The sequence below is a fragment of the Spermophilus citellus genome (assembly GCF_964194105.1).
Source record: "Spermophilus citellus genome assembly, chromosome: 2".
NCBI classification, from domain to species: domain Eukaryota; kingdom Metazoa; phylum Chordata; class Mammalia; order Rodentia; family Sciuridae; genus Spermophilus; species Spermophilus citellus.
The window spans coordinates 258,255,216-258,391,103 of NC_138183.1; the positions used below are offsets into that span (position 1 = coordinate 258,255,216).

Consider the following 135,888-nt stretch of genomic DNA (forward strand, 5'->3'; position numbering starts at 1 on the left):
TTGGAAAATTCTCAGCCATGGTTGGTTCAGATGTTTCTTGTGTTCTTTTTTCTTTTCCTTCATTTCTGTATTTCTATTAGGAATTTTTAAATGATTCCTTTATATCTCTTCCTTTTTTCAAAATGATTTTTTTTTCTTTTCATCCAGTTAATTCAACCATGGATCACGTCCAATCTACTCGTGGACTCACCAGGGGTCTTCTTTATTCCAACCACAGTTTTTTATTTCCAAGGTTTCCTTTCGACTTGATCTTCTGTATCTTTGCTTGGGTTACTCATCTGTCCATTCAATTTATCCAGTTTTTATGCTAGAAACCTTAGCATATCCAGAATTTGAATGTTCTCACTAGAGGCGCGAAGCTTGTTTGAAGCTGTGGATAACTAATCACCCAGACTGCATCACAGCCTGACATATCTGTGCCAATTCTGGAGCTCTTGTCTGCTGGGGTTGGGGGAAGGCTTGCCTAGCACTCACAAGGCCCTGGGCATGATCCCACACACGCACAAAAATCTACACCACACACCGTAAATACATACAATTACTTGCCGCAGTCTGGCTGGGCACAGAATCATGAGCCACTCAAGCAGGAATAAAACTTTATTTTTGAAAATGCCACCAATACCCGGTACGCGTCCGGCAAGCAAGCCGGTCCACCCACGCGGTCGCGTCTACAGGAACCCGGGCCCAGGACCTCCCCCGGAATTCCCTCCTACTATCCTTCCCCAACCAATGGGAACTCTCCAGGAGTCCCGTAACATGAGTCCCGTAGCAGGCCAAGGTGAACAGCAGGAGTCCAATTTCCATATGAATGTAAATCTTAACATAATCATATCATCTCAATGGCTAGCTGGCATCACCTTACAACCGAAAGTGCCATGCATCATATTATTTGGTTGTGGCTCCTAGCAATTACTATGTGCTGTTATTTTCATAAAGAAATGCTGAGCCAATTTGAGAATGCAAATCAAAGCTACACTGAGATTTCTTCACACTCTAGTCAGAATGGCAATCATCAAGAATACAAGTAACAACAAGTGTTGACAAGGATGTTGGGGAAAAGGTGCACTCACACATGGCTGGTGGGACTGAAAATTGGTGCAACCACTATGGAAAGCAGTATGGAGACTCCTAAGAAAACTTGGAATGGAACCACCATTTGATCCAGTTATTCCACTCCTAGGTCTATAACAAAAGAACTTAAAATCAGCATACTACAGTGATGCAGCCACATCAATGTTTATAGCAGCTCAATTCACAATAGCTAGACTATGGAAACAACTAAGGTGCCCTTCGGTAGATGAATGGCTAAAGAAACTGTGGTACATATATACAATGGAATATTACTCAGCCTTAAAAAAGAATGAAATTATGGTATTTGCATGAAAATGAATGGAACTGGAGAATATTATACTAAGCAAAATAAGCCAATCCCAAAGAATCAAAGGCTGAATGTTTTCTCTGATATGTGAATGCTAATTCACAATAAGGTGGTGGTGGGGAAGGAATAGAGGTATTTTGAACTAAACAGAGAGGAGTGAAGGGAGGGGAGGTGAAGTGGCACACCCTTTCTTCACTGAAAAAATCTCAACTGGGCCTCTCCAGAAATCTTCACCCAGACTGATTTTAGGTCAGCAAAAGAGTCTCTGCAAAAGAGTTCAATGTAGATAAACTTTCTATTTTCATGTTGCCCTGTTGGCCACTGGCTGGGAAGATACCAGCACTCCAGGTGCTGGACACCCCCTTACTAGTTTTCACAAACATATCTAGTATAGTAGTTTGTAGAAATGTGCAAACAAGGCCTCTGGCTTTGAGCTGGGGCTTCACAGAGATGCCTACATTTTTAAGATAAGTTGCAATTGGGCTCCATGGTAACAGCTGGCAGGGGGAGGAAAGAAAGGGGAGAAGAAGCTCTCCCCTTCTCAGGTGTGGTCCTTGTAGGGTTAACATGCCCAGAACAGTGAAAGAAAAAGCTGCTTTTATGTGAACTGCTGCAGACTGTGAACTTCTGAGCCCCTCCCTTTACAGGCTGGGTATAAAACTCTGAAACTCCCTGAACTCAGGGTTCAGGGGATTGATTGATTAGAGCAAAAGCTGTGCCCTCTGAGCCTGGCTGCAGCCAAATAAAATGTTTCCTGCTGTCTTCCGTGCCTGGCGTCGTTTGTCCCTACAACAGAGATCATGGGGGTAGGAATGACAGTAGAATGAATCGAACATTCTTACCCCATATGCATATCTGACTACATGCTGAGTAACTCTACATCATGTGCAACCAGATGAATGAGAAGTTACACTCCACTTATGTATAATGTGTCAAAATGAATTCTACTGTCATGTATAACTAATTAGAACAAATTTAAAAAGAAAGAAAGAAAAGCTGAGCATATGATTCATAGACTTAGAGCTGTTCTGAGTTCTGGTAGTCCAGTATCTGCCGCCTCCAGTCTGCTGCTTGCTGTCTCTGGTGGACTTTGTTCTCTGGTCTTTCTGCATTCCTGGTGGGTTTGTCTTGGAGGGCAGACATGCCACATTGGAGAGAAGGGAGAGGCTGACAGTCCCTTAGAATGGGGTGTATCTGGCCAGTGGCTAGGCTGTTGTCTGTTGTAGCCCTAGGTGTCAGAGGCTAAAGTTTCCTGATGCCCTTGTTTTTGTCTCCCACTAGTATTAAGTTCTCTTAGATTCCTTCTTAGAGGAGGCTGAGAAGAACTGTGAGGGCTGGATCCCAGCACCTGTGATGCCAGATTCGTGGGACCCCAATAGACCTCCAGGAGCCGAATCCGATGCCATCACACAAGAGTCTTTACTGCAAGCTCGAGCCTGGACTCACAACCGTTCCCGACACAGCGGTGCCAGGGAGTGAATCCCCGTCCCTTGTCCAGTGAGATTTTATAGGTTTTGGGGGGATACTCTATGCGTCACAACATCACACAGCAAATCATTCCATACGTGGGAAAGTCAAACAAGAACTCTTAACATTGATTAGCACATTCACTGGCGGGAACAAGTTGGGTAGAGTGATGGGTTAGTACAAGAGGGGGATTCCTTTGAACTGATTGGTTTAGGCCACAAGGGGTGTCCGTGCTGAACTACATGGTTTCCCAACATGTTATCAACCACCATAAACTCCTGGGGGTCATCTGGCATCCCAGGTATTTCCCTGTCTCCTGCTGATTGGAGGTTGCTAGGGGGTTGCTATGGGTCCCCACCTAGCCTGACTGAGTCAGGGACACCTGGCTGCAGACCTCTCCTGTTATTTACAAACAACTCAGCAGGGCGGTGTGTGCCTAGGAGTGCTCTGTGGGTCTTTCCCAGGACAAGGTCACGCCCCCTTCCTTGGACGGGCCTTGAGGGAGAAGCTGCTGTTATTTATTTTTAAGAGTGGAGCCAGGTCAGTTCCTCACCCTGACTCAGCTCCGGGCTGCGGCTGTGCTAGTGCTTCTCAGCTTCTCCTTTCCTCCTCAGCGGGAAGGAGGGCAGCATGGAGCAGAGCACAGGGCTGCTCAGAAGGCAGCCGTGGGTGCAGGGCAGCTGCTGCCCCGGATGCTGAGAGCTCTCGGGCTCCTGGCTCCCGCCTTAAGTGCAGCGACCGCTCAGCGCCGTCTCCCCAGAGTGGGACGTGGCAGTTGTAATGCAGCTTTAGTTTTCTGACAGATCCGGGAGTGGTTGGATTTGGTTTCTTCAACTTTTTCTGGTAACAGTGGAGGTGGTGGCTTCTATATGCTCATGTGCTGGAGGGACACCCGGAGTCTGCATCCGGTTCCAGATTCCAGTTACTGCGCTTTCCAGCTCTAGAATTCCCACTCGGTCACGTTACAGTCGCTGTCCTTTTCTCGATCTCCTTTGCACATGACACGATCTGGCTTTTCTTTGCTTTTTACAAGCAGCTAGCTTTCTTCCGTTCTGTGGAGGTGTCTGTCATGGCTGTTTCGCCGTCGTTTTCGGCTAAAGCCAGCACCGGCTGCTCCTGCAGGCAGTTCATCACTCACTCTCCCCGGTGTCTGGTCACACCTCCGTATTTCTTTGTAGGGCTTTTGTGATTTTTTGTTGGAAAATGTTACCAAGCCACGCTGGTTCTGCCTGCCATGCAGGGTGCACCTCCCACGGAAGGGACAGGTTTTGGGAAAGGGAAAGCATATCCAATAGCTAGCACCTGCAGACAGCATGTGACCAGGACCAAGAGGCTGCCCACTCAGGCCTCAGAGCAGGAAATGGGGCGTCTCTGCCTCGTTTGCATCTGTCTCCTGGGTACAAGTCAGCCCCCTGGCCTCCAGGAGCACAGGCCTGGGGCAGCAGCATCTTGGGAGAAGCACATCTACCCCAGAAGCATGACTTTCTTGCCTGGGCTTTCCTGACCAGCCAGACCCCCATTTGGCCAAGACCCCCAGCCGTATTCTTCTGGCCCCGTCTATTTGATCGGGAACCTATGAACATGGGCAGGCTGTCTACGCTGGTCTTCCCAATATTGCCACACTGATTAAAGTTTTTTCCCCACTTTGGGGTGACTGAGTGGAGCTGATTTGTTGGGACCCCAGAGTCAAACCTCTGATCTAATACTCTAGTAATAGGAAGAGCAGGCTTCAAATCCACCTCCCCAAGGATGGGGCCTAGGGGCATGGGTGGGATAAAGAACAGAGTGGGCTAGGGCCTGGGGAAGGGTGGTGGGCAGTAAGGGAAAGTGGTCACTGTGGTCTGCATCAAATCAGAATCAAACTCTGTGGCTCCCTCAGGACACACATTCAGAACGTGTACGTGGCTGCTCCAGGGGTGGAGTTTGGGCCATCTGAGGTCAGAAGGCCACCAGTGCCTGCTAGGAGCCACAAGCATATATACGATGTATGGCACCTTTGGTTGTAAAGTGACGCCAGCTAGCCACTGAGATGATTATGTTAAAATTTACATTCATATGCAAACTGGACTCCCGCTGTTCACCTTGGCCTGCTACCGGACTCAAGTTACGGGACTTTACGGGACTGCTGGAGAGTTCCCATTGGTTGGGGAAGGATAGTAGGAGGGAATTCCGGAGGAGGTCGGAGGAGACGGGGGGTTCCGGGACGCGCGGTTCCGGTCAGACACCCTCGTGGGAGGACCGGTTTTTTGCTTGCTGGCGCTGAGCGTGTTGGCGGCTTTTTCAAAATAAAGTTTTGTTCCTGGTTGAGTGGCTCGTGATTCTGTGCCCAGCCAAGACTGCGGCATTTGGCGGCCCGTGCGGGGAACGCCTGAAGCTTAGAGGTGAGTAAATTGCTCGCCCCTGAGGGAAGGCGACAGGATGGATGACCTTCTCAGAAAACAATGTGTTCTTGTTTTGATTTATTTTGTTTTTATTTCGAGCTCCCTAGCCCTAGAATTTTCTCAGGCGAACTGGAAAAAATGGTTGGCTCAAGGTTTGAAGTTATTCAGCCCTGAGAAAGAGAAAATTGATACAACCATTGTCTGCTCCGTCTTTGTTTCATTCTGCTTCGGCTTTGTTTTATCCTACCTTATTGGGTTAGGTTATAGTAGATTAGAATCCAATAAAAAACAAACCGAAAAACTGTTAAGTAAATTGTTAGAGGTCCAGACTATGGTAGAAAAAACGCTAGGTCAAGCAAAAGAGAAGGTCTCTCAAGCTAGTCAGACAGAGGAAAATTTAAAGAAAGCAAGCTTAGAGGACAAGCAGCCATCAGGTGGAGAATTACAACAGGAGGTTGCTACCAACTCCGTTCTATCACCAGAGGGCGTAACTCAGCCAACAGCTCCATCTACCGCTGAGCGGCCCTCAACTACCGTAGTTGATGGACGGAATTCTGAGGCAGGACCCCAAAGATTAGCATGCCCTGTACTTGAGCAGGCAGGAGGGCAACGAATTCACCGTGCTTTAGATTTCAAAACAATAAAGCAATTAAAGGAGGCTGTAACGACCTATGGGCCGCAAGCTCCCTTCACAATAAGCATGGTTGAATCTGTTACCAACTTGGACATGACACCAGCAGATTGGGCTAACATGTGTCGATCTGTGCTAAACGGAGGACAATATTTGTTATGGAAGGTTGCCAATGAGGAATTTTGCATGGAGACAGCTAGGCGAAATGCAGAAGCTGGGTACCCTCAAAGAAATATGGACATGCTATTGGGAAAGGGACCATATGAGGGTCAAAGACAGCAAATTGAATATGACCCTGGCGTATACGCACAAATTGCTGTAGATGCAGTTAGGGCATGGAAAACTTTACAGGGGCATGGAGACTTACAAGGTCAATTATCTAAGGTAATACAAGGAACTAATGAACCTTATGCTGAATTTGTAGATAGACTTATTCAGTCAGCCTCTAGGATATTTGGAAATACAGAACAGGTAATGCCATTTATAAAACAACTGGCTTATGACCAAGCAAATCGTTGCTGCAGAGAGGTCATTAGACCATGGAGACATGAGGATTTAAACACATATATTAAATTATGTAGAGACATTAATGAACAGGGGCAAGTCTTAGCAGCAGTACAACAGGCTTTAGATGCCAGGTCAAGAACATGCTATAATTGTAATCAAACAGGACATTTTAAAAGGAGTTGCCCCATAAGAGGAGGGTTTAACAAAGCTGGATATCAAAGGAATAGAATACCAGGTATTTGCCCACGATGCCGTAGAGGGAGACATTGGGCTAATGAATGCCGTTCTCAAACCACCATAGAGGGTATTCCGTTATCAAAAAACGGACAAGGACCAAGTGTTTACCCACGATATCGTGGAGAAAGGTATCAAGCTCCATTGCCAAAAAACGGACTAGAGGGCCCAATGCCCCGGGGCCCCAAACCACAAATATATGGGGCAATGGAGGAACCCAACAGCCCCATCAAGGTAGTGCCCAGGACGCATTATCCATTAAATCCCTCATCAGACAAACTAGAGGGAGCGCAGGGCTGGACATCTGCGCCTCTGCCAGAGCAGTACTAACCCCAGAGATGGGAATTCAAATCATTCCCACAGGAGTAAAAGGACCTCTTCCCAAAGGAACAGTAGGCTTATTATTGGGACGCAGTTCTTCTACACTAAAAGGACTTATGATAAGTCCTGGGGTAATTGATCCCGATTATGAAGGTGAAATAAAAATTATAGCTAGTTCTCCAAGAGGTATATCAGTAATTTCACCAGGAGATAGAATAGCACAGTTATTAATAATACCCAGCCTGCATGATAAATTTTCCAGTTGTAATGTAGAAAGAGGTTCCAAGGGATTAGGCTCCACAGGTGTAGATTGGGCTATGCTGTCTTTAAATTTAGATTCTCGCCCAATGCTAAAATTAAATATTCAAGGACATGACTTTAATGGGCTGCTGGACACAGGAGCTGACCTTAGTGTCATCTCTCGTCAAGAATGGCCAAAATATTGGCCATTACAACAAGCCACTCAAACGCTTCGAGGCCTAGGAGTGGCAACAAATCCCCATAGAAGTGCTATGGTATTAGATTGGAGGGATCCTGAAGGATGTGAAGGAACTATACAGCCCTATGTATTGGATCATCTTCCTGTAAATTTATGGGGACGAGATGTCCTAGATCAATTAGGATTGACATTAACAAATAACATCAATCCTAACGCGCCCACTACTAGGGCTAAACAAGGCTTTAGGAAAGAAAAAAGATTAAGAGAACAAGAACAAGGTATGACAGCACCTATTCAAATAGATCAAGAAATAAATAGACATGAATTGGGTTTTCAGAAAGGGCCACTGAGACAATCAAAATTACTTGGAAATCAGAAAGACCAGTGTGGGTTCCTCAGTGGCCCTTGACTAAAGAAAAGATACAAGTAGCCCATGACTTGGTCAGACAACAGTTAGCGGAAGGACATATACAACCTTCCGTATCCCCCTATAATACTCCCATTTTTGTCATTAAAAAGAAATCTGGTAAATGGAGATTATTACAAGATTTAAGAGCCATTAATAATGAGATGGTTATTATGGGACCTGCTCAATCAGGGATTCCTCAATTGTCTGCTTTACCAAAAACCTGGCATGTTTTAGTTATAGATATTAAAGATTGTTTCTTTTCAATTCCAATTCATCCCGAGGATAGTCCACATTTTGCATTTACTATCCCTGCACTGAATCATGAAGGTCCTGATCAGAGATATGAATGGAAAGTACTCCCTCAAGGGATGGCTAACAGCCCAACTATGTGTCAAATTTATGTTAATAAAGCAATCCAGCCACTTAGAAACCAAAATCCTGAACTACAAATATTTCACTATATGGATGATGTGTTACTGGCACATAAAGATAAAAACACATTACTAGAATGTTATGCCACACTTACAAATTTATTGAAAAATTATAATCTAGAGATAGCAATAGATAAAGTACAATTAAATCTTCCAATTAATTATTTAGGAGTTCTATTATCCTCAACCATGGTCCGTCCACCAAAAATTCAAATACGAGTAGATCAACTCAAATCACTTAATGACTTTCAAAAGTTATTGGGAGACATAAATTGGATAAGGCCTTATCTAGGCATACCAACAGGAGAGTTAGGACCTTTATTTGATATTCTAAAAGGTCCATCAGATCCAAATTCACCCCGCATGTTAACGCCTGAAGCAAGAAAAGTATTAAAAATCATTGAAACATATATGGAAAATATGCATTTGGATAGAATTGATATAAGTTTGCCTTTATTATTTATTGTACTACCAACAAAAAATATTCCTACAGGAGTATTTTGGCAAGAAGGTCCATTATTGTGGATACATTTATCTTATTCCCCTAACACTATTCTTACTAGATATCCTGAGGCTGTAGGACAATTAATACTCAAAGGAATAAAAGCAGCTAAGGGAGTGTTTGGGATTTCTCCCAATAAAATTATTACTCCATATACTATGGATCAAATTGATGAGTTAGCTAATGAGTTAAATACTTGGGCAATAATCCTGTGTAAAACTAGTGTTTCATTTGATAATCACTTACCATCTAATCCTTTGTTGTCTTTTTGGTCTAAGCATCCTGTAGTTTTTCCAAAAATGACAAGAAAAACCCCTATCATAAATGCTCCAAATATATTCACTGATGGGTCAAACAATGGTACAGCAGCAGTAGTTACTCCTGATCAAACTTTTACATTTTTAGTACCCAAACAATCAGCTCAAAAGGTAGAGCTTAATGCAGTATTACAAGCTTTTATGATGTTTAAAGATTCTGTATTTAATTTATTTTCTGATAGTCAGTATGTAGTTAATGCTATTAATTCCCTTGAAGATGCTGGTAGGATTTCCCCTTCCTCTACTGTTTTCTCTTTGTTTTCCGATATACAAAGTCTAATCTGGGACCGAAAAGATCCATTCTTCATAGGTCATATCAGGGCACATACAGGATTGCCTGGAGCCCTTAGTATGGGCAATGAACTAGCAGATAAATCTACACATGACATACATATTTTCTCCACAATAGAAGAAGCTATAAATTTTCATAAAAGGTTCCATGTCAATGCTAATACTTTACAAAAGCGTTTTAAAATAACTAAAGAACAGGCCAGACATATAATAAAACAATGTCAAAATTGTGTGACATTTTTACCACAAGTTAATCTTGGAGTCAATCCTAGAGGACTAATACCTAACCATATTTGGCAGATGGACGTCACACACTTGCCAGAATTTGGAAAATTAAAATATTTACATGTTACAGTTGATACCTCTTCCGGATTTTTGATGGGCTCCCTTCATGCCGGAGAAAAAACTAAAGATGTTATAGCTCATTGCTTACAAAATTTTGCCACTGTGGGCGTTCCAAAACAGTTAAAAACGGACAACGGTCCTGGTTATACTTCCTCCTCTTTTAAACAATTTTGCTCATCATTTGGTATTACTCATATAACAGGAATTCCATACAATCCACAAGGACAAGGCATAGTTGAAAGAGCTCATCAAACTATTAAAATGTACTTATTAAAACAAAAGGAGGGAATTGGAAAGGGGTATATATCCCCCAAAGATAAACTTAAAATAACCCTTTTTACTCTAAACTTTTTAAATTTAGATTCATCGGGACTTAGTGCTGCGGAAAGACACTTGTACCCCAAAAATGTACATAAGCCTAAGGTACTTTGGAAAGATATTCTAACAGGACAATGGAAAGGCCCGGATCCAGTGATAGTCTGGAATCGGGGCGCTGTCTGTGTTTTCCCACAGGATGAACAGCAACCGATTTGGATTCCAGAGAGATTAACTAAAACAATTTCTACAGAAAAAGAAGATGATTTGACTCAAATCCATAACAGCTGACATCCAGAGCTCCAGCTTGGCTATTCTTACATCTGCGACAGTGATTAACCAAGGTTTTTTTTTTCAGTATCTATTTTATTATTGCATTTTTCCACATCATAAAGTTCTATTTTATTTTTGAGCTCATACAAACCTAGGTTAATGTTTTTCTGATCAGTTTTATTTTTTGACTGTGTTTTATTTTTTATTTATTTATTTATTTATTTATTTTTTTTTTTTTTTGACTGTGGAGTTTTTAAACATTGCAATGGAGATTTCACCTAAGTATAGTTACAAGGCCTTTATTTACTATTGTCTTATGTGTTGTATGTTGTGTGCACACTTCTGTTTTGTGTTGTATGTCTGTATGTGTGTATGTCCATATTTCTTATATGAGGAGCGCTCATGAAAAAATGGATCCGAATTTTTTCTTTATTCACGTGATTTATATGGTTTAATTTAAATTAGGTGAACAGCTGTTTATGATTGTTGTTAAAGATGGTTAACAGATCTGTTTGTTTACTTTCACCATTCCTTTTCATTATATTTAATAATTCTGTTCAGGATAATGTCTCTTTAGCATCATTGCCAGAATTTCCATCTCCATCCCAATTCCGGTGAAGACTGAGATAAAACCAAACTACAGCTTCTATGATAGCTATCACAGTAAACTGTATAAACTGATGCATCAATGAATATAACTCAACAAGTAATGCTCAATCAAGGACTTGATTTACTTTGGGAGGAAATGGACATATTGATAGACTCCTCCAATTTGAACTGCTTGCAGAACTTGCCTGGACTATATATCAGTTGCATACATTGTAAAATATCATCTGGTGCACCGAATTGTGGTACTGCTGGCATATCTTTGCTGATGGTGTCACCAGTGATGCAATTTCCTTGCCAGCTCACCCCATGTTTATTGTGGTAATACTGGCATATCTTTGCTGATGGTGTCACCAGTGACGCAATTTTTCCAAGGAGCCATCAATTGGCTTGGTGTCGTGGCATTTCTGTATCCTCCTCCCTTCTACTAGTGATGGTCTAAAATTTGGGGGCCAACAGAGGTGAGGCAAAGAACCTCACCCCCCCACTGGTGCATAGGCCTATCCACAAGCATGGCTGAATGCTGGACCGGTAGTCAGCGACGGGTTGCTCTGATTACAGTGGATTCAACCTAAGACAGGAAGCTGACGCCTAAAGGTCAGTTCTCCCATGACGGGTAAGAACCATATGTTAAATTGGACAACCTACCAGGCACGGTCCCTAGCCACATTGCTTGTTGCTTAATTAAACAGAAGGGGGCAGATGCTAGGAGCCACAAGCATATATACGATGTATGGCACCTTTGGTTGTAAAGTGACGCCAGCTAGCCACTGAGATGATTATGTTAAAATTTACATTCATATGCAAACTGGACTCCCGCTGTTCACCTTGGCCTGCTACCGGACTCAAGTTACGGGACTTTACGGGACTGCTGGAGAGTTCCCATTGGTTGGGGAAGGATAGTAGGAGGGAATTCCGGAGGAGGTCGGAGGAGACGGGGGGTTCCGGGACGCGCGGTTCCGGTCAGACACCCTCGTGGGAGGACCGGTTTTTTGCTTGCTGGCGCTGAGCGTGTTGGCGGCTTTTTCAAAATAAAGTTTTGTTCCTGGTTGAGTGGCTCGTGATTCTGTGCCCAGCCAAGACTGCGGCAAGTGCCCACATGAGGGGTCGGTGGTTTCAGCAGGTTTGGGATAGACAAAAGTGGCCCCTCAGCTTCTGAGGAACCACTTGGGCAGTGTTGCCACGGGGGCCCACCAGCCAGAAGGGGTGTCTGCACAGCTGGTGGAGTGTGCTGCTTGGAAACACAACCTCTGAGATCTGCGGCCCACGCAGCTGAGCGGCAGGTCTGTCGGGTTTCCCCTGTTTCACCTGCACATTTTACACCGTACACTGTAGCAAGTCTGGCTGCGAGCCCCCCATTTAGGCTTCTTTATTCGGTGAACGAGAATCTCGATGCTTTCATTCACCTCCACTCACATCTGGACTCATACAGGCTAAGCTTTGTGAAAGGCACCATCATCCTGGCACGGTGGTAGCATTGATGGGGACTGTCTGTGCCCAACCAGCCAGTAAGTTCTGCCCATTGCTGACTGATCCCTCTGATGTCAGTCTTATGGATGATGGGTACTGAGTTTTTGTTCCACGGAGTCAAAGAATGAAACCGCAAACAGCCAACTGTGTGAGCAGAGCAACAAGATTCATTTAAGAAAGTGATCGATGATGGACTCCCCAGAGAGGAGGGACTTTCATACCCTTAGAAAAAGCACAATGGGCCATTTTTATCCGCTGTCATTAATCATTGGCTTTAGTCCTTCCCCATGTCTGAGAGCAAAAGCACCCAAACTTTTTATTTTTCTGTACAAAATCATCGTCAGCAGTTCTCTAATTTTCATCTAAAAGAATTCAAACATCAGTCAGTTTCCCCTTCTCCACCATTTCTTCACCTTCTCCCTCCCTGGCTGCACACCCGCGTACTTGAACTTCAAAAGCAGTTGTGGGCTGCCCTCCTTGAAGCTCCTGGACAGACTCATCATTCCTGCTCACAGCTGGTATGCTCATTACCCCTTCTTACCTGCAGTGACTGCCTGACCTTTCCTCTCTCACCTCCATCTCTTCAACAGTGATTGGGTGCATAAATTGCTCTACCAATTGTTTTGTGTTTGAGATGGGGGTGTCTGATGAACTTCATGATTGTGGCAGGCTTGGTGGCTAGGAAGTTTCTGTGCAAAGACATGGAAGGCCTGGCTGCTGGGAAACTCCTGTGCGAAGACACAGGATGCCTGGCTGCTTTAGCCATGTCCTTCAAGAGGAAACTCTGTGTTACAGGCTTATCAGCCTCGACCTTCATCTCAGGCACTTGGCTCCTGGGAATGGAGTTTGGGGACTCTCTGGTTAGAAAACCACCATGTTTCACTGAACCTAAATCTGTCCACATAACAGTAACTTTATATAATGGACTTTCTTGAGAGCTGCACAAAGCTCCTAACATCCTTTATTGTAACTGTAAAATGCAACTACAAAATAAGCAACTTTACTGATACTGTAAACAATAATGTAGTTATGGTACGAATGACCTAAGGTAACCTATTGGTATAAATAAACGTGGCTGCTTGGACAAGGAGCCACTTTCCTGCCTCTGCACCTTGTCTCTGTATCTCCCTTTTTATTTTCCCTTTCACCAACTGATCCAAATCCCTGGGCCAGGTGTGCTGGAGCCACAGTATTGTGGCCAGGTCCCTCTCGGGACGCTCTCCCTGCAGGAGCCGAGCTCAGCTTGGCTCCTCTTGGCCCACTCTCTCAGCAAAGGACAGAAAGCAGTTCATGAGCTGGAGGAAGGACAGCCTGACTCTCAGCACCTGTGCCTACGGGAGGACTCTGATCCAGGGTGGGCCTGGCGGAGGAGCCCACATTGAACTCTGCTGGGCCCGTGAGTCTGAGGTGGAGGCTTCAGGACGATGCAGGCCTTAGACAAACCTGACTGCCCACCAGCCCACATCCTCGAGCATTGGCCGTTGCCGATAGCTGGGCCTGCTTCACACACATGGGTTCTGTCTGCCCGAGTCTGGGAGGGGAGAAGGAGCGGTCTCCTCTGCTCCCCTTTCTTTCCAAATATTTTTAGTATGAGAAATAGAAAATCCCTATGGTCCATTTCCAAAACAGAATTGTTAGCTTTCAATGTAAAATGACTTGGGCTGTGGGAAAGGCAGCTGGAGGGGAGAGCAAGGTGGAAAGGTCCAAGCAGGTAACGTGGGAGTGTCAAGATTCACAGCCCTCGACAGGTGGGGAGACCTCCTGAGAAGGGGCCCAACCTGACCCACAGAGATAACCCAGTATGTGCCCAAAGGCACTCAAACCAGGGGACTTCCCCCACCAGCTGCAAGGGAACGAGGGAGGTGGGGAAAACTATGGTTTATTTCTTTAAATAACCCAGCATGAGACAGTGAAGTCAGCTGGACAGTCAGCATGGTCAAGTGCCCAGGACCTCCATCAGTTCCAAGACTGGTATTCCTGAGAGCTCTGCAGGGTGTCTTCAATAACCCTCCCACTGGGGACCCAGATGCTCCTCATGTGCCCCACAGTTGTCCCTCTGCTGGGAATGGAGAGGGCACCAGTGAGGGACTCAGAGGATGGCTTCTCTGCCTGAGGCTCTGGCTCCTGGGCTTTCTGGGAGGGAGTCCAGGGAGGACCACCCTTGGGGAGAAGCTCTGAGACAGGGCAGCAGTCTTGGCTACTCTCTGTGTGGCCCTCTCATGTGCCAGGCCCTGGGTCAGTCCACGGGGAACCTCCGAACCGTGGGCTGGGTTCTCCAGGAATGAGGGACCTTACCCAGGACACTCCAAGCTTCCTGCAGATGCTCCTGTTGTGGAGGTGGTTCCCCTGTGAGCTCCTTCCTCAGAGGAGGAGCTTCGTGGCAGGGCCTACACCTGGACTAGGGCCACTGATGCACCCCTTCTGGGCCACAGCCCCACCCCCGGGGGCCACCTAGGACCCAGGGGCTCTGCTGCTGAGCTCTGTGGCTGCCAGAGCCTCCATCATCCACAGCGGTATGGGCTGCACAGTGAAGGGAAGGCAGAGTCCATGGCTCTGCATAGGTGGCCAGGTGCAGGCCAGGCTGCAAGTGGCACTCAGGACCACCAGCACAGGGCCAGGCCCAGGGCAGGTGCATAGGGAGGCTGGGGGGGGGGGGGCGGCGGGTGGGATGGTTTCTTACCAAAGACTTGAACTTTTAAAGTCATTTCTATTCACTGTTTTGGAATTTTTACAAACTAGCTTAGTGCCTCTCTCAGGGTATCTCTATCTCTATCTAGAGAGAGTGTGGAGTGCAGGGAATGGAACCCAGGCCTTGCACATGCTAGGCAAGTGCCCTGTGCCCAAGCAGCACTCCCAGACCTTTCTTAAATTATTTTGAGACTGAGTCTCACTGAGTTGTCCAGGCCGGCTTGGAACTTGCCATCCTCCTATCTCAGCCTCTCAAGTGGCTGGGATGACAGGTATGTGCCACCATGCCCACTCAGGACATCTTTTCTATGCAACTTATAAAAATTGTATAAATGTATGCACATATGTTAACATAGAATATTTCCGACTAGGTATCTATATCACCAATCTCTCCCCTGAATCCCTGCAGAAGCAGGAAGTGCCACTTGGGCAAGGCTATCAAGTTCTGCAGAATTAAGGTATAAAACCCGATGGCAAGAACTGGGTGGTCTGGTGCCTCCAGCCGAGCACTGAAATACAGAGCAGGAACCACAATGGCTGCACACGGCAAAGCATGAGAACTCCCGGGCCAGCGTGGGAGGTTACCGCATGCAGGCAGGCACAGTGACTGAGCAAATGGCATCACAGGACCCTGCCTGGGAAGGCTACTTCCAGAGTTGCTGCATTATGTTATTTCAAACTCTGTTCACGAGACACTCAGAGAATCGTGTGTGGATGGCCACACACAGATGGCCACTGCATTCTGCAGAAACTGCTGAGGAACTGCTGGCGTCACACCTACTAGATGAAGATTTCCAAGGATCTCTTCTAAATATCTTCCAACAGACAAAGGAGCACATGTCTGACACATCAAAGGATGGTACCAGAACAGGATGATATCCGACAGAAAAATACGGAGAGCATTGAAAACAACCAGAAAGGCTGAGGCTGAGCAGCATGACAGCTGAGACGGAGGCTGTCCTCAACAGGACTCGAGAGCACACCTGAGCTGGTGCCAGGGCACACGCGTGCCTGAAGAGCAGGAAGCCAGAGGGCGAAGGGGAGGGACCTGTCCCCAGAGACCACCACGGGGGCCACCAGGCAGGCCAGTGCATGTAGAGTGGGGGCTTGAGGAGGAGGTGAGGAAGAGAGGGACAGACTGAATGTTAAAGAAATGGGGGCTGGGAACTTCCAAAATCAGATGGAGCCTCCACATTGATCCCCAGTCCCAGAAGCTCAACTGACTCCATGCAGGAAACCCCAAAGAGATGCACACCTAGATGCCGGGGTCCTGCCCTAGTGGGGTCCAGGGAGTCCTGAAGGATGAGTGGCGTCGGCGAAAAGATGAGACAGGAGTCGTTCCGTTGGAGCAATCTCCAGAGAGAGAGCTCATGCAGCTTTCTCTGGGTCCTCTTTTATTGCAATTTTTCTCATCCTTATGGATTCAGAATACGTCATTAATTATATAATTTAAAACTTTGCCAAGACATGACATTTCCGTAACCATGATTGGGGGTACAAAAAATGTCACATTAATTTACATTTTTCCAGGATATGACCTTCAGTTATGTAATTATTAAAAGTACAGAATCATTAATAAAATACGTCACTAATTTACATTTTTCAGATTTTCCCAAGATTTACTATTTTTCCCAAGATATGTTATTTTCTTATTAACTAATGCCAAACTACGTAACCAGACTCTGTCTCCTAACCCATCATTAACCTAAAGTACACTTGCACTTTATTTCTAATCTAAAATTCCCATCTAAAAAAGTCCTTTAAATCTTATATTTAAAACATCCTAAAGTTTATAAATCATTCTTAAAACATATCAGAAACCTATACAACTAAAAACTTAAGAATTTCTAAACTTAAGAATCTAAATAAAATAATATTTCTAACATTATTCTAAAACGGTGTCTTATAAAGCTGTTTTAATTAATTCCTAAATTTATTCTCATAAAACTGGTTGAGCTGCTTTCTCAAAGAGTTTCTTTGTTTCTCAGTCAAGGTGCACTAGTTCTCATATCTTTATAATCTTTCTCAATAGAAAGTAAGTTCTAAACATCAATCCACTTTCCACCAATGTTAACTATGCTCATCATATATCCCTATGTAAAGTACGAAAGAGTTTATAAAAAGAGAAGAATATATCTTTATATGTTTTAACTTTCCTAAATGTAAAAATGAGACTACATGTGGTGAACTTTGTAAAATAAGCATACTGATTAGGTTTTCTAAGAGGCCGGAAATATGGGCTTGGGTTCTAGTTGATATAATCAACGTGGTGCCTAAAATTCTCATGACCTTTCAGAGGATTGTTGTCCGGTTATCAGGTTTGTCCACAATGTACTGAGATAGAAGCACAGCCTTCTACTTTGTCCTTGATATGCTAAGGGGGTAGTAGAACAGCCTCCAAGGCATGAACTATGTTCTAGCCATCTGAAATTTAATTTGTTTGGCATTTAACACACTCATGCCTCCTGTCAGAAACATCAGCATGAAAATGCAAAGTCCCAATTACATAAAAAAGGGTCTCATGGTTTCGGTTTCCCACCGACCAGCGTGGCTTTGCCAGCACTTTTTCTCACTGTGACCCTGTCAAGACAGTGGGTGGGGGATAGCCTTCTCCACCTAGATACACCACTGTCCCTGTTGTGGTCTGATCTGGAATGACCCCTACAGGCTCACGTGGTGAAGGCCTGGTCCCCTGTGCAGCACTGTGCAGGAGAGGGAGGTGACGGATCATGAGAGCTCTGACCACTTCGGCAGATTCATCCACTAGTGGGTTCACAGGCCCTCAGGATTCCATGGGAACGTGGGGAGGGGGGCGTGGTTGCAGGACCTAGGTCATGGGGCGTGCCTTGTGGGGCATCCATCCCTGGTCCTGCCTCAGGTTCTCTCCCTCTGCTTCCTGTGGCTACTGAGCAGCTCTGCTCCACCTCAGCTCCCACACCATGATGTCATGTCTCACACCAGCCCAGAAACAAAGGAGTCAGGTGACCATGCAACAAAGCCTCTGAATCCATGAGCCAAAACAAATCTTTTCTCCTCTTAACTTGTTTTTCTTGGGTACTTTCCCACAGCAACAGAAGGAGGACTAGCCCTAGTCAGAGAATGTCAATCACTCACCTGGCTAGACATGGATTGCATGTCCCCGGGGCTTACGGGGCAGAACCTCCTTCCCTGGGCTGTCATTTGTGCCTTTGCTCTGGAGAAATGCCTGCTCCAATCCTTGGCCCATCTTGCCATCTTGGGTCTCTTGCCATGTGTCCACTCCATGTATGTCTCTTCCACTGCTTGTACTTTTAGTGTCTTATTTAAGAATCATGGCCTGAAGTGACAGACATATCACCAGAGCAGTCACACTTCACCCTTATATTTTACTACGAAAAATGTGGACTTTGGCCTCACATTGAGGCCTTTGGTGCATTTTGAGTGACTTCCAACTGTGATGGGTACAAGTCTCTCCAGCCTGTAGGTGTGCACCTGTACACCACCATGTTATGCAAAGACCATCCTGTTTTCAGGATTGGCCTGTGAATTCTGGTCACAAATCAGTATGGCACAGACAGCAGGCTTTTTTCTGGTCTTCCAACTGTGTTCTATTGGGCCTGCACCTTTGCTGGGTGCCTCGTGGTCTTGGGAACTATAGCTTTGAAGCGGTTTTTTTTTTTTTTTTTTTGGTACTGGGAATTGAACCCAGGTGTGCTTAACCACCGAGCCACACCCCCAACCATTTTTATTTTGAAAAAGGTCTTGCTAAGTTGCTTGGGGCCTCATTAAATTGCTGAGACTGGCCTTGAATTTGTGATCCTCCTGCTTCCGCCTCTGGAGTTGCTGGGATTGTAGGTGTGTGCCCCTGCTCCATGCTTGAAGTAGCTTTTGAGATTAGGAAGTGTCAGTCCTTCAAGTCTGATCTAGTTTTTCATACCTGTTTAGCTATTCAGAGTTCTTTTGCATTTCCATGCTATTATAATTTTTAGAATCAGTTCATCAATTTCTGCAGTTAAAAAAAAAAAAAGGAGGAGGGAGACCAAAACGAGGAGCGGAGGACACTGGTGCTGGGAGTTACCAGTGGAATCCAACATCCAGGTGTGAATCACTGTGAGAGGAGCGCAGGACATTTTTGTCTTTTAGGCCTTCTGCTATTTCTTGGAATACAGTTGTACAGCCTTGGGTTTCTTTGTTACATTTCTTCCTAAGTATCTTATTCTTCTGAATGGTGATGGAATGAAATTGTTTTCTAACGTGACGTGGACTGTTCAGTGCTAGTGTCCAGAAATGAAGTGGACTCTCATGCTTCTATCTGGGTCCCACACTTTGCTGGTCTCCTACATACACTCTCCTTTTGCACACTCGTGTGTGGGTACATACACTCTCCTTTTGCACACTCGTGTGTGAACTCCTCAGGATGTTCTGCATCACCTGCAAATTGAATTTTACTTTTCTTCATGGTGCTGGTGAGGAACCAAGGGCCTTGCACAAGCCAGGCAGATGCAGTGCTGCTGAGCCATACCCCAGCCCCATGCAGAGTCGAGCCTTGGCTAGATCCTTGCACAGTGCTAGGGGCAGTGCGCGGAGCTGGCCCCTGTGCTGGGAATCTTTGGTGGGAGGTTTTCCAGCTTAGCAATGGGACGCCCGGCGAGGAGTAGGTCCTGTGTCCCTCCATCTGAAAAATGAGACCCACAGACAAGGGAGGGGTGGTGTTCCGCTGGTAGCTACTAGGTAGGGTTTACTTACAGATGTTGTTGGAGGTAATTGTCGTGTTTCTCATGACTAAAACACTCAGGGTCACTCAGGTGAACTGGGCTGCACAAAATAATCACGAGAGAGAGAGAGAGAGAGAGAGAGAGAGAGAGAGAGAGAGAGAGAGAGAGAGAGAGAGAGGTTGAGGAGAAGCCATTTAAATGAGGAAGGGGTCAGGTTTCAGGGGGCTGAGTCCAGCTTCTTGACATCTGCTGTCAGCTTGACTGACATCAAGGAAGGCCACACCCAAAGGCAGAGCAAGAGAAGGGGACACACAAAGGGAATTCCATGGAACATTCTATCCCAAACAGGGCAAAGTGGTATGATTACAAAAGAACAGGTGAGTGTAGCTCACCCCAGGGGTGTGCCTACTACAGAAGGCTGGCCTTGCTATCAAGCTGGGACAACGCCCAGGTCACCACAAACTGTAGTGATTGGTCAGAGCCTTGTGCTTCAGGACTGGAAGGCGTGGTCATTCAGAGTGGCTTCCCACAGGTGACCTTTAACGCTACTGGCTGTTGACTTTTAGGGAGAGCAGTGTCTTCATTCAATCAGGGCAACCTGCTCCGTGATCACATGCCCAGCTGTCCAGTTGGGGCACTGACCACATGCTGTCTGGCTCTGGGGTTAGGTCTTTAAAATAAGGATGACTGGGTACATACACTCTCCTTTTGCACATGTCTCAAGGTGAAGTGTTATGTATGGACTTGGGAGCTTTCTTTTTCAATGTAGGTATTTCTGACTGTGATTTTTCCTCTGTGAACTACTTTCCTTGCATCTTATAAATTATAGTGTTTTTTTTTCATTTATTTTTTTCTCTATATATGTTTTGTTTTTGCCTTCCTTTCTCTTTTCCTTTTTCAGGTGTGTGTGTGCCTGTGTGTGTGCATGCATGTATATATACATGTGTGAGTGTTTGTGTGTGCATGAATGTGCATGCATGGGTGCATCATATGTCTGTGTGTCTGTGCCTGTGTTTGCATTTGTGTGCATGCTGGGCTTGAACCCAGGGCCTCATACATGCATGTTATTGCTTTTTCTTTTCATTCATCTCAAAAAGTTTTCTAATTTCCCTGATGATTTCTTCCTTGACCCTATTGGTTATTCAGGATTGTTATTTAAATATATCTGTAAATTTCTTAATTTCTCCTTTGTTTTTGAATTCTAGTTTTCTTTCATCTTGATCAGATAATACATTTTGAATGATGTCAACCCTCTTACATTCATCCAGATTTGTTTCATGTCCTATTGTGTGTTTTGTTCTGAAAAATATGTCACGTGTCCCTAAGAAGAACATGCCTTTTGGTGTTAAGCCTCATCAGACTCCATGGTGTGTAGAACAGCAGTCCTCAGGCTGTGCCTGCCCTAGTGACCCCATGGTGTGTAGAACAGCAGTCCTCAGGCTGTGCCTGCCCTAGTGACTCCATGGTGTGCAGAACAGCAGTCCTCAGGTGGCGCCTGCCCTGAGTGGCTCCATGGTGTGTAGGACAGCAGTCCTCAGGCTGCGCCTGCCCTAGTGACAACATGGTGTGTAGAACACCAGTCCTCAGGATGCACCTGTCCTGAGTGACTCCATGGTGTGCAGAACAGCAGTCCTCAGCCTGTGCCTGCCCTAGTCACTCCATGGTGTGCAGAACAGCAGTCCTCAGGCTGCGCCTGCCCTAGTGACTCCATGGTGTGTAGAACAACAGTCCTCAGGCTGTGCCTGCCCTGAGTGACTCCATGGTGTGTAGGACAGCAGTCCTCAGGCTGTGCCTGCCCTAGTGACTCCACGGTGTGTGGAACAGCAGTCCTCAGGCTGTGCCTGCCCTAGTGACTCCATGGTGTGTAGGACAGTAGTCCTCAGGCTGTGCCTGCCCTAGTGACAACATGGTGTGTAGAACAGCAGTCCTCAGGCTGTGCCTGCCCTGAGTGACTCCATGGTGTGTAGGACAGCAGTCCTCAGGCTGTGCCTGCCCTAGTGACTCCACGGTGTGTGGAACAGCAGTCCTCAGTCTGTGCCTGTCCTAGTGACTCCATGGTGTGTAGAACAGCAGTCCTCAGGCTGTGCCTGCCCTAGTGACAACATGGTGTGTAGAACAGCAGTCCTCAGGCTGTGCCTGCCCTGAGTGACTCCATGGTGTATAGAACAGCAGTCCTCAGGCTGTGCCTGCCCTAGTGACTCCATGGTGTGTACAACAGCAGTCCTCAGGCTGCGCCTGCCCTAGTGACAACATGGTGTGTAGAACAGCAGTCCTCAGGCTGTGCCTGCCCTGAGTGACTCCATGGTGTGTAGGACAGCAGGCCTCAGGCTGTGCCTGTCCTGAGTGACTCCGTGGTGTGCAGAACAGCAGTCCTCAGGCTGTGCCTGCCCTGAGTGACTCCACGGTGTGTAGAACAGCAGCTCTCAGGCTGTGCCTGCCCGGAGTGACTCCATGGTGTATAGAACAGCAGTCCTCAGGCTGTGCCTGCTCTGAGTGACTCCATGGTGTGTAGAACAGCAGGCCTCAGGCTGTGCCTTTTCTAGTCACTCCATGGTGTGCAGAACAGCAGTCCTCAGGCTGTGCCTGCCCTGAGTGACTCCATGGTGTGTAGAACAGCAGCTCTCAGGCTGTGCCTGCCCTAGTGACCCCATGGTGTGTAGAACAGCAGTCCTCAGGCTGTGCCTGCCCTAGTGACTCCATGGTGTGTAGAACAGCAGTCCTCAGGCTGTGCCTGCCCTGGTGATTCCATGGTGTGTAGAACAGCAGTCCTCAGGCTGCGCCTGCCCTAGTGACCCCATGGTGTATAGAACAGCAGTCCTCAGGCTGTGCCTGCCCTAGTGACTCCATGGTGTGTAGAACAGCAGTCCTCAGGCTGTGCCTGCCCTGGTGATTCCATGGTGTGTAGAACAGCAGTCCTCAGGCTGCGCCTGCCCTAGTGACAACATGGTGTGTAGAATAGCAGTCCTCAGGCTGTGCCTGCCCTGAGTGACTCCATGGTGTGTAGGACAGCAGGCCTCAGGCTGTGCCTGCCCTAGAGACTCCATGGTGTGTAGAACAGCAGTCCTCAGGCTGTGCCTGCCCTGAGTGACTCCATGGTGTGCAGAACAGCAGTCCTCAGGCTGTGCCTGCCCTGAGTGACTCCATGGTGTATAGGACAGCAGTCCTCAGGCTGTGCCTGCCCTAGAGACTCCATGGTGTGTAGAACAACAGTCCTCAGGCTGCACCTGCCCTGGGTGACTCCATGGTGTGTAGAACAGCAGTCCTCAGGCTGTGCCTGCCCTAGTGACTCCATGGTGTGTACAACAGCAGTCCTCAGGCTGTGCATGCCCTGAGTGACTCCATGGTGTATAGGACAGCAGTCCTCAGGCTGTGCATGCCCTGAGTGACTCCATGGTGTATAGGACAGCAGTCCTCAGGCTGTGCATGCCCTGAGTGACTCCATGGTGTATAGGACAGCAGTCCTCAGGCTGTGCCTGCCCTAGTGACTCCATGGTGTGTACAACAGCAGTCCTCAGGCTGTGCCTGCCCTAGTGACTCCATGGTGTGCAGAACAGCAGTCCTCAGGCTGTGCCTGTCCTGAGTGACTCCATGGTGTGCAGAACAGCATCTCTCAGGCTGTGCCTGCCCGGAGTGACTCCATGGTGTATAGAACAGCAGTCCTCAGGCTGTGCCTGCCCTAGTGACTCCACGGTGTGTGGAACAGCAGTCCTCAGGCTGTGCCTTTTCTAGTCACTCCATGGTGTGCAGAACAGCAGTCCTCAGGCTGTGCCTGCCCTGAGTGACTCCATGGTGTGTAGAACAGCAGCTCTCAGGCTGTGCCTGCCCTAGTGACCCCATGGTGTGTAGAACAGCAGTCCTCAGGCTGTGCCTGCCCTAGTGACTCCATGGTGTGTAGAACAGCAGTCCTCAGGCTGTACCTGCCCTAGTGACTCCATGGTGTGTGGAATAGCAGTCCTCAGGCTGTGCCTCCCCTGAGTGACTCCATGGTGTGTGGAATAGCAGTCCTCAGGCTGTGCCTTCCCTGGTGACTCCATGGTGTGTAGAACAGCAGTCCTCAGGCTGTGCCTGCCCTGGTGACTCCATGGTGTGTAGAACAGCAGTCCTCAGGCTGTGCCTGCCCTGAGTGACTCCATGGTGTGTAGAACAGCAGTCCTCAGGCTGTGCCTGCCCTGAGTGACTCCATGGTGTGTAGAACAGCAGTCCTCAGCCTGTGCCTGCCCTGGTGACTCCATGGTGTGTAGAACAGCAGTCCTCAGGCTGTGCCTGTTTTAGTGACTCCATGGTGTGTAGAACAGCAGTCCTCAGGCTGTGCCTGCCCTAGTGACTCCATGGTGTGTAGAACAGCAGTCCTCAGCCTGTGCCTGCCCTGGTGACTCCATGGTGTGTAGAACAGCAGTCCTCAGGCTGTGCCTGTTTTAGTGACTCCATGGTGTGTAGAACAGCAGTCCTCAGGCTGTGCCTGCCCTAGTGACTCCATGGTGTATAGAACAGTAGTCCTCAGGCTGTGCCTGCCCTAGTGACTCCATGGTGTGTAGGACAGCAGTCCTCAGGCTGTGCCTGCCATAGTGACTCCATGGTGTGTAGGACAGCAGTCCTCAGGCTGTGCCTGCCCTAGTGACTCCATGGTGTGTAGAACAGCAGTTCTCAGACTGTGCCTGCCCTGAGTGACTCCATGGTGTGCAGAACAGCAGTCCTCAGTCTGTGCCTGTCCTGAGTGACTCCATGGTGTGTAGAACAGCAGTCCTCAGGCTGTGCCTGCCCTGAGTGACTCCATGGTGTGCAGAACAGCAGTCCTCAGTCTGTGCCTGTCCTGAGTGACTCCATGGTGTGTAGAACAGCAGTCCTCAGGCTGTGCCTGCCCTGAGTGACTCCATGGTGTGTAGAACAGCAGTCCTCAGGCTGTGCATGCCCTGAGTGACTCCATGGTGTGCAGAACAGCAGTCCTCAGGCTGTGCATGCCCTGAGTGACTCCATGGTGTGCAGAACAGCAGTCCTCAGGCTGTGCCTGCCCTGGTGACTCCATGGTGTGTAGAACAGCAGTCCTCAGGCTGCGCCTGCCCTGAGTGACTCCATGGTGTGTAGAACAGCAGTCCTCAGGCTGTGCATGCCCTGAGTGACTCCATGGTGTGCAGAACAGCAGTCCTCAGGCTGTGCCTGCCCTGGTGACTCCATGGTGTGTAGAACAGCAGTCCTCAGGCTGTGCATGCCCTGAGTGACTCCATGGTGTGCAGAACAGCAGTCCTCAGGCTGTGCCTGCCCTGGTGACTCCATGGTGTGCAGAACAGCAGTCCTCAGGCTGTGCATGCCCTGAGTGACTCCATGGTGTGCAGAACAGCAGTCCTCAGGCTGTGCCTGCCCTGGTGACTCCATGGTGTGTAGAACAGCAGTCCTCAGGCTGCGCCTGCCCTGAGTGACTCCATGGCGTGCAGAACAGCAGTCCTCAGGCTGTGCCTGCCCTGAATGACTCCATGGTGTGCAGAACAGCAGTCCTCAGGCTGTGCCTGCCCTGGTGACTCCATGGTGTGTAGAACAGCAGTCCTCAGGCTGCGCCTGCCCTGAGTGACTCCATGGTGTGTAGAACAGCAGTCCTCAGGCTGTGCATGCCCTGAGTGACTCCATGGTGTGCAGAACAGCAGTCCTCAGGCTGTGCCTGCCCTGGTGACTCCATGGTGTGTAGAACAGCAGTCCTCAGGCTGTGCCTGCCCTGGTGACTCCATGGTGTGTAGAACAGCAGTCCTCAGGCTGCGCCTGTCCTAGTGACTCCATGGTGTGTAGAACAGCAGTCCTCAGGCTGTGCCTGCCCTGGTGACTCCATGGTGTGTAGAACAGCAGTCCTCAGGCTGTGCCTGCCCTGGTGACTCCATGGTGTGTAGAACAGCAGTCCTCAGGCTTATCACATTCATCAGAAAATCCAGGCCCATACTTGTTGAACACAGCAGACCACTGTATGAAGCAATCTCCTCCTGTGAAGCCCCCAAAAGGAGGAGCCTCTGGAGACTTGACATGGCGCACCCTGACACTGTCTTCTGATCACCTGTCACAAGCCTTGCCCAGGAAAATCTCCATAGCAGTGAACCTTCAGATCCCTGTCTGTGGGCTTCACCTGTGGGTGGCCTCTCCTGATGTGACAACCACTCCCGGCCCACTCCCAGCTGCCCTTGGAGCTGCCGGCCCATGCTGAGGCTGAACTGTGGCCTTATGTGCCTCTGCTCTCGGCAGCTCTGTGCCCTGAAGGAGCTCTCTGGTTGTTTGTAGTCTTGTTTTCTCTGGCCACCTATGCTGACCTTGCACCCCGTCCACTGTCTGCCTGTGCCCTCAGCTCAGCCTCTGCACCCTGTGGTCGCCCAGCACTTTCTCAGACTTCCTGTTTCCTGAGTACATGATTGTGTCAAGTGTGGTGTGTGACTGGAGTCTTACTGACATAGAAACTGAGATTGGGATGAGATAAGCTGTGATTGTCTGACTTATGACTCTCGGTGAGCTGCCAGTGGTGACAGTAGTGTCACTGGTGAATTATCACTCCTCAGTGAACCCTGATGTTGAGGAGAGACACCAGATGACTTAGGTCCAGGTCGGCGACAGGCTTGCTCATCTCAAGTTCTGACGGCCAGGGGCTTTGCTTAGAGACTTCTGGGAAATTTCCAAACACCACAAAGACATCGTGGGTGCAGGAAGTGGTGGGAAACCTCACTGAGCTCAGTGTGTGGGAGGGGGCTGCCTACCTCCTACAGACCACCCCTCCACACCGGGTAGGAGAAGTGCAAGACAAGAGCCCAGGGACCCTCCACAGTGACATGGTGTTGAACAGGCCCAGCAGCCACATCCTGGGCCCCGGGTCCCTTCTGCTCCACAGTGACATACACACCCAGAAGCCACATCCTGGGCTCCTTGTGCTCCACAGTGACACAGTGACATACATGCTTGGCAGCCATGCTCTGGGTCCCTTCTTCTCCCTTCCGTGCTGTGATGTGCTGATGCAGGCTTTGGTTCCCTGTGGGCCTGTGGTTTCCAGGAAGGTTGAAGACTGCCTGCTCCTCACAGCCAGCCTTTCCCACCACACCTGGGTGTTTGTTAATGGGCTGATATTGATGTTAATGGGAAGTCCCTGGTTAACCCCAGGACAGGGACTTGGTTGTGTAGGGAAGGTTCAAGTTACTCTTTTCCCTCTGAAGATTCAATCATTTTACATTATAAAATAAACAGACAATAGCCAGATAATAGGAATAACAACCCAGAAATCTTATTTGTGCTTGAGCATGGGAGCCATGCAGATTCAGGGTGAGACTCGGAGAGAAGCAAGTGGCCTTGTAGAGAGCTCAGCAGAGGACAGGGCCTCCTCAAGGCAGGGAGGCTGTGTAGGCTGGGGAGCAGTTCTCGTGAGAAAGGGCGTCTCCCAGGTCCCAGCCACTGCTGTGGGCTCTGACTCTAACCCCGGCTGTCCTCGTGGGAATCCCTCCCAGCAGAGGGGAGGCTGTTGGGCAGAGAACCCTGTGCTCACCCCTGGGTCTGCAGAGTCCTGCAGTTTCCCTGAGTACCCAGCTCTAAATATGCTACAGCCAGGCCTCGTCTCGAGGGCAGTCAGCTGAGAAGACCTGTGATCTGGACCCAGAGCCCTTTCCCTGGGGCGGAGGCTGGCGGGGGTGGGGTGGGGTGGGGTGGTGGTGGCCAGACCTGCAGCCCTGGACTGCAGCTGGTGGGGATTCCCCAGGGTCTGTAGCTTGATCAGCCTCAGCCTGCAGCTTCAAAACAGGACATTTCTGATTTCACTGCATCCACATCAGAACACTGGGTGGGAATTTGGAAACAGTAAGCTTGCAGATAAGAAAGGTTTGAAGATGCTGCCCAAGTCACAGGTAAATAGTAAAACCCCCCAAAATAAAAATAATAAAGATCAGCACCAGAATCCAGTAGCAGGTGCACTATGGCTTTCTCTGAAATGTAAATTTTCTCTCCAGAACCCCCAATTTTACAAAAGATAATCATAGAGAAACCAGTTTACCACATTTCATCACATAATCATCACCACTGTGTAATCTTCTCATCCTGTTTTTTTAGTCCAAAAGTTGTTTATAACCTTTCTTTTAAAAAAATTCGTTTTCTTTTAATATATTTTTTTTAGTTGTCCATGAACCTTTATTTATTCACATGTGGTGCTGAGAATCAAACCCAGGGCTTTATACATGCCAGGCAAGCGCTGCACCGCTCAGCCCCAGCCCCAGCCCACTCTGTAACCTTTCATTGCGAACACGCAGCATGGTAGGAAGCTGTTCATCCTGCGCTTGAAAGGCAAGAACGGGCAAGAACGGGCAGCAGCGCATCCACCAGTGCTGACGGCCTTTGCCTCTTGCACACTGGGAGCCCCGGCCTGGAAAGCTCAGGTCACAGACACCATCACTGTCATTTCCAAAGCCGACTCTGTGCTTTGGTCGGAGCGTTTCAGTACTAATAGTGACCAAGTTGCATGGGTGGCACTGAGGACGGTGTGTCAGGTAACAAAACCAGCAATGGGAGCAGGACATTCAAGGACAGAAGATTAAATCATGTAAACCTGTACTTGGCAAAACCAGTTTTTTTTTTTTTGTACTGGGATTTGAACTCAGGGGCATTCAACCACTGAGCCACATCCCCAGTCCTATTTTGTATTTTATTTAGAGACAGGGTCTCACTGAGTTGCTCAGTGCCTCACTTTTGCTGAGGCTGGCTTTGAACTTGAGATCCTCCTGCCTCAGCCTCCTGAGCCACTGGGATTACACACATGCACCACTGTGCCCAGATGCAAAACTAGTCAGTTTTTTCAAGCGTCATACTTCATCTATAATGCCCAGATCAACAACTAATGTGTTAACTTTTCAGACTGGAAAAGTGTTTGCAACCTGTCACAAAGAAATGGAGTCATCAATTTGGGCTATTTTAATGCATATTCATGAAAGTATATGTAATGTATATTCCATGCATTCTTCTTTCTCACCAAAGACAGTTTAGTCATAAACAATTTTTAAGTAATGTCAGCACAATTTTTTTTTAAAAAAGCTTCACATAATGGATGTACCCCACTGTTTTCCAAAAAATTTGCCATGAGATTATGCAGTGAAACATGGTATTGTCAAATAAATTTAGTCTCACTGAAGTTGCCTGATTATTTGCATAAAATGCAGTAAACGTGATAGACCACAGAGGCTCCTATAAAAGCGGCTCTGCTGGGCTGGGATGCGGCTCACTGTCAGAGGGCTTGCCTGCCCTGCAGGTCCTGAGTCTGGTCCTCAGGGCAGCTGAGAGTGGGAGTGCTCTGCTGGAACGTGAGAGATCACTTAAGAGAATCTTCAAGTGATCTCTAAACTGGACGTTATTAACTGTGTGTTTTCCATTCTCATCATGAATTCCTGTGTCAGGCAAAGGAGGGTCTGTTGGTGGGGGAATGTATTTTTATTAGCCTCTTGACCTCAAGGGGGACACCTTAAACTACATACTGTGCTCTTTGTACTGTTGGCACAGCAGTTGTTTTTCTGTAGCTAGGCTGTTGCACAAGTTGTGGCTTTAGGATGGGGTGGGGGGTGGCTAATGTCAATTGTTAACCGTGGGATAAATATTACTTGTGGCTTAGGTTTGAGGAATAACACTATTGTTTGTATCCTGAGAGAGACTGAAATGCACCTCATGGCATGTCTCAATTTATCCTTAGTCTCATTCTGGGAATTCTCCTACAATCTCAGGCCATACATACTTTCATTATTGATTGACGTTTGCCCTGCTCTCCACATCATGAGTGTCATAAACCAAACACTTGACATTCCCAGTGGTTCCTATTTCCAGAGGGTGTGGCCCTGCCACAGCACCCCCCACGCTGTGACCCTGTCAGGCAACGGGTGCAGGAACACCTTTACCAGAGGTGCAGCTCTGTGTCTGGTCACCTCTGTCTTCTCTGGCTCTGGCCCTTTTCCTGTGCCTGACATTTTCTTTCTACAGAAGTGAATTGTTCCTGGCTGCACATTCTCCCTAGAGCTGGTGTCATCTGAGACTCCTGGCCAACCTCCTGTGGGTCCCCAGTGCCAGCCAGAGTCACTGCAGGTGTCCTGGGTCCCTGAGGGCTGTCGCTTGGCTGCACAGACAGCAGAGGAGGAACCTGCTGGTTGTGTGGATGAGAGATTGCTTTCCAGAAGTGTGGTTGATGGTCAGCCAAAAGTAGGGGACAGAGAAGTCCTGCTAAGGACAGCTGACAGCACAGCCCTGGGGGCCGAGGTGATGGTTGGGTGGTTCTTCCCCTTCCCACACCCAAGGGAACCATCTGGGAAGAACTTCTGTGACCTCACTGGGGTAGGAGGGCAGCTGAGTCCCTGGGGCTGCAGGGAGGAGTGGCCAGTGAGGAGGTCTTCTGGCACAGCTGTTTGGGGCAGGGATGGGAAAAACCCTTCAAGGCTGGGGCAGGACCAACATGGGCCCAGGCAGAGGCCCCAGGGGCAAGCATAAGAGGGACCCAGATACCACACAACCACTTGGGCTCTTGTCTTGTTGCTGCCCCTCACCTGGACTGCCGTGCCAGGAACCAGAGCTGAGTGCGGTCATGGGAGCCCACAGGGGCATTGGTGAGCTGGGAGGGTGCTGTGTCATGGTGTTTGTAGGCAGTGACCAGGGTCAGAGGGAGAAGAGGAGACCAGGCTGCAGTCAACCCTCTTTTGAAGGCCCTCACTAGGACGACAGCCCCCGAGGAGGACAGTAACACTTGGAGAACAGAGGCTTCCAGCCACCTCTGCCACCCAGGCACATCTACCTGTCTTCCCAAGCAGCCAGCAGCTCAGGCTGTGGACAGCCACTGACACAGTCCTCTGTGCACCAAGTGTGAAGATACCCTCCTGTGCACTCAACCGTGTGTCTGCTGAGCTCCGGGGTCTACACCCTGGGAACATTTCCATCCCAGCTACAGCCTGGCCGGAGCTTGAACATGTTTCCACCCTTGGGCTGGCAAAGCTACCCCCACACAATTCTGCACCCAAGGTATAGCACACACCTCTCTCACGCAGATGGCCAGGAGCAAAACAGACAAGGGACTCAGCTCTCCAGGGTCTTGCAGCTAAGGCCAATGCCTGAAAGGGAGAGGAGTCCCTCCCATGAGCCCTTTTATTCATCCATTCACTACAAACTGCCGTGTTGGAAATCAGACTTCTGGGACATCACACACTGAATACTCCAGTAAGGTAACATGGCAAATGCTTGGTCAGCAACGATGCCACAGCAAGCCCTGCCCTGGGGCTGACAGTTTGTGCCAGGTTGTTTTGGTATCTCCCATTTTCCTTCAGAACTTCATTCTAGGAACATGGCTCTGATGCACCACCACATGGTGGCTCTGGAGAGTGCAGGGGCTGTGGTGGACTGGCTAGGCCCTGAATGTGGACCTCAGCTCCTGCTGCTGTTGACCAGACTGTGGAGTCTCCCAGGCCTAGGAAAAGCCCCCAGGACCCCCACAACCCTAACAGGAGGGTCAGCTGAGAGGTACTGATTTGGGTTCCTGGACAGAAAGCACCGCCCACCTGGTCCTTCCTCCCACTCTGCCCTAGAGAAATTTGATCCTCAGGATTTAGTTCCACCCCTCAACGCTCAGCAAATCACCAGCTCACAACAGCCAGGAAAACGAAACTTCTGGGAAACTGAAAGTACTGAGGAAAGGGTGGGCCAGACAGCAACCCTCCAGCCACTCCGCAGCTGGGCTCCTGTGAGCAGCATGAACCAGGCTCCCCACACCGTCTTGATGTACCCCAATGCTGGGCGCCCTACACACTATGAGAAGCTCCAGGAGGAACACGAGGTGGCCGTGCTGGGGGCACCCCAGGGCTCAGCTCACATGACAACCACCGTGATCAACATGCCCAGAGACATCTCTGTGCCTGACCATGTGGTCTGGTCCCTGTTCAACACGCTCTTCATGAACTTCTGCTGCCTGGGCTTCATAGCCTTCGCCTACTCCGTGAAGGTGTGTGTCCTGGGGGGGGGGGGGGCTGGGCAGTGGTGTGGGGGGGAAGTACCTGGGAGGCTGACACTCCACCTGCACCTGGGATGTGTGGGTCTGTGTGTGCTGGGGGAGCTGCTGTGGATCACCCCCTAAGGCTGGTGTGCATTGACCCTGTGTGCCCTCCTCTTTCTGGGTAAGTGGGGGGGGGGCATTAGGGGATCTCCCAGGGCAGGCACAGGAGGGAGCAGCCTGGGAATCTGGGGTCACTCTTGTCCCCATCCCCAACCCAGAGGAATTCTCCCTATGCCCAATGGCAGAAATACCCGCTACACACTGCAGAGTGTGGCACCCCAGGCTGTCTCAGGAAGTACACAATGGCCTCAGGGAAACACTGCTCCCAAGCTGGAGTGAGCAGCCAGCACTGGGGCCTGCTGCACAGTCTGAGTGTGTGAAAGGCAGGGGCAGAGAGGACCCTGGGGGCCTGGGCCTAGCACCTGCCTCTCCCCTGACCCTCTCCATCTGGTTTCCCCAGTCTAGGGACAGGAAGATGGTGGGTGACATAACTGGGGCCCAGGCCTTCGCCTCCACTGCCAAGTGCCTGAACATCTGGGCCCTGATCTTCAACATCATCCTGACCATCGGCGCCATCGTGATTCTCATCATCTTCTCAGCAGCGATTGTCCAGGCTGTTTCACAGATGATAAACCATCCTGGGGGCTTCTAGTCTTGCCATGTCCTGACCCCACTAGCTGGCCCTGCACCCTGGGCTGAGGCCCTGCCCCTGCACTCCATGCTTTCTGAAGCATTTACACGCACCCATGTGTCCACAGTGGGATTCAATAAAGTGCATTGTACTCGGGTGTGCTGTGATCTCGCCTGGGGAGGGGTCTGCTGGCAGTCCCAGCCTGGTGCACCATCTGAACCCCTCTCCCTCTGCTTCTGGCCTCCTGCTGTGGGCAGCAGCTGACCAGGATCCTGGGTGTGGCTCTCTACAACCTCTGAGCCCTGACCAAGGGAGCACTGTGTCCTGAGTCCCCTTGCCCTCTATCACCTCTTTGGGTTCTGGGGTGGACGTGGGTAGCCCTGGCCTTGTTGGATGGATGGGGGCTCCTGTGTCTCTAGAGAGTGGTGACAGAGAAAGACCCTGCCAGGGCCTCCTGACGCAGCCACCTCTGGCTCCATCCTGGCTGCTGCTTCCTCCTGTCCACTGGGCACTATCCATTCTCCTGTTTCATGGGGAGCAGCCAGTGGCTGGCAGAGGGGCAGAGACCTCAGTTGTGGGCTCACTGCAGAAGGAAGTGTCCAACCTGGTGACCTGTCAGGGATGTTGGGGCAGACTCTGAGAGCTCCAGATCATCCAATTCCTTGAACCCTGGTGCTGGCCCAGGAATATGTCTCTGCAAGATGGGGACCCAGGGCCTTGGGTGTGAGTTCTAGCTCTAGTTCTAGAGTTGCCCACACACTGTGGAGCTGGGCCTTCCTCCCACGTGGCTCCACAGGGTCCTGCCAGGGCCTGGGAGGACAGTTCCCTTCTGCTCAGAACCTTGGAGCAGTAACCCTTCAAGTTGGAGTCTGTCTGCTCTGTCCTGAGGGTCACCTGCAGATCCACCTGCCAAGTTCCTAGGCCCGCCGGCCTGTGCCCACCAGCGCCCCAGATCTGGAGTCTCTCAAGCGAATTGCTGTACTGGTGCCTGGGCCGCAGCAGAGAGCTCTCGCTGTCCCTGGGTGCCAGGTGTTGGAGCCAGAGGAGCCTGAGAGGGTCACCTGGGTGGATGGAAGCTCCTGAGCACAGAGCACCTTCTGCAGGCTGAAGCCCAGCGGCGCCCCCTGCCGGCCACGGGCACAACCTGCAGGGATGAATCCCAGAGGAAGATGGACTGGCCAGACCCAGAAGGTTTCCCATCCCAGATTTGGGGTGGGGTCCCCGTAAGAGGGCAGAGGGGAAGACCCAGCTGGTCTTGGACTGAGGGTGGTCTGGCCGCTCATGGGTGCGCACTCCTGAGGTTCCTGTAGGCAGCCGGCACTGCAAGGCCCACAGTGAGCTTGGAAGTGTCCTCCTCCGCAGGGCAGAGTGAGTAGCCAGCTGAGAAGACTTTCCCTGGAAGGGAAGGTGTCCAGGGCTGTTCATGCGGAGAACGGAATGTGCTCCCGCCAGGAGCAGTGGCTGAGAGGCCGGCCCAAAGAAGGTCAGCAGGGTCCACTGGGCCTGGCGTGTTCTGGGGGTGCCTGGGCATGGGCAGGACTGATGAGGTCTAGGCGGAGGGGCTATGGAGTGGGGAAACGGCCCTAGGACTCGCGGGCGGGTGGAGAATTGCTGGTCACGCTGGGGTGAGGGCCATGGGGCATCCTCGCTGGGAGCTGTACACACGAGATTTGCCCACGCTCGCGTATGTCTCAGCCCCAATCCCGAAAACCAAATGGGGTACCGTCTGACCTCACAGCGAGGCACAGGTGGACCGCGCCGTGGTGGTCAGCTGAGTCACCGCTAGAAGGGGTCTTCGTGAGTCTTATCGGCGGAAGTCCCAACCCAGGCGGCTCTGCTGGGCCGAGTCCAGGTGGGAGGAAAAGACGGGGGCCTAACCCATGGACAGAGGTGCTGCCACCCGACCACATACCAAGCCCTGGCGCCTGCAGAAGAGCCCCGCGCCCTTCCTCGTCAGAGCCAGCCCTGGTCTCCCCCGCCAGCACACCGCACTCCCAGAACCCAACTTGCCGTCCCCAGGGATTTGGGGGTGCATTTCACACCCACTTGGGCGGTTTAGGCAGCAAAGAGCTGCAGGACGTGTCTCAGTCCCACGACACCGCGTGGATCTGAGCGACGGGGCTAGGGTGACTCAGTACAGATGAACTCCAGGGACTCGCAAGGATACCCTGGGGGGACACGCGGAGAAGGCATCCCCCCCACCCTGGGGCTCCCGGAGACTTGCAAGGGGTGGTCGCCAGAGCGGAGGCGGAGATGGGAGGCTGTGTCCCGTGTATTAGGAGGGTCACTAGCGCCTGCGGGCGGAAGCGCCAGGGACTGGGTTTTGGCGAGCGAGGGGTGCGTGGAAGGACCACCGCCTCGCCAGTCTCCTGTCACTTGATCGCGGTGCTGAGGTCGGCGGCCGGCAGGGGGCGGTCCTGGGTGAGCTGCTGGGTAGCATCTCGTGTTCCTGTGCACCAGAGTCCCCCTGGTCTGTGTCCCTGGGTCCCCTGGAGTAGGAGTGCTGCTGAGGGACTGGAGGGCTGAGGCCCAGCCTGTCTGGGCTGTGCGGGCGAAAGAGCAGTAGGCAGCAAAGGGCTTTGGGCCTCTTTGGGCCGGCCTATCAGCCAGTGCTCTTAGGGGAGGCAGGCCATCCGGCTGGCACCTCAGCAGTCTCCAGGGCCAGGTTAGCCCAGGGGTGCCCCTAAGGTCACCACCACTCAAGGCCAGACACAAAACTAAACTCAAACCCAGGTCTCAGGTGTGAGTGGGCAGAGTTTTGTTTTCTCCCGAAGGCCAGAGACCCTGAGCTACTGTCCCACCTCTGGGCTGTGTGGGCTCCCTGATTTCTGTTTCCTAGGACCTTCCTGGAGGCCTGGGGCCACAGGAAGTTCAGTCTCCTTCTGCTTGCAGCCACCAAATATGGGGAAAGCCAGATGCCACCTAGCACTGAGCACCCCCAGCAAGAAGTCAGGAACTTGCAGAACCTGGGACATGCATGCGACAGCAGAGGGAGAGAGGTTCCGATGGTGCACCAGGCTGGGACTGCCAGCAGACCCCTCCCCAGGCACACCCGAGTACAATGCACTTTATTGAATCCCTCTGTGGACACATGGGTGCGTTTAAATGCTTCAGAAAGCGAGGGGTGCAGGGGCAGAGCCTCAGCCCAGGGTGCAGGGCGGGGGCCTCAGCCCAGGGTGCAGGGCCAGCTAGTGTGGTCAGGACATGGCAAGACTAGAAGCCCCCAGGATGGTTTATCATCTGTGAAACAGCCTAGACAATCGCTGCTGAGAAGATGATGAGAATCACGATGGCGCCGATGATCAGGATGATGTTGAAGATCAGGGCCCAGATGTTCAGGCACTTGGCAGTGGAGGCGAAGGCCTGGGCCCCAGTTATGTCACCCACCATCTTCCTGTCCCTAGACTGGGGAGACCAGATGGAGAGGGTCAGGGGAGAGGCAGGTGCTAGGCCCAGGCCCCCAGGGTCCTCTCTGCCCCTGCCTTTCACACACTCAGACTGTGCAGCAGGCCCCAGTGCTGGCTGCTCACTCCAGCTTGGGAGCAGTGTTTCCCTGAGGCCATTGTGTACTTCCTGAGACAGCCTGGGGTGCCACACTCTGCAGTGTGTAGCGGGTATTTCTGCCATTGGGCATAGGGAGAATTCCTCTGGGTTGGGGATGGGGACAAGAGTGACCCCAGATTCCCAGGCTGCTCCCTCCTGTGCCTGCCCTGGGAGATCCCCTAATGCCCCCCACACTTACCCAGAAAGAGGAGGGCACACAGGGTCAATGCACACCAGCCTTAGGGGGTGATCCACCGCAGGTCCCCCAGCACACACAGACCCACACATCCCAGGTGCAGGTGGAGTGTCAGCCTCCCAGGTACTTCCCCCCCCCCCCACTGCCCAGCCCCCCCCCCCCCCCCCCAGCACACACACCTTCACGGAGTAGGCGAAGGCTATGAAGCCCAGGCAGCAGAAGTTCATGAAGAGCGTGTTGAACAGGGACCAGACCACATGGTCGGGCACAGAGATGTCTCTGGGCATGTTGATCACGGTGGTTGTCATGTGAGCTGAGCCCTGGGGTGCCCCCAGCACGGCCACCTCGTGTTCCTCCTGGAGCTTCTCATAGTGTGTAGGGCGCCCAGCATTGGGGTACATCAAGACGGTGTGGGGAGCCTGGTTCATGCTGCTCACAGGAGCCCAGCTGCGGAGTGGCTGGAGGGTTGCTGTCTGGCCCACCCTTTCCTCAGTACTTTCAGTTTCCCAGAAGTTTCCTCTTCCTGGCTGTTGTGAGCTGGTGATTTGCAGAGTGTTGAGGGGTGGAACTAAATCCTGAGGATCAAATTTCTCTAGGGCAGAGTGGGAGGAAGGACCAGGTGGGCGGTGCTTTCTGTCCAGGAACCCAAATCAGTACCTCTCAGCTGATCCCTCCTGTTAGGGCCGTGGCGGTCCTGGGGGCTTTTCCCAGGCCTGGGAGACTCCACAGTCTGGTCAACAGCAGCAGGAGCTGAGGTCCACATTGAGGGCTGGGCTAGTCCCATGCAGCCCTTCTACTCCCAGCTCCCTAAGGGTGTTCTGGAAGCCCACAGCTCACTGTTGAGACAGCAGTAAAGGTCAGGCAGTCCATGGAGAGAATCCATGGTGGGGGTGGAGAGTGTGGGGACTGGTTATTGAAGGGAGAACAAAAGTGCACCTGGTACACCAGAAGAAATATAAGACATTGATTAATAAAGGAGGAGAGTTCTGAAGACTACAGAAAAGGCAAGTCCACCCTGTCTCGTGGACACTCAGCTCTGGGGAGCCTTCTTTTTGGAGAAGTCTGCCTCCATCACTTTCTTAAATGAAACTTGCTTGCTGTGCTTGCCTTGTCTCTTGTCTGGTGTTCAGTCTTTGACTGTGGGGAACCAGGACCCCATCTCCACCAGACCTGCATCACTGTCCTGGGCCTCCTGTGCGGAAGCCTCTGACAAAGGTGGAGTCTGGGGAGACACGAGCCCTGCCGTCCTCCTGCCCTGGGGTGCCTTCCATGCCAGGGCAGGTGGCTGGGGCAGAGGGGCTCAGTGCATTTGCCAGCTGCTTCCCAGCACAGAGCCACATTTCCTTGTATGCATCTCAGGTGTGGAGCTAGCCACTGGGTGACCTTGGTCATGCAGGATGAGCCCAGTGCCCCTGCTCAGGGATGGTGAGGTCCATCTGTGGCCAGGGCTACAGCTCCAGGTCAGCCTGAAGGGTCAGGTGTTCCTGCTGCCTGCCCCTGAGGGGCCGAGTTGTGGCCTAGGCCCCTGTGTGCCGCTTCTGGCTGGAACCCTGACAGCGTGCGCCTCTCTGAGGGGAAACCCTGACAGCCAGGCCCTCTCCAGGCTGCCCCTGGGCTGTCCCTAAAGATGAAGTTGAAAGAGGTGGCAGCAGCTCAGCCTCCCGGGGGGCCTTGGGCAAGAGGTGAGGTGCAGAATGACCCCAGGGGCACAGAGGACACTAGTGATAGGACTGCAACCACTAGGTCCCCGTTTGATCGACGCTCACCCAGTGCCCTCTCCTGGTGTCCATCTCAGGTTCAATCCCCACAGTGGCTGTGTGCACCCTGGGCTCATGACATTGCTGAGATCAGCACCTCTCCTCCGGGCGCTCACCCAGTCTGGCCCAGGGGAGTTATTTCTGAGAATGAAACGTTTCCTGAATCCCACACTCTATGGCCACTTCCAGGCAGCCCTCCTCAGGACCTGGGGCTCCAGCCACCTCCTTCTCCTGTTGGCCGTGGTGAGCTGCTAGGACTTTGCCAGGTCTGGGCTCCAGGTACCGTGGACCCTGTCTCCCCTCACACGCAGGCTGCCCAGGGCCTGCATCCAGCTCTGCCCATGGGGAGGCTGCCCTGCCAGGGTCCTCAAGCTGCCCTGACTGGGCTAGAGAGAGGCCCCTACCCTGTGCACCTGCCCCTCACAGGAGCTGCCCCATCAAGAGGAGGCTGAGCTCTGCTTTCTCCATCATCTGGTCCCAAATGCAGCCTCTGCTGCCCCAGGGGTGAGCAGAGGGACAGGCGCTGGGAAGCAGCGCAGGACACAGGGTCAGGACCAGCCTCCTGCTCCCCTTCCACCCCTGCCTGTCGTGTTGCCCTTTGGGCATTCTGGCCAGCTGGTTCTAACACAGCTGTGCTGTGGTGAGCAGTTCTGTTGATAGCCAAGGCTGTTCTTGGGGACAAAGGGAAGACACCCTCCTGTTCTGACTCCTCCCTGGTGGCCCTGGAAAGTCCCACCCTAACCCACACTTTGTCAGATACCCAAGGTGCCTGGTTTACCTGCCTCATACTGCACCAGGGGGTCCTCAGAGCCAGGTGCTTCACTGGCTCCTCCTTCCCGCAGGTAAAGACACCTGGGTTACAGGGCCTGCACCAGCTGAGGCCCACCTGAGTCATGCCTCCCTCATCCACCCCAGCAGCCATTGAGAGCTGCTTCCTGGGCTCCAGGAGTGGGCCTGGACTTCCCTGTGGAGCTGGGGCTAGAGGCCCAGCGAAGGCTCAGCTGTGAATTTGTGCTCATGCGACTCCATCTCGTCTCCATCTCTCAGAGTTCCCAGTGTCTGCATCACTGCCACCCTTGGTGTCTATCATTAGAGATGAGAGGAAAAGGTGTCAAGGTAGGACCCAGGGCGATGCTCCCCAGGGTCAGACCCTGAGCCTTCACTCAACTTCAGACGCAGCCTGGCGACTAGGGAGGGCAGAGTCCCCAGGACAAAAGACAGTGCCATGCGATGGCTGTGGACACACTCTTACACCCGAGTCCTTCCCACAGACCATGTGGATATTGCTTGGGCAATGGACCCAAGGACAGGGGACTCCAGAGGTGCTGGGCACAGTGGACAAATAGGAGCAGGTGAGGGTCTCGACACCCAGAGTGTCGACATGGCTCTTTGTCCACGGGGTGTGGGGGCACCAAGGGGTCAGCAGGGTCCAGATCCAAAGTCCACTCACAGTGGGCTTCAGGCCACAGACCCTCCAGCAGGCACTTTCCATTCCTCCAATGTGTGACTGGAACAGGAGCAACAGAGGTTGGCAGAAGCCACGCTGGGTGGGTGGCCTGCTGTGCAGGAGTCAGCAGAGCGTGGTCAGCCAGGTGAAAGGGCCCGGGTGCTCCCCTCTAGCTACCCCCAGCCAGAGAATACTCACCCATGGTAGAGCCATGAACAGAGCCTCCTGGGTCAGGCAGGCACTGGCCATCTGCCCTCCGCTCCTTTGCCAGTCTGGTCCTGCAGGAGAGAAGGCTCTGGTGGAGGAGCGTGGACTGCTGCAGACCGGCCACAGGGAGCCCAGGAATAGCAGAGAGCCAGGTGGGGCGGTCTTGGATCTGGGTGGGCGGGCGCTGGACATTGTGGGCCTTTCATGAGTTCTGTGCGTGCACATCCACGTCAGATGAACAGATGGAGGTTCTTTCTCCTGCTGCCATTGTTGGTGACACTTGAAGTCTTTCCTTCCCAGGTCACATCCTGCTTCTAATGTGTGGCCCACATAGAGTGATCTCCTGGACTCCCTACTCTGGACGTCTCTAATGGGTTGTCCCTGGCCCAGAGCTCCTCTGTGGTTACCTTGGGTCCTGGCTGGGCCTAGTGGCCACTCTTCCTCCATTCTTCCCCTCCTTCCACAGGGCTCGGATCTTCCCTGATAAACGTCCTACCCAGCATCTCCCCGGAATTTGCATTTCACGGCATGTGGATGGGAAGGACGTCCCAGTCTCTTGCTGGTCAGTGTTGTGGTCATGGGTGCTAGGAGCCACAAGCAAATATACGATGTATGGCACCTTTGGTTGTAAAGTGACGTGACGCCAGCTAGCCACTGAGATGATTATGTTAAGATTTACATTCTTATGGAAATTGGACTCCCGCTGTTCACCTTGGCCTGCTACCGGACTCATGTTACGGACTCATGTTACCAGACTCTTGGAGAGTTCCCATTGGTTGGGGAAGGATAGTAGGAGGAAATTCCGGGGGAGGTCCGGGGGACCCCGGGTTCTGGGAGACGCGCGGTTCCGGTGGACGCCCGCGTGGGAGGACCGGGTTTGGCTTGCCGGCGGCGGTTTTTTCGAAATAAAGTTTTGTTCCTGCTTGAGTGGCTCGTGATTCTGTGCCCAGCCAAGACTGCGGCATTTGGCGGCCCGCACGGGGAACGCCTGAAACTTAGAGGTGAGTAAAACTGCTCGCCCCTGAGGGAAGGCGACAGAATGGGTGAACATTTAGAAAAACAATATGTTCTTGTTTTGATTTATTTTGTTTTTATTTCAAGCTCCCTAGCCCTAGAATTTTCTCAGGCGAACTGGGAAAAATGGTTGGCTCAAGGTTTGAAGTTATTCGGCCCTGAGAAAGAGAAAATTGATACAACCATTGTCTGTTCCGTTTTTGTTTCATTCTGTTTCGGCTTTGTTTTATGCTATCTTATTGGGTTACGTTACCTTTATAGTAGATTAGAATCCAGTAAAAAACAAACCGAAAAACTGCTAAGTAAATTGTTAGAGGTCCAGACTATGGTAGAAAAAACGCTAGGTCAAGCAAAAGAGAAGGTCTCTCAAGCTAGTCAGACAGAGGAGAATTTAAAGAAAGCAAGCTTAGAGGAAAAGCAGCCATCAGGTGGAGAATTACAACAGGAGGTTGCTACTAACTCCGTTCTATCACCAGAGGGCATAAATCAACCAACAGCTCCATCTACCGCTGAGCGGCCCTCAACTCCCGTAGTTGATGGACGGAATTCTGAGGCAGGACCCCAAAGATTAGCATGCCCTGTACTTGAGCAGGCAGGAGGGCAACGAATTCACTGTGCTTTAGATTTCAAAACAATAAAGCAATTAAAGGAGGCTGTAACGACCTATGGGCCGCAAGCTCCCTTCACAATAAGCATGGTCGAATCTGTTACCAACTTGGACATGACGCCAGCAGATTGGGCTAACATGTGTCGATCTGTGCTAAACGGAGGACAATATTTGTTATGGAAGGTTGCCAATGAGGAATTTTGCATGGAGACAGCTAGGCGAAATGCAGAAGCTGGTTATCCTCAAAGAAATATAGAGATGCTTTTGGGAAAGGGACCTTATGAGGGTCAAAGACAGCAAATTGAATATGACCCTGGCATATACGCACAAATTGCTGTAGATGCAGTTAGGGCATGGAAAACTTTACAGGGGCATGGAGACTTACAAGGTCAATTATCTAAGGTAATACAAGGAACTAATGAACCTTACGCTGAATTTGTAGATAGACTTATTCAGTCAGCCTCTAGGATATTTGGTAATACAGAACAGGTTAATGCCATTTATAAAACAACTGGCTTATGACCAAGCAAATCGTTGCTGCAGAGAGGTCATTAGACCATGGAGACATGAAGATTTAAACACATATATTAAATTATGTAGAGACATTAATGAACAAGGGCAAGTCTTAGCAGCAGTACAACAGGCTTTAGATGCCAGGCCAAAAACATGCTATAATTGTAATCAAACAGGACATTTTAAAAGGAGTTGCCCCGTAAGAGGAGGGTTTAACAAAGCTGGATATCAAAGGAATAGAATACCAGGTATTTGCCCACGATGCCATAGAGGGAAACATTGGGCGAATGAATGCCGTTCTCAAACCACCATAGGGGGTATTCCGTTATCAAAAAACGGACAAGGACCAAGTGTTTACCCACGATATCGTGGAGAAAGGTATCAAGCTCCATTGCCAAAAAACGGACTAGAGGGCCCAATGCCCCGGGGCCCCAAACCACAAATATATGGGGCAATGGAGGAACCCAACAGCACCATCAAGGTAGTGCCCAGGACGCATTATCCATTAAATCCCTCATCAGACAAACTAGAGGGAGCGCAGGGCTGGACATCTGCGCCTCTGCCAGAGCAGTACTAGCCCCAGAGATGGGAATTCAAATCATTCCCACAGGAGTAAAAGGACCTCTTCCCCAGGGAACAGTAGGCTTATTATTGGGACGCAGTTCTTCTACACTAAAAGGACTTATGATAAGTCCTGGGGTAATTGATCCCGATTATGAGGGTGAAATAAAAATTATAGCTAGTTCTCCAAGAGGTATATCAGTAATTTCACCAGGAGATAGAATAGCACAGTTATTAATAATACCCAGCCTGCATGATAAATTTTCCAGTCGTACTGTAGAAAGAGGTTCCAAGGGATTAGGCTCCACAGGTGTAGATTGGGCTATGCTGTCTTTGAATTTAGATTCTCGCCCAATGCTAAAATTAAATATTCAAGGACATGACTTTAATGGGCTGCTGGACACAGGAGCTGACCTTAGTGTCATCTCTCGTCAAGAATGGCCAAAACATTGGCCATTACAACAAGCCACTCAAACGCTTCGAGGCCTAGGAGTGGCAACAAATCCCCATAGAAGTGCTATGGTATTAGATTGGAGGGATCCTGAAGGATGTGAAGGAACTATACAGCCCTATGTATTAGATCATCTTCCCGTAAATTTATGGGGACGAGATGTCCTAGATCAATTAGGATTGACATTAACAAATAACATCAATCCTAACGCACCCACTACTAGGGCTAAACAAGGCTTTAGGAAAGAAAAAAGATTAAGAGAACAAGAACAAGGTATGACAGCACCTATTCAAATAGATCAAGAAATAAATAGACATGAATTGGGTTTTCAGAAAGGGCCACTGAGACAATCAAAATTACTTGGAAATCAGAAAGACCAGTGTGGGTTCCTCAGTGGCCCCTGACTAAAGAAAAGATACAAGTAGCCCATGACTTGGTCAGACAACAATTAGCGGAAGGACATATACAACCTTCCGTATCCCCCCATAATACTCCCATTTTTGTCATTAAAAAGAAATCTGGTAAATGGAGATTATTACAAGATTTAAGAGCCATTAATAATGAGATGGTTATTATGGGACCTGCTCAATCAGGGATTCCTCAATTGTCTGCTTTACCAAAAACCTGGCATGTTTTAGCTATAGATATTAAAGATTGTTTCTTTTCAATTCCAATTCATCCCGAGGATAGTCCACATTTTGCATTTACTATCCCTGCACTGAATCATGAAGGTCCTGATCAGAGATATGAATGGAAAGTACTCCCTCAAGGGATGGCTAACAGCCCAACTATGTGTCAAATTTATGTTAATAAAGCAATCCAGCCACTTAGAAACCAAAATCCTGAACTACAAATATTTCACTATATGGATGATGTGTTATTGGCACATAAAGATAAAAACACATTACTAGAATGTTATGCCACACTTACAAACTTATTGAAAAATTATAATCTAGAGATAGCAATAGATAAAGTACAATTAAATCTTCCAATTAATTATTTAGGAGTTCTATTATCCTCAACCATGGTCCGCCCACCAAAAATTCAAATACGAGTAGATCAACTCAAATCACTTAATGACTTTCAAAAGTTATTGGGAGACATAAATTGGATAAGGCCTTATCTAGGCATACCAACAGGAGAGTTAGGACCTTTATTTGATATTCTAAAAGGTCCATCAGATCCAAATTCACCCCGCATGTTAACGCCTGAAGCAAGAAAAACGTTAAAAATCATTGAAACGTATATGGAAAATATGCATTTGGATAGAATTGATATAAGTTTGCCTTTATTATTTATTGTACTACCAACAAAAAATATTCCTACAGGAGTATTTTGGCAGGAAGGTCCATTATTGTGGATACATTTATCTTATTCTCCTAACACTATTCTTACTAGATATCCTGAGGCTGTAGGACAATTAATACTCAAAGGAATAAAAGCAGCTAAGGGAGTATTTGGGATTTCTCCCAATAAAATTATCACTCCATATACTATGGATCAAATTGATGAGTTAGCTAATGAGTTAAATACTTGGGCAATAATCATGTGTAAAACTAGTGTTTCATTTGATAATCACTTACCATCTAATCCTTTGTTGTCTTTTTGGTCTAAGCATCCTGTAGTTTTTCCAAAAATGACAAGAAAAACCCCTATCATAAATGCTCCAAATATATTCACTGATGGGTCAAACAATGGTACAGCAGCAGTAGTTACTCCTGATCAAACTTTTACATTTTTAGTTCCCAAACAATCAGCTCAAAAGGTAGAGCTTAATGCAGTATTACAAGCTTTTATGATGTTTAAAGATTCTGTATTTAATTTATTTTCTGATAGTCAGTATGTAGTTAATGCTATAATATCCCTTGAAGATGCTGGTAGGATTTCACCTTCTTCTACTGTTTTCTCTTTGTTTTCTGCTATACAAAGTCTAATCTGGGACCGAAAAGATCCATTCTTTATAGGTCATATCAGGGCACATACAGGATTGCCTGGAGCCCTTAGTATGGGCAATGAACTAGCAGATAAATCTACACATGACATACATATTTTCTCCACAATAGAAGAAGCTATAAATTTTCATAAAAGGTTCCATGTCAATGCTAATACTTTACAAAAACGTTTTAAAATAACTAAAGAACAAGCCAGACATATAATAAAACAATGTCAAAATTGTGTGACATTTTTACCACAAGTTAATCTTGGAGTCAATCCTAGAGGACTGATACCTAACCATATTTGGCAGATGGACGTCACACACTTGCCAGAATTTGGAAAATTAAAATATTTACATGTTACAGTTGATACCTCTTCCGGATTTTTGATGGGCTCCCTTCATGCCGGAGAAAAAACTAAAGATGTTATAGCTCATTGCTTACAAAATTTTGCCACTGTGGGTGTTCCAAAACAGTTAAAAACGGACAACGGTCCTGGTTATACTTCCTCCTCTTTTAAACAATTTTGCTCATCATTTGGTATTACTCACATAACAGGAATTCCATACAATCCACAAGGACAAGGCATAGTTGAAAGAGCTCATCAAACTATTAAAATGTACTTATTAAAACAAAAGGAGGGAATTGGAAAGGGGTATATATCCCCCAAAGATAAACTTAAAATAACCCTTTTTACTCTAAACTTTTTAAATTTAGATTCATCGGGACTTAGTGCTGCGGAAAGACACTTGTACCCCAAAAATGTACATAAGCCTAAGGTACTTTGGAAAGATATTCTAACAGGACAATGGAAAGGCCCGGATCCAGTGATAGTCTGGAATCGGGGCGCTATCTGTGTTTTCCCACAGGATGAACAGCAACCGATTTGGATTCCAGAGAGATTAACTAAAACAATTTCTACAGAAAAAGAAGATGATTTGACTCAAATCCATAACAGCTGACATCCAGAGCTCCAGCTTGGCTATTCTTACATCTGCGACAGTGATTAACCAAGGTGTTTTTTTTTTTTTCAATATCTATTTTATTATTGCATTTTTCCCACATCATAAAGTTCTATTTTATTTTATTTTATTTATTTATTTATTTATTTTTTGAGCTCATACAAACCTAGGTTAATGTTTTTCTGATCAGTTTTATTTTTTGACTGTGTTTTATTTATTTATTTATTTTTGACTGTGGAGTTTTTAAACATTGCAATGGAGATTTCACCTAAGTATAGTTACAAGGCCTTTATTTACTATTGTCTTATGTGTTGTATGTTGTGTGCACACTTCTGTTTTGTGTTGTATGTCTGTATGTGTGTATGTCCATATTTCTTATATGAGGAGCGCTCATGAAAAAATGGATCCGAATTTTTTCTTTATTCACGTGATTTATATGGTTTAATTTAAATTAGGTAAACAGCTGTTAAGGATTGTTTTTAAAGGAGTTTAACAGATCTGTTTGTTTACTTTCACCTTTCCTTTTCATTATATTTAATAATTCTGTTCAGGATAATGTCTCTTTAGCATCATTGCCAGAATTTCCATCTCCATCCCAATTCCGGTGAAGACTGAGATAAAACCAAACTACAGCTTCTATGATAGCTATCACAGTAAACTGTATAAACTGATGCATCAATGAATATAACTCAACAAGTAATGCTCAATCAAGGACTTAATTTACTTTGGGAGGAAATGGACATATTGATAGACTCCTCCAATTTGAACTGCTTACAGAACTTGCCTGGACTATATATCAGTTGCATACATTGTAAAATATCATCTGGTGCACCGAATTGTGGTACTGCTGGCATATCTTTGCTGATGGTGTCACCAGTGATGCAATTTCCTTGCCAGCTCACCCCATGTTTATTGTGGTAATACTGGCATATCTTTGCTGATGGTGTCACCAGTGACGCAATTTTTCCATAGGAGCCATCAATTGGCTTGGTGTCGTGGCATTTCTGTATCCTCCTCCCTTCTACTAGTGATGGTCTAAAATTTGGGGGCCAACAGAGGTGAGGCAAAGAACCTCACCCCCCCACTGGCACCAAGGCAAATTTGGGGGCCAACAGAGGTGAGGCAAGAACCTCACCCCCCCACTGGTGCATAGGCCTATCCACAAGCATGGCTGAATGCTGGACCGGTAGTCAGTGACGGGTTGCTCTGATTACAGTGGATTCAACCTAAGACAGGAAGCTGACGCCTAAAGGTCAGTTCTCCCATGACGGGTAAGAACCATATGTTAAATTGGACAACCTACCAGGCACGGTCCCTAGCCACATTGCTTGTTGCTTAATTAAACAGAAGGGGGCAGATGCTAGGAGCCACAAGCAAATATACGATGTATGGCACCTTTGGTTGTAAAGTGACGTGACGCCAGCTAGCCACTGAGATGATTATGTTAAGATTTACATTCTTATGGAAATTGGACTCCCGCTGTTCACCTTGGCCTGCTACCGGACTCATGTTACGGACTCATGTTACCAGACTCTTGGAGAGTTCCCATTGGTTGGGGAAGGATAGTAGGAGGAAATTCCGGGGGAGGTGGGGGGGGGGGGGGGGGACCCCGGGTTCCGGGAGACGCGCGGTTCCGGTGGACGCCCGCGTGGGAGGACCGGGTTTGGCTTGCCGGCGGCGGTTTTTTCGAAATAAAGTTTTGTTCCTGCTTGAGTGGCTCGTGATTCTGTGCCCAGCCAAGACTGCGGCAATGGGAGTGAGGGGGGAGCCTTTGCTGTGCTCTAGGCAGGTGAGGGAGGGGTATTTCAACAGGACAACGATGGGCACTGGGGGCTCTAGCTCAGCAGCAGGGAGCCCCAGGAGGAGGCCTGGGCATCTTGGTCTCTGGGGGTCCCTGTGGGGGAGTAAGCGTTTGGCCTAAGCATCTGGTTGGGCTCTAGGGAAGGCAGGGCAGCGCAGGTGTCGGGGGAATTCAGAGGCATCCTGATGAAGAGTAGGCAGGACAACATGGTCCCTCAGCTGAGCGGCACTGGGCCCTGTGAGCTTGGAGCTGGAGAAAAGTCCCTCCTGGCATGGCATGTGGGCCGCTGTCCAAGAGGCATCTATAGCCTGAGGCTGGGGAGCCATCTCAAGGGGGAGGACAGCAGGAGGAAGCCCTGAGCCCCAAAGGGACCACCCCACCCACTAGCATTTCAGGACGGAGGAGGACCTGCCTGCCTAGGAGGTCGAGGATGGCCGACCGAGGGGCATGTCTCCGCAAACCCCTGGGAAGGCCAGGGTGGCTCCTGGCGGTCCGGGCAGCACTGCTGGGGTGTGGCCAGTCCCAGATGGCTGCCTCATCGTCCCTCTCCCTGGAGCTTCCTCCTCAGACTTCCGTCTCTGACAGATGCATCTGGCCCCCACCCCACCCGCCTCACACAGCAGTGGGAGGCTGAGTCCTGGGGCGCCAGGGCTGGGTGTCAGCAGTTCTGGTCGGGAGGAGGAGGCTTTGTCCAAGCCCGGAGGGCTCTGCCTCTTGCCTGTGAGTGAGGCATCATGGCCACCACAGTCCTGAGTTGGACCTGGAAGGCAGTGGGCAGCCACTGCCCCTCAGCCGTCTGACTTGGGGTCTTCCTGGGGTGGGTGGCCAGGACATGGGGGGGCTCTGGTCAGTGGTCTGACAGTGGTCTTTCTGGGTCCCCAGGGTGAGGGTGGGGACACTGGCGCAGGAGGACCCGCCTTGCTCCCAGGCTGCGGGCTGTAATTTGTGCTATATTTAGCAAGCAGAGCTGGTGGGCAGGGAGGCAGGCTGCCGGGCTATAAGCAGACTTGGTGCCCACCCTGGAAGTGCAAGTCCCAGCCAGGAAGAGACGGCGCTGGAACCCATGGACACGTCCTACCCCCGTGAGGGCCCCCGGGCCTCCACTCCCCGCCAGGTTGACGGTGCTGCCCACACAGCCCTGGTGCTGGGACCGCCAAGCCCCCCGCCTCGCGACCACTTGATCTGGTCAGCCTTCAGCACACTCTACCTGAACCTGTGCTGCCTCGGCTTCCTGGCGCTGGTGCACTCCATCAAGGTGGGCGGAAGAAGTGGCGGGGGGGGGGCTGGGGGCTTCAGGGAGACTCAGGGTTGTGAGGAGGGGCTGGGGGCTGTGCGGAGAGTTCAGGGTCTGCCAGAGGGGCTGGGGGCTTGAAGGGGGCTGTGTTAGTGTGGCCACAGTTTCTCTCCACGGTGAGAGAACCTCTGCTTCTCCATTCAGGGGTGCTGTCTATAGCAAAGCCCTGCTCCTCAAGGCGGACACAGTCCCTTGGTGATGACAGAGTCCATGGGGCTACCTGCAGAGTCTCCTTTCCCCAGAGGGGGATTCTCATCTGCGGTGGCTCTTCAGTGAGACCGCTGGCTTCCGTTCCTCGATGGGTTTGTGGTCTCAGCTCCCCAGAGGACTCCCTGCCTGCAGAGGGATCTTGGGAGCTGATGCTGACCTGCGATGGCCACTGGGTCCATATCTTGGACACAAGGAGCCAGGCGCCCCTGGCAGCACCCATTGGGGTGGGTGGCCATCATGACCCAAGGCCCACCAAGTGTCAAGCAGTGTGTCAAGCTGGGGACCATGGAGGAAGTGGGTCTAGCCCAGAGAGTGTCCCCTCAGGCCACACCCCTCCACCTCGATCCTGGGTCCAGTGCAGACCCTCCAGGTGCTCGGGGTGCATCTGGGGCCAGGCCCCAAGGCAGGTGTTGATCTGGCCCTTCGGCTGCCCTGCAGGCCCGAGACCAGAAGGTGGCTGGGGATCTGGAGGCAGCACGGCGATACGGCTCCAGAGCCAAGTGTTACAACATCCTGGCTGCGATGTGGACGCTGGTGCCTCCACTGCTGCTGCTGGGGCTGGTGGTGACTGGTGTCCTGCACCTCTCCCGCTTGGCCAAGGACTCTGCAGCCTTCTTCAGCACCAAGTTCGAAGACACAGACTATGACTGACAGGCTGGGCCTGTCCTATCCTGTCCCTGGACCCCAACCCTTGAAGGCCTTGAGCTGTGCCCTACCCTGACCCTGGGGCCCCTGGCCCAACCTGGCTACCCAGTGCTGACCATTCAGACCCCAGGGACCTGGCCCTAACCCTGAGGGTCCCTAACTCCTACCTCTGACCCTTTCCTCTTCCTCCCCAGGCTCCACCTCCATCACAATTAAAAGTGCCAGGTCCCTGACATGCCTCCAGGGCCTCCTTCCTGGCTTCAGTGTGGGGGGGTGCCACGGGGGGTGGCTGCTGTGGGGACTCCCCCAGGCCCACCCTCCCTCACCCGGCTCTGCTCAGCTGTTCCCGACTGTCCCCCTTCACTTTGCCACAGGGTGGCCTGTGGCTACGGGGTGGAGGTGCCTGAGTGTTTCAGCATGAAGTCGGGGACACAGGCCTCTGATCCCAGCTGCCTGTGGTTTGGTGGCTTGTGTTCAGAACGGGCCCCGCCCGGCTGTGTGCTGCCCCTCCTTGTCTGTCCCTTCAAATCCCAGTGATTTCAGCATGGTGGGGGTCTCCCTCCCTCCTGGGTGGAGCTGGACACTGTTTCCACCATCCATGCATGTACACAAGTGCAGGCAAGGCCCCTGGCTTCCCCCTCCATCCCTCTCTCCTCCACCCCGCTGTGCAGAAGCAGTCATAGGGATGTAGATGTGGGAAACCCCGTTGGAGCCTCTGTCCTGGGTACGTGTTCCTGTACTACCTCACCTCCCTTATGTGCCACCTGGCCCCCGAACACCCCCACACAGCAAAACTGGCCGGGCCCAGCACCTGGGGACACACACCCAAACACACGAGGCTGAGGCTGGGGTGCGGCCCCAGCACGTCACTGAGGTCTTAGCCAGAAGGAAGCTCAGGGATTTGAAGACTCCACTCGGGCTCCCTCCCCAGGAAGACCCCTTTGCCTGCCAGCTCTTCCAGGGATAGAGGCAGGGGTCTCTTGTCTATGGCTCTACTTGGAGACCCCACACAGTCCCCAACCTGTGACATGCCTGAGACCCTTGCTGAAGATAGGGTGTGTGGCCCTGTGCTGGGACCTGGGGGTGGAGATGCACAGGCCCATGTTGGGCCCTGGAGAAAGTCCCACCGTGAATTAGGGTCAAGGGAAGTGTGAGACCTCTGCTTGAACTGGAATAGAGACAACATGCTGACCCTAAGCCCTGGGTTCAGTTCAAGTAGGGGTCAGCCTATGCTGGACCAAGAGGCTGGGGGCAGGCATCAAACTCTGTGTGGCTGGGAACATATCCCTAAAGGTGGGATATTTTACCAGTCCCCACGATCTCATCAACAATGAGGAGGACGTGTGGCCAAGTCACTCGGGGAAGTGTTACCAGCAGCCCTCTCTCCCCCGGCTCATCTTGGCAGGTTGATGGATGCTGGCCAGGCCTGTGGGCACACACACTCTCACCCCCATGGGCCCATCACATGCACAGAGGTGACTGTATAAAATCACGCTCAGACATAGCAAGTACCAGGCCACATCATCCTAGGGGTTCAGGGCCACCTGCCACCCCATTCTGATGTCTATGCCCAATCCTGACTTTGAGGCTGCAAAAAATGAATGTCCACTCCCATTAGGACAATCCCTGGCCCACAGCAGAGAGAAGGGGGCCCACGGTCCTCAGCAGATCTGCCTTGTCACCCAGCCAGAGTGTTTATAGGGCCTTTAGTGAAAAGCCTGTAGGTACCCTTGGCTTCAAGCCATGCACTGGCCTGCATGTGGTCTGCAACTTGACCCTCAGCCCCTGCCCACCTTGGCTCTGAGCTCCAGCAAGCATGCTGCTGCCTCACTGTGGCCTGGAGGCCTGGTGTCCATGGATCCCTGCCTCTGCACTCCACACTTTCTATGGGGGTGGCCGTGAGAACCCTCCTTTCAAATCTCCTGGGTGTGGAGGCAGCTGGCTAAGGCCATGAGTGTTCCAGCCTGAGGGGCTGAGGACGGGAGACAGGGAGACAGGGAGACAGGCCCTGGGATTCCCACGTCTAGAGCTGCCTGAAGCCCAGGAGTGCTCTGCCTGGTGTATGCAACTGCGACCGGGGGCAGTGGCAGGACACAGCAAGGAGTGGAGGCAGGCGTGAGGGGACCACCCGGCTCCCAAGCTGCTGCACTTGCCCTCAGGTGAGGTGGAAACTCGACATCACACAACCCCACTTTCAGAAGAATGTACAGGCCTTTATAGGAGCAAAGCTCTTCCCAGCACTGATTGGACTCTGCAGGTTGTCTGGTGCCGGGTCTGGACCTCACCAGTGTCTCAGCTCCAGATGCCATCTCACCTCGTTCTAGGGAAGTCACTGGTGCACCCCAGGCTGGAGGGTGTGGGAATCTCTCTGTCTTTGAACAGCCTGCCAATCACAGCCTGGCCTGGGATCAAGGCCTGGAACCCCAGCACATTTGAGTCTAGTCCCTCTGGTGGCCAGGGGGGAGTTGAGGGTCTTGCTCTGGCACCCCAGTCCTATCCTCCAGCAATGGCACGCCCTCCCCTTCTCATAGGCCATGGGGTTGAGGACGGGCTGCCCACCCCACCCCACAGTGCCAGAGGCCATCTGACACGGAGTCGAGAGGAGTCAGTGATGATACCCGTGCACCCCTGGTCCAGCCTGACCACAGCTGCACTGAGGGGAAAGCTCGATTCTGGGAAAGCGGTAGCTGACAGTCCTGGGCCACTGCGCAGGGGTGGAGCCCCTGCCTCCTCACCCTCACGGGCCCTGGGACCAGAGTCCAGGTGGGTGTGAGTGTGGACACTCAGGCCCTGGCTGCAGGGGCCTTGGAGAGTGCCTGGGGAGCAAGATGGGGCACTGAGAGGCGGGGTGCCAGGTCAGATGAGGTGTGGAAAACTGCCTGCCCACGGAGTTGAGGCTGGGGAGGGGCTCAAGCCACAGACAGCCTGGGACCGGGGGAGGGTTGGGCGAGGAGCAGGGGCAGTGATGAAAAGTGGGGTTCAGGAGACATTTCTGAAGCCAGCAGCCCTAGTCATTCAGGGGCAGGGTTCCAGGGGGAGGGCCTGGGGGGCTGAGGGCTCCAGGATGTCCCAGAGGCTCTGTAGCAGGGGTCTCAGGTCTTCAAAACTTCTCCCAGGAAATTCCTGGAGTCAGAGCTTCAGGCAGCTAGGGGAGTGATCTTTGTATGCGGCCAGCTGAGTGGGGAAAGGAGGCCTTGTGTCCTGCAGGGAGAGAGGGGTGCCCTGTAGGGACACACTGGCATCCCGGTCTCATCACTCAGACCTCTACCTACCTGGCAGCAGAGGCAGCCGAACCTGTGATGGCCAGAGCTCAGCCTCCAACAGAGGGGCCCAGGGCCCAGCCTGGGCCGTGACCTCAACTGTCATGGAGTCCTCGGAGATGATCAAGTTGAGCTTGTTCCCCTGGTAGGAGATGCCAGAGACACACACTCCGGAGACCCCCGCTGGACACAGGGGGTCAAAGGTCATGCCGGCCTTGGTGACCCTGTAGGGAGAGCTGTGTGAGAAGGGAGGGGCCGGGGGCCACCCTCAGTGCCACCCTGCACTCACCTGAGGCCTGTGCTTCCGAAGAGTACTGCCTGCAGGAAGCCCCCCATGCCTGTCAGGAAGTTCACTGCACCCGACCCGTCTGCATTCTCCGTCCACACCTGTAGGTCAGGGGCCGTCAGTGCCAGGGACCACAGGACACTGGACCTCCTGGGGCTGCCATCCCAAGGTCAGGCAAGAACTGCCAGGGCAATGATTCCTCTGTGACCCAGAGGCTGGAAAATACCTCCCCCCACGGACACTGGCAGCAGAGTGGTCAGTAAGAGGGCCCTGGACTGGAGTCAGGCTGACCTTGAAGGGCTCAGTGACATTGGTAAAACTCCTGTCCAGAAGACTTCGTGCCCTCAATGGGTCCTTCAACTCCATCCAGCCCACCGCAAACATGCTCTGGGGTCAGAGTTCAGAGTTCAGTGGGGGTGAAACCCATCTTAGAGAGAGAAAGACTGAGGTTGATAAGGTGGGGCCACTCCCCAGGCTTCTCACCCAGGTCATGGCTGGGCCCTGGGGGGATGTCACAGCCTCGTACATCTCCAGGTTCTTCCTGCGGACGTCAGGACTCAGGGGGAAGGGGACAGGGTACCCCAGGAGCACGACATCAGCCTGCTTCACTTCCTCTCCTGGGGAAGATGCTGCTGTTGAGGGCACATCAGGGTGGATGCACGGGTCTTAGGCCAGGCAGAAGGGCCCTTGGCAGAAGTCAGGGTCCACTCACCAGGCTCATACCCATCAAATTCAGGGTGGAAGTTCCGCTCCGGGTCAAAGGGCACCTTGATCTTATCAGCCACCACCAGCCACTGGTTAGGGACAGGCAGACCCAGGTCCTCGGCCAGACCAGCTGCAAAGTGCAGACTGTAGAGAGGGGACAGGTTGTAGCCTCAGTGCTTCTGGCCGGCCCTGCTTGCTGGGGTGGGGCTAGGGCACGGTTTAGAGTCTGACCTGGTCTGGACCAGGACGTTGGTGTAGGTGGAGTTGTTGACTCCTGAATGGTACTCATCAGGGGGCATGACTCCTGGGCACACAGGTGCAGACAGTGCTCAGTACAGGCTGCCCCCCAGCAGTCCCTCCTCCTGACCATTTCTCCCAGGGATCACCTCACCTCTCAGGTGGTACTGCTTCTCCCTGGAGCTCCACTCTACCCGGCTGCACCAGAACTCAGCAACAGCACTGACCACATCCCAGCCACCAGCCTCCCGGAAAAGCTGCAGATCCTGGGGGCCAAGGGTCCTCTGTGTGCTGAGTGCCCACCCATCCAGCGACCAGAAAGGAAGGCCTGGCTCCCAGATTCTCTCTTGTGACAGCAGGCCTTGGGTGGCAGGGCTGGTGGACGGAACACCTCACCTGGGTGGTGTAGTAGTACAGCTGGAAGGCCAACAGGATGGCCCCGTTGATGTGGATCTCCTGAGCCCCATAAATGTCCTCAGGGCAGACCTCCAGGCCAGAGCCTGCACTCTCCCAAGCAAACTTGGCTCCCTGTGGGGGAGAGGGGCAGATGCCACCCGACCTTAGCCTTTACCCTATGGGACCTTGTGGAAGGGCAAAGAGAGGAGGAGGTGGGGGCTCTGGAGCCCATGTACGTTCCTCCATGGGCCAGGAGGCTCTTGCCCAGTTCTTTCTGTGTGTGGACCCTACGGTGGGCCCCACGGGGTGGTGCCCGGGCTTCCTCACCTGGTAGCCCAGGTTCCGGGCGTTTTCCAGGGCCCCACTCAGTGTCCTGATGCGGTACTCCAGGATGGCCCTGGCAGCCTCTGGGTGGAATATCAGGATATTTGGGAACATCCAGAGATCCTGAGGACAGTCCTTGTTCTGGAGCTAGAAGGGCTTACACCTTCTCCTTCCCCTACTTCCACATCCTGCTGCTGCACCCTCTCTGCCTCTTGGAGGCCTGCTGCCTCCTTCTGGGTTCTTCCTGATGACCCTCCAGATCTACCAGCCCCTCCCCAGCCTTCCACTTCCCCTCCCTAGCCAGCAGGTGAGTTCCCAGGCCCGAATCTAGGCACAGGCCACTACAGGAGGAGCCTGCTCTCTGCCTGCTGGTTGCCTGACCTCAGCCTCCCTAGCCTCGCCCATAGAATAAGAGTCAGGGCTGACTTGGGAGGCACATGAGGAATCACCCTCCGCGCCTCCTTGCCCAGTGCCAATAAGCCTCCTCACGCCGCATCCTCAGTTTAGTCTGGCCCACTCCTGGCTCTTCTCCACCTAGCTCCACTTGGCACCTTGGGGTCTTCCCAGAATGGGCCTCTGTGTCACTCCCTGATTAAATGTTCCTGGTTTCCTTGCCCTCAGGTAAACTCTAGGCCCTGTGCCCTGATGCTCCTCTCCTGTCCCTGGTTTCCTTGGCCCTTGGTAAGCTCCTGCTGCAAGTACCACAGGGGCTGCCATGTGCATCTTCTGGTGCTCCTGCTTGGCTCGCTCTCCAACGGATTCCTGCACTGCCGAGATACCGCCTCCTCAGGAAGCCCTCCCCTCGGCACAGCCCTGTGCTGGCCCATCCCAACCCCAATCCCCGTGCCGCCCTTCGTGTGGTGGTGGTGAGGGATGATGTGTACCTGATCCCAGAAGACGTGGCCCCAGTAGCACTCCTCCTGGCTCCCATTGGAGAGGCCCCCGGGGCTGAGGCCATGACAGACGTACCCTAAAGCCCCGGGCTGGGGCAGGGCACTGAGCAGGTAGTAGAGGGAGCCACGAAGGGCCTGGCGCAGGGGCAGTGGCCCTACCACATCCAGGCCACAGCCTTCCCACAGCTGGGCCCAGGACTGTGCATGGGCTGGGTACAGAGTGCCTCTGGCCTGCAGCTGCAGGGCCTCCTGGAGGTAGGCCTGGGCCTCTGCCTGGCTGCTGCCCACTACAGTCAGGAAGTCCCAGGTCCTGTTCTTCTCGTGTTCCCCAAGGGTCAATGTCAGGGGCACTGGTGTCCACAGCATGTGCACCTCCTGTCGTGGCCCCCCAGGTTGTTCAGGGGTGAGTGTGTGGCCATACAGGTACCTGCAAGAGGGCAGCCACCTCAGGGGTGGCTCCCTCTTTAGGTTACCCTGTGGGACTTGGGACAGAGCCCCCTCCTCACCGGACTCCCTGGAAGTCGGGCCCCAGATGCAAGTCCAGGTCTGGGCTTTCTAGGGAGAAGGATGAACGCAGCAGCACCGTGATAGGCGAGCTCCCTGCATCCAAGCGAGCCACAGACACACTGAAGGCCAGAATGTGGGGCAGCGTGCGGTGGGCATAGATGCGCTGGCAGGCCTGGAAGCTGGAGCTCACCAGGGTGTGCAGAAAGGAGCCTGGGGAGGGTGCGAAGCTTCAGTCACTGGGGAAGCAGGCCCCCCCCCCCCCCCCCCCCCCCGCAGGCTGCAAAGCTGTGGTCTCCCAGTGCCTTGGGCCACACAGCACTTGGGCCTCCCTGGGCTGGCAGTGGTGTCCCTCAGGTTTCTGGTGGCTTCTCCCCACAGTGAGGGTGAATGCGTCCTCCAGGCCCGCTGTACAGGACCCAGGCTCTGCCCAGGACCCCAGGACGCCCACCCAGAGGGAGGGAAAGGGGAGAACCCAAGACGGGGTCTCTCCTGGCCTCTTTTCCTTAAAGACTGCCTACTGGAGGGAGCTGTGCTCCACAGCGGATGAGAGGGAGCCAGACAGTGCAGCTACCTGTGTTGGTGTCCAGGGCAAAGGTCTCCTCCATCGGCTTTCCTGTCTCTGCAGGGGCCTCCAGTTTGACGTTGAGGGGGCTGGGCAGAATGGCTCGGTGTGTGCCACCCCCAGCCCCGTTGTACAAGCCACTCACATGCAGTGTGTCATGATACACACGTGTGCCCAGGTAGGCATTGGTCACAGTGGCCAGGAGCCGGGGATCACTGGGCAGAGACTGGGCAGTAAATGTGGTCGCGTCTTCCCAGGCATCCTCCATGGAAGGCTCACTTCCAGGGTGACCTGCCGAAGGGCGTCAAGAGGCCGTGACTGGGTGGGCTCCCTCTTCTGAAGTCCTCCTCAGGACTTGGCCGACCCCCTAGATGTGGTGGGATCTAAGGGCCACCCCGGAAAACACCGCACCACGGACCTCCAGGGACTCCATTCAGTCTCTAAACTTGCCCCTCAAACTCCGGCTTTAGAGCCCAGATTCTAACCTTGGCGGGTCTCCGGGCCGGCTTCTCAAGCCGCACGGTCCACCGACGAGGTCAAAGCCCACCTTCCTGAGTTCGGAAGCCCGGAGGGTGGACCGAGGAAGCTCAGCCCAGGGACCAGCCCCTCTGAGAGGCGAGGGCGGAAGGGGCCGGCGCGGGACGCAGCGGGTGGCGCGGAAGGAGCGGGGCTGGGGAGGCGCGCGGGGGGACTTACCGCAGCTCTGGCTCAGCCCGCGATCTGCGATCTGCGTCCCTGGGTTCCCCGGTCCGGCTGCCCCGGGCCTGCCTGGGGGAGGCGAGCCTCACCACTGACACGTGACCAGGAAGGCCTGCTGCCCGGCCCGAGCCGCCCACGGGGCGGGGCAGCTAGGCGCAGAGGGCTCGGGCAGAGGCCCCCTCTCCCCTGGGCGGCGAGGCTGTGTCTTCAGGACCTGTTGTGGTCCCGTTGGTCGTGGCTGTGGCCAACCAGAGACCTGAGTGGGGAGTCCTTTGACCCCCAAGATGCGGGTCCGCAACGGTGGATTTAGGGGACCTCGGTGGGCTCTGGATGTGATTTCTTCCCCTTCTCCAGATCTCTCCCTCTCCACGGTGCCCCTTGCTCGGAGACCCCATCCTCCAGCTCTCTCAGCTTGTGGCACCGTTGGTCTCCCTCTTTCCACCTGCCCACTGATGGCTCTGGGCACGTCCCTGGGCCTGTGGGTCCTATGGTTCAGGCTCCCTGGCCTGACGTACGTATCTGTGTCTGTCCACCCTGCCCAGATTCAGTGGGTCTTGAAACCTGAAACAGAAGCTCACTAAGTTGCCCAGGCTAGGGAGGAGGAATCCAGGATGTGGGGCAAGGGGCATGTTCCAGGCCTGTCCAGGACCAGGCAAGGGCCTGCGTCTATTTGGGCTTCACTTGCCTGTCCAGGGCCTCTGCTCACAAGAGTTGCTCAGAGCCTGAGGGTCTCAAACTTGCCTCAGCTTTCTGAGTTGCTGGCAGTACAGGCATGCGCCCCTGTGCCTGGCTCACACACGGTGTTTGCTGTACCATGTTTGTGAATCATCTGTGAGTCCAGTGAATTATGCACTCACACACCATGTTTTTACCGGGTCTTGTTCTGGTAGAGCATACTTATTTATTGTCTGTCTTTCTGCCTAGAATAGCAGCTCCCAGGGGACAGGGGTTTTGTCTGCTTTGTGGCATGAAGGAATGGATTTATAAAGTGATTATGGAGGGAATTTCCCCTGGGAAGTGAAGGGGCTGATTCCAGGGTGCCCTCCATTTGGATGGAGTCTCAAGAGCTGGCAGAGCCCAGCTGTGCTGAGCAGAAAAGACTCAAAGTTTCTTGGGACATCCACTATTGGCACTGGCTGGCAAGGTCAGGTCTTGCCTCCAAGCTTTCTGCAGTCAGGCTGCTCACTGAGCCTCTTTCCTCTGAGGCCTACACCCTGTCCTCCCAGGCAGGCGAGCTGGAGGAAAGACCCTACTGGGGCCCTGGTGAAAAGTAACAGAAACCAGTGAAAGTGAATCTGAAAGAGTTTATTACCAGTGATGATGCTGTTGCGGCTCCCACCTGAGGCAGACATTGGCTATCTCCACCCGCCCTGGTCTCCCCTTCCATAGATCTCAGGCAGCTAGTGGACGCCTCTGGGCTCAGGCTACACTACCTCAAGGATGGCCTCAGTCTTCCCAAATTCCCAGAGAGGGCCCCACCACCTTCTGCCTACAGGTCCAGAGTTGTGGGGGCTGAGACTCCACTTCAGGTGGAGGCCAGGTCAGAGAAAGGGTCACTCTATCAACCACTGGGTGCTCAATTAACAGGGGCTTCATCGGTATTATTGTTTCAGGGGCTTTTGCAGTGGCAGTGGCTGTAGGGTGAGGTATAGATCCCAGGCCTGACCAGGAGCAGACCCCTGTGTCTGGGCCTCCCGCTTGCCTGTCCCGGGCCTCTCTGCTCAGAAAAGTTGCCCAGAGTCTGAAGGCAGCATCCTCCTGCCTTGGGGACTAGGACTACCTCTCCACAGGGCTCTGACCACAGTGCATTCTACCCCGCTCTGGCTTCAGGGCCTCAGAGGACACTGTTGAATCCCCTGGGAGGCTCCGGGTGGCTGTCCAGCTCTGAGTGTATGATGACCAGATCTGGCTTTGCTGTCTTCACGGCCTGCAGCTCCTGCTTGGCCAGCTCACTCAGCTCCACAGAGGCCAGACTGCAGCCACATGCAGAGGACAGAGGGTATGGGTCAGCTGAGGGAGAGAACTCCAGGGCTGGGGGGACAAGACTGGGGCACAGTAGGAGTGGGTGATGAAGGGGCTGCTGGTCTAGGCTGTGCCAAAAGCCCAAGTTTCCGAGGCTGTCTCTCAGGGCCTTGGTCCTTCAGGGGAGTAAAAGGGTGTTGGGATCACTGACCACAGGATGGGCATATTTGGTCAGTATAGTGATCAGGGCCAGGGTTGGGGCCAGGGCTTCAGGGGTGGGTTCTAGGCTGGGCTTCCAGATCTGTGTCTGAGCCTGGTCACTTGGGAGGTATCTGGAGAGACTCCTCTTGAGGGTCAGGGAGTCCCAGCATCCACCCTCCCTGGGGTGACCGGCTGTGTCCCCACACTTTGTCCACCTGAATCTACCTGAGGGTCTGTAGGCTGCATGATGGGTGCTGCAGGACTGCACACATGTAGGTCACTGTGGGGTCAGACAGCTGGCAGCCGCTGAGGTCCAGGGTGGTCAGGGCAGGGCTCTGCCGGAGCATGCCTACCAGGTACTGGAGTGCTCCCGGGAGGCCAGACAGCTGCACCCTGAGAGGAGGCTGGCTCAGGAGCTGCTGGGGGAGGATCCCATCCCTCTGTCTCTCCCAGGCCAAGCCTCACCTGAGTGTCTGCACCCGGCACTGGGGCCAAGCCAGGCCTTCACTCAGCATACGCAGGCCTGCCTCACTGACCCGGTTGTGGAGGAGGCCGAGGTCCGTCAGGGCGGGTGCGACCTTTAGGGCCTCAGAGAGGTCTCGGCAGATGACGTCGGGGAGTTTGCAGTAGGACAGCCTGTGGTCAAGAAGCTCGTGGGTCTGTGGGCAAGCCCCCGGCCACCTTTCTACATCAACTGCACAAACCAAGGTGGGCCAGACCCCACCAGCTGGGCCAAATGTGGGCATCCTTCTGGTTCCTTATCTGTATTTCCAGATTGCTGTACCTGCCCCCCCCCCCCCTCACTGGACTACTTGGCCGTGTTGCCACTGATTCATGGGCATCTGGTCATTTCACCATCTGGTCAGTGGGCATTCCTGTTGGACAGGAATTGAACAGCTATCTCATTCTCAGTACTGTTCATGCCTCACGAAGTCTCACATCAACCCTCCAAGGTAGAGGACGCTGGTTGCATTTCACAGAGAGGAAGCATAAGCCCAGACAGACTGGCTTGTCCAAGGGTACACCGAGGCCAGGATTCACAGGCAGACTGACCTCAGAGGGGGCACCTGATGCCTTCCTCTAGAGGGTTGGCCCAGGAGTCTCCAATGGCACCTAGCAGCCTCCTTGGAAAAAAAAGAATACCTGGCCACCCTCCCACTCCCAGGTGCTGAGCCCCCTCTTTCCACCAGCACCACACCTTTCCCACTAGCACCTCACTCTCTGATGGGGTGGGTCCCTGTCAGCTTTCTCCCTCCCCTATGCTCCTGTCTCTGGAGGGCATCCTGCCCCCTGGGAGGGGCTGGGGCATGGTTACTCACGTCAGGCTGCTTAGGCCGCACTGTTGGTCAGTCATGGCCTCACAAAGTGGACGCAGTGGTGAACCCAGGAGTTGTTTTGTGGAGGCTCGAGAACTGCAAGAAGAGAGGAAGTTGAGGCTGCTGCACCGCTTCAGCGCCTCCTAGACAGGGCCCTTTCTTCTCTGTTGTCCTCAGGCCTTGGTGCTTCCTCTGCCATCAGCTCAGGTTGAGCTAGGACCCCTCTACCCTTTAATTCACTGATCCTAGAGTGAAACCCAGGAGGGGTTCTGCAGGTCCCTAGGGCCAGCCCTGCCCATGTCCTGACATTCATCCTCTGAAAGATGCTGAACACCCAGGACAGGTGCTGAGTGGAGCTAAGTTCAAAGTAACTCTTGCACAAGCTTTGTCACAGAGGAGCTGGAAGTCTGGTGTAAGAAGCAGGCATGGGGAATGTCACGGTATAAAGTGGTCATCAGGGCACTTCTGGGGCCAGTGGAGTCCCAGGCCAGCTGAAGCAGCCAGGGCAGGCTTTCAGGATAGGCAGCAAGCAAAGTGTTGAGGGGAGGGACAGCAGGTGCACGGCTCAGGGTGCCGAGGGCATGGTGGACTCTAGAGCTCTAGCTAGAGCTGTGTGGTGGTGTGCTGGAACATGGTGAGGACACCTAGTGAAGAAGAGGGGCACAAGGGGGTGAACAAAAGCAGCCCTGAGGTCCTCCCTGCGTCTGGGGGAACAGGCCTCAGGTTTGGACATGCTTCCTCAGTCTAGATGGGCATAGGTGCACAGGCATTCACTGCATACAAGCTCCATGCATACCAGGGCCTGCCATAGGAACAGCCCTAGCCTGGAGACTTACCCCTGCAGCCGCTTCACCAGGCTCTTCTTCTTTTTCTTCTCTTGTGCAGCCGCCAGTCCAATGTTAACCAGCCGCAGTGCCTGTCCAGCCGGGCAGCATCGCACACAGTAGCTCAGAACCTCCAGATCCATGCGACTCAGTCGCACTCGCTCCAGTGCCAGCTCTGGGAGGCTGCTCAGGGCCTGCCGCACAAAAGCATCCTCCTGTGTCTCATACAGGCAGTACAACAGCTCTAGGGGGATGTTGGGCTCTTCTATCTCCTCCTCTAGTTCCTCTGTGTCCTCCATCCCCTCTGATGCAGTCCTGGGGCAGCCCTGTCCCTGCACCCACCGCAGGGCATCCTCCTTCACACGCTCTGGAACCACACAACCAAAGTGATGCTCGATGTCTCGGATCCGCTCTGTGCTCAACAGCCCGAAGAGGAAGCGGGTGGTGAGTGCCAGGTGTCCACTTAGCTCCGTGTCTGTGCGCAGGAGTGATCCCACGCTACCCGTCGGTGCCCCAGAAGCCCCCTCCTCCTCAAGCATGTAGGACAGTGCTGCGAAGAACTCCTGGAAACTCTGGTCAATGAATCGGAAGATGACCTCTGTCTTCAGCACGCCTGGCATCTCCTTCTTGCAGAGAAATAGTGTCTGCACTTTGGAGCCGCGAAGCTCCAGTTTCTCCAGGTCTTTTTCGGTGAACTGCGCCTTACGCCGGAGGACGCCCTCACGGGCCAGAAGGCACAGCTTGCGCAGCTCTCTCTGCACCCAGGAACCGTCGGCACCAGTGGAGCTCAGCACGCTGGCGATGAAGAGAAGGTACACTGAAGTGGTGGTCTTGGAGGTGCGCGACAGGTCCTGGCCCAAATCCAACTGCTGGCGCAGCACGGTGCACACGATCCAACACACGAAGGGCACGAAACACAAGCCGTACAGCGTCTCATTCTCTTTCACGAAGCGATAGGCACGCTCTGCCTTCCACTCATCCCGGAAGAACTTGTAGAAGTACTTCTTCTTGTCCTTATCGGAGAAACCTCGCACCTCTGCGCACTGTGGTGAACACAGGCGGCCCTGCAGCCTCCCAGGGGCGGCCGTGCGCGTGGTCACCAGCAGGCGGGCGGAGGGCAGCAGCGCTTTGCTCAGCAGCCCGCCCAGCACCCGTGTACCGCTAGTGGCCTCAAAGGGGTCTGTGCAGGGCGCGGCCTCGGCGGTCCCGTTTGCCGGCAGCTCGTCTGCGCCATCTAGTATGAAGAGCAGCCGCTGAGGCTGCGCTAGCATCTGTCGCACGGGTGCGCCCCGATCCGGGCACTGGTCCAGGATCAGGTCAGCCAAGCTGCGTGTGCCCGACAGCTCCAGCAGCTCGTGGCATGGCATGAAGAAGGCGAAATCCACTTGGCCTTGGTACAACTTGCCCGCCGCCCAGTCATACAGGATTTTCTTGGCCGCCATGGTCTTGCCAATGCCCGCTGGGCCCTGCAGTACGACGGTCAGCGGCCGCTGGCCTTCCTGGTCCCGCTGGAACAGTCGGTTGAACGTGTGTGTGTCCGAGCGCCGTGCGCGCTCCGGCTCTGGCTCCTCCGCAAGCCCCAGCGGTGCCTCCTCCAGGGCGGCGGTCTCGGGCGCGATGAGTAGCTTCGTGAAGCGCTTGTTGATTTTCACCGAGCGGGCGTTCCTCTCCTTCACTTTGGCGTGTTGCCTCAGCACGTGCTCGCGGTATTTCTTCTTGTACTCTGGGGAAGCGACAGGGAGCGGGGCGAGAATGGGCTGGCTTTCCAGCACCCTGGGGCCGGTGCCCTCCCTGCCAGTCAGGCCTCGGTTTCCTCTAGCGCGTCATGGCGCCTTCCTAGGGCCAGCAGTGGCAGCGGGACTTAGTGCCCTGAGCCTGTGCCTCCCACAAAAGACCTACCGGCCACGGAGAGCAGCGCCGAGGAGCTGGGGCCGAGCCCTGAAAGGGAAACCTGAAGTGAGACTGCGCCGTGTGTGGGACACAATAGGGGGTCGAGGTCTCCCTCTAGAGCATCCAGGATCTAAGTCATAGGATTTGCAAATTTGTGGGTAAAGCGCCAGGGTTTTGTAGGGGAAGCTGGAAGGAAGGCAGCGGGCGGCAAAGACCCTGAACCAGGGACCCTGGGGAACCCGCAACCAGAGCTCACGCTGCTGCCGCTGCGCCTTGAGCCGGGCCGCCACGTCGCGCACGTCGGCTCTCTTCAGGGTCTTGCGGGCCACATCCAGCGCTGGCTCTGGCCCATAAAAATGGGTCAGCTGCTCCGCTAGGTCCATAGCGTCCGCACGCTCCAGTCTCCCCCAAGGGATGCTGCGCCCGTCCATCGGTGCATCCCGCAGCTTGTGGCGGAAGCGCTTCAGCTGCTCCTGGCTCAGGTCCTCCAGCGCGGCCAGGAGCAGCTCGCGGGCTGCCGCAGCGCGGGGCTCCAAGCTGGAGGCGAGCAGGATTTATGTATGCTGCCAGGTGACCTCTGCCACGCACACAGGGAGTTCTGGGTGTCCACAGTGGGCAGGGGCCCTATCCAGGGGATCTGGGCTAACGCATTGTGGAGATCCACAGGGGCAGAGGGAGAGCCTCAGACCACCTCTGCCGCCAAGCAAGGCCTGTGCTCCAACCTCCTCACTGGTGACAGGACTCACACACCAGCCTTCCTGCTCCATACCCCTCCCCCTACTTCTTGCTTTCTCCCTTCCACACACCCTGCCAGGGCAGGTGAAAGGCCAAATGAGGTGTGTACCTGGGCTGTCCTCTGTCCTTTCTCTCCCTCTCTGCAGAGCCAGGGAAGGACTGGCCTCAGCAGCAGCTGTCACCTGTTCTCAGATTGTGTCCCTGCATTTCTACTTGGCTCACTGCACTCTCTCTGGGCTCTTACAGCAGGGCTAGCCTGATTCCTGGGTGGGGAGCAGACCCTGTAGCCCTCTGTGGCAATGTAGTCTCTAGAACTCTGAGCCTGGCATGGCGGAGAAAGGGCTGGGACCAGGGAGTCAGCAGAGTGAGGCCCTAGAGGGACCTCTCTCTGGAGACCCTTCTGGGATCCAACACTCACCTGGAGCAGGAGGTCCCTGCCTCATCCATGGCGGCTTGTCTCTGGATCTAGCACTCAGAGGCGGAGTCAAGGACCAGAGAGATGACCCCTACCCAGGGAGAGCTCAAGCCAAGTCCTGGGGGTGGGAAGCTGTTCTGCGCTGTCCATTCCCCAGGTCTGGGCATCTCCGGTGCTCAGTAGGCACTGAGGTGTCCATCTGATCTGCAGCAAAGCTCCTACATGTAGGCTCTGTGGCACAGGCTGTACTGTCACCCTTTAAGTGCTGTTCTTGGTGACCTTTGATTCCCACTGCTCTTCTGTTCTTTTAACATTCCTTGCATGGGGTGTGGCATCCAGCCACAGCAGGGAGCAGCTGATTACAGAAGCAGACCATCTGCATGGAGGAGGTGGCTAGCTCAGAACCAGTCCTCCAGCTCAGGCTGGAGATGGTGAATTCTGCAGGCGGGGTGAAGAGGGGCATCCAGGCAGAGGGAACATGACAGTGAGGGAGGGCTGTGCTGGGGGACCTTGGGAAGGGCCTCTTCTCTCCTGGGCATGAGGAAGCGTGCCACGGGGTGGACTCTGCAGCTTCCCACTGTCCTGAGTGGGCTGAGGAGAGGTTTGGACATGAGTGGTCCTTGTGACCCCTGGGACCACCAGCGACCCCACTGCCTGCGTGGAATGGGTGTGTGGGGGTGTAAGAAGTGAGTGCATGTTTGTGTTAATGTGTCTGTGGTGGGTTACACAATGCTCCTCAAACAATCCCTGGGACATATAAGTGTCCCCTTATATCGTAAAGGGACCTTGTAGATGGGACTAAATTCAGGATCCTGAGAGGGGAGTAGATCTTGGGTTATCCAAATGGGCTTCAAATGTCATCTCAGTGTCATAAGATGTATGCAGAGGGTATCATCTCAGTGTCATAGGATTTGGCACAGAGGTGCTTTGGGACATAGAACAGGAGCTAGCTCTGAAGATGGAGGAAGGGGCCAGGAACCAAGGATTCCAGGAGCACCACTCTGGAAGCTGGAGAGGTCCATGGGTCTCCTCTCTGGAGCCTCAGATGGAGCACTGTAGCGCCAACACCTGGCTCTCAGCCCAGTGAAACTGATTTTGGATTTTGACCTGTAGAACAAAGAGAAGTGCGTGTCATTTTGAGCACTAAGTTTCATGGTTCGTTACCGCAGCTGCAGGAAGTGAATTCAGACTCTGCATGGCCCTGTGTGAGGAGAGCCTTCTGCTGTGGCCACGCACCTGGCCACAGGTCGTGCTCAACCTTGCTTCCCCTCTGGAGCCCTGCTAGCTACCCTCGGGGAAAGAGTGCCAGAGCCTGGGAGTGTACAGTTTGCCCCAGCACTGCCCGAGGCCCCACCCCACCTGCCCCTGGGACTTCTTCCCTAAGGCCCTGCCCGTTTTTTCAATCCCAGGGGCTTCCCTGTGTCTGGGAGGGTCCCTGGTGGTAGAATACTCACAGGATGCCCACAGGTTCAGAGGACGTGGCCTGGAGGGACAGAGAGGGAGCTGACAGCACACGTTCTGGGGTGGGTTGTGCTTTGTGAAGGGCTTTCATGACCACGAACCCATCACTTGTCACAGGGCCCTGAGTACCCATGGGCTGGTGTGTTCAGGTACCTGGCAGGCAAGCCCTCACTTCAGGAGCCAGCTGGGCAGCAGGCAACAAGGAAGAAGAAGGTCTCCTTTGTGCCAGGGTTTGGTATAAGCCCTCGCAGACATGGTGTGAGATGCCAGGCTTGCCTTAGGATCTGTGACCTGGCCTTGGCAGAGGGAATGACCTCCATGAGTACTTGGGCTCAGGGAGGTGCTGTCCATTTGGGATTCCAGCCACCTTGGTAGGCTGAGCCCTGACTAGCTCCTCTGACAGCCTGGGATTTTGCAGAGGGAACATCACAAGACAAAGCAACAGCCTCATGGCCTGACTGGGGAGAGTCTGGGGCTCCACACAGCATGGCAGGCAGCACAGGGCCCCTAGGGAGTGGCCTACTCCTGGATACCCCTGTGCCCTTGCTGGCCCCTCGTGGAGCTGACTCTGAGTCCAGGACCCTCACACTCCTCCAGAGGCCGACTCGGCCCACATGAGCACGGCTGTGCAGCTCTTCATGCACATTCAGTTCTCTGTGTCAGTTCTGGAAAGTCAGTTATCCTTAATGGCTTCTTTCCCTTCATTGTCTAAGACAAAGTGCAGAACCAAACCTGGGATCTGGTCCTGGATGTACGCCCAACAGCAGCAACCTTGGGTGGTTGAAGTTGTAAAAAAGGCCTGACTCCCTGAGGGAAAGACACAGTCTTTACACTAGACACCCTGAACAGGCTTGTGTCTATTAAAGAAACTGGATCCAGGACTAAAGACCTTCCAGATCTCAAAGCATTAGGCTCAGGTGGTTGTGGTGGTGAATTTTTCTAAACAGTTAAAGAGATAACATTGTCCATAATAACTTTGAAGTAGGAGCAGGGGAGACACTTCCTAATTTATTCCATGAAGCCAGCAATGACCAAACACCAAAATCAGACAGAGCTATCATAAATCCATTCAGACCAGTATCTCTCAAATACAGATGCAAAAACCCTCAACAAAACATGGGCAAGTCAGATCCAGCCTGTGTGAAATGCATCCCACATCAGAACCAGGGGAAATTTGCTCCAGGCATCTGGAGACATCAAAAAATCAATTAATAGAGTCCATCACACCAGAAGGCTGAGGTCCAGGAGACAAGGTCACACCAGGAGAGGCAGGAAAAGCTTCCACAAAACCCTACAGCCATTTGTGATTTCAGAAAATGCCTGGTGAGATGGATCAGAGTGGAACTTCCTTAGGAACACCTCCAGCTGAGATTGGATGCAGGAGGGGTGAGAAGACTGGGAACAGGACAGGGATGCCCTCCACCCTACTGCATTGTGCAGGAAGTTGCAGCCTATGCAGGAGGACCAGACAGGAAATAAAACGGACACTGGGAAGGAAGAAATAAACTGCTTCAGTTTGCATATGACACGATTTTCTCTATGGAAAATTTCAAAGAACAAAAAGCAGGACATAGATTAATGTGCAAGCCACTTGCTCTCCTAGGCACTAGTAACCCCTGGATCTGAACTTTCAAACATGACATCATATATGTTAGCACCCAAAAGAGAAATACATAGGTATAAGTCTAACAAAATAGGTACAAGATCTGTATGAGATAAGCTAAAACCTGACAGAGAAATCTAAGGTCCAAATAAAGAGACACTGTGTAGTGGGTAGGAAGACTCAACATTATTACGATGTCAGTTCTTCCCAAATTGATCTATGGATTCTTTAATGAAATCAAAATAAAAACACCAACAGTTATTTGTGGGTATAAAACCACTGATTCTAAAGTCTATGGAAATCTGAAATCTCAGAACAACATGACACTGAAGGGGAATAGATGCTGCCTGGTATTCTTTGTACCTAGGGCAAAGGGCCTGCAGCATGCGGTGTGGCTGGGAAGAGTCTGGACAGAAGACCAGGGGACAGAATAGAGAGCCCAGGAACAGGCACACTTGAGAGGAGCAGAGCGACTCCATGGGAAAGGACTTCCCAGCAAACACTGCTGGACATGGACCTCACACGCACACAGACAGATCAATGTTGGTCAAAGAACTGATTTTAAATGCAAAGGGGTAAAACTGTTAGAAGGAAATGTTAGAAAATCAAGAAGACCTTAGGTAGGGCAATGACTTTTTCATGCAGCACAAAATCATGGTGCATGAAAGAAAAAGTATGTTTAATGCTTGTTAAGATTCAAGGCTTGTGCTCTGCAGAGACACTGTCAAGAGAATACAAAAGTGAGTTGAACACTGGGAGGGAACCTCTGCAAAACACCCCCCTGATGGAAAGACTGTTGTCCGAAATAGAAATATGCAGGACTCAACAGTATGATAGTGAATGACTCAGTCAAGACCTGGGTCACAGACCTGAACAGACACCTTTCCAAAGAGGAAATGTAGAATTTATCTATTAGTTCTAGAAGTTTTCTGGTGGAATTTTTTAGGTCTTCTAGATATAGAATCATGTCTTCAGCAAATGGTGATAGTTTGAATTCTTTTTTACCTATTTGTATTTCTTTAATTTCTTTCTTCTAATTGTTCTAGCTAGAGTTTCAAGGATGAAGTTGAATAGAAGTGTTGAAAGAGGACATTCTTGCCTTGTTCCAGTTTTTAGAGGGAATGTTCTCATTTTTTTCTCCATTTAGAATGATGCTGGGCTTGGGTTTAGCATATACAGCTTTTACAATGTTGAGGTATGTTCCTACTTTCTGCAGCTTTTCTAGTGTGATGAACATGAACTGGTGCTGCTGTATTTTGTTAAATGCTTTTTCTGCATCTATTGAGATGATCATGTGATTCTTATCTTTAAGTCTATTAATATGATGAATTATGTTTATTAATTTCCATATGTTGAACACACCCTGCATCCCTACTTGATTGTGGTACACTATCTTTTTAATGTGTTTTTGTATGTGATTTGCCAGAATATTATTGAGGATTTTTGATCTATGTTCATCAGGGATATTGATCTGAAGTTTTCTTTCCTTGATGTGTCTTTGTCTGGTTTTGGAATCAGGGTGATATTAGCCTCATAGAATGAGTTTGGAAGGGTTCCCTCCTTTTCAATTTCATGAAATACTTTTTTTTTATTTTTAATTTTTTTCCTTTTTTATTGGTTGTTCAAAACATTACAAAGCTCTTGACATATCATATTTCATACATTTGATTCAAGTGGGTTATGAACTCCCATTTTTACCCCGTATACAGATTGCAGAATTGCATCGGTTACACATCCACCTTTTTACTGTTGTATTCTGCTATCTTTCCTATACTCTACTATCCCCCCTCCCCTCCCCTCCCATCTTCTCTCTCTACCCCATCTACTGTAATCATGACATACTTTGAGGAGTATTTTTTTAATACTTCTTTGAAGGTCTTGTAGAACTTGGCTGAGAATCCATCCAAATCCCGGGCTTTTCTTGGTTGGTAGGCTCTCAATGGCATTTTCTATTTCATTACTTGCAATTGATTTGTTTAAGTCATGTATGACTTCCTCATTCAGTTTGTGTAGGTCATATATCTCTAGAAATTTGTTGATGTCTTCAAGATTTTCTATTTTATTAGAGTATAAGTTTTCAAAATAGCTTCTAAATATCTTCTGTATTTCAGATATATCCATTGTGATATTTCATTCTTCATCTTGTATTTTAGTAATTTGAGTTTTCTCTCTTTCTCTTCATTAGCATGGCCAGAGTTTATCTATTTTATTTATTTTTTTTAAAAACAAATTTTTGTTTTTTTCAGTAGTTTCTTTTGTTTCAATTTCATTAATTTCAGCTCTGATTTTAATTATTTCCTGTCTTCTGCTTTTGGTGTCGATTTCTTCTTCTTTTTCTAGGGCTTTGAGTGTAGTGTTAGGTCATTTACTTGATGACTTTTTATTCTTTTAATGAATATGCTGAGTGCAATAGACTTTCCTATTTGTACTGCCTTCATAGTGTCCCAGAGATTTTGATATGTTATGTCAGTGTTCTCATTTATGTCTAAGAATTTTTAATTCCATCTACTATTCATTCATCATTAAATTGTGTATTATTTAGTCTCCATTTGATACTGTAGCTTCCATTTTTAATTTTATCATTGATTTCTAATTTTATTCCATTGAGGTCTGATAGAAATGCAAGGTATTATCTAAAAATTTCTCTGTGGCATAAGATATGGTCTGTTTTAGAGAAGGAGCCATGTGCTGCTGAAAAGAAAGTATATTTGTTCAGTCTGGGAAAGGAGAGGGAGAGGAAGCTGGAGTGTAGGCCTGATAGAAAAGGCAGGCACAGCCCCTTGCTCTCTGCTTTTCTGGTCTCTGTCCTGCTTGAACGTGGACACAGGCCTGGGGTTCAGGAACAATGCCAAGAGGCTGGGAATTGTGGCCAGGGCAGGAGAGGAGCCTTTCTCAGTCCTGATTATCTGAGAACTACTGGGCTGGTCTGTCGCCTGGGCTAGGACAGTCCCAACAACTACCACCAATGGTCTCGGAGGCTATCTGCAAAAGGCCTAGTCTGAAACCCTCCCCATTAAGCCTGTCTGCTGCCACAGCCCCTCTAAAACCTGCTGACCCTCACTGAGTGCCCTGGATCCATCATCCTTAGGGAGTTCCTCTCCCGTCCCCTGTGTGTCCAGAAGGAAGTGCCTCCACATTGAAGCCAGCCACTCATGCTCGGCTGGATGGGCACCTGCTCTCCCAAACTCTGGGTGAGTGCTACAGAGAGAAAAGTCCAGACTGGTCTTGACAGTCAGACACCTAGAGCTGGGGGTCAGCTCAGCAGTGGAACCTTGCCTAGTGTGGTCCTGGGAATGGAGGTGGTGCCTAGTGTGGTCCTGGGAATGGAGGTGGTGAGGCTACAGAGCAGGGGACCCTGTCCCATGCCCCTGTGCCCTGAGCATGGTTGAGATGGGACATCTTATGTCATATGCATTATATCACAACTGAGAAACAGAAAGGGTCAGGCCTCGGGGGGAGAGTGGGCTACTCCACAAGGCACAGTACCGAGTCTGATTCCCAGCAGGGGAATGAGTTAGACAAAGGAAGCAATGCGTCCCTGGTCTGATTAATCATCAGCCCTAGTTCCTCCCCAAAGCCTCTGCCCACGTCTCCAGGAAGGCCTTGGCCGGACCTTGCAGACAGCAGTCACCTGGCTCTCCTAGGAGATCAGGACCCATAAAGTGTTATCAGGATCACGATGCCACTAACCCTCGCTACCCTCAGAGAGCAAGGGCCTGCCCCACGCCCATCTTGCTCTCAGAGCAGGTGGCTGGAACCCTGAAACCTGCTCAAGGGTGAATCAGTCATTCACCACCCCTAGCCCTTGGCCTCCTGCCCTGGGCCCTATGTGGCCTCCTGGGTGGGGCTCAGTGGAGGGTTATGAGGAGGGATTTCCTGAGAGGGTCTGGCCTGAAGCCTCAGGGGATGGATCCCCTTGAAGAAGCCCAGATTGGCCCCCTTCACAGCCCAGGACAAAGTAGGAGTAAAGAGCCAGGTGGCACCTGAGGCAGAGTGGCCTTTGGGGCACCTGGAGCCCTCCCTGGGGTGAGGGCACCCAAGAAGCCCTGTTGTCCTGCAGGTGGGAGCTCTGCCTGCTGCTGAGACCGTGGGGAGAGTGCTAGATGTGAGAGGCTGCGACATTCATGCCGTGCTCAGGGCCCTGCCTGGGCCTGGCTCCAGCCTTCTTTGCCCACAAAAGCCTGAGGCCAGGCCCTTGCTGCTCCCTCCTCAGACCCAGCAGTGGAGAGCAGCTGCCCTTCCCTGTGGGCACTCCACACTCAGGGCACCCACCTGTAGGTCCTCCAGCTCTGGGCAGGCATGGGTGGCCAGTCCCCAGCTGCAGTGCCCCCCTCCTCTGTTCACACTTGACCTCTTCAGAGGTCTCTGGCACCTGCCCATGACCTGTGACCCTCCTCTTAGCAGCTGCTGAACGGGTGCTGGGGTCTGGGTCCGGGCTCTGCCACTCACTGACCACTTTGACCAGGACATGCTTATGGCCTCCCTGAGCCTGAGTCTCTTCATCTGTGTGTGGATAGTTCATGTTTTTTCCAGTGGCTGTGAGTTTGAAGGATGTAATACTGGGATACTTAAGGCTGTGCCTGAATGAACTTGGACCCCTACTGCACACCACATAAATTAACTTGAGTATAAAGTCCTTGGTTAGCATCTGGATGGCCATCTTAAGTGGCAGCCACCAATTTAAGGGAAAAGTTTCACTTTCCTGTCCAGGGCATTTCTGAGAGAGGCTCACCACTCCCTCATACCATCCCTTAATGGCCTGCTTTAGGACCTGCTCTGCTGATTCCTGAGTCTCCCCCACAAAAGTCCCAGAACTCAGCCTGTTTTTCCTCTCTCTCCTAGAGAGAGATGGCCTATCAGATGGCCTATCAGAGCTCTGACAAATAAACTCTCATGTGTATCTCTGCCTTTCATTTCTCACTTGTCAGTCACACGTTCCTCGCTTTCCCTTCACCAAGACCTTCATTCAATAGCCAGAATTATAAAGCTCTTAGTAAAATACATAAGCAAAGATCTTCAGAACCCTGGATTTTGCAGTGAATTCTTAAATATGATATTCATAGTGACATAACAGGTGTTCATTTGATGCTCTGACTATATCCCTTGTGGCTTTGAAACTTACATGTTTTTTTCTTTTTCCAACCTTCTTCTCCCTGGCCTTCTCCTCCCTGATCTCTTCCATGAATTTCTCCTTCCTGTTCTCTCCTCCCTAATCTCATTTTCTATGAATCACCACTTTAAAAGCCCCCACCCCTTCCTGCTGATTGGCAGAATCACAGCCTTTGGGACAGGAGTCCCCTTTGTTTCTCCTTTGCTAGCAAAGCACAAGTCTTCTTTTTCCTTTTTCTCAAAAACATGGATTGGTATTGGGGACAAGGACTGTCATGTTCTTTGACACTCAGGGTCACTCCAGGGGAACTGGGCTGCACGAAACAATCACACCAGAGACAGAGACACCTTTTTCTTTGGGTCCTGTGGTGGCTTCTCTGACCTGAGGGGTCTGTGGAAAGAGGGAAAGAAGAGAGCATGTGCTGAACCCTTTTACTGGGGAGAAGCCCTTCAAATGAGACAAGGGGTCAGGTTTCGGGAGGAGGGTTGAGTCTAGCTCCATGATGTCTGCTGTCAGCAGGTTGACTGACATCTAGGAAGGCCATGTCCAAAGACAGAGCAAGAGAAGGGGACACACAAAGGGAGTTTCCTTGGAACATTCTACCCCAAACAGGGCAAAGGGGTGAATTACAAAAGAAGAGGTGAGTGTAGCTCACCCCAGGGGTGTGCCTACTCAGAAGACTGGCCTTGCTCTCTGAGTTGGGGAAAAGACTGAGTCACAATTCATGGCACTACCTGACAGACTACAGTGACCTTTCATGTTGACATGGTGCATCAGGACTGAAAGGCATGGTAACTCAATGTGGCTCCCCACACAGGACCAAGATTTTGGGAACAAATTTGGTGACCCAGATGAAACCTGACAGCAGCATCTTCTTCAACTTTCTGGGGCAGGCCTGGCTTTCCAAGGAACCCCACTTTCATGCTGAGGATTCATGTTTCTGGCAAACTTTTCTAGAGCCAACTGCAGGAGTGTTAGGAGATGAGTGTTTGTGTCTTGGGTCCAACCAGAGGAGCTGTTTCTGTGAGTAAAGGGAGGGACCAAGGGACTGTCCCAGCAGATGCTGAAGCCCCTTTGCTTCAGGGAACTCCTGTCTTCTCTCCTGGAACTGCACATGTTGTTCCATCAATCGCTCTACTTTGAGAAAAAGAGAATCAAACTCAGGAAAGTCACAACTTTAGCCATTTGGTAAGCTCTCCTGGTGCGCACACTAGATTCTACACATCTGGTTCCCCTTTGTGGGAACATCTAGTCCCTTTTAGTGGGGACATCTATGGTGCTATTGGTGTATGAGTCATGGTTAAGCAGAAGTGGGGAACTTGGGATTTCCCCCATCTGTTCTGTTCTGTTTTAAAGGTCTTATTGGCCATGGTTTGGGAGTTCTCTCTGGTTGTCTGTTCTGTTTGTATATGGACAGTTCTGCATTGATTCTATGGGTAGGTAGTTTTTTAGGAAGATCTTGGCTGGTCAATTTAAGGGTTCCCATCTGTTTACCATGATTTTGGGGCTCGTCTCTTGTTTCTGTGTTTCTTTTTTGTACAATTTTGCAATTGGAGTTGGCTTGGCAGAGGTAAAGTGAGTTGAAGAAAGGGCCACCTATAGGTATAAGCCTGTCTAAGATAATGTTTTACCATAATGTTCTGGCTTTTAAATAGCTTTCTAGATTATGGTACCATGTTGCAGTTGTAGTTGGTCTGTTAAAGGTAAAGTAAGTGGAAGAAATTAGTATAATCAGGACTGTCTGTTTTGAAGGTTCCTCTCAGCCTTGGTTTCAGTGATCCTCTCTTGTCTGTTTTTTTTTAATGTTACTAGCCCTTTAAGATGGCCGTGCTGCTTTGATCTTACTGAGCAAAGAGATCCTGGCTGCAGGAGCCATCTATAGGGATAAGCCTGTCTAAGAGAAAGGGTTTTCTATAAGACAATATGGTCTTTAAATGTTTTTTTTTTCTGGATTATTATACAATTTTGAAGTTGAAGTTGGTCTGTCAGGGTTAAAGTATGTGAAAGAGATTCTGTATGTATAGGCATTTATGCAGTTTCATGATAAGGGGTCTGAACTGTCAGAAAATAAGTTGAAGGTGCCAAAAGGCACTGTCTCTGGTGTACAAAGATAGCAGAACAGCAGAAGAAAGGGTTAAAAAGATTTAAATCTTTCAAATCCAGTGCTGGCACTCCCAGAAGTTTCTCTGCCTGGCTCTAGAGAGACACAGATCATCTCACTGTGGCCAAGGACACCAGCCCTAAGCTGGAAAAAAAAACCTAGAAAAGCTGCCTGGGTTGTAGAAAAATGGCCAAAGAGAATCTGGCCTCTCCCCTTCTTCCAGCCCCTTTTGACCCCGGGGAGGGTGGAGGCTTTCGGCTACAAATGATATGGCAAATATGTTCCAGCAGGTCAGTGTATGACCTGGGGACAAGAATCTCTCCTTTTAAGATCTGACAGGACATCCCATTTGGTCAGGGAATATTCTTGCTATAATAGTATCCCATCAAACTAAATATCTGGGGAGACTGGCAGAATAAATAACTGCACCCAGAAAATAAAAGACAGAAACTAAGGCCAAGCTTAGTGTTCTGTAGGCAGCTTCTTCAAAGGGACCTTTAAGGAAGTCTAAAGAAGAGCATGGAAAGAGACTCCTCCATTGCATATCAATATACCTAGCATAAGAAAAAGGCTCCAAAGGAGTCCCTGGGTACAGTAGACAGGGGAGAACTCACCTGAAGTTGATGGCATTGTAATAATGATAATAGAGACAGCTCAGGCTCAAAAATATACTGTGCTCCAACCTCTTAAATGCAACCTGGGAGATAAAAGATTAAGGTACAGTTTTTGTATACGTTGGATTGTCCAACCCTCTCCAGGGATAAAATTTATTGTGTGAATTAAATGCACAGATAACATTCACAGGGTCTGTTTCAAAATATGAATTTAAGAAAGGGTCCAAAACTAGAAAAGATAAAGGAAAGTTACAGGTATAGAAATATATTTTAGTACAGAATATTAGAAGGTAAAAGAAATGTTTCTGGATGAGAAGATATTTTGTCTAGTAAAGTAATATTCTTGGGCTAAATTCCAGGATGAAAAAGGACAAAACTAAGAATGTAAAGTTGTGAATGTCTAAGTAAGTCACAGAAGGTTTGTGGAAGATAAATCTTTAAAAGTTTGTGTTTAATTAAGTTGGCTATAATTAGCACAGTCAGTTAAAGTTATTTAAACTTTAATGTACTGATGTAAAACAAAGTCTGAAATGTTGATCTGCTCTTATCTATCTATGGATAATTATCTTGTATTTGTTAGGTTTTATTACTTGGGGAAGTTAAGTCTTAAAGGAATTAGGGTTTGTACCTGTTCTAAAGTCTTAAATGATGACTTTGTAACTGGTTAAACAAACAACTGTTATTTACATAACAATATTGTTGACAGCCAAAATACATGTGACTAGGCAAGTGTATGCATCTGAGAACTATATCTGTTTAAACCTTGTCTAAGTGTTATGTAAAAGTTATGAAATGAAAGTTTTTCTAAGTTTACTGGCAGAATAACCAGTAAGTGCTCTTTTATACATTGTGTCTGACATACAATGGCCACAATGTCATATGAAGACCTGTCTTATAACTGTTTGCTTTGACTAAGTCAATTTCTGATGATTAGCAATGTTTGTTAAAAGTTATAAGAGATTTAAAGCTATCCTTTGATTTTTTTTATCCTTTGATTTTTGTTAATCCATGCAGACCTATGATTATTGTTACCATACATTCTGGATTCTAAATTGTAATTTAAAAGCTAAACTTAAATGTAGAGCTTCAGAGAGCACCATGTTGGTGTTCTCCAGACTAAAATTAGGTGTAGCAAAAGTCTCAGGTTTGTATGAAAATAACAAATTTGGTTGGTATTTATTTGTGTATTTGATGTTTTATAGCTGGATAAAATAATGTGCTGTCAATATGTTATATATACAATTTTGTGTTACTCTTCACACTGGAATTGGAATTTAAATGTATTTTTGGAAGGTATTAAGGAGAGCCTGATACATTTAAAAGTGACATTGTAAAAATATAGAAGCATTCTGATGCTTTTTCCACCAAAAGCAAGTTAAAAATACTCTTAGCCTTTCTTTGATTCATGTTTCAGTTGTAATATTGTATTGTGTTATTTGTGAAGAGTCCTGTCTTACCTGAGATAAGACTCTGCCTCCTACCTTATTTCATGTTACAATGGCTCCAAAATAGAGTGGACTTCAGCTCCTTTAAAGTTGTGTTCAGAAGATTGATTTTCGTTGTAAAGATTACTGTGATCTCAAACAGGGTGTGTATGTATATATATATATATATATATATATATATATATATATATATATATATATATAAAATTAAGTAAAGTTTCAAGATTATAAAAGTCATTTTTCTTAGTTCATAGCTAATACACAAACTAATATGTTTTCGCTCTGTTAATTTCATTTTTAAATTTTTCTTGTAAACTTTATAACTGTTGCCTGCTAGTGTTTTGCAGAGGTACTGCTTCTAAAAAACAATAGCAACAACAAAAACAAACCAAACATGCCACAGTCTGGCTGGGCACAATTCAGGAGCCACTTGTCAAAAGAAACGAACTTTATTTTTAGAACCACACACGCCAAACAAAACAGCTCCTCAGGAAAAACCTTCAGAGCCCAACTGCCACCACCGGCTTCCCACAAGCCTCTCCACCTCCCCCCTCCTCCTGCTCTTGAGGCCGATTGGCTGGGTAGCATGGGCAGAGCCAAAAAAGTCCCCCAATGAGTAGCTCCGTCGTCTGAAAGGGCAGGGAAACAGCCCAATGAGCATCACCGCAGAGGAGTCAATCAGTTGGCAGCTAGAAGTTGCTGGGGCCACTGTGAGCCAATCATCAGCTGGCAGCTGGAAGTTTGCTGGCAGCTGGAAGTTTGCTGGGGCCCCTTCGGCTGTGGTTCTCAACACAAACAACTCTGTGTTATTTTTAGATAATAAGCCATCAACTACAGGTCAGAGAGTATATAATGCTGACTTCCACTATTATTACTAACCCCCAATTAAAAGAAAGGGATAACTATAAAATTATAGATATTGATAAGTTATAACCTGTTACTCCCTCTTTAAGACTGGTGAAACTGCCTGTTGGGTGTTTAAAACCAAGAACTTGGAGACCAAAGTCAAAGAAGTAAAAGGGCCAAGAAAAAAGCAACCAAAATTTTGGCTCTTGCCCTATAAGATCAGCTGGGACTTGGGGAATGGCAGGACTCCTCTCAGGGCCCTGAAACTCTGGGGAGTCACCTCATCTGCTGATCGGGGAGATCAAGAGGACCCTAGGGAACAGGAAGCCAGCCAGTGCACATTCTTCATTGGTGATAGAAATGTCCTGATGTTCCCAGGGGAAGCCATGTAATGGTCAGGCAGGCCATAACCCATTCTGACAAGTGGAACCACTGATAGAGGAATGGTAAAAGAGCCAAGAAGCTTCACATATGTTCCCAAGAGTGATCTCTGAGGAATCTCAGCTGACTCTTAAGAGTAGATAGGAACAAGGTTGGTTTTGAACAACCTTGGTCTTAAACCGCTGGCAGGAGAGTATAGCCTAGAATCACAGTACTACATGGACATTTAAAAGGAAAAGCAATGTTTTTTTTTTTTTTTAATGTAACTTAAGATGTACACTTGTGTCAGCCCTACCAAAAGTAAAGCTGAAGGTTAAAAAGGAAGGATTTGTGTGAGAGTGACTAATAATAATGATCACAAGAGTTGCAAATTTTTCCTGAGTTAATTTGAATCTGATTTCATAGACCTACAAATTTTCTAACCTTTTACATTAATGAACTTGATCTGTTTGTTACTGATAAGATTGTGTTACTGTCCTCATGGTTTTCAGAGAGGCTGAAATACTAATTGTTTTTGTGCTAACTGTTTACAAAAAAGTAATGCTTTGCTGTGTTTCTTCTCTTAGCATGATCCTTGCACTATATATGCCTTGTCTAGTCACTTGCCATCTGCCACTGTGGACCTCTGGACTGCTCTGATGCTGAATGCCCTTAACTGTCCACACTCCACCAAATAGAGAACAAGGACTTTGGGTCACTTCTCCCAACTGTGCCCCCTTTCAGTAGGAAGCAGTTTGAAGATGTCATTGTCCATTTTTCTATACAAATGGAAGCTAGAAGTTGACAATGGGGAAATGTAACAGGGGTTCACTTGATGCTATATCCCTTGTGGTTCTGAAACAAACATGTTTTCTTTTTCCCAAACTTCTTCTCCCTGAACTTCTCTTCTGTTGAGAGCCACAGCCGAAGGGGCCCCAGCAAACTTCCAGCTGCCAGTTGATGATTGGCTCACAGCGGCCCCAGCAAACTTCTAGCTGCCAACTGATTGGCTCCTCTGCGGTGATGCTCATTGGGCTGTTTCCCTGCCCTTTCAGACGAGGAGCTGCTCATTGGGGGACTTTTTTTGGCTCTGCCCACGCGACTCAGCCAATCAGCCTCAAGAGCAGGATGAGTGGGGGAGGTTGAGAGGCTTGTGGGAAGCTGGTGGTGGCAGTTGGGCTCTGAGGGTTTTTCCTGAGGAGCTGTGTGGTGTGGCGTGTGTGGTTCTAAAAATAAAGTTCGTTTCTTTTGACAAGTGGCTCCTGAATTGTGCCCAGCCAGACTGCGGCACTCTTCCCCATGGCATTTTCCTAACCTTTTCCCTGATCTTCTCTGATCTTCTTTTCCCTAATCTCATTTTCTCTGAATCACCTCTTTAAAATGCCACCCCCTTCCTGCTGATTGGCAGAATCACAATCTTTAGGACACGAGTTCTCTGTATTTCCCTTTTGCTAGCAAAGCAATAAACCCCTTTCCCCTTTTTCTCAAAAACTATGTCCTCATTATTGGATTGGCATTGGGGACAAGTTAGGTCAATTTGAGGTGGCTAAGGGAACAAAGCACCAGGCAATCTGGGCATGTGAGAGAACAACCAATCAGGCACTGACAGACAAGCAGTGATGGTGCCTCATAACCACCTGTCAATGAGCAGGGTCTCCTGACAAATCCTGGAAGGACACAGGTCTCAGCAAGATCCCCCAACCAGTCCCAGAAGGACAAGATACTCTAAAAACCTCCCTTTCCTGTCCCAAGCCCTCCCTTCCTGCCCTAAGCCCAATAAAATTCCAATTAGGCTGAGCCTGGGACCAATTCCAGGGTCTCACCTGGGAGTGAATCTCAATAAAGCCTTGTTCAACTGCCTCCTTTTCATCACCAGCACCCGACCTTACAACAAGGACCAAGTTTTTGGTAACAAACCCACTAATAGCTGAGGTAAGGAAGCATAACAAGCAAGATTTGTTTAAGTAAGCAATAGAAGGTGGACTCCCCAAAGTCCATGGAAAGGGCACGACTGGCCTTTTTACAGCCCTCAGTGCTTTCCTTGTTCATCAATCACTATCTTTACTCCTTCTTCACACCTGGTAGAAAAACTACCAAAACTTACTGTTTTTACTTCTGGATAAAATAATCTTCAGCAGTTATCTTTCTAAGTTTGATAAAAATGTAATGGATTCACTGAATGCTTTGACTGTATCCCTTGTCATTTTAAAACTTACATGTTTTTTTCCCCAACCTTCTCCTCCCTGATCTTCTTTTATCTGATCTTCTTTACTCTGATATTCTTCCTGATCCCTTCTCCATAATCTTATTTCTCTGAATCACTTATACAACCCTGCTCCTTGCTCCCCTTGATGGGCAGAATCACAGACTCAGACAGGAGTTCCCTGTGTTTCTCTTTTGCTACAAAAGCAATAAAATTCCTTACTTTTTCTTAAAACTTTGTCTTCATTTTTGGATTGGTGTCAAGGATAAGGACTGAGCTTTCAGTTATAAGCTGAATTCAAACATTTGTCAGTTTCCCATTCTCCACCATTTCTTCTCCTCCCTCTCAGGATGCACACCTGCTTTTTTTTAAACTTCAAAAGCAGATGTTGGCTCATTTCTTCTCAGTGCCTCCAGACTCATGTCATTCCTGCTCACAGCCCATTTTCTCATTACTGACCCTCATCATTCTTACCTATGCTGATTGTCTGACCTTTCCTCATATCAACAGTATGAACAACAAAAGCAAAAAGATCCGTTGCACTCCAAGAGTCAAGACCCTTTGTGTATCAAGGACACTGTCAAGAATTTTGAAAGGCAACCACAGACTGGGAGAAAACATTCACAGTTTACATATCAGATGAGTGATGAATATCTAACCTATGTGAAGAACTGCTCAAGCTAAAACAAAAAACACAAACCACCCAGTTTAAAAACAGGCAAAGGATTTGAAGACACTTCAGTAAAGAAAATTTATGAACCATCCAAGAGTACATGAGAAGCATGGCTGTTCTTAGTCAGGAGGGAATGCAGATGAAGACATCATCCCCACAAGGATGGCTAGAGACTTGGCTACCTGTGGCTGGGCATGTGGGAGGCCCAGGAAGGAGGATCACACATTTAAGGCCATCCTGGGAAACCTAGCAAGATGCTGTTTCAAGGTGAAAAATAAAAAGGGCTGGGATGTGGTGCTGCAGGAGGTGCTTGCCTAGCATGTGTGAGGCCCTGGGTTCCATCCCAGAACCACAATAAGTAGAAAAATAAGTAAATAGTAAACCAACAGCAAAAACAGAAAAAGCAATGATGACAAATGCTCCCATTCTGCTGGTGAGAACATGGAATAATGCAGCCTCTGTAGAAAGCAGAACTGGAACTAGGGGCCAGGCAGGCCCTGTGCATCCTCAGTGCTGCTCACAGCAGGGGAGCTGGGATGCGCAGGGTCACATGCCCACCCACAAATCAACCAGTGTGGGCTCCATGCATATGGAACATGTTCAGCCACAAAAGGAAGATAGTTCTGGTACATGCCACAGTCCAGAGGGAGCTTGAAGACCGCATGCCAACTGAATTGAGCCTCACAGCAGAGCACGCAGAGCCGGGGAGGCAGAAGGTAGATGTGACACATCAGTGAACCACACATGGAATGCACAGTGTCTAAAACAAAGCAGAACAGAGAGGGAGCAGATGGGGATGGCAGTCACTCAGGACAGGCTTTCTGGGGATGTAACTGGAAGCTTGGTCCTCATCCTTGATACCAATCCAATAATGAAGACAAGGTCTTGAGAAAAGGGAAAAATGGTTATTGCTTTGCTAGCAAAGGAGAAACATAGGGGAATCATGTCCCAAAGGCTGTGATTCTACCCATCAGGAAGAACAGGGGTTTTTTAGAGAAGTGATTTGGAGAAAATAAGATTAGAAAGGAAAGAACAGGGAGGAGAAGGTCAGGGAAAAAGAAGATCAGAGAGAAGGTTGGGAAAAAGAAGAAAACATAAGTTTCAAAGCCACAAGTGATATAGTCAAAGCATCAAGTGAACCCCTGTTAGAGGGAGAGCCTAGCAAGGGGCCTGCCTCTTGATGGGCCAGGGTGGTTGCAGGTGCAGGAGCTGGAGAGAGAGCTGAGGACAGTCTTAGCCCCTGGGAGTCTGGAGTGGATCAGGAGGAGAGAGGTGTTCTGAGGGGAGACACAGCATGCATGTGGGTGGTGGGTCAGATGTGACAGGTAAGAGGGGAGAGGGTTGAGGCCAGGGGAGGGGAAGGTGGGGAGCAGGCTTTGCAGCAAACCTTTGCACCCAGCCTGAGCCTGCACAGCCTACTCACCAGTAAGATGGGGATGGGGAATATTGCCCCTTTTCCCTCAACCACTCCAGCCAGAAGGGGGACAGGTGAGAACTTCAGTGGGTCACATCTCTGATATCCTCATAGAATCTGAGGTGAGGGGATGTGGATGGACAAAGCCAGCTTGACCTTTCACTGCCATTCACAGGGGAGTGGCTTGCTATGCCAACCCCAGCAGCATCACCTGCACAAGGTGGAAACACCCTCCCTCAGGGGAAATTCCTCACCAGACCATTCATGACCAGTGCCCCGGGCAAGCCGAGTGAAGATGCTCCTGCCCTGCCCACACATCCTACCCCTGCAGACACCTCACCAGATTTCACTCTGTTGTGTCACTTGACTAAACCAATCAGTTTAAAATTTGGGGGCTAAATAAAGACACAGACACAGAAAGTACCCTTTCTTTGGGTTCAATGACCACTCTTCAGTGCAGCTCCCAAAGGGGGTGGGCAAGGTAGGCAAGAAAGAGAGTGAGGAGCATGTGCTGAACCCATTTATTGGGGAGAAGCCATTGAAATGAGGCAAGGGGTCAGTTTTCCGGGGGTTGAGTCTACTGTCAGCAAGTTGACTGACATCTAGGAAGGTACACCCATCTCATGGGCTTTGTGGGGACCATAGGCAGAGCAAGGGAAAAAATGCTTATGTTGCCCACCCAAACAGAGATGCAATGTCAGTTCAGTCCACCCTGTGCACTCAGTGCTCATAGTTCACACACACATACAGCCCATGGCTGGCTTGCCACATCTCCACATTCTCATTGCTCAAGGCTAAGCTTCCTATGTGGCAGCTCCTGACACTACTCCACTCCCTGTTCTCTCCTACTTCCTTTCCTCCTCACCACCAAATGTTCTTATCACTGGCACCCATGACCTGCACTGCTACTGCCCATGGCTTGTACCCTGAGGCTTCCAGGATCCACCTCTCTTGTCTCTCGTGTGTCTGACCGACTCTAGCAGGGTCTTCCCATCTCACTCCTCCAGGCTCCCACCTCTCCCTACCGCACCCCTCACCATCACACTCGACTCTAGCTCTAAATTCTGCCTCTACACTGCTGACTTCCAGGTTCCAGTTTCCACCTGACTTCCACTCTCCTGTAGGCAACCACCGGCCCCACAGCTCCATCTGCTGGTACAGAGGCAAAGTCCTGGTCTTTCACCCCCAGGTGTGCTTCACCAGCAGCCTTTTCCATCTCAGACTGGCAGCTTAGGCCTTTCAGTTGCTTGGGCCCAAAACTGTAGCATCACCTTGAGTTTCTCCTCTCCCCACAAAATCCACTCTGTCACAGCATTCTATTTGTTCTATCGTCTAAAGATCTGAAATCACATTACTTTCACAGTATGGCCCTGGTCCAAGTCCCAATTTTTTTTTTTAATAATTTTTTTTAAGAGAGAGTGAGAGAGGGGGGAGAGAGAGAGAGAGAGAGAGAGAGAGAGAGAGAGAGAGAGAGAGAATTTTTTAATATTTATTTTTTAGTTCTCGGTGGACACAACATCTTTGTTGGTATGTGGTGCTGAGGATGGAACCCGGGCCGCACGCATGCCAGGCGAGCGCACTACCGCTTGAGCCACATCCCCAGCCCCAAGTCCCAAATTGTACCTGCTTCACCTGATGCTTACAGTGGTCTCTGCAGGTACATGGTGGCAACAGAGGCTGCAGGTGTGCAGACTAACCTAGCCCAGCCCCATAGCTTGCTGGTATGCAAACTAGCCCATCCCAGCCCAAGAGCCTGCAGGTGTGCAGACTAACTCAGCCCAACCCCAGAGCCTGCAGGTGTGCAGACTAACTCATAGGGCCAAAGAAGGCTGGTGGAGCTCAGCCACATTGCTTCTCCTGAGCCAGCTCAGTTGTGATCTAGGAGAGCCATGGGTCCCTTCTGTTCTTCTTCTGCTCTTGACTTTCCACCTGATTCTCCTCCCAGGTGACACATGGCTCTTGCCTCTTTTCCTTCAAAGCTTTGCTCAGTGCCACCTGGGCATTGAGGAGGGTGGCCACCTGTAAACTTGCTGCTGTCCCAGTCCCCACAGAAGGTACTGAGAAACTGATGTAACTCCATTTTTTAAAATAAATAAGAGCAGCTTCTACTTCAAGGCCTGTCCTAAGGAAGGGGGCATGACCCTTGTCCTTGGAAAAACCCACAGAGCACTCCTAAGCACATACCCACCCTGCTGAGTTGTTTGTCTGCAAATAACACCTGGTGCCAGGTGTCCCTGACTCAGTTAGGCTAGGTGAGGGACCATAGCAATCCCCAATCAGCATAAGACAGGGAAAATACCTGGGATGCCAGATGACCCCCCAGTAGTTTATGGTGGTTGATAACATGTTGGAAAACCATGTAGTTCAGCACGTACACCCCTCATGGCCTAAACCAATCAGTTCAAGGGAATCCCCCTCTTGTACTAACTAATCACCTCTACCCAACTTGTTCCTGCCAGTGAATGTGCTAATCAATGTTAAGAGTTGTTGTTTGACTTTCCCATGGTATGGAATGATTTGCTGTGTGATGTTGTGACGCGTAGAGTATCCCCCCAAAACCTATAAATTCTCACTGAACAAAGGACCGGGACTCACTCCCTGGGACCGCTGTGTCAGAAACAGTTGTGAGTCCAGGCTTGAGCTTGCAGTAAAGACTCTTGTGTGATTGCATCATATTCAGCACCTGGAGGTCTATTGGGGTCCCATGAATCTGGCATTACATCTGGGGGCTCGTCCCGGATCCCCAAGACCCCAGGCCCTTGAACCGAAGAGTCTAACACCTTGAGTCTTGTTTGTTATTTGTGTGTCTGTTGTATGCTTTGTTCTGACTATGGACCGTAGAATCTGTATTCTGGGCTGGCTACTGGCCTTGCCATAGGGTCACCAGCCGGGCTCCTGGGAGACATCCCAGACCCCAATCTGAGGGGATTACTCCCCCAATCTGTTCATCCAATTTTAGGGGAAGACAGGTTGCTCCTGCTGCTGCCTAGTATGCTTCTCCTGCTTCTCTGTAAGGGATCAAAAGTCAATAGAACCACCAGATTTTCTGTTCTCACCTCTTACACTCCTATGAGCTGCGTTTTAAAGAACTTTGATAAACTTTACTCCCCTTTGTTAAATGGGATTAGGAAAGCAATGTTTTCTTCCCCTAGTTGGCTGACTTGATTGCACCCACTGTAGAGGGAAATGCCTGCTGATATCTCCCTTTTTCTTTTCCTCAAAACCCTGTCCTCATTATTAAATTGGCATTAATTGGCTTCAAGCACAGGAACAGAACTTTCAGTTACAAATTTTGACACCCAGATGGGACTCTAGAGGAGCCCTGCTCTGCTTTCTTGGGGAAGCCTAGCACTCCAAACAACTGCATGCAGAAGATTAACTTTTTGAGAGCTAACTACTGGAAAGTTGGGAGAATATGGAACATGCCTGGTGCCTGGGGTCAGACCAAACCAGAGGAGCTAATCCTGTAAATAAAAGGAGGGACTGAGGAACTCCTAGCAGCTGCCAAAGCCCTTTTTCTTCAGGGAATTCCTGCCTTCCTTCCCTGCACTGTAAGGATTACTCCACCTCTGTCTACTTAAAAAAAAGGGGGGGGGGACACTGAATGCAGTAAAGTCACCACTCCAAGACCCTTGATTTTACACTTCTGATTGCCCCTCTGTGAGAACATCTGGTCCATTCGTAGGGACATCTATGGTGTCACTGATGTAGGAGTCATAATTAAATGGGAGTTGGAAACTTGGGGAGATTTTTCTCTTATCTGCTCTGTTTTAAAGGTTCCTGTCTGTCAGCCATAGTTTGGAGCTCCTTTCTGTCTGTCTGTCATTGTGTCTTTGTTTGTATCTATTTCTGGCCCTTTAAGACATGGGCAATAATACGTTGATATTATAGATTGTTTCTTGGGAATGATCTTTGCTGAATGTTGTCTAAAAGATGATGTTTTATTGTAACAATCTGGTATCTGAATGGGTTTTTGAAGCACTGCACAATCTTGCAGTTAAAAGTTGGGTTTAGGTAATTGTTTAGTTTATGATTTCAGATAATTCATGCCACAGAACTTAAATACTTAGGATGGAAAACTAAAGAACTCTACTTCCAAGTTGGCAAGTAACTCCCAATCATTCAGTTTTTCACCAATTTTTGAATTGGGTAGCCTGGGAAGATGTCACTGTGTGTACCAGTGCATTAATTTGGACAAGGATAGTAAATCATAATATGGTATCTGGTCTCCTCAGTGTATAGGGCTTGGGAAAGAAAAGTGTTGGATTGGGAGTTGGTCTGGATTATTGGAATAACATTGAATAGCAACAGTCTTGGGAATTTTTAAAGCTTAATTTTGGATATAGATGGTGGTGTGTGGTTCTCTTTTGGACCTTAATACTACTATAGAAACTTCAGAGCAAAGGAAGTGGCTTAATGATCCTGAAGGGATTTCTTCTGATGGTAGCTTTTATATTATCAAGTAAGATCCTATTTTCAGTTTTGTGTGAACAAGTTTTTCTAGTGTAGGAAAAAATTTTTCCTTTGGCAAAACAAGATGTAAAGGTATGAAATTTTGTGAATTGTATCTTAAACTTGTATCATAATTTTCAACATCCAAACCTGAAAATTGTGACTTAAGTTTAAAATGCTTTAGGCATGAGATTTCTGCTCAGAACAGCAGCTTTTCCTGCTCCTTCCAGACCTCAGCCAGGATTTACGTTGAAATTAAAATGGGGGCTGGGGATATAGCTCAGTTGGTAGAGTGCTTGCCTAGCATGCACAAGACCCTGGGTTCAATCCCCAGCACCACAAAAAAAAATCTTTATAGGCTGGGGATGTGGCTCAAGCGGTAGCGTGCTCACCTGGCATGTGTGCGGCCTGGGTTCTATCCTCAGCACCACATACAAACAAAGATGTTGTGTCTGCTGAAAACTAAAAAAAAAAAAAAAGAAAAAAAATTCTCTTTCTCACTCTCTCTTAAGAAAAAAAGAAAAGAAAAGAAATTAAAATGGAAGAGACTGATCTGAGGCCTAAGGAGAAAAAAAAAGAGTAAAGGTGGGTTTAGGTAATTGTTTAGTTTATGATTTCAGATACTCAAACTTTTTAAAACCAAAAAGTAAATTGTATGGTATTTACTAATTACTGGCTGGTCATTTTTTCTAGGACTCTTGCTTTTTCTTAGATTCTGTATTTTTTGAGCTCATGATTTTGATCCTACAGACCTAGGTTAATGTTTTTCTGATCAGTTCTATTTTTGCTCAACTGTGGAGTTTTTAAACATTGCAATGGAGATTTCACCTGAGAAAAGCTACAAGGCCTTTACTATTGTGTTATGTGTGTCCACTTGTGTTATGTGTTATATGTCTGTATGCGCGTATGTCCATATATCATGCACATGATATGACAATTGGCAGATATATGAGGAGTGCTCATGAAATTTTTAAAAAAATGGATCCAAATATCTTTGATTCACGTGATTTAAATGGTTCAATTTAAATTGGGTAAACAGATGAAAATAAAAATGTCTTTAAAATTAAGCTTACAAGTTTTTCTAAGTGTTCCAAAAAAAAAAAAAACCTAATAAAATATGAAATGTCTGATATGCTTTTGTTCTAGGACTTTTCTTCAACAAGAAAAAAATGGCTAACACTGTTAAATACACTTGTCTGATGTTTTGATAAAATAAGTAAAGTAAATTTGACATGGGATTACTCATTTATGAGTACTTTTGTTAGATATCTAATTGATTTGTAGATTTGACATGGGATTACTCATTTATGAGTACTTTTGTTAGATATCTGATTGATTTACAAGGTTAAAATGCTAAATGTTAAATATACTGTTGAGTACTCTTTTTTAATTTATTTTTTATTATTTTTTTATTGATTATTTAAAGCATTACATAGCTCATGATATATCATCTTTCATACATTTGACTCAAATGTTGAGTACTCTTAATTCCTTGAATTGCATTGGGTACATTATTGATGTTTTCGTAAGTTGATAAATGAAGAAAAAAGGTTTAAAGTTGCTTTGTCATCACTGATACTTAGACATTGTGTTTTCATGAAATGGTAAACAGATGTGATTCTATATACAAGGGTTTATAGAAGATTTCTATATACAAAGGCCCAAAAGTTTCAACTGTTCCAATTAAGAGTACTGTAAGTAAAATCAAGTATTTCTTTTTATTAAAATGAAATAATCTGCCTAAATTCAGAAGTTATCAAGGACTGTTTCAAAATGTGAACAGAAAAGGAGGTTAACAGATGGAAAGGAGAAATTAGAAGATTCTAGGTATGGAAATCATATTTAATAAAAGAGAAAAAAAGTGTTCCTGGATAAAAAAAGTCTTTAAGTAAATTAGAAGGTTTAAGTAAGTGATAAAAAAGGTCTGTGTAAGTTTGTCTTTACAATCAGTCATATGTTAAAAGGACAAAGATTTCTTAAAACATTAATTTACCCATAACATTGTGTTTTATTAAGTTTTTTTTCTTGTTTCTAGAGCAAGTAATCTTAAAGGAATTAAACAAGAGCTGTTATTTTAGAGAATTGTGCTATGTTATGTCTTTAAAAACTAAACTTGGTTAATATAAAAACATCAATGAGGAGGCTGGGGTTGTGGCTCAGCGGTAGAGTGCTCATCTTGCATGTGTGGGACCCTTGGTTCAATCCTCAGCACCACGTAAAAAATAATTGAGTAAAATAAAGGTATTGTATCCAAGTATAAAATAAACATTAAAAAAATCTATATAATTGTGGTGCTATTAATGTGTTCATATCTTCCAGGTATACAAGTCTGTAAGGTAGAAGCTTTAAAAAAGCATTATATCAAGCTGGTGTTCTAAAGTTGTATGGTAATTTTAGGCTTAAAAGAAAAACATATTGGAGATTTATTTATACCATTTGATGTTCTGTAACTGGACCTGTTATCAATAAGATATGTAAAGTTTTATGTTACTTTATAAACTGGGGGTACAATTTAAATGTATTTTTAAGTTAATGAGAGCCTAATCTGTGTGAAGGTTAATATTGTAAAACACAAAAGTACTTTGCTACTTTTCACAAAATGTTAAAAGCTTTCAGCCTTTCTTTAATTCATGTTTTAGATGTGATCATATTGTGTTAGCTAATATTCATGTGAATTGAGTAGCAATTTATGTAAACTTTGTAAAATAATATTTAAAAAACAAAGATCAGCTTCAGAACTACAGCACTTTACTTAAGATTTATGAAGAGCCCCACCTTACCTGAGATAAGACTCTGTGTCCCATCTTAATACATGTGAGAATGAGTATGAAAGAAGTAGGCCAGATTTCAGTACATTTAAAGTTGTGTCCAAAAGTTGGTTTTTGTCAAGATTACTAGGATCTCAAACAGGGGATATAATGTACAACTCTGCGAAAGTTCAAGGTATATATTACATGAACTAAATATGTTTTTACTCTTGTTAATTTTATTTTGTAGCTTTCTTATAAATGGTCTAAAGATTGCCTGTTAATGTTTTGCAGAGGTACTGCTTTAAGAACACAAAACCTGGGTTAAATAAGTTATCACCTACAGGTGATAGCAGAGAGATAGCCATTTAATGACTAGAGAGATAGTCATTAAAGCCCAGTACTCTGGTGAGATTGATTTGCTGGATATTTAAGATTAAGATTTAAAATTAAAGTTAAATTAAAAGGGCCAAGAAAACAAATATTTGGCTCTTGCCCTCTGAGTCAGTCTGAATCCAGGGAACAGGGGACTTCTGTAAAGAGCTTTGCAACTCTGGGCCACATAACCTCCCCATCAGGGAGATTAATGAGGCCACTGGAGAACAGAAAGCCAATCATTGCATTTGCTATGAAGAGGAGGGTCATCAGAGAAGGGAGACATCCCTGATGCTTCCGAGGGAAGCCACATGGTCAAGCAAGACCTGGACTCATCCTAGCACAAATGGCACTAGCAGATCTGAGAAGCTGCTCTCAAGTTCCCCCAGGATTCCCATGGAAACGCGGCTGACTGTTAACAATAGATAGAAACAAAAGTCAGTTTGACTGCTTCATCTTAAACACTTAACAAAGACAGTTAAAACCCAAACATAGCTATTCCTGGGCATTTTAAATAATAATAATAATAATAATAATAATAATAATAATAATAACAACAACAACAATAATAGTTAAATTAACTTAAGTTTTACACCTTGTGTTAGCCCCCAAGAATAAGTAAGACTAGAGGCTACAAAAGAGATTCTTAGGCAGGAATGCCTGATAACTATCAAAAGAAACTATGAAGAGGAACTGCCAGAGTAAGTTTGTAGTTTAAGGCCTACAGATATTCCTAATCTACATGGGTAGACTTGGTATTTGCTAGTATGATTTTCCAGCCCTGAATAACAGAATTAAAGGTTTCTCTATTAGACACAGAGGCCATACTAGTAAAAGGATTTTGCAAGATCAGATGACATTAAATTATTAAACTGTATTTTATGGGGAAGGACATCTGTAACACTAAAAGTTAAATGTTATGTTTACATTCCTTATAACTGGGGATGTTATAGCCTGGTGAGGGAACTTCTATATAGTGACATGTTCCAGCTGCTGCAACATTTATTCAGTACTCATGGTTTTGTTTCTCTCATAGAAACACCCATCCCCAGATGACTTTACAACCTGTTCTTCCCCAACCAGACTTCAAACAAAACTGACTTCTAAAAGGAAACTCACATCCCCCACATCGTCCCCTACGTCCTCGAGCCCCCTCAAGTTCAACACCCCCTTTCAGCTCTGAAGTAGCCAGAATGAACCATTGCCCCTTCTTCTTACAGCAATAAGGAGTTCCTAAAATTAGAGGGGGGAATGAAGCCAGAAATAGATAAACAGTGTAGATAGGTAAATCGAGTCAGGAGGCCAATTTTGAGTGAGTCAGGGAAGTTGAAGACTGTCCCCTGAGGGTTATTGTTTACTCTAAAATTACCCTAGTGTCAACCTTAATAGGACCACTCATGAACAAGCTAGTGGCTTCCGTCAAGGACAGAGTAAACACAGTTCAGATGATGGTTCTGCATACCCACTATCAAGGAAAATCCTACCAAGTTGTAGGGCCTGCCCAGATAAACCTCCAACTGAGGGAACCATAATTGGTCCCCAAGTTTCCAGACAAAGGGGGGAATGAGAAACTGATGTGACGTCCATTTTTGAAAATAAATAAATAACAGCAGCTTCTCCCTCAAAGCCTGCCTAAGGAAGGGGGCGTGACCCTTGTCCTTGGAAAAACCCACAGAGCACTCCTAAGCACATACCCCCCCCTGCTGAGTTGTGCCTGCAAATAACAGGAGAGACCTGTGGCACCAGGTGTCGCCTGACTCAGTTAGGCTAGGTGAGGACCCATAGCAACCCCCTAGCAACCACCAATCAGCATGAGACAGGGAAAATACTTGGGATTCCAGATGAGCCCCTAGTAGTTTATGGTGGTTGATTACATGTTGGAAAACCATGTAGTTCAGCACGTACACCCCTCAGGGCTTAACCAATCAGTTCAAAGGAATCCCCCTCTTGTACTAACCAATCAGCCTACCCAACTTGTTCCCACCAGTGAATGTGCTAATTAATGTTAAGAATTCTTGTTTGACTTTCCTGCAGAATGGAATGATTAGCTGTGTGATGTTGTGTGATGCATAGAGCATCCCCCCAAAAACCTATAAATTCTCACTGAACAAAGGACTGGGACTCACTCCCTGGGACTGCTGTGTCAGAAACGGTTGAGTCCAGGCTCGAGCTTGCAGTAAAGACTCTTGTGTGATTGCATCGGATTCAGCACCTGGAGGTCTATTGGGGTCCCTTGAATCTGGTATTACAGTACTGCAATTCTGTGCTTCATGTCTGCAGCCCTCTGTGGAATTCCAGGAGCTGAGACTTAACTGCCTCTAGCAGAGTGCCTGACACTCAGTGGGCATATGGTGGCTGCTTTTGCATGGACTAAGGGTACTCAATAGGAAGGGATGAGGAATGGAAGCATTATTTTCAATCTTATAAGCAATAGTTGAATGTGTTGATTTAAAGAAATTCTAATAATACAAATATGTATGAAATAAAAATGAAAGTGGTCCATTCCTCTTTCAGCTATTATTCTTTCCACAAATTACCATTGTTACTGTTAGACCGGATGCAAGAAAAGACCACTGACTCCAATTAAAATCAAATTAAAGCAAGCTTATTATTTCAACCGGCTGGGCTGCCTCTCCCACCCAAAGCCATGGGAACAAGACAGCAGCTGCAGCTTTCCTGCAGCCCAGCTTTATAGCCCAGAAATTTACACAAAGTGGGGTTACAGATAACAAAACTCTGATGAGCATAACACAAATGGCAGTTTACATTTTTGCTGGCCCTAACATCAGAATTTATGAAGGTCATTAGAGCCTCAGAAAGGGTCCTTATCTGGCCAGGGAAGACCAAGATTTGTGAGGTGTCACTACAGTTTCAGAGAGGGCTGCTATCTGGTCAGAGAGCCAGGCATGGGTGAATTCAAGGCATGGGCAGGCATTCCAAGCTAGTTCAGAATTTGCAGTAATTTAAAGTAAAGCCAAAATTAGCTTTTCATGGCTTTGTGGCAAGATGCCTCCCAATTTTAAGAGAAAAACAGGTTGGGTCTATCAGTTACTAACTTGCTGTGAGGCTGGGATGTTGCTCAGTGGTTAGCACTGAAAGGAAAGCAAGGAACCAGAAGATGAGAAATGAAAGACGGAAACCAGGCAGAGAAACACATGAGAGTTTATTTGTGAGAGCTGACAAATAGAGGCAATACAGGTTTGGGTTCCATGACTTTTATGGGGCAGGCTTAGAGATTAGAGCTAGGCGGGTCCTAAATGTGGGTGGTTAAGGGTGGGGTTGGTATGAGGGAGTGGTGATATACCTTTGGGCAGGGAAGAATGCAGACTGTGAAGTGTTGGGTTGGTATGAGAGGGTGGTGAGCCTCCATTGTGTATACATATGTATACACAATGTATACACACTTCTACCACGCATCCTGCGCAGTGGTTTCATTAATGAGGTTCTAGGCATAAAGTTAGTTAGAAGAGATCAAAATAAAACACACAGACAGTTACCTTATTTATATTGCTAGGTCCGAGATGGCTCACCTCTCTGGTTCCCACCTCTAGCCGCCCAGCAGGGCAGCGAGGATTACTCAGGGCTAGCAGGAGAGAGAGAGAGCGAACACGCCTGGGAGTAGCCCTTTATTGGGGAACAAGAGATTCAGGGGAGAATTCCATCCAATTAAGGTTGAGGGGGGGCTGCACTCCATGGTCAGGGTCAGTGATTGGGTCCCCGGGGTCAGTGGTCAGGCACACCCCCACACGGATGGGCTCTCTCATCAGGAAAGGGTCGGGAAAGCTTCAACAGAGCCAAAGCGCCTCAGGCCCTTAACGGGAGTCACCCAATCACGTGTTAGAATGGCTTCCCACACACACTCAGATTTAAAGAAGAATGAAATTATGGCATTTGCAGGTAAATGGATGGAGCTGGAGAATATCATGCTAATCGAAATAAGCCAATCTCAAAAAACCAAAGGCCAAATGTTTTCTCTGCTATGCAAATGCTAATTCACAATGTGGGGGGACTAGGGGAAAACAGGGGTACTTTGCATTAGGCATAGGGGAGTGAAGGGAGGGGAAGGGGTTGGAGATAGGAAGGAGAGTAGCATGAATCAGACATTATTACTCTATGTGCATGTATGACTACATGACGGATGTGATTCTACACCATGTACAACCAGAAGAATGAGTAGTTATACCACACTTATGTATGATGTGTCAAAATGCATGTATCACTATTGCCATGTATAACTAATTAAAACAAAATTTTAAAAAGAAATATCAAGCATAAGATGTACACATTTTCATGAAAACCCTGAACATTCTGGACAGAAGGTGGAGAGGTCGCTGGAGAATGAGTCATGCCTAACAAAGGACAGGTACACAGCATTATGAGCTCCAGGCTGACCCAGCTGCAGAGCAACAGCAACCACAATTCCAAAAGGTTCTTCAGTTAGGGAATCCAAAAGCTGATTCTCAGACAAAGACAAATGCAAAGGATGAGGATAACCAAGTCCAACATGGAAAGAATGATGTTGGGCTGGGGCCAGGGTTTCATGGTAGGGCACTTGCCTTGTGAGGCCCTGTGTTCCATTCACAACATTCCCAAAATTGATATTAAAAAATAGTTTAAGAAAGAATCAAGTTGGAGAACTGCTCTTTTAGATTTGCAAAACTGTGCAGCTGGATAGCATGGCCACCACACAAGACAAACAGTCCTGCCTCAAAATAGAAAATGGAAAATTGATGAGACTCCATTTTTGAGAAACCAGCCTCTACCTTAAGGCCTCTCCAGAGGGTGGGGGCATGACCCTTGCCCTTGAAAAAACCCATAGAGCATTCCTAGGCAGTAGCCACCCTGTTGAGTTGTTTGTTTGTAAATAACAGGAGATATTTGCAGAGCCAGGTGTTCCTGATTCAGTGATGCTAGTTCCTGGAAACACCAAAGAATGTTTGGGGGCCTAATGCCTGACCCTGAAGACCCATAGCAACCCCCTAGCAACCACCAATCAGAGTGAGACAGGGAAGATACCTGAAATACCAGGTGACCCTCACAGTAGTTTTGATGATTGATAACATGATAAGGCAACCCTGCAAGTTTAGCATATACACTCTTATAACCCCTGTGGCCTAAACCAATCAGTTCAAACTATCCACCACTTGAACTAACCAATTACTGTTACCCGACTTGTTCCCACCAATGAATGTGCTAACCAATGTTAAGAGTTGTTGTTTGATTTTCCTGTGGTGTGAAATGATTTGCTGTGTGATGTTGTGACGCATAGAGTATCCCCAAGAAAACCTATAAATCCTCACTGAACTAAGGGTCAGGACTCACCCTCAGGACCGCTGCATTGGAAATGGTTGTGAGTCTAGGCTCGAGGTTGCAATAAAGACCCTTGTGTGATTGCATTGGATTTGACTCCTGGAGGTCTACTGGGGTCCCAGGAATCTGGCATTTCAAAAACATGTTAGTATGTTGTTAGCAGTGGGCAGTTCACAGTGGGCCTCAACTGCACTTGAAAGACCTAAGCAACCTCATTCTACTTGGGACCTCATTTTGCTCTGAAACTTAACCCCTGACCTACTGCAGTCCCAAAGTCAAGAAAATACCACAGAAAAGCTCTGTGGAAACAGTTCTCAGGAAAGCCACAGACGGTGATCACCTAAGATAGGCCAAGATATCAAAATATCTGAAATTCCAGATGGCCCCTGTAGAGAACGGTGGAAAAAGCTCCGTAAACTCAACAAGCCAAAACAACCCTTTACCTGTCCAAGATTTTATTAGCAGGACCATAGGGGCCAGTCACAGAAGAGAAGGGGGGGCAAGAGAGAGAGAATGAAAAATCAAGGGAATAAAGCACCCCAAACAAACCAAGATGCTTCAACAACAGAAGCCACTGATAACACAGTAGATTAAATGTCCAAGAAGGAGTTCATATTGTATATAGTTAAATTGATATGTGAAGTAAAGGATAGCATAAGGAGTGAAATCAAAGAAAAAATAGGGCTGGGGTTGTGGCTCAGTGGTGGAGTGGTCACCTAGCATGTACAGAGCTCTGGGTTCAATCCTCAGCACCACATAAAAATCGATGGGTAAAATAAAGGTATTGTGTCTAACTACAACTAAAAAATTAAAAGAAAAAGAAAAAATACAGGATGTAAAAGACCACTTTAATAAAGAGTTAGAAATTGTGAAAAAAATAAGCAGAAATCCTTGAAATGAAGAAATCAGTAAACCACATTATAAATTCAATAGAAAGCATCACCAACAGACTAGACCACTTGGAAGACAAAACCTCAGACAATGAAGACAAAATATATCATCTTGAAAGTAGAGTTGAACATGTGGAGAAGATGAAAAGAAAACATGAACAGAGCATCTAAGAATTATGGGATAACATGAAAAGGCCAAATTTAAGAGTTATCAGAATAGATAAAGGATTAGGCTGGGGATGTGGCTCAAGCGGTAGCGCGCTCGCCTGGCATGCGTGCGGCCCGGGTTCGATCCTCAGCACCACATACCAACAAAGATGTTGTGTCCGCTGAGAACTAAAAAATAAATTCTCTCTCTCTCTCTCTCTCTCTCTCTCTCTCTCTCTCTCTCTCTCTCTCCTCTCTCACTCTCTCTTTAAAAAAAAAAGGATAAAGGAGCAGAGATACAAACCAAAGGAATGCATAATCTTTTCAATGATATAGTAGCAGAGAAAATTTCCCAAACCTAAAGAGTGGAATGGAAAATCAAATACAAGAGGCTAACAGAACCCCAAATGTACAAAATTACAGCAGACCCACAACAAAACATATTATAATGAGAATGACTAACACACAGAATAAAGATAAAATATTAAAGGCTATGAGAGAAAAAAATCAAATTACACATAAAGGAAAACCAGTTTGGGTCTCAACTGATTTCTCAGCCCAGACCCTCAAAGTGGGGAGATTCTGGAATAATATATTTCAAGCTCTGAAGAAAATGGATGCCAATCAAGAATTTTATATCCAGCAAAATTAAGTTTCAGATTTGAAGATGAAATTAAAATTTTCCGTGATAAAAAAATAATAATTCACAACTAGAAAGCCTACACAACAGAGCATTCTCAACAAAATATTCCATGAGGATAAAGTGAAAAAAAGGTGAAGACCAGCAAAGGAGGATCTACACTAAAGGGATATTCAATCAAATGAGAAATTAAGACAAATCAAAAGCCAGAAATAAGTCAAAATGACAGGGAATGCAAATCATATCTCAATAATAAACTTGAATGTTAATGACCTAAACTCACCAATCAAAAGATATAGACTGGAGGATTGGATTATAAAGCAAGACCCAACAATATGCTGTCATCAAGAGACTCACCTTGTGGGCAAAGACATCCACAGGCTGAAGGTGAAAGGATGGGAAAAAACTCATTACTCATATGGATTGTGTAAACAAGCAGGTTTTTCATTCTCACTTCAGATGAAGTAGACTTCAAACCAAAGTTAATCAGAAGAGAAAAAAAGAGGTCATTTCATACTTATTTAGGGAAGTATATATAAGCAGGACAAAACAATATAAATATTTATGTCCCAAACAATGGAGCATTTATGTACATCAAACAAACTCTTCTCAATTTCAAGAGTCAAATAGACCACAATACAATAATATTGGGTAACTTTAACACATCTCTCTCAGTACTAAACAGATCTTCCAACAAAAACTAAATAATAAAGCTATAAAATTAAATAATACAATTAATAATTTAAATTCAATAGACATATATAGAATATTTCATTCATCATGAACAAATATATTTTCTTGTCAGCAGCACATGGCTCCTTCTCTAAAATAGATCATATCATGCTACAAAGCAATTATTAGATAATATCTTGCATTTCTATCATACCTCAATGAAATAAAATTAGAAATCAATGATAAAATAAAAAATGGAAGCTACAGTATCAAATGGAGACTAAATAATACACAATTTAATGATGAATGAATAGTAGATGAAATTAAAAATTCTTAGACATAAATGAGAACACTGACATAACATATCAAAATCTCTGGGACACTATGAAGGCAGTACAAATAGGAAAGTCTATTGCACTCAGCATATTCATTAAAAGAATAAAAAGTCATCAAGTAAATGACCTAACACTACACTCAAAGCCCTAGATAAAGAAGAAATCGACACCAAAAGCAGAAGACAGGAAATAATTAAAATCAGAGCTAAAATTAATGAAATTGAAACAAAAGAAACTACTGAAAATATTGACAAAACAAAAATTTGGTTTTTTAAAAAAATAAATAAAATAGATAAACTCTGGCCATGCTAATGAAGAGAAAGAGAGAAAACTCAAATTACTAAAATGCAAGATGAAGAATGAAATATCACAATGGATATATCTGAAATACAGAAGATATTTAGAAGCTATTTTGAAAACTTATACTCTAATAAAATAGAAAATCTTGAAGACATCAACAAATTTCTAGAGGTATATGATCTACCCAAACTGAATGAAGAAGTCATACATGACTTAAACAAATCAATTGCAAGTAATGAAATAGAAAATGCTGTTGAAAGCCTACCAACCAAGAAAAGCCCAGGACCAGATGGATTCTCAGCCAAGTTCTACAAGACCTTCAAAGAAGAATTAAAAAAATACTCTTCAAAGTATTCCATGAAATAGAAAAGGAGGGAACCCTTCCAAACTCATTCTATGAGGCTAATATCACCCTGATTCCAAAACCAGACAAAGACACATCAAGGAAAGAAAACTTCAGATCAATATCCCTGATGAACATAGATCAAAAATCCTCAATAATATTCTGGCAAATCACATACAAAAGCACATTAAAAATATAGTGCACCACAATCAAGTGGGATTCATCCCAGGGATGCAGGGTTTGTTCAACATATGGAAATTAATAAACATAATTCATCATATTAATAGACTTAAAGATAAGAATCATATGATCATCTCAATAGATGCAGAAAAAGCATTTCACAAAATACAGCAGCACCAGTTCATGTTCATCACATTAGAAAAGCTACAGATAGTAGGAACATACCTCAACATTGTAAAAGCTGTATATGCTAAACCCAAGCCCAGCATCATTCTAAATGGAGAAAAATTGGGCTGGGATCATGGTTCAGTGGTAAAGTGCTTGCCTAGCACGGGCTGGGACCCAGGTTCGATCCTCAGCACCACATAAAAATAAAGGCATTGTGTTGTGTCCATATATACCTAAAAATAAATATTAAAAAAAATAAATGGAGAAAAATTTAAAACATTCCCTCTAAAAACTGGAACAAGACAAGGATGTCCTCTTTTAACACTTCTATTCAACTTCATCCTTGAAACTCTAGCTAGAGCAATTTGACAAAAAAAAATTAAAGAAATACAAAAAGGTAAAGAAGAACTCAAACTATAATTTGTTGATGACATGATTCTATATCTAGAAGATCCAAAAAATTCCACCAGGAGACTTCTAGGACTAATAAATGAATTCAGCAAATTAGCAGGATATAAAATCAACAACCATAAATCAAATGCATTCCCATACATTAGTGATGAATCCACTAAAAGAGAAATTGAGAAAACTACTCCATTCACAATAGCCTCAAAAAGAAAATTCCTGAGAATAAATCTAACAAAAAAGGTGAAAAATCTCTACAGTGAAAACTACAGAATACTAAAGAAAGAAATTGAAGAAAACCTCATAAGATGAAAAGATCTCCCATGCTCCTGGATAGGCAGAATTAATATTGTCAAAATGCCATACTACAAAAAGCATTGTAGAGATTTAATGCAATTCCTATCAAAATTCCAATGACATTCTTCATAGAAATAGAAAAATACTATCATGAAATTTATTTGGAAAAATAAGAGATGCAGAATAGATAGCTAAAGCAAACCTTAGCAAGAAAGTGAAGCAAGAGACATAATAATACCCAACCTTAAACTGTATTACAGAGATTTAATAACAAAAATAGCATGGTATTGGCACCAAAATAGACTTGTAGACCAATGGTATGGAATAGAGGACACAGAGACAAACACACATAAATAACAGTTATCTTATACTAGACTAAGGTGCCAAAAACATTTACTGGAGAAAAGATAGCCTATTCAACAAATGGTGCTGGCAAAACTGGAAATCCACATGTAGCAAAATGAAATTATTAAACCTTTATACCTCAGCCTTCACAAAATTTAACTCAAAGTGGAATAAAGTCTTAGGCACTAGAACAGAGGCCTTGCACCTATAGAAGAAAAAGGAGGCCCAAATCTTCATCATATTGGCTTAGGACCTGACTTCCTTAACAAGACTCCTCAAGTGCAAGAAGTAAAATCATGGATCAATAAATGGGATGTATTCAAATTAAAAACTTCTTCTCAGCAAAGGAAACAATAACACGAGGAGGGAGCCTACAGATTGGGAGAAAATCTTTACCACATTCACCTCTGATAAAACATTAATCTCTAGGATATATAAAGAACTCAAAAAACTTAACACCAATAAAACAAATAACCCAATCAATAAATGGGCTAAGGAACTGAACAGACACTTCACATAAGAGAAATACGATTGGCCAACAAATATATGAAAAGGTGTTCAACCTCTCTAGCAATTAGAAAAATGCAAATCAAAACTACTCTAAGATTTCATCTCACTCCTGTCAGGATGGCAATCATCAAGAATACAGGTAACAGTAAATGTTGGTGAGGATGTGGTGGAAAAGGTACACTCAAGCATTGCTGGTGGGACTGCAAATTGGTGCAACCACTATGGAAAGCAGTATGGAAATTCCTCAGAAAACTTGGAATGGAACCACCATTTATACCCAAAGGACTTAAAATCAGCATAAATCATGATGCAGCCACATCAAATTTATAGCAGCTCAATTCACAATAGCTAGACTATGGAACAAACCTACGTGTCCCTTAATAGACGAATGGATAAAGAAAATGTGGCAGATATACTCAATGGAATATTACTCAGCATTAAAGAAGAGTGAAATTATGGCATTTACCAGTAAATGGTTGGAGTTAAAAAATATCATGCTGGGCTGGGGATGTGGTTCAAGTGGTAGCGCGCTCGCCTGGCATGCGTGCGGCCTGGGTTCGATCCTCAGCACCACATACCAACAAAGATGTTGTGTCCGCTGAGAACTAAAAAATAAATATTAAAAAATTCTCTCTCTCTCTCTCTCTCTCTCTCTCTCTCTCTCTCTCTCTCTCTCTCCCCACACACACTCTCTCTTTAAAAAAATAAATAAAAATAAATAAAAATAAAAAATATCATGCTGAGCAAAATAGGCCAATCCCACACAACCAAAGGCCACATGTTTTCTCTAATATGTGCTGAGAAGAAGCTTTTTAGTTTAAATCCATCCCATGTATTGATTCTTGATTTTACTTCTTGTGTTTTAGGAGTCTTGTTAAAGAAGTCAGTTTCTAAGCCAACATGGTAGAGATTTGGGCCTACTTTTTCTTCTTTTAGGCACAGGGTCTCTGTTCTAGTGCCTAAGTCTTTAATACACTTTGAGTTGAGTTTTGTGCAGGGTGAGAGATAAGAATTTAATTTCATTTTAGTACTTGTGGATTTCTAGTTTTCCCAGCACCATTTGTTGAAAGAGTCTATTTTTTCTCCAATGTATGTTTTTGGCACCTTTGAGATAATTGTGTTTGAAACTCTGGCTAGAGTTTCAAGGTTCATCTTTGTGTCTTCTATTTTGTACAATTTGTCTACATATTTATTTTTGTACCAATACCATCCTATTTTTGTTACTATGGCTCTGTAGTATAGTTTAAGATTGGGTATTGTGATGCCTCCTGCTTCACTCTTTTTGCTAAGGATTGCTTTTGTTATTCTGGGTTTCTTATTTCTCCAAATGAATTTAATGAATGCATTTTGTATGTCTTTTTATTTTATTTTATTTTATTTTTTTATTGTTGGTCGTTCAAAACATTACATGCTGGCTCGGATCCCCCCTGGCCCCCGGGGCTTGGTGCCGGCCCTGGTTTCTTGTTGTGCACGTCAAAGAGGCCAGCTCCCAAGGCCTTGAAAGATTTGTGGTTTCTGTTTTCATATTCAGCCTATAACAGTCATGTGGGAACGTCCTGACCTGCTTGGGTCTGATAAGGTTCCTGGTTGAAGGCTTAGTATGAGTCGACAAGAACCACTTGTCCCCCTCCGTCCTTGCTTCCACCTACCAGTAACTTTCCATTCTGTCTGAAAGAAATATATAAGTATGAGCTGAGATAATAAAGTCAGTCTCCCCCTGGATGAAGAACCTTGGTGTCCTGTGAAATCTTTTAACCCCGACGTCTCCCGCCGGACTCGGTCCATTTTCTCATATTGGAGGTTCCACCGAGATCGCAGAAGGTAAGCGGGCAGGGCTCCCTCCACGAAGAGGGAGGATTAATAGCCTTCGTAAAGAGAAGGGGAAAAATAGCCTTTGTAAAGAGAAGGGGAAAAGAAGCCTTTGTAAAGAGAAGGGGAAAAATAGCCTTTGTAAAGAGAAGGGGAAAAAAAAAGCCTTCGTAAAGAGAAGGGGAAAAGAAGCCTTCGTAAAGAGAAGGGGAAAAATAGCCTTCGTAAAGAGAAGGGGAAAAAAAAAAGCCTTCGTAAAGAGAAGGGGAAAAAAGCCTTCGTAAAGAGAAGGGGGGAAAATTGAAACTTAAACTAGGAACAGGTAGCTACCATGGGTAACTCAGCAGCCAAAGTTCGTCTGGCCAACGAACTCAGAGAGCTGTTGAACACACAGGGAACCGGAATAAAAACAAAAACTGCAACAAAATTCGTTGAAGTTATTGCCCAGGCATGTCCTTGGTTTCTGACAGGGGGATTTCTTAATAACAATGATTTGGATCAGGTCAGATGTGATTTACAAAGATTGTTGAGGGATCAAGGTCCGGAAAGTATCCCAATAGCCACTTTCTCTTTATGGAGACTGGTTAAAGATGCTTTCTTAACAGATAAGATAAAGATTAAAGAACAGCTTGCTGAATGCGAACAGGCCCTTAATCAGGTCCAGGAAGAGCAAATGGCAGAGTCCTTATCCCTTTCCCATTATTCTTTCATATCTCCTTCTTCATTCTTAGATCCACCCTAGCTGCTCTCAACCCTGCCTTCTCATCTTCCCCCTCCCTAATAGGCCCACAAAAAAGTCTTAACTGACCTTCTCCAGAATATTCACCATGGCTTATTTTAGGACTTTCTACAAAACAATCTCTACAAAAAGGTTCAATGTAGATAAATTTCCTATTTTCATGTTACCCTGTTTTATTTGGCTACTGTCTGAAAAATTAGCACTCCAGGCGCTGGACACTCCCTTACTAGTTTTTCACAAAAATATGTAAACAAGGCCTCTAGCCTTGAGCTGGGCTTCACAGTGCTCAGTACATTTCTAAGATAAGGGAGTTACTAACTGGGCTCCATGGTAACAGCTGACAGGAGGAGGAACTGGAGGGTCGAATGAAGAAGTCAAGATTTAAAACACCTACGGCCCCGATCCCTGTTGCGCTCCCTCCTTATAACCCTGATTGGGACGAGGACAACCCCAGAAGGCAAAATGTACGGGGCGATCCAGAGACAGAACAAGCTGCTACCGCAGTAAGATCTTGGCCAGGCGGGGAAAAATGCAGACAAAATCAAACAAAATGCAATCGGTTAGGAAAACTTGGGGAACTTTTGCCCCCAAAATGGGCAACAGACTCCATGCTGTTTGCATCACCATGGTAACCATGGGGTACCTGGCCGGAAGAGCGGCTTCCTGGTCCCACCTCCCACACTTTTGCAGGCTTCCGATTGGTTCTTCCACAGTCACTCAGACAGGACTTCTAGTCCCACCTTCCAGCCACTAACCTGTACTGCTGTGTTTCAGATTTCTACCGGAGCTACTCAGAGCCTGTATTTTTAAAAGATGCCTACCTGTAAATGCTAACGAAAGATTTCTTTTTCAGACAAAATTTAATTCCACAGCTTTCTATGTTACAGTCCTAAATTTAAGCTAGTTCCAAGTTAAATAACCTGACTTTTCTCTGTAGTTGTGTTACTAAATAATGTTCTATTGATGAGAGATATCAAATATGTTTCTTTATATTTTACCTTTAATTTTAGAGGTCATGAGGATGCATTTACTCGCCACAGGAACAAACCGACAAAGTTCCTATAATGACCAAAAAATCCTTATTCTCATTGCTAACTATAAAAATAAAAATGTATACTCAAGGATCTTATTTCAGTTACATCAAGTGACGTCACATAAAAGAGTGCACTCCTAGTTAAAAATAAATTAAAATGGATCCAAATATTTTAAGACCACGTGGTTACATAAAGTTAATACAATTATAAGTTAAGTTCTTATTCTTAATATATATTTTTTAAATATTTAAATAACCTATATTTGTTAATCCATAAATTAATTAACACATGCCTAATTGATTAGTTAATATATATTTGCCTAATTGTTTTTCTTCAACAGGAAACCCATAATTTATGTTTTATATTTACATTTATCAAGATACTCTGCCTTTTCAGTTACAGATATTTGAGATAAGTGTGTTTACTATAAATTTGCTTTTAAGTGAAAATACAATCAAGTAGTTTCTCTTTTTCTCTGTAATTTCAAAGGTCAAATTGATAATCACTTCCCCGACATAAACTTCTAGAAGGCCTTAAAAAATGTCCTATTATTTTTCCTAAAATTATTAAAGGGGAACCTATCCCGGGGGCTCAGACTGTTTATACAGACGGAGCTAAAGGGGGGTTTGCTGTTGTTTTTGATGGATCTCAAGTAATTCGACACCCTGTTCCTAAACTGTCTGCCCAAAGATCAGAAGTTGAGGCTCTAATTATGGCCCTTAAACTTTACAACTCCACCCCACTTAATATGTATACTGATAGTCTCTATGTTGCCAATTTAGCCTTAGTTATTGAAACAGCCCCTTATATTGGCAGGCAATCTACTATCATGGAACAATTACAAACGGTTCAACTCCTTGTTTGGGCTAGACGAGATCCTTTATTCATTGGACATATCCGAGGACATTCAGAGCTTCCTGGACCTCTGGCGGAAGGCAATGCTAAAGCAGATGCCGCCACTCACAATATGGGACCGCTTTTCGGTCTCCTCCTTATAGTTGCTGTAGGCCCCTGCCTTGTCAAGAGAATGACACAATTTATTAAAGATCAAATTAACATTCTGACTTCTAAGCCAATACAGGTTCATTATCAACACCTACAAACCAAGGATGATCTTGCTGAAGTTTGTCTCCGACCGATTCGAAGATGATTTTTCTACAATGATCCCTGCTTCATGCCTTTCTCCTTTTGCCCCCTTTTTCTTCCTTATTATTCTTCTCCTCTGACTCTATGCCTTGTCGAACCGGAACCAATTAAAGACCCAATAATGACTGGCTGGATCGCTACCACTAAATGCCTTGGTTATAACGAGCTGATCTTGTAGTACCCAGAGACGGGCAACTTTCACGCTTGCACTGCAACCTAAGACAGGGGAATAGGGCCTCTCCAGAGACGGGTAAGCACTGTAAGGGCAGTGAACGACCTAAGACAGGGGCTACTTGATTCCCTTTGACGTGCAACAAACAAAAGAGGGGGAACTGCTGGCTCGGATCCCCCCTGGCCCCCGGGGCTTGGTGCCGGCCCTGGTTTCTTGTTGTGCACGTCAAAGAGGCCAGCTCCCAAGGCCTTGAAAGATTTGTGGTTTCTGTTTTCATATTCAGCCTATAACAGTCATGTGGGAACGTCCTAACCTGCTTGGGTCTGATAAGGTTCCTGGTTGAAGGCTTAGTATGAGTCGACAAGAACCACTTGTCCCCCTCCGTCCTTGCTTCCGCCTACCAGTAACTTTCCATTCTGTCTGAAAGAAATATATAAGTATGAGCTGAGATAATAAAGTCAGTCTCCCCCTGGATGAAGAACCTTGGTGTCCTGTGAAATCTTTTAACCCCGACATCTCCCGCCGGACTCGGTCCATTTTCTGCCGGACGCGGCAATTACATAGTTCTTAATATATCATATTTCACAGTTTGATTCAAGTGGGTTATGAACTCTCATTTTTACCCCGTATACAGATTGCTGTATCACATCAGTTACACTTCCATTGATTTACATATTGCCATTCTAGTGTCTGATGTATTCTGCTGTCTATCCTATTCTCTACTATCCCCCCTCCCCTCCCCTCCCCTCCCCTTTTCTCTCTCTACCCCCTCTACTGTAAATCATTTCTTCCACTTGTATTATTCTTCTCTTACCCCTCCTTTCCTCTTATATGTAATTTTGTATAACCCTGAGGATCACCTTTCATTTCCATGCGATTTCCCTTCTCACTCCCTTTCCCTCCCACCTCTCGTCCCTGTTTAATGTTAATCTTCTTCTCAAGCTCTTCATCCCTACCCTGTCCTTGGTTACTCCCCTTATATCAAAGAAATCATTTGGCATTTGTTTTTTAAGGATTGGCTAGCTTCACTTAGCATAATCTGCTCTAATGCCATCCATTTCCCTCCAAATTCTATGATTTTGTCATTTTTTAATGCAGAGTAATACTCCATTGTGTATAAATGCCACATTTTTTTATCCATTCATCTATTGAAGGGCATCTAGGTTGGTTCCACAATCTTGCTATCGTGAATTGTGCTGCTATGAACATCGATGTAGCAGTGTCCCTGTAGCATGCTCTTATTAGGTCTTTAGGGAATAGACCGAGAAGGGGAATAGCTGGGTCAAATGGTGGTTCCATTCCCAGCTTTCCAAGAAATCTCCATACTGCTTTCCAAATTGGCTGCACCAATTTGCAGTCCCACCAACAATGAACAAGTGTACCCTTTTCCCCGCATCCTCTCCAGCACTTGTTGTTGTTGGACTTCATAATGGCTGCCAATCTTACTGGAGTGAGATGGTATCTTAGGGTGATTTTGATTTGCATTTCTCTGACTGCTAGCGATGGTGAGCATTTTTTCATGTACTTATTGATTGATTGTATGTCCTCCTCTGAGAAGTGTCTGTTCAGGTCCTTGGCCCATTTGTTGATTGGGTTATTTGTTATCTTATTGTCTAATTTTTTGAGTTCTTTGTATACTCTGGATATTAGGGCTCTATCTGAAGTGTGTGGAGTAAAGATTTGTTCCCAGGATGTAGGCTCCCTGTTTATCTCTCTTATTGTTTCTTTTGCTGAGAAAAAACTTTTTAGTTTGAGTAAGTCCCATTTGTTGATTCTAGTTGTTAACTCTTGCGCTATGAGTGTCCTATTGAGGAATTTGGAGCCCGACCCCACAGTATGTAGATCATAGCCAACTTTTTCTTCTATCAGACGCCGTGTCTCTGATTTAATATCAAGCTCCTTGATCCATTTTGAGTTGACTTTTGTGCATGGCGAGAGAAAGGATTCAGTTTCATTTTGATGCAAATGGATTTCCAGTTTTCCCAGCACCATTTGTTGAAGATGCTATCCTTCTTCCATTGCATGCTTTTAGCCCCTTTATCAAATATAAGATAGTTGTAGTTTTGTGGATTGGTTACTGTGTCCTCTATTCTGTACCATTGGTCCACCTGCCTGTTTTGGTACCAGTACCATGCTGTTTTTGTTACTATTGCTCTGTAGTATAGTTTGAAGTCTGGTATCGCTATACCACCTGATTCACACTTCCTGCTTAGCATTGTTTTTGCTATTCTGGGTCTTTTATTATTCCATATGAATTTCATGATTGTTTTATCTATTTCTACAAGAAATGCTGTTGGGATTTTGATTGGCATTGCATTGGACTTATAGAGAACTTTTGGTAATATTGCCATTTTGATGATGTTAGTTCTGCCTATCCATGAACAGGGTATATTTTTCCATCTTCTGAGGTCTTCTTCTATATCTCTCTTTAGGGTTCTGTAGTTTTCATTGTATAAGTCTTTCACCTCTTTTGTTAGGTTGATTCCCAAGTATTTTATTTTTTGGGGGGATATTGTGAATGGAGTAGTTGTCCTCATTTCCGTTTCAGAGGATTTGTCGCTGATATACAGGAATGCATTTGATTTATGCATGTTGATTTTATATCCTGCCACTTTGCTGAATTCATTTATTAGCTCTAGTAGTTTCTTTGTAGACCCTTTTGGGTCTGCTAGGTATAGAATCATGTTATCTGCAAATAGTGATAATTTAAGTTCTTCTTTTCCTATTTTTATGCCTTTAATTTCTTTCATCTGTCTAATTGCTCTGGCCAGTGTTTCAAGGACTATGTTGAACAGAAGTGGTGAGAGAGGGCATCCCTGTCTTGTACCAGATCTTAGAGGGAATGCCTTCAATTTTTCTCCATTCAGAATGATGCTGGCCTGTGGCTTATCATAGATTGCTTTTACAATGTTGAGGTATGATCTTGTTATCCCTAATTTTTCTAGAGTTTTGAACATAAAGGGATGCTGTACTTTGTCGAATGCTTTTTCTGCATCTATCGAGATGATCATATGGTTCTTATTTTTAAGTCTATTGATGTGATGAATAACATTTATTGATTTCCGTATATTGAACCAGCCTTGCATCCCAGTGATGAATCCTACTTGATCATGGTGTATAATTTTTTTGATATGTTTTTGAATCCGATTCACCAGAATTTTATTGAGGATTTTTGCATCTAGGTTCATTAGAGATATTGGTCTGTAGTTTTCTTTCTTTGAAGTATCTTTGTCTGGTTTAGACATCAGGGTGATGTTGGCCTCGTAGAATGTATTTGGAAGTTCTCCCTCTTTTTCTATTTCCTGAAATAGCTTGAAAAGTATTGGTGTTAGTTCCTCTTTAAAGGTTTTGTATTACTCTGCTGTATACCCACCCGGTCCTGGGCTTTTCTTAGTTGGTAGTCTTTTGATGGTTTCTTCTATTTCCTCTATTGTTATTGGTCTGTTTAGGTTGTCTATATCCTCCTGACTCAATCTGGGCAGATCATATGACTTAAGAAATTTATCTATGCCTTCACTATCTTCTACTTTATTGGAGTATAAGGATTCAAAATAATTTCTGATTATCTTCTGTATTTCTGAAGTGTCTGTTGTGATATTGCCTTTTTCATCCCGTATGCTAGTAATTTGAGTTCTCTCTCTTCTTCTCTTCATTAGCATGGCTAAGGGTCTGTCGATTTTATTTATTTTTTCAAAGAACCAACTTTTAGTTTTGTCAAATTTTTCAATTGTTTCTTTTGTTTCGATTTCATTAATTTCAGCTCTGATTTTAATTATTTCTTGCCTTCTACTTCTTTTGCTGTTGTTTTGCTCTTCTTTTTCTAGGATTTTGAGATGAAGTATGAGATCATTTATTTGTTGGTTTTTTTCTTTTTTTAAGGAATGAACTCCAAGCAATGAATTTTCCTCTTAGAACTGCTTTCAATGTGTCCCATAGATTCCGATATGTTGTGTCTGTTTTCATTTAACTCTAAGAAGTTTTTAATTTCCTCCTTGATGTCTTCTAAAACCCATTGATCATTCAGTAACCTATTGTTCATTCTCCAAGTGATGCATGATTTTTCCTTCCTTCTTTTATCGTTGATTTTCAGTTTCATTCCATTATGATCAGATAAGATGCATGGTATTATCTCTACTCCTTTATATTGTCTAAGAGTTGCCCTGTGACATAATATATGATCTATTTTTGAGAAGGATCCATGTGCTGCTGAGAAAAAAGTGTAACTACTTGATGTTGGGTGGTATATTCTATATATGTCAATTAAGTCTAGGTTGTTAATTGTGTTATTGAGTTCTATAGTTTCCTTATTTAACTTTTGTTTGGAAGATCTGTCCAGTGGTGAGAGAGGTGTGTTAAAGTCTCCCATGATTATTGTATGGTGGTCTATTAGACTCTTGAACTTGAGAAGAGTTTGCTTGATGAACATAGCTGCACCATTGTTTGGGGCATATATATTTATGATTGTTATGTCTTGTTGGTGTATGGTTCCCTTGAGCAGTATGTAGTGTCCCTCTTTATCCCTTTTGATTAACTTTGGCTTGAAATCTATTTTATTAGATATGAGTATGGACACTCCTGCTTGTTTCCGCAGTCCATATGAGTGGTATGATTTTTCCCAACCTTTCACCTTCAGTCTATGTATATCTTTTCCTATCAAATGCGTCTCCTGTAGGCAGCATATTGTTGGGTCTTGTTTTGTGATCCATTCAACTAGCCTGTGTCTCTTAATTGGTGAGTTTAAGCCATTAACATTTAGGGTTATTATTGAGATATGGTTTGTTCTTCCAGCCATATTTGTTTATTAATGTTACTAAACCTGATTTGTTTTCCTCTTTGATTGCTTTCCCCCCTTTACTGTCCTACCTCCCACTGTTGGTTTTCAATGTTATTTTCCATTTCCTCTTCCTGTAATGTTTTGCCAAGGATTTTTTGAAGAGATGGTTTTCTAGCTGCGAATTCTTTTAACTTTTGTTTATCATGGAAGGTTTTAATTTCATCTTCCATCCTGAAGCTTAATTTCGCCGGATACACAATTCTTGGTTGGAACCCATTTTCTTTCAGTGTTTGAAATATGTTATTCCAGGATCTTCTAGCTTTCAGAGTCTGTGTTGAGAGATCAGCTGTTATCCTGATTGGTTTACCCCTAAATGTAATCTGTTTCCTTTCTCTTGTAGCTTTTAAAATTCTCTCCTTATTCTGTATGTTGGACATCTTCATTATAATGTGTCTAGGTGTGGATCTCTTATGATTTTGCACATTCGGCATCCTGTAGGCTTCTAGGATTTGGGATTCTGTTTCATTCTTCAAGTCTGGGAAGTTTTCTCATATTATTTCATTGAATAGATTGTTTATTCCTTTGGTTTGGAGCTCTGTGCCTTCCTGTATCCCAATGACTCTTAAGTTTGGTCTTTTAATGTTATCCCATATTTCTTGGATGTTCTGCTCATGGTTTCTTAGCAGACTTGCTGAGCTGTCTATGTTCTTTTCAAGTTGAAATACTTTGTCTTCATTGTCTGATGTTCTATCTTCTAAGTGATCTACTCTGCTGGTAGTATTCTCAATTGAGTTTTTAAGTTGGTTTATTGCTTCCTGCATTTCTAGGATTTCTATTTGTTTGTTTTTTATTACCTCTATCTCCCTGTGAAATTGATCTTTTACTTCCTGGATTTGTTTCTGTAGTTCCTTGTCAAAGTGATCTTTCATTGTCTGATTTTGCTGTCTCATGTCTTCCTTGACACTCCAGATCATCTGAAGCATGTATATCCCGAACTCTTTATCTGACATTCCATCTGTTGCAGCTATTACCTCTTCTAAAGTTGAGTTGACCTGCATTGCTTGTGGTCCTTTCTTTCCTTGTCTTTTCATACTGCTCGCATTTCTTTCTGCTTGGTGAAACTGTTGTGTTTTTGAAAATTTCCCCCTATTTATTTATATTGCTCTTGTATAGTTGGGAAATCTCCCTTGCAGGGCGGGTAGTGGCTGTGCTCCTCCTCTAATTAGGGTGATCTGTCTACCACGCTGGTCGGTCGCAGGTCTGCCCACCCTGCGGGCGCGGGTGGCGGCTCTGCTCTGCCCCCACTCCAATTGTGGTTACGTAACTACCATGCCCTCGGGTCGTTGGTCCTGATCTGGATGTGGGCAGCGGCTCTGCTCAGCCCCTACTCCAATTGGTGTGACGTGTCTACCATGCTGGCAGGCCTCTAGGCTTGTTCCGCCGGTGGGTCGCAGGTCTGCCTACCTTGCGAGCTCGGGCGGCAGTTCTGCTCAGCTCCCACTCCCAGTGGGGGTACCTGACTGCCTCTTCAACGGGTCGCTGGGCCTTTTCTGGACACGGGCGGTGGCTCTGCTCCACCCCCACTCCAACCAGTGTGACGTGACTGCCTCAGTGCTACTTGTCCACTACGCTGGCAGGCTACTGGGCCTGTCCTGCCAGTGGGTTGCAGGTCTGCCTACCTTGCAGGCTCAGATGGCGGCTCTGCACAGCCCCTACTCCAAATGGGGTGACTTGGCTACCGTGCCGTTGGGTCGCTGGTCCTGTTCCAGGCGTGGGCGGCTACTCTCTTCGGCCCCAGCTGCAGTTGGGGTGTCGTGATGCCACGCCGGCGGGTCACTTGGCCTGCTCTGGGTGTAGGCGGCAGCTCCACTCTACCCCCCTGGCCCCCACAGCACCCAGCAGGACCCGGACCGAGAAGCAGACACCGCAGGTTCCCCAGCCCTGGGCCAAAGCAGCTTCGGGAGCCAGAACCCGGCCTCTCTGATCCCGGCCACGCTCCGCTAGGAGCAGGCTCCAAGGAGTGACCCCCGCGGGTTCCCCAGCCCTGGGTCAAAGCAGCCCGGGGAACCAGAATCCAGCCACTCAGAGCCCGGCGCATGCCTTGCCAGGAGCGAGCCCCAAGGAGTATTCTCCACAGGTTCTCCAGCCCTGAGCCTGAGCGATCTGTCTGCGAGATGCAGGCAAATACCAGACTGAAATCACCTGTTCCGTAGCTGAATGAGCTGAGATCAGTAGAAAACAGGGATGATTACATCAGCTCTCCAAGATGGCGGCTGCTGTCCTCCTCCGTGGTCTGACCGGTGTCGAGAATCGAACTGGACCGCTTCTCTCCTCTGTCTCAAAGCCGGAACTCAGCACTAAGCATGGCCATTGCACCACTGGCAGGAGCCCCCAGAATCCGCATCGCTGCACTCCCGCTCCGGCACCTCGCCGCTTCCCAGCGCGCGCCTCAGACTCCAGCTGCGGGGTGGTCCGCAGATCAGGCAATGCGACCCTCCGTGCGGAGAAATTGCCCGCGACCGAGCCCCCGCAGCCGAACCTCGCGCGATGGAAATCCGTCCACTAGATTCTGGAGCACCTCAATTTCACTGGAAATTCCCAACAAGATAGCCTTCAGCTGTTTCTCCTCGTCTTTCTTCCGCACAGTGACGCGGCGCACTGGGGTGATGCACTCCCTTCGCCGCCATCTTCCCCTTTTTTTTGTATGTCTTTTTAAAAAAATATTTTTATTAGGTATTGATGGACCTTTATTTATTTGTTTATATGTGGTGCTGAGAATTGAACCCAGTAGTACCTCACGCATGCTAGGCAAGCACTCTACCACTAAGCCACAACCTCAGCCCTGGTTTTTCTATTTCTATGAAAATTATAATTGAGATTTTAATAGAAATTGCATTAAATCTGTAGAACACTTTCTGTAGTATGGCCATTTTGACAATATCAGTTCTGCCTATCCAAGAACATGGGATATCTTTCCATATCTAACATGTTCTTCAATTTCTTTCTTTAGTGTTCTATAGTTTTTGTTGAAGAGATCTTTCACCTTTTTTGTTAGATTGATTCCCAACTATTTTTTTTGAGACTATTGCAATTGTGGTAGTTTTCCTAATTTCTATTTCAGTGGATTTGTAACTGATGTATAGGAACATGTTTGATTTATGGGTGTTGATTTTATATCCTGCTACTTTGCTGAATTCATTTATTAGTTCTAGAAGTTTTCTGGTGGAATTTTTTTAAATTTTCTAAATATAGAATCAATCACTGGCAAATAGTAATAGTTTGAGTTCTTTTTTTCCTATTCATATCCCTTTAATTTCTTTCATCTGTCTAATTACTCTGGCTAGAGTTTCAAGGACTGTGTTGAATACAAGTGGTAATAGAGAACATCCCTGTCTTCTTCCAGTTTTTAGCAGGAATGCTTTCAATTTTTCTCCATTTAGAATGATGCTGGCCTTTGGTTTAGCATAGATAGCTTTTCAATGTTGAGGTATGGTCCTACTATCCATAGTTTTTCTAGTGTTTTGAATAAGAAGGTGTGCTGTCTTTTGTCAAATGCTTTTCCTGCATCTACTGAGATAATCATATCATTCTTGCCTTTAAGTCTGTTGATGTTATGAGTTACATTTATTGATTTCTGTATATTGAACCAACTTTGCATCCCTGGGAGGAAACCACTTGATTGTGGTGCACTATCATTTTAATGTTTTTGTATGCGATTGGTCAGAATTTCATTGAGAATTTTTGCATCTATGTTCATCAGGGATATTGGTCTAAAGTTTTCTTTCCTTGATGTGTCTTTGTCTGGTTTTGGTATCAGGGTGATACTAGCCTCACAGAATGTGTTTGGAAAGATTTATCCTTTTTCTATTTCATGGAATACTTTGAGGAATATTGTTGTTAATTCTTCTTTGAAGGTCTTGTAGGACTTGGCTGAGAATCCATCTGGTCCTGGGCTTTCCTTGGTTGATAAGCTTTTGATGGCTTCTTCTATTTCATTGCTTGAAATTGATCTGTTTAAATTGTTTTTTTTATTGGTTGTTCAAAAGATCTGTTTAAATTGTGTGTGTCCTCCTGATTCAGTTTAGGCTGGTCATACATCTCTAATCATTTGTGATGATTTCAAGATTTTCTTATTTTATTGGAGTATAAATTTTCAAAATAGTTTCTAATTATCTTCTGTATTTCAGTCATCTCTGTTGTGATATTTCCTTTGTAATCACATATTTTAGTAATTTGAGTTTTCTCTCTTTTCATTAGTGTGCCTAAGGGTTTATAATTTTATTTATTTTTTTCAATGAACCCATTTTTTGTCTTGTTAGTTTTTTTAAATTGTTTCTTTTGATTCAATTTCATTGATTTCAGCTCTGATTTTAATTATTTCCCATCTTCTACTGCTTTTAGTGTTAGTTTGTTCTTTTTCTAGGGTCTGAGGTGCAATGTTAGATCATTTATTTATTGACTTTCTATTCTTTTAATGAATGAGCTCAATGCAGTAAACTTTCCTCTTAGCACTGCCTTCATAGTGTCCCAGAGATTTTGATATGTTATATCAATGTTCTCATTTACCTATAAGTATTTTTTATTTCATCCCTGATTTCTTTTGCTATCCATTGGTTATTCAATAGCATTTTATTTAGTCTCCAGGTGTTGAGGAGCTTCTATTTTTAATCATTTATTTCTAATTTCATTCCATTATGGTCTGATAGAATGCAGGGTACTATCTCTATTTTTTTATTTGCTAAGAGTTGCTTTGTGGCATAACAACATATGTTCTATTGTAGAGAAGGATCCATATGCTGCTGAGAAGAAAGTGTACTCACTTGCTGATGTATGAAATATTCTATATATGTTCATTAAGTCCAAATTATCAATTGTATCATTTAGTTTTATAGATTCTTTGTTTAGCTTTCATTTAGAAGATCTATCCAGTGGTGAGAGAGGTGTGTTAAAGTCACCCAGTATTATTGTATTTTGATCTATTTGATTCTTGTAATTGAGAAGGTTTTGTTTGATATACATAGATACTCCATTGTTTGGGACATAAATATTTACAATTGTTATGTCTTGTTGATGTAGAACTTCCTTAAGCTGTATATCCTGCTTTGTCCCTTCTAACTTTGGCTTGAAGTTCAGTTTATCTGATATTGGAATGAAAACCCCTGCTTTTTTACATGGTCCATAGGAGTGATATGCATTTTTCCTATCTTTTCACCTTCAGTCTGTGGATGTCTTTGTCTATGAGGTGAGTCTCTTGGAGACAGCATATTCCTGGGTCTTGTTTTTAATCCAATCTGCCAGTCTATGTCTTCTTTTGTTTGTTTGATTACCTTACCAGGGATGGAACCCTGGGGCACTCAACTACTGAGCCATATCCCTAGTCATTTTTTGTGTTTTATTTAGAGACAGTGTCTGGCTAAGTTAGTTAGGGACTCGCTAAGTTGCTGAGGCTGGCTTTGAACTCACAATGTTACTGTCTCAGCCTCCTGAGCTACTAGGATTATAGGCATGTGCCACCACCTGGCTCAGTATCTCTTTTGATTGTTGAGTTTAGGCCATTAACATTTTGATATTTCTGGTGTTTGTAAAATGTTATTTGTGGGGAGCCACTCCAAATGCACACAACTTTAAGTCCTGATGCACCACAGGGATCTGAAAGATCATTACAGTCTGGTGTGGTCGTGGCATGACTCATGACTTGGGCTTTTCCCTGGCTCAGATAACAAGGCAAGGTCCTAGGAGTAGGTGGCACCCAGAGGGGTTGAGCTACACTCACCTGTTCCTTGGTAATCCTATCCCTTTGCCCTTTTTGGGATACAATGGTTTCATGTAACCTCTCCTTGTATGTTCCCTAAATAAGAATAAAGAATTCATGTGGCTCTCTGTCTTATAAGTACCACATGCTAACCAATTGTGCCACTGGAGCTCCTGGGTGGCTCTCTCTCTTTCCAAGGACCCTTAAAATTGAAGAGTCATCTCCAGAATATTGAAAAAGGTATTTCTGTGGTTGTGTGCTTTCTTTGTAATTTTCTTGAGTTATTAGAATAGTCAGATTTTGTGAACCCAGCATTAGGTCGTAAGCTAGGACAGTTGGTGATAGTTATTGTTTTTCTCCTCCTCCTTCTCCTTCCTCCTCCTCCTCCTCCTCTCCTTCCTCCTCCTCCTCTTCTTCTTCTTCTTCTTCTTCTTCTTCTTCTTCTTCTTCTTCTTCTTCTTCCTCCTCCTCCTTCTCCTCCCCCCACCTTAAGTTATTGGAATAGTCAGATTTTGTGAACCCAGCATTAGGTCACAAGCTAGGACAGTTGTCGATAGTTCTCCTCCTCCTCCTCCTCCTCCTCCTCCTCCTCCTCCTCCTCCTCCTCCTCCTTCTTCAGTATGGGGGATTGAACTCAGGGGCACTTAACCACTGAGCAACATCCCCAGCCCTATTTTGTATTTTATTTAGAGACAAGAATTTCACTGAGTTGCTTAGTGCCTCACTTTTGTTGAGGCTGGCTTTGAACTTGTGATCCTCCTGCCTCAGCCTCTCCAGCCGCCGGAATTACAGGTGTGCACCACTGTGCCCAGCTGCTTCTTTTTAATTGCTTATTGATTGTATGTGAAATCACATTGGGTTTTGTTTATTGATCCTGCAACCAGTGATATTTCTAAATATGTCCATTAATTTCAAAGCTTCATGTAGACTCCTTCAGGTTTCTGATACCCTCAGCCTTGTTGTTTCTAAGTGACAATAGTTTCAGTTTCTCTTTTCAATCCTTGTAGCTTTTGTTTTTGTTTCTTACATTATTGTACTGGCCAGGATCTCTTGTGCAGCATGGTCTGGAGACAGGTATAGTAGGAATTCTTGCTTCATTCTGATTCTGAAAGCTTTCCATTTCTGGCCTTAGCTGTGATGTCTGCTCCACTTAAAAACAGACCTAAGTCTGAGGAAAGACCTTCTTGCCTTCTTGGCTACTTTAAAAAATAATGAATGTATGTTAATTTTTACCACAGGCATTTTCTGTAACAATTACAGTTATCACACATTCATCTTTAACTGTTCATGAAATGAGTTGCATTTTTTAAAAAATTAATTTTTTAAAATTTCAAATGTGTCTATAAACACAACTTAATCATGGTGTTGAATTCTTTTTATATGTTCTTAGTTTGATTGCTAATAGTTTCTCCAGGATTTCTGAGTTTGTGACCATGAGAGAGGTTTGTCTGCTCTTTACATCTGTGATTGACTAGGTTTCCTTGTTCTTGGGAAGGTTGTGTAAGAATGGTGCCTCTTTTCTAAATGTCTGTGAGCATTGGCAGATCCAATTTCTTTACTAGAATGGTCCAGATATAGAAATATCTAGATTTGCTGCTAATTTTTGTGATAGTTTTTTTAAAAAGTCTTCTTTTCCCCTGGGAATGTGTCAATCTTTAGGTCTTCAGCTTGGCCTGCTCAGGCTGCTGGTGATAATCCTCGCTGACTGCTCTCTCTGAGTATCTGTGGTTGTCTGTGTCATTCCCCACTTTGGCTTTTCCTACCCTTACTTTTCTTGAATAGTCACACCTGGAATGGCTAGATTTTTTTCAAAGTTTTTTTCTTTCAGTTTTTGGTTTTGTTGCTTTTCTTTATTGTACATTTATTTTCTTTTTCCATTAATTATGTTCTTACATTTAGCTTTTCTTTGATTTAAGGAGTTTAATTTTCTCCCCTCCCCCTGAATTCTTGAGAATGATGCTTAGCTCACTGATTTTCAGCTTTTCTTTTTGTAATAAATATTTAAAACCATAAATTTTCTTTTGTGCATGAGGTTTGCTGCTTCCCACAAGCCTGGGTATGCCATATTTTTATTTTTAAAATTTTCACATATTCTTATATTTTTTAAAAAACTAACCTCTTTAAATTTGTAAAAGCCATTCTGCACACCCCAGTTACAGAAGTCAGATGTGGGTTGTCTCTGATTCCCAGCACCTCGCAGCCTCCCAGCCCAGACCTTGAGGGCATGGGAGGCGTTATGCGGCTGAGGAGTAAGCACCCTGCTTTCTAGCTGGGATCATCCATCTTTCCTTTTTTTTTGAATTGTAATTATTCATTGCACTAATGGCACAAATTGGCTGGATTCCCTGATGCAGTTGTACTGTACATGCGTCCCACCCTCATGCAGGTGACATCCCCCTCCACTTACAGTGGTCTTTGTAGTGCTTTTGCTTGGCTTCGCTGTTTTAGTTTTGTTTTGTTTTCAGCTTCCATGTGTGAGAGGAAACAAGGAATATTTGTCTCGCTGTGACTGACTTACTCCACTGGGTGTGATGTCCTCAGTCCCACCTAGCTTTGCCGACAGCATGTCCATCCACACCAGAGATGATGGCACTGAGTGTGCCTAGGTGTAAAGAAAACAAGGAGACAGTAGCAAGGTACAGAGGTAGAATGCTCTCCTTCAAGCTGCCAGCTTTATACAGTAAGTTACATGAGGTCACTGGCATCAGTAGTACATTAGTGTTCATTGTGTCATTAGGCAGGTTACAGAGTTAGCAACATTATGCAGCTTATTTTTCAGTTGCATACTACAGTTGCAATGTGTAAAGTTAGAAGCTTTGTGTAGCTCTCAAGAAAGTCAGCTTTTTAAAGTTACTGTTATGGGGCATGTTCAGGCACAGCCAGCTTGGTGAAACATTGAAGTTATCTAGAAAGCAAGTTCCTTTATTCCTAGAAGCTGTGTGCCTGAGATGAGGTGAAGGCTTTGATAAGACTCTAGCACAGAGCCTCCTCATGGAAGGCATTGCTACAGCAGCCAGGCATCCTGTGTCTTTGCACAGAAACTTTCCCAGCAGCTAGACATCCTGTGCTTTTATACCAAAACTTCTCCAGCCACCAAGCATGCCACAGTCATAAAGTCATCAGAGACCCCAATCCCAAACACAGAACCCTTATACCTAGGCCTGGTAGATGGATCCTTGGATTACATGGCTGTTCTACTTTTAGTTTCCTGTGACTCTTGGTGCTGCTTTGCATGATAGCAGGCTAATTTACATTTCCACCAAGGGTGTAGGAGTTCTCTTTCTTACATCCTCACCAGAATTGGTTGGTTTTTGTTTCTGTGGTAGTGGCCACTCCAATTGGGGTGGGATGCTATCTCATTGCAATTTTTAAAAAACTATTTATTTTTTAGTTTTAGGTGGACAAAATATCTTTATTTTATTTTTATGTGGTGCTGAGGATCAAACTCAGTGCATGCTAGGCAAGCACTAGTGAGCACTCTTATCACTGAGTCACAACTCAGCCCTTCTCATTGCAATTTTGATTTGCATTTTTCTTGATTACTAATGATAGCATTTTTTTCCAAATATGTATTGCCTATTTATATTTCTTATTTTGAGAAATGTCTATTCAGGTCATTCCCCCATTTAAAAAATTGGATTATTTGGTTTTTATTGTTAAATTCTGGAGCTCTTCCTATATTTTGAATATTAACCTGTCAGATGAAGAGCTGAACAATAATCTCTCCCATTCTGGGACTGTCTCTTCACTCCACTGATTGTTTCTTTGGCTGTGTAGAAGCTCTTTGGTTTGATGTGATTCTGTTTGTCAATGTTTGCTTGTTTCCTGTGTTTCTGGAGTCCTATCTAGAAAACCATTCAGGAGGATTGCAAAGATTTGGGTACAGCCTCAGAGTAGCCAGCATAGTCTCTATTTCATTTTTCTTCTGATCTGACCTTTATTCTTTCTTTCCTTCTACTGATTTTGGGTTTGGTTTTGCCTTGCTCTTCTAAAACCTTGGGATACATTACTAGGCTATTTATTTGAGATATTTTTATTTTTAATGCAGTGTTTATTGCTATGAACTTCCTGTTAAGTGCTGCTTTTGCTGGGTGCCGCAGATTTTGGTATGCTGTGTTTCCATTTCAGGTGAGTGTGCTACCACTTGAGCCACATCCCCAGCCCCTGTGCTTCCATTTCAATTCAAGGATTATCATTCTTATATTTTGGCAATGCCAGGGATCAAAGGCACAGGGCAAGTGCTCTGCCACTGAGCTAAACCTCAGCCCTTAAGGAGTTTTAAAATTTTCCCCCTGACCTGCTGCTCATTCCAACATCCATTGTTCAGTCTTTGTGTATTTGAATAATTCCTACAGTTTCTCTAGTTGATTCTAGAGTTATTCCATTGTGATCAGGAAAGATACAGGAAATTATTTCAATTTTTAAAAATTTGTTAAGAATGATTTTGTGACCTAATATTTGCTCTATTCTAGAAAAAAATTCCTTGTCCTGATGAAACTGTATTCTGCAGATGTTGGGTGTAATATTCTGGAGATATCTATGATCAATAGTGAATTTAACTCTGGTGCTTCTTTGTTTTTGACTAAATGATCTATCTTAAAGACACTGGGATGTTGAAGTCCGCTGTGATATTTGTATAAGGGCCTATCTCTCTCTTTAGGTCTAGTGGTGTTTGTGTTATGAAATTGGGTTTGTCAGTGTTCAATAAATACAGACGTGTAATTGTTGCAACTTCTGGGGAATTGATCCCTGCATCATCACATAGTGACTTTCTTTGTCTCTTCTTACTATTTTTGCCTTCAGGTCTATTTTGTAGGATAGCAGTGTAACTACTTCTGATTGCTTTTGGATTCCATGTGCTTGCAACATCATTTTGCTTTTGCTTCCAGGCTCTGTGTGTCTTTATTGGTGAGGTAGTTTCTTAGACACAACACATTGTTGGGTTTTGTTTTATAATCCATTCAGCCAGTTTGTGTTTTTTATTTAGAAAATTAAAACCATTGGTATTCAGAGTTATTATGGAAAGGTATAAACTTGTTTCTGCAATTTTGTTGATTCTTAAAAAAATCCTTCTTTGTTTCTTTGAATATTCTTTGTTTCTTTCTCTCTTATTCATCTTTGTAGGTTTGATGGTTTACTATATGATAATCTTATTTTTTCCCTATATCTCATTTCACTCTTCTAGCAAAATTTAGTCTTTTGTAAAGTCTTGTGATTACTTTTTTCCTCTTCTAGGTGTAGAATTTCCTTAAGCATCTTTTGTAATGGTGGTTTAGTGGTCATAAATTCACTTATTTATGCTTATCTGGGAAAGTCTTTTTGTCTTTTCTTCAATTCTGAAGGGCAGGCTTATGAGTATAATAATCTTAGATGGCAGTTTTCTTTCAGAACTTGAAAAACATCATTCCATACCCTCCTGGCCTTTAGGGGCAGGTGGAAATCTTACATTGATCTGTTTACTTTAAATGTAATTTGGCACTTCTCTCTTGCAGATTTTAACATCCTCTCTTTGTTGTGTACTTTTGATACTTTGATTATGTTATAGAAATGTTCTTTTCTGGTCATGTCTGTTTGGGGCCTCCTATATCTGACTATTCATGTATTTCCCAAAATTTGGGAAATTTTCCATTATTATTCAATTGAATAGTGTTTTCATGCCTTGACCTTTAATTATCCTTCTTCAGGTATGCTGCTTTTACAGATATTTGATCTTTTAATGCGGTCCCAGGGAGTTCGAAAGTTACTTTCATTCTTTCTGATTTTCCCCTTTATTTCTGTCTTAATGTATTCTCTCAAAGACTTATCCAAGTTCCAATATTCTTTCTTCCACTTATTCTAGAATATTGTTGAGGATTTCAACTGAATTTTTAAATCTGACCTATTAAACTTTTCATTTCCAAGATTTCTGTTTGGTTCTTTTTTATTACCTCTGTCTTTTTGCTGAATTTCTCTTTCATATCTTGCATCATCTTTCATTCAACTGTTTATCTGTATTCTCTTGGGTTTCATTGAGCTTTTTAAAAATCATTGTTTTGAGTTCTTTATCAGGCTTTCCATCCACTTTGATGCCTTTAGAATCTGTTGCTGGCAAGTTATGATCATCATATAGTGTCATATGACCTTTGTTTTTCTTGTTTCTTGTGTTTCTCTGTTGATATTTGTGCATCTGTTAGGAGGAATTCTTTTCTGCCTGTATGTGATGGCCTTCTTGGTAAGTGCCTTTCTCCTGACTACATATCCTGGGTTAGTTTTGTTGTGTAATATTGAACTTATTTCCAGCTAGACACTGCACTGTAATCTCCTTATGGCTTCTCTGACCATGATTTGTGGATTTGGACACAGTGTATACCATATTGCATTTTGAGAGACCCACTGCTTCTGCAGATGTCATGAGTTGGGTCACTGTTAATTCAGGCAGGTGTAGTATAGATGGCATAATGTGAAGAGTTCACCCTCTGTGGTTGTTCCTACCATGTGAGTGGTGGTCTCTACCAGGTAATGGGATTTCTGGGGCTATGTTGACTTTGGGTCTGTTACTTAAAAGCAATTCTGATGCTTATTGTCCAGTTGTGGCAAAGGGCTTAAGCTCTTATATTTTAACTAGATACTGGTGCAGATTTGGGGGGAGACATGGGGGTGGGAATCACAGCCTCCTCTGTGACCCTCATATCCAGTCTTGTCAGAAATGAGTGATTGAACAGGTGTGAGTAACCAGTGTAGCATACTTGTGTAGTGTGATGTTAGCAAAAGTTGTCATTCCTTTCAGCCATCCACTTAGGCGGGCAGTGGCATGTCCTCCGTGGCCCAGAGTGAAAACAGGTAGGGCTTCTGGCCCCCAGAAGTGTGGACTCAGACAGAATGACCCTTCTCAAGATGGCTACAGGTGCCAGAAGCCTTGCAGGGGTTGCAGTGAACTGCCTGGCTAAGGCCAGCCCTCTGTGTAGTCCACATGACTGCAGCCCAGGACCTCAGCCCCTGCCTCTAGCTGTGCCCACCTAGGGCATGAGTTGATGGCTGGGAGATTTTGTCCCCCTAGTAAGTGTCTGCCAAGGTTCAAGTGGCACCGGGCCATGGCTGGATCTGGGCACAGTTACTCTCAGCTGAGCTGCAGACAAGGTCAGAAGCAGAACACCCACCCAGTGTGCATGAGGCCCTGGGCTTGGTCCCCAGCACAGTGAAATAAGCAAAAAATTTTTTAAAACCCCACAAACAAAAACAAATACAAGTTGAGTGTGGTGGTGCTCATCAATGATCCCAGAAGCTTGGGAGGCCGAGTGTTGGGAGTCTCCCTGAGAACTCCCCAGGCCTTTCAAACATGGCGGTGGGCAAGTTGCCAGTGGGCGGATAACAAGTTGTTTTGAAAACCTTCTAATTGGCCCTGCCCGTCTTCTGTACTCGTGGACAGTTCATGCCCCCCATGAATCTTATGCAGGGCGGATGTGTGTGCACCGTAGGTGATGACCTGACTTTTACTATGATTGGCCCCGGGAGCTTCCTGGTTTAAGATAACTGACTCTCACTTTCTATATAAGCTAGCAGCAGTTTGCAATAAACTGCTTCATCTTTGTCACTGCTGTCTGTGTGTGTGCATTTTAATCTCCGACGACAAATCTTGGCCTTTCACCGAGGGAGGAGGATTTCAAGTTAAAGACCAGCAAGACCCAGGGTGTAGCTCAGTGGCAGAGCACCCCTGGTTTCTTTCTCATACTAACAAAACAAAAAAACCACCAGAACACTGAATCAAAATAACAACCACAACAAAAGGGGAAAAAAGTTAATTAAAAATAAAATAAATGTAAAAAAGAAAATGAAAAAGGATAAAAATAGTATAATTAAAAAAACCTCAACAGAACAAAATAAAGAAAAAAACAAAACAAAAACTCTTCCTTTCCCCCACCCCCAGCTTCTCCACTGAGCAAAGCTCCTCTCTGGTCTTTGGCGGTTGCTGGGAGTTTTTACCCCATCCTTTGGCGCTGGTGCTGCAGGTGTTCAGGGAGCACCTGCAGGTGGAGCGGTCAGAGGAGTGAGCTGGTATGGGGCATGGTGGTGCCAGGCATAGATTTCCCTCGGGGGCTTTTCAGGCTGTGCCCTGGGTTTGGGTGAAAGCTGGCACTGAAAAGGTCCCCAGCTGCCGCAGTCTGGCTGGACACAGAATCACGAGCCACTCAAGCAGGAACAAAACTTTATTTTTGAAAATGCCACCAATACCACATACAAGTCTGGCAAGCAAGCCGGTCCACCCACGCGCTCCCGTCTACCGGAACCGGAGCCCAGGACCTCCCCCGGAATTCCCTCCTACTATCCTTCCCCAACCAATGGGAACTCTCCAGGAGTCCCATAACATGAGTCCCGTAGCAGGCCAAGGTGAACAGCAGGAGTCCAATATCCATATGAATGCAAATCTTAACATAATCGTATCATATCAGTGGCTAGCTGGCGTCACCTTACAACCAAAAGTGCCATGCATCATTTTATTTGGTTGTGGCTCCTAGCATCTGCCCCCTTCTGTTTAATTAAGCAACAGGCAATGTGGCTAGGGTCCGTGCCTGTTAGGTATGTCCAATTCAACATATGGTTCTTACCCGTCATCAGAAAACTGACCTCTAGGGGTCAGCCTCCTGTCTTAGGTTGATACCACTGCAACTGAATCATACCCGTCACTGACTACCGGTCCAGTATATAGCCATACCTGTGGATAGGCCTATGCACCAGTGGGGGGGGGAGGTTCTTTGCCTCACCTCTGTTGGCCCCCAAATTTGGCCTTGGTGCCGGTGAGGGGGTGAGGTTCTTTTGCCTCACCTCAGTTGGCCCCCAAAATTAGACCATCACTAGTAGAAGGGAGGAGGATACAGAAATGCCATGACATCAAGTCAATAGACGGCTCTTTAGGAAAAATTGCATCACTGGTGACACATCAGCAAAGATACGCCAGCACTACCATAGTTCGCTGTATCAACAAATAGAGCACAATGCATACAAGTGATACATAGTCCAGGCAAGTTTTGTAAGCAGTTCAAAGTGGAGGAATCTATCAATATGTCCATTTCCTCCCAAAATAAATCGACTCAGTGATTGAGCTTACTTGTTGAGTTATTATTCATTGATGCATCAGTTTATACAGTTTGTTGTGATGATTATTGAAGAAGTTGTAGTTTGGTTTCATCTTTGTCTTCACCGGCACTGGGATGAAAATAGGGATTGACAATGATGTTAAGAAAAGAAAAAAATGTAACATTTCAACAGGTATTAAGAAAACAATTTTTAAAACAATTTACATTATCCTAACAGAATTATTAAATATAATGAAAAGGAAAGGTGAAAGTAAACAAACAGATCTGTTAACCTGCTTATTTGTACACATATTAAAACAGTCTTCAACAGCTGTTTACCCAAATTAAATTAAACCATTAAAATCACGTGAATAATAAAAAAAATTTGGGATCCATATTTTTATGAGCGCTCCTCATATATGATATATGGACATACGCACATACAGACATACAACACAAAACAGAAATGTGCACACGTAACATACAACATATAAGACAATAGTAAAGGCCTTGTAGATTTACCTAGGTGAAATCTCCATTGCAATGTTTAAAAACTCCATAGTCAAAAAATAAAACTGATCAGAAAAACATTAATTTATGTCTGTATGAGCTCAAAAATAAAATGGAACTTTATGATGTGGGAAAAAGCAATAATAAAATAGATATTGAAAAAAGCATCCTGGTTGATCACTGTCGCAGATGTAAGAATAGCCAAGCTGGAGTTCTGGATATCAGCTGTTATGGATTTGAGTCAAATCATCTTCTTTTTCTGTAGAAATTGTTTTGGTTAATCTCTCTGGAATCCAAATCGGCTGCTGTTCCTCCTGTGGAAAAACACAGACAGAGCCCCGACTCCAGACTATCACTGGGTCCGGACCTTTCCATTGTCCTGTTAGAATATCCTTCCAAACTACCTTAGGCTTATGTGCATTTTTTGGGTACAAATGTCTTTCCGCAGCACTAAGCCCTGATGAATCCAAATTTTAAAAGTTTAGAGTAAAAAGGGTTATTTTAAGTTTATCTTTGGGGGATATATACCCCTTTCCAATTCCCTCCTTTTGTTTTAATAAGTACATTTTAATAGTTTGATGAGCTCTTTCAACTATGCCTTGTCCTTGTGGATTGTATGGAATTCCTGTTATGTGAGTAATGCCAAATGATGAGCAAAATTGTTTAAAAGAGGTAGAAGTATAACCAGGACCATTGTCCGTTTTTAACTGTTTTGGAACGCCCACAGTGGCAAAATTTTGTAAGCAATGAGCTATAACATCTTTAGTTTTTTCTCCAGCATGAAGGGAGCCCATCAAAAATCCAGAAGAAGTATCAACTGTAACATGCAAATATTTTAATTTTCCAAATTCTGGCAAGTGTGTGACGTCCATCTGCCAAATATGGTTAGGTATCAGTCCTCTAGGATTGACTCCAAGATTAACTTGTGGTAAAAATGTCACACAATTTTGACATTGTTTTATTATATGTCTGGCTTGTTCTTTAGTTATTTTAAAATGCTTTTGTAAAGTATTAGCATTGACATGGAACCTTTTATGAAAATTTATAGCTTCTTCTATTGTGAAGAAAATATGTATGTCATGTGTAGATTTATCTGCTAGTTCATTGCCCATACTAAGGGCTCTAGGCAATCCTGTATGTGCCCTGATATGTCCTATAAAGAATGGATCTTTTCTGTCCCAGATTAGACTTTGTATAGTGGAAAACAAAGAGAAAACAGTAGAAGGGAAAATCCTACCAGCATCTTCAAGGGATACTATAGCATTAACTACATACTGACTATCAGAAAATAAATTAAATACAGAATCTTTAAACATCATAAAAGCTTGTAATACTGCATTAAGCTCTACCTTTTGAGCTGATTGTTTGGGTACTAAAAATGTAAAAGTTTGATCAGGAGTAACTACTGCTGCTGTACCATTGTTTGACCCATCAGTGAATATATTTGGAGCATTTATTTTTTTATTATTATTATTTTTTTTGCAGTTCATTTCTTTTTTTTATTGATTATTTAAAGCATTACATAGCTCATGATATATCATCTTTCATACATTTGACTCAAATAGTGTTTTGAACTCCCATTTTCACCCCAAATACAGATTGCAGAATCACATCTGTTACATATTCACATTTTTACATAATGCCATATTAGTGACTGTTGTATTCTGCTACCTTTCCTATCCCCTACTATTGGAGCATTTATGATAGGGGTTTTTCTTGTCATTTTTGGAAAAACTACAGGATGCTTAGACCAAAAAGACAACAAAGGATTAGATGGTAAGTGATTATCAAATGAAACACTAGATTTACACATGATTATTGCCCAAGTATTTAACTCATTAGCTAACTCATCAATTTGATCCATAGTATATGGAGTAATAATTTTATTGGGAGAAATCCCAAACACTCCCTTTGCTGCTTTTATTTCTTTGAGTATTAATTGTCCTACAGCCTCAGGATATCTAGTAAGAATAGTGTTAGGAGAATAAGATAAATGTATCCACAATAATGGACCTTCTTGCCAAAATACTCCTGTAGGAATATTTTTTGTTGGTAGTACAATAAATAATAAAGGCAAACTTATATCAATTCTATCCAAATGCATATTTTCCATATATGTCTCAATGATTTTTAATGCTTTTCTTGCTTCAGGCGTTAACATGCGGGGTGAATTTGGATCTGATGGACCTTTTAGAATATCAAATAAAGGTCCCAACTCTCCTGTTGGTATGCCTAGATAATGCCTTATCCAATTTATGTCTCCCAATAACTTTTGAAAGTCATTAAGTGATTTGAGTTGATCTACTCGTATTTGAATTTTTGGTGGACGGACCATGGTTGAGGATAATAGAACTCCTAAATAATTAATTGGAAGATTTAATTGTACTTTATCTATTGCTATCTCTAGATTATAATTTTTTAATAAGTTTGTAAGTGTGGCATAACATTCTAGCAATGTGTTTTTATCTTTTATGTGCCAATAACACATCATCCATATAGTGAAATATTTGTAGTTCAGGATTTTGATTTCTAAGTGGCTGGATTGCTTTATTAACATAAATTTGACACATAGTTGGGCTGTTAGCCATCCCTTGAGGGAGTACTTTCCATTCATATCTCTGATCAGGACCTTCATAATTCAGTGCAGGGATAGTAAATGCAAAATGTGGACTATCCTCGGGATGAATTGGAATTGAAAAGAAACAATCTTTAATATCTATAGCTAAAACATACCAGGTTTTTGGTAAAGCAGACAATTGGGGAATCCCTGATTGAGCAGGTCCCATAATAACCATCTCATTATTAATGGCTCTTAAATCTTGTAATAATCTCCATTTACCAGATTTCTTTTTAATGACAAAAATGGGAGTATTATGGGGGGATACGGAAGGTTGTATATGTCCTTCCGCTAATTGTTGTTTGACCAGGTCATGGGCTACTTGTATCTTTTCTTTAGTCAGGGGCCACTGAGGAACCCACACTTGTCTTTCTGATTTCCAAGTAATTTTGATTGTCTCAGTGGCCCTTTCTGAAAACCCAATCCATGTCTATTTATTTCTTGATCTATTTGAATTGGTGCTGTCATACCTTGTTCTTGTTCTCTTAGTCTTTTTTCTTTCCTAAAGCCTTGTCTAGCCCTAGTAGTGGGTGCGTTAGGATTGATGTTATTTGTTAATGTCAATCCTAATTGATCTAGGACATCTCGTCCCCATAAATTTACGGGAAGATGATCCAATACATATGGCTGTATAGTTCCTTCACATCCTTCAGGATCCCTCCAATCTAATACCATAGCACTTCTATGGGGATTTGTTGCCACTCCTAGGCCTTGAAGCGTTTGAGTGGCTTGTTGTAATGGCCAATGTTTTGGCCATTCTTGACGAGATGTGATGCTGAGGTCAGCACCTGTGTCCAGCAGCCCATTAAAGTCATGTCCTTGAATATTTAATTTTAGCATTGGGCGAGAGTCTAAATTTAAAGACAGCATAGCCCAATCTACACCTATGGAGCCTAATCCCTTGGAACCTCTTTCTACAGCACGACTGGAAAATTTATCATGCAGGCTGGGTATTATTAATAACTGTGCTATTCTATCTCCTGGTGAAATTACTGATATACCTCTTGGAGAACTAGCTATAATTTTTATTTCACCCTCATAATCGGGATCAATTACCCCAGGACTTATCATAAGTCCTTTTAGTGTAGAAGAACTGCATCCCAATAATAAGCCTACTGTTCCCTGGGGAAGAGGTCCTTTTACTCCTGTGGGAATGATTTGAACTCCCATCTCTGGAGTTAGTACTGCTCTGGCAGAGGCACAGATGTCCAACCCTGTGGTCCCTCTAGTTTGTCTGATGAGGGATTTAATGGATAATGCGTCCTGGGCACTACCTTGATGGTGCTGCTGGGTTCCTCCATTGCCCAGTATATTTGTGGTTTTGGGCCCCGGGGCATTGGGCCCTCTAGTCCGTTTTTTGGCAATGGAGCCTGATACCTTTCTCCACGATATCATGGGTAAACTCTTGGTCCTTGTCCATTTTTTGATAATGGAATACCCTCTATGGTGGTTTGAGAACAGCATTCATTAGCCCAATGTCTCCCTTTATGGCATCGTGGGCAAATACCCGGTATTCTATTCCTTTGATACCTAGCTTTGTTAAACCCTCCTCCTATGGGGCAACTCCTTTTAAAATGTCCTGTTTGATTACAATTATAGCATGTTTTTGGCCTGGCATCTAAAGCCTGTTGTACTGCTGCTAAGACTTGCCCTTGTTCATTAATGTCTCTACATAATTTAATATGTGTTTAAATCTTCATGTCTCCATGGTCTAATGACCTCTCTGCAGCAACGATTTGCTTGGTCATAAGCCAGTTGTTTTATAAATGGCATTGCCTGTTCTGTATTTCCAAATATTCTAGAAGCTGTCTGAATAAGCCTATCTACAAATTCAGCGTAAGGTTCTTTAGTTCCTTGTATTACCTTAGATAATTGACCTTGTAAATCTCCATGCCCCTGTAAAGTTTTCCATGCCCTAACTGCATCTGCAGCAATTTGTGAGTATACGCCAGGATCATATTCAATTTGTTGTCTTTGACCCTCATAAGGTCCCTTTCCTAATAACATATCTAGATTTCTTTGAGGGTAACCGGCTTCTGCATTTCGCCTAGCTGTCTCCATGCAAAATTCCTCATTGGCAACTTTCCATAACAAATATTGTCCTCCATTTAGCACAGATTGACACATGTTAGCCCAATCTGCTGGTGTCATGTCCAAGTTGGTAACAGATTTGACCATACTTATGGTAAAGGGTGCTTGAGGGCCATAGGTTGTTACAGCCTCCTTTAATTGCTTTACTGTTTTGAAATCTAAAGCATGGTGAATTCGTTGCCCTCCTGCCTGCTCAAGTACAGGGCATGCTAATCTTTGGGGTCCTGCCTCAGAATTCCGTCCATCAACTACGGGAGTTGAGGGCCGCTCAGCTGTAGATGGAGCTGTTGGTTGAATTACGCCCTCTGGTGATAGAACGGAGTTAGTAGCAGCCTCCTGTTGTAATTCTCCACCTGATGGCTGTTTTTCCTCTAAGCTTTCTTTCTTTAAATTTTCCTCTGTCTGACTAGCTTGAGAGACCTTCTCTTTTGCTTGACCTAACGTTCTTTCTACCATAGTCTGGACCTCTAACAATTTACTTAACAGTCTTTCGGTTTGTTTTTTACTAGATTCTAATCTACTATAAAGGTAACGTAACCCAATAAGATAGGATAAAACAAAGCCGAAACAGAATGAAACAAAAACGGAGCAGAGAATGGTTGTATCAATTTTCTCTTTCTCAGGGCCGAATAACTTCAAACCTTGAGCCAACCATTTTTCCCAGTTCGCCTGAGAAAATTCTAGGGCTAGGGAGCTTGAAATAAAAACAAAATGAATCAAAACAAGAACACATTGTTTTTTGAAATGGTCACCCATTCTGTCGCCTTCCCTCAGAGGCGAGCAATTTTACTCACCTCTAAGTTTCAGGTGTTCCCCGTCCGGGCCACCGATTGCTGCAGTCTGGCTGGACACAGAATCACGAGCCACTCAAGCAGGAACAAAACTTTATTTTTGAAAATGCCACCAATACCACATACAAGTCTGGCAAGCAAGCCGGTCCACCCACGCGCTCCCATCTACCGGAACCGGAGCCCAAGACCTCCCCCGGAATTCCCTCCTACTATCCTTCCCCAACCAATGGGAACTCTCCAGGAGTCCCGTAACATGAGTCCCGTAGCAGGCCAAGGTGAACAGCAGGAGTCCAATTTCCATATGAATGCAAATCTTAACATAATCATATCATCTCAATGGCTAGCTGGCGTCACCTTACAACCAAAAGTGCCATGCATCATATTATTTGGTTGTGGCTCCTAGCACCCAGCCACATCTGGGGAGCAAGGGAACCACAAAGTTCTTTACTTGGAGGGGGTGTTGGGATCTGTAGTCCTGGACTGGTTTCCTCAATCCTAGCACCCAGCCAGACCTTATACATGTGGCCACACCCAGCCTCAGGGGCAGATCCTGTTTGCCAACCGAGGGCAGCACTTCTGCTGTCCTCCACAGTGCAGCCCTGTTCCCCATAGCACAGAGCTTCCACAGCTCCCATCAGTGACTCCTCGAGGCTAAACTGTCCTGTGAGGCAGCCACCCACTTAGGTAGGCAGTGGCATGTCCTCTGTGGCCCAGAGTGAAAACAGGCAGGGCTTCTGGCCCCCAGCAGTGTGGACTCAGGCAGAATGACCCTTCTCAATATGGCTACAGGTGCCAGAAGCCTTGCAGGGGTTGCAGTGAACTGCCTGGCTAAGGCCAGCCCTCTGTGTAGCCCATATGACTGTGACCTGCTTCTGTGCTTGAACATGCTTTACCCACTTAATAACCAGTGTTTGATGTCTTTTTACTCTGGAGTACATAGTAGATCTCCTCCTCTTCACTTCCCTATAGATGCCTGTGGCAGAGCTCTGCTACAGGTCACTCGACTGGCTTCCTGTCTATGACAAAGGCACTGCTCCTCCCACTCTACTGTACAGTTTGAAGGTCGATGTGGCAGAAGGAAGTCACCCACTTCACTTCAGTCACAGTCAGACAGCCAATCTGACAGTAGGAGAGCGTGGAATGAGCCCAGCTGTGTGCCTGGGAAGACAGTGGCAGTCTCCTGCCACTCATTCACATTTCCCACTAGTTATCTTTCTGCTACGAATTTGCATGGTAGATAAATGATAGATGATGAAAAAGACAGGTAGAAATTACAGAGACAGATGATAGGAAGATAGATGGTTGAGTGTAGGTCGACAGGTGATGGAAAAATACAAAAATAGAGAACAGATGATGAATAGATAACAGATGCATGGATAGATAACAATAGAGAGATGCTATCAATAGATGATAAACAGATGTATGATAGGCAGGCAGGTAGGTAGGTACACAGACACACACACTGCTCCAGGAAACCACTTCACCAAAGGGGGTCTGCAGCTCTTTTGCCTTTGGTCACTCGGACTCCATCATTTCCCAAGTCACTTAGCTGCAGAGACTGAGTGGTCCCAGATCACTGCTGTCCCTTCAGTGAGATGGTCTCATACACGTGTAACTCTGTCAGATCCTTTCATTGTGTTGCATTCCATCCTAGGATTCCCTGTCCTCAGCAACATTTTACTCTGTGAAGCTGTCAGGCGCACAATGTCTTTACCCACCTAGTGTCCAGATTTGTGTTTCTTGTACTTTCACCAATAAGAGGAATCAGGTCTGGGGCAGGGAATATATAAGGCAAGTTTGGAGTGTTTTATATGCCAGAAAGTAAGAAAGAGTTCAAAATAAACAAGTTAAAAACACTTTACAGATATGAGGATACACCAAGGGGTGCAGATCTGAAAGGAAGAGCTTCCAACACCCAGAGCCAGGACAATTTGAGCCACACAATAAGGCCGAGTTGATTATAGCCCAAATAAGTAGGAAATAAGTGCCAAGAGTCCATGCAATACAAATGAATGAATCAATAATGATAATGAGGGAGACATACCGTCTCCTTGCACAGGAACCCACATGAACCATGCAGACATCCCTGCCAGGAGGCACCACACAGATTTGCACCTCAGGTGAGAGCTTTTCCCTCTCACCTGCACAGCAATTCCCCCCCAAGAGCACAGTTCCAGAAGGGCACAGGGTGGGCTGTGTGGAAACACTGTCCTGTCTTCACAACTTTTCTAAAGGGAAAGAAAATGTTTTTGAAAAACCCAGAGAGTTTGAGGCAGGATGGAGACTCTCTTGCTTGTCTTGAGTTAGCCAATAGTACGTGAAGCCTCTCTGACAGGACCATGGGGCAATTTTCTGGGTGGCCCCCAGGAGCAGGAGAGTCCCACCAACAGCAGCCATAGCACCTCAGTCTTTCAACCCTAGAGATTCTTCCATCAGGCAGACCTTGGAAGAGGACCTGAGCCTGAAGGGAAGTGTGGCCCGACCCATGCCTTGAAGTCAGCTGGTGAAACCTGAGCATGGGACCCAGCTGGTGGGTACCAAGACTGACCAGCAGAAACACTGGGATAATGAATGTGCTGCTCCTGGCTGTTGAGTCTGTGATGCCTTGTCACACAGCATACCAGGAGCGGTGGTGGGCCTGGGTTCTCTGGTAGACACCAGGGAATGTGCCTTTGATCACAGAGATGTGTCTGGGTCACAATAGGCATCATCTAACATAGCAGATGTCAGAGAAAAGAACATAGCCGACCAGGCCCATCCAGCTCGTCCTGGGGTTCTCAAGGTGTCTGCTGGGCAGAGTGGCCCTGCTGCTGGGATCTGTCTCCCCTCCTTCATCCAGGAAAACTGTGAGGCCCCCTCAACCTGCAGAAAACCCTGGGAGATCTGAGTGGACATCATGGGCACAGGGCACCACCCTGTGTCCAAACTTGGAACCACAAAGCAGCACAAGGTGGGGGCGTGGCAGAAAAGAAAAGAAAAGCGTTTCCATGTGCTGCTCCAGTGACCACACTCTGAGAACCGGCCTTCTGTTGAAGATAGACATCCAGTGAAGAGGAAGCATAATAGATGTTATTTCTAGGGCAAAGGTGAAAAGTCAGAAGAGCTTGTCTTCTTTGATGGCTGGGTTTTGCCTACTGTGTCAGTCAGGAGTTTTCAGAGAAGTAAACCAGCAGAGTGTGTGCGTGTGTATGTGCTATGTGCATGTGCGTGTGCGTGTGCGAGAGGATGGGTATGCATGAGTGAGAATGTCTGTGAGTATATAAAGGAGACCCTGCAAGTGCTCAGTGCATGTGCATCCTTTCTGGGGCCCCTGCTGCCAGGGCCACACCCCCACCAAGGGCCACGCCCCCACCTTCTGCTGCAGCTTTCTGCAGCTGCTTTGTGGTTCCAAGTTTGGACACAGGGTGGTGCCCTGTGCCCATGATGTCCACTCAGATCTCCCAGGGTTTTCTGCAGGTTGAGGGGGCCTCACAGTTTTGCCAGGGAACATGTGCAGGGTGGTGGTCCCCTCTGCACCAGGGGCATGTCCAGGGCAGCTTCCACAGGTACATGCTGAGTGTGCCTGGATGGAGGAGGGGAGACAGATCCCAGCAGCAGGGCCACTGTGCCCAGCAGACACCTTGAGAACCCCAGGACGAGCTGGATGGCCCTGGTCGGCTACGTGCCTTCTCCCCACCTCAGCTTCCCTGGCTGCTACACGGGACCTTCATCCTCACCCTGAAGCCTACTTGGCTGACTTCCCCTTCTCCTGGGCACATTGTTTTCCTTCAAGTAAAAGGTAGGCCTGGGAAAGGAGGGGTCCAGGTCTTGGGGTGAAGGAGGGAGAAGCTGCGACATGATCCCCATCTGTGGCAGCCCTGAGCAGAGGGCAGCAGGGGTCTGGGTGTTGAGTTAACACAAGTGGCTCAAATTGGGGACTAAAAGCAGGTTAGGGTGAGGCCCAGTGCTCATAGCTAGAGGTCTCAGGTCCAGGAGCTGAGTGACTAGAGGAGTGAGGAAGGCCTGCCAGGTAGTGCCTGGAAAGTTCTGGAAGTTCAGAGAGGTCAGGAGGCCCGATAAGGGGCTGGAGTTTCCTGTTTCGCCCTCCTGGCAGCATCTTCTCCTTGCACTGCCCCTTGGCCTGGCCCTCACTGGGGCCTCACCCACACAAGGCTGGGCTGACGGTGCCCCGGGGTGCAGTGAGCATCTCCACTGCCCACACCCAACCCAGCTGAGGTCCAGGAGGGCAGACATGGAACCCCACCCCTACCCCCAGAGGCAGTCCTTATCTGTGAAAGAAGAAACACCTCTGCTGGGAGAATGATCCTCTGCACAAATGCTCAGGTACTGAGCCTGATCCTTAGCTGGACCCCAAGACTATAATTAAAGGTTCACGAGGAAGGGATTATCACAGAGGAGGGGCAGAGCCCTCTATGACCTGAGGCTGGCATCAGAAGCCCAGTGCTACCGGAGATAACATTGAGGACACTCTCCCTTCTTGGCCTCCAGGGACTAGTCCCTTCCTGAGAAGCAAAGTCCCAGGAAGACTATCTGGCTTGGTCCTGGGAGGCAGGAGGAGAGCCTTGGAAAGTGCCCCACATTTAGAGTGCGATGTGATTTCTGGGGAGGAGCAAAAATAATGCTACCGGTCACCATCATTCTAAATAAACTGACAAGGGCATGACTGTCTTCAGGAAGGGTAGTTACCATGCCCACGTCTGGGGGAGCTGGTGATGGCCATGGATGAGGCTGAGGGCCACATGCTTGGTATGGTGAGATAT

At 46.8% G+C, this 135,888-nt stretch overlaps 5 protein-coding genes and 1 long non-coding RNA gene across 11 annotated transcripts; 2 read left to right on the plus strand and 4 right to left on the minus strand.

Moving 5' to 3' along the window:
- The first annotated feature begins 31,303 nt into the window (after positions 1–31,303).
- Positions 31,304–32,500, plus strand: LOC308631333 (interferon-induced transmembrane protein 1-like). Its single transcript, XM_081262420.1, has 2 exons — positions 31,304–31,661; positions 32,173–32,500. The coding sequence occupies exons 1-2, from the start codon at positions 31,413–31,415 to the stop codon at positions 32,362–32,364; spliced, it is 441 nt and encodes a 146-aa protein (XP_081118546.1). The 5' UTR covers positions 31,304–31,412; the 3' UTR covers positions 32,365–32,500.
- A 2,894-nt stretch (positions 32,501–35,394) lies between these two features.
- On the minus strand, positions 35,395–36,602 carry LOC308640723 (interferon-induced transmembrane protein 1-like). Its single transcript, XM_081278527.1, has 2 exons — positions 36,262–36,602; positions 35,395–35,748 (listed from the first exon to the last, which is right to left on the minus strand). The coding sequence occupies exons 1-2, from the start codon at positions 36,508–36,510 to the stop codon at positions 35,596–35,598; spliced, it is 402 nt and encodes a 133-aa protein (XP_081134653.1). The 5' UTR covers positions 36,511–36,602; the 3' UTR covers positions 35,395–35,595.
- A 2,217-nt stretch (positions 36,603–38,819) lies between these two features.
- Positions 38,820–40,076, minus strand: LOC308640725. The gene is made up of 3 exons (XR_014020345.1): positions 39,485–40,076; positions 39,290–39,398; positions 38,820–38,922 (listed from the first exon to the last, which is right to left on the minus strand). It is a non-coding gene; the product is annotated as an uncharacterized lncRNA (long non-coding RNA).
- Positions 40,077–47,442: 7,366 nt separating this feature from the next.
- IFITM5 (interferon induced transmembrane protein 5) lies at positions 47,443–50,073 on the plus strand. The gene is made up of 2 exons (XM_081278526.1): positions 47,443–48,591; positions 49,279–50,073. Exons 1-2 carry the CDS (start codon positions 48,400–48,402, stop codon positions 49,489–49,491), a joined length of 405 nt encoding a protein of 134 aa, XP_081134652.1. The 5' UTR covers positions 47,443–48,399; the 3' UTR covers positions 49,492–50,073.
- A 2,389-nt stretch (positions 50,074–52,462) lies between these two features.
- On the minus strand, positions 52,463–57,408 carry PGGHG (protein-glucosylgalactosylhydroxylysine glucosidase). 6 transcript variants are annotated; one of them, XM_081282156.1, is made up of 15 exons: positions 57,351–57,408; positions 57,141–57,220; positions 56,824–56,946; positions 56,093–56,303; positions 55,578–56,013; positions 54,697–54,816; positions 54,370–54,501; positions 54,128–54,239; positions 53,968–54,040; positions 53,744–53,880; positions 53,515–53,663; positions 53,323–53,418; positions 53,035–53,132; positions 52,758–52,969; positions 52,463–52,686 (listed from the first exon to the last, which is right to left on the minus strand). In XM_081282156.1, the coding sequence occupies exons 3-15, from the start codon at positions 56,921–56,923 to the stop codon at positions 52,631–52,633; spliced, it is 1,932 nt and encodes a 643-aa protein (XP_081138282.1). In that variant the 5' UTR covers positions 56,924–56,946; positions 57,141–57,220; positions 57,351–57,408; the 3' UTR covers positions 52,463–52,630. The 6 variants fall into 6 exon arrangements, with proteins under 6 accessions (XP_081138282.1, XP_081138279.1, XP_081138281.1 ...); XM_081282153.1 differs by having other exon boundaries at positions 52,780–52,969; positions 56,665–56,946; XM_081282155.1 differs by having other exon boundaries at positions 52,463–52,659; positions 56,665–56,946.
- A 1,347-nt stretch (positions 57,409–58,755) lies between these two features.
- Positions 58,756–64,775, minus strand: NLRP6 (NLR family pyrin domain containing 6). Its single transcript, XM_081278525.1, has 8 exons — positions 64,701–64,775; positions 63,804–64,084; positions 63,557–63,595; positions 61,670–63,380; positions 60,837–60,929; positions 59,983–60,153; positions 59,743–59,910; positions 58,756–59,327 (listed from the first exon to the last, which is right to left on the minus strand). Exons 1-8 carry the CDS (start codon positions 64,727–64,729, stop codon positions 59,189–59,191), a joined length of 2,631 nt encoding a protein of 876 aa, XP_081134651.1. The 5' UTR covers positions 64,730–64,775; the 3' UTR covers positions 58,756–59,188.
- Between the last annotated feature and the right edge of the window lie 71,113 nt (positions 64,776–135,888).

Bases quoted from the DNA above. Each gene is read 5' to 3' on its own strand.
- LOC308631333 (XM_081262420.1), top strand. From the start codon at position 31,413: ATGAACCAGGCTCCCCACACCGTCTTGATGTACCCCAATGCTGGGCGC. The intron at 31,662-32,172 runs GTGTGTGTCCTG...TGGTTTCCCCAG, and splicing joins CCTTCGCCTACTCCGTGAAG to TCTAGGGACAGGAAGATGGT.
- LOC308640723 (XM_081278527.1), bottom strand. From the start codon at position 36,510: ATGAACCAGGCTCCCCACACCGTCTTGATGTACCCCAATGCTGGGCGC. The intron at 35,749-36,261 runs GTGTGTGTGCTG...TGGTCTCCCCAG, and splicing joins CCTTCGCCTACTCCGTGAAG to TCTAGGGACAGGAAGATGGT.
- IFITM5 (XM_081278526.1), top strand. From the start codon at position 48,400: ATGGACACGTCCTACCCCCGTGAGGGCCCCCGGGCCTCCACTCCCCGC. The intron at 48,592-49,278 runs GTGGGCGGAAGA...GCTGCCCTGCAG, and splicing joins CGCTGGTGCACTCCATCAAG to GCCCGAGACCAGAAGGTGGC.
- PGGHG (XM_081282151.1), bottom strand. From the start codon at position 56,923: ATGGAGGATGCCTGGGAAGACGCGACCACATTTACTGCCCAGTCTCTG. The intron at 54,502-54,696 runs GTGAGGAAGCCC...TCTCCCCCACAG, and splicing joins CCCGGAACCTGGGCTACCAG to GGAGCCAAGTTTGCTTGGGA. The intron at 52,970-53,034 runs GTGAGTGCAGGG...CTCTCCCTACAG, and splicing joins TTCGGAAGCACAGGCCTCAG to GGTCACCAAGGCCGGCATGA.
- NLRP6 (XM_081278525.1), bottom strand. From the start codon at position 64,729: ATGGATGAGGCAGGGACCTCCTGCTCCAG. The intron at 63,596-63,803 runs GTGAGCTCTGGT...TTTCCCTTTCAG, and splicing joins CAAGGCGCAGCGGCAGCAGC to GGCTCGGCCCCAGCTCCTCG. The intron at 63,381-63,556 runs GTAGGTCTTTTG...TCGCTTCCCCAG, and splicing joins GGCGCTGCTCTCCGTGGCCG to AGTACAAGAAGAAATACCGC.